The 144,179-nt window shown below is 44.2% G+C and overlaps 1 protein-coding gene across 2 annotated transcripts; it reads left to right on the top strand.

Annotated features, from left to right (window-relative positions):
- Nucleotides 1-33,573: 33,573 nt before the first annotated feature.
- Nucleotides 33,574-92,386, top strand: vegfc (vascular endothelial growth factor c). Of its 2 annotated transcripts, none has more exons than XM_021573482.3 (7): nt 33,574-34,382; nt 56,487-56,700; nt 56,997-57,187; nt 68,542-68,681; nt 82,670-82,782; nt 87,307-87,631; nt 91,075-92,386. In XM_021573482.3, exons 1-7 carry the CDS (start codon nt 34,254-34,256, stop codon nt 91,184-91,186), a joined length of 1,224 nt encoding a protein of 407 aa, XP_021429157.2. In that variant the 5' UTR covers nt 33,574-34,253; the 3' UTR covers nt 91,187-92,386. The 2 variants fall into 2 exon arrangements, with proteins under 2 accessions (XP_021429157.2, XP_090065709.1); XM_090209583.1 differs by having other exon boundaries at nt 33,735-34,382; nt 57,118-57,187.
- The last annotated feature ends 51,793 nt before the right edge of the window (nt 92,387-144,179 follow it).

The following is a 144,179-nucleotide window of genomic DNA, read 5'->3' as shown; positions in this document are numbered from 1 at the left end:
ATTTTGTGGTGGCAGTTGCCTAGTGCTCAGAGTGTTGGGCCAGTAATCAAAAGGTTGCTGGATCAAAACTCTGAGCTGACAAAGTAAAACTCTGTCGTTCTGCTCCTGAACAAGGCAGTCAACACATTCTTCTCCTGTAGGCTGTCAGTGTAAATAAGAATGTGTTCTTAACTGTGTTGACCAGTTAAATAAAGGTAGAAATATGTATATACACTGTATAATGATTTACATACTCAGTGTTCTTTCTGCAGCAGGTCTCACTTGCAAAATTACTTTTTATTATAAATACATAATTCATCATTAAAAAATTCTGTAAATAATACATATATCTGTAATGCTCCGGGTGTCGTGGGTGTGGAGTCAGACGCAGGAGACAGAGAGTGCAAGGCTGTGCTCTTTTAATGCACCAACGCACCACAGGGTGCTCACAATAATAACGGCCCCAAACACGGGGAATGAGAAAAGTACAACTGAAATTTCACGACCAGGAACAAACAAGTTCCTCTACATTAGAGCCGAAGGTTACAATCATTAATCCCGCACAACAACCAGGCGGGCCGGCTGTCTAATAAAGACAAACTAATCATCACAAACAGGTACTACCAATAAACAGACAAGGAGGGGGAGGAAAGACAATCAGTGGCAGCTAATAGGCTGGTGACGACGACCGCCGAGCGCCACCCGCCCGGGAAGGGAAACCACCCTCGGTCGGACTCGTGACAATATCAATAAAGGTTGAATAATTCAAGTTGTTTGTGTGGATCATAGATTGATCTATGTGTTCATATCATGCTGCATTCATAGACTGTGAATAGCCCACTGCTGAGAGCATGGGAAAATGAGAGCCACAGGTGTGTTTGAGTGCAGAGTGATTTAACAGAGCAGGTGCTTCCTATTGACGGAGTGCTTGTTGTTTCTCTGTGGTCTGAGAGGGCATAATAAACTATGGAATGCCTTCTTCAGAATCTTCCCACAGGAAGTGATGCAGTCCAGAGGCATGGTGAAGTTCCTGGATGTACAAAAAAAAAATGGTGGTGACGTTTAGTGGTCCTTTGTCATCCAATAATCATAAAGAACCATTTAGGGTTTTTAAAGAAGTCTGCCACCTGGACTGCAACATTTCCTGTGCCCATGTTCCTTCCTTTGTTTCTGTTTTGTGACTTTCTTTATTTCCAGGTTTTTAACAATCATATGTTTTAGATACATTAGAAAAACATTTAAATGAATGTGAAATGATGTAATGAAAGAGGGAAATAAACAGCATGGAATTTGAATCAAGTAGTTACGAGGAGAAACTTAGACAGCTTCCTCACACAGTGGTCCACCGTGATCTGCTCCAGCAGTCCAGAACCATAGCTCTGCCACACCCAGGGGATGCTATGATATGCTATGCTAGGCTACACATCCTCACGACTTGAGGGGAAAAAAAAGGGGCCAACTAGACCGTCTCCCTCTTTCAGCTTGACTGACGGACAGGACACAGATGCTCAAACAGTAGAACGCAAAACGTATGTTCTTGTCAGACAACAGAGATTCACAAAGGTATATTCCCCTACAACGAGAGAGAGAGAGAGAGAGAGAGAGAGAGAGAGAGAGAGAGAGAGAGAGAGAGAGAGAGAGAGAGAGAGAGAGAGAGAGACAGAGAGAGAGAGAGAGAGAGAGAGAGAGAGACAGAGAGAGAGAGAGAGAGAGAGAGAGAGAGAGAGACAGAGAGAGAGAGAGAGAGAGAGAGAGAGAGAGAGAGAGAGACGAGAACTCTGTCGGTTATTTAGATTTTAACTAAATATTCAGTTGATTCCCTTCCAGTGAGAAGTTGTATGATCTTGCTGTAAGCCACTGACTGACAGGCCATGACCCGCTCCACCTCGGTCTAACAACCACAGCGCTCCAACACGGCTCCACAACCAACGGGATCAATCACTTCTGGAAACGAATGAAAAATAATTTAGGAAAAACATGTCATGTGTGTGCGTGGTTTAACATACTCAAATTGCTTCAGAGGCTAAAATAATACTGACCCTCGATTGAACATACCTTGGGTGAACATAACTTTCTCATAAATTGTAGTCTTAGCAATGGACACGTTTGATGATTCTTTGAGATAAACATTCACTGTAGATCTACAGAGACCACTCCCAAGTGTCCTACACCATTTACCAAGAGGTTTGTGTACAACACACATTTCCCCTGTAGCAACCTCTTGGTAGCATACAGCCCCACACAACACAACACATCCCCCTTTCTCTCTCTTTCCTTCAAACCCACGAAGTGAACAAATGCCAAAGTATGGTAAAACAGCCGTGTGAGAGCTGACTGCCGTGTGGGGCTGTACTCTTCATCCCCCTGCAAAGCCCTCTCCCAACACAGAACAGGAGGGAGACAGGAGGAGACAGGAGGGAGGATGGAGGGAGGCAGGGGGAGACAGGAGGGAGACAGGAGGAGACAGGAGGGAGGATGGAGGGAGGCAGGGGGAGACAGGGGGAGACAAGAGGGAGGATGGAGGGTGGCAGGGGGAGACAGGGGGAGACAGGAGGGATGATGGAGGGAGGCAGGGGGAGGCAGGGGGAGACAGGAGGGAGGATGGAGGGAGGCAGGGGGAGACAGGAGGAAGGGGGAGACAGGAGGGAGACACTGAGCACAGCCTGTCAGGTTGGCGTGACGGAACACTCATTGTCACGATTCTCGGGCGGTGACATGCCTCATCTGGCCGGCCCAGGATGATGGCTAATCTGTGGACGGAATTACAGCTGCATCTGATTGACATGGAAGCCATGTGTTTGATGTGTTTGAGCCCGTTGCACTGATTCCGCACCAGTCATTAACATGAACCCGTTCTCCCCAATTAAGGTGCCACCAACCTCCTGTGGAACCCAGTCCCTCCTACAGGTTATGGAACATTGTCTCTTTTAGTATTTCTCTGCTAGGTTTCCTCAAGGAGAAAAGCCACCCACTTCTATGTAAAGGATAATAAAACAAAATACTACATTAATGTCCCCAAAAATACCACAGTAAATACTACAGTATACTACAGTCTGTAAAAACACTACAGTAATTACTGTGGTATATACTAGTCTATACACTAGTATTTTTTCATCTAGGATTCCTATGTTAGTAATAGACTGTAGGCAGGGCACAGAGAGAAAACAGACTGTGGGCTGTATTTATGTGGCCTTGATGACAGTTGTATAACGGCAGCCTCTGACTGTAATTTAGAAATTAAGAATGGAAACAATTTGGTCTTCCAATGATTGCCCTAATGACAGTAGGGAGATCACATTAGCCTGACGAGCAAACGCATCAATAAGCTTACGACCGGGGCATTTATTAGTCTTTCCACCTGCCAAACGGCTGTTAAGTCAATTCAAAAGGTATTCACTTCACTTTAATTAAAATCAATTGCAGTCTCTTTCAGTAGGAGACAACAATAGGGAGAGGTGCTCGTCAAGCCATTAGAGGGGAGACATTTAGTTAGAGATGAATAAGAATAAGCACTCTCTGTTCTTTTCAGAGTGTTTGAAATTAAGGAAGGAAGTGAGTGAGCGAGAGAGAGAGAGAGAGAGGGAGGGAGGGAGGGAGGGAGGGAGGGAGGGAGGGAGGGAGGGAGGGAGGGAGGGTGGGAGATAGGGAAAGGGGGAGAGAGAAAGGAGGTGGACAGAGAGTGAGAGAACAAAAGAGAGAGCGAGAGAGAGCGAGAGAGAGAGAGAGCGGGAGAGAGAGAAAGAGGGAGAGAGAGAAAGGAGGTGGACAGAGAGAGAGCGAGAGAGAGCGAGAGAGAGAGCGTGAGAGAGATAGAGACAGACAGAGAAAGACAGAGAGATGGAGGACAGTCTCTCCTCTCCTCTAAAGTACTGTATGTACCCAGTACTAATAATTACAGCAGGGGGCTGATACAGTAGTCATAGAACCATGATGATGGAGGGAAATAAAATGGGAAAGTGCATGTAAAATCATTTAGCTGTCTACGTTTGTAGCCCATTAACAATGTCTGGTGTGTGTGTGTGTGTGTGTGTGTGTGTGTGTGTTTGTGTTCACCGGCACTATATACTGAGTAATTCACACATCACATCTCACCACTTCTGAATTACCATTCAGATAGATCGGCACCATTTTGTTTGATTTATTGTAGGCCAAGACATAAAAACCTACACTTTGTGCCTTCCTCCTTGGGTAAACAGGTAGGCTACAAGAGGAGGAAAATGTCCTTCCCCCACCTCTGTTATAGAACCTTTAATATACACTATTCTAAATGTATTAACATAAGAGGCTTGAATCTTGAACACGTGCCTGTGTGGAACGTCTCTCCATCACAGATGGGTGGATTCTGACAGTTGAGGGTAACAACCAGAAGGTGGCAGCGTTGGGTCGTTTTCTAAAGATACAGAGAGGAAAAACACAGGCATGGAAATGTTTCTGGTGTTTACTACAAATGCTGAGCTTTAATGTGCTGCTTTATCATTAAAGAGGATATCTACTTCCATGTTGTGACATCCCTGACCTGCTGCTTTCCTCTTATCTGTTGATATTTCCTCTTGGCAGAGAGCAAAGCACAAAAATGTCAAGAATCAACACCAAATGATTGAGTAAAATGTGTTTGATGTGTTCCCTTTAAACTGCAGGTCAAACAGGCAATTTATTACATAAGATGCTGCCAAATTGTGTTTGTGTAACACCAAGACACTGTTCAATTGTGTGTTTAGACCTTTTCTGCAGAGTCATTGACTCATTGACTCCAGTCCACTTAAAACAGCACTTTTTCTTGATTCTGAAGTAGGCCTAGATTTAGGATGGTGTCCATGGTAACCTAATGAACCCCTTGTCATTTTTTTCAGACCTCCAAGCGCCATCGTAAATCAAGGAGCAAATTAGGAGTGAGAGGTGAATCTGTTAGAGGTCTCTCTCTCCACTCTGAAGAAGGGCCGGGACTGTAAAAAAACCGTTGGGGTTGGTCACCATGGCAACACAGGTTCATAAGAGGTCACGAACTCCCGCCTCAAGCTCAGCTCAGACCTTTTCGGTCTCCGATGACAGGTTCACCTTGTGAGTGTCGTCTGTGAGTGTTCCTAATAATCGCCAGTTACGATGTTTTGACTAGCATCACTCCTATGACACTCCACATCACGTCAACCTTCTGTCACAATTAAAAGAGTTATACCCATGACAAATGGCATTCCAAGTCCTCTTGAAGAGGCCTACCCACACACTCGAGATTAGACAGAGGGGGCTCGGAGTTAAACGCTGGCCCTCATCAAAACCATGAAGTACTTTTAAGTTGTCCACTCTTGACATTGGCCAGGAAATCATTTGGGGTGACTTGAGAAATTGCTGCTGGAGATTTCCCAGAGAAAATAAGAGTGGAGTGGATGGGTCTGTGGGTCTGTCAGGGCAGTGACTGATGTAGCGGACATCACTGGTGCTAAACGTCTCTGTCTAACCCGCAGCGTACTGTCCAACCATTGAGTCCTCTCTCCCACAGGCTGGGCGACACACTGCACCGCCTGCAGACGAGGTCTGGACCAAGACTGAAACCTTGAAGTGATCAGTGCGATGATGATGAAGATGAAGAAGATGATGATGAAGCAGAGACGTTCCGAGAGTCAAACCAGGACCGTCCATGGGAAACTGTCAAAGGAGTTGTCTGAATTGTGGCATTACCCCAGAGAGAAAGCAGACAACGTTCACGTAGTCAGGTTCCTTCATAAGAGATATATTACTTAGCATAGCAAACTGAATAATGTACTGTAGGCTACTAACGGAGCCAAAATACACACTGTCTATTACAGTAAAGCTCACATCCTGCAAACCATTTAGACAGTATTGGCCCCAAACGAGTCGCAGATAACGAGTGGTACATGTCCAAGGCTGGTTCTCAGAGGGTTGTTGTGGGGTAATATGTCCCATGGTCCCATGAGAAGCTGCCAGCATGGCGACCTCATCATCGTCGTCCCTGACCTCTGACCTCTCTCTGCCATCCAATGGTGACCCTGTCTTTGAGACTTTGAGACTTGTCAAGTGGCTGGGCTCTTTATTTAGCTCTGGTAGGAAGTGGGAGCAAAGGACGTCTTTATCGGAAGTCAGTTGAGAGCCAATTGTTATTTGTTCTAGTATGTAGTTAGGGCCTGAGAGAGAAGGAGAGAGAGAGAGGATGATAGGAATGGAGAGGGACATGTACAGACATGTACTAGGCCTATTTAGTAATGGTATCATCCGCATAGATGATGTGCTGCTGGTGCAAAGAACGCGATGTAATGGTTTCATCCGGATAGATGATGTGTTGCTGGTGCATAGAATGTGATGTCGTTTGACTCTCCGACAACGAGCATTTCTCATGGATAATTGCTCCCTAAAAGGTAGTTAAGAATGATTGTCTGTCACACTCTGGAGCATTAGGCCAGCCATTATGTCTGACCCTTGGTGCTAGGTGTTTAGTAAACTGATGGGTGCTAGTGACACATGACGCCCCCTATGTGTTGGCAGTGCGGGTAGTGCCTGGATGAATGTGTCATTGGGTCAGTGGGGTTATGGTCGTGATAAGTCATAGGGTTATAGATTTTGACTGGTTTCTTCAGAGAGGCTAGGGACTGAATTGGCTAGATTGGGCTCTGAAGTCTCAATTCTTGACATTCCAACAATGATTCTGCAATTAGTTTTGTCGTATCTGTGCCTGTCGTTTAAGGGTTTTGATCTTTCAAGTTAATGAAGGTAATGACAGTGTACATAACATTGTAATCTATAGGCCTATTTCTAGGCCAAGTGATTTCAAGCCCTGGGTACGAAGTCAAGTGCAGAGAGGTCTGTAACGTGCTTCAAAGAAATCACCAGAAAACCATCTATCATATAGAAACAGATCACAATTGGTGTGTTTTCACACAGGAAAATAGAAGAAAAAAAGCCCATAAACTACCTTAGGAACCAGGCGATATTTCCGGACGTTATTCCGCTTGGCACAGCTTCCCAATGGATCCAGGAGGATACCTCTTTAGAATGACTGGAGCAGAATGGCATTCCCACCAATCTTGGCAATACCGGAGGAATTCATCCTGAAACAAAAACAACCAGATTCCGGAATCCAGTGGCATTCCACAGTGACATAGGCATAACGCTCCGTAGGCATAGTCATAAATACGAGTGACTCTTACCCCATTATCAATGCAGCAATTCACATAATCACATGTGTACAGTACTCGCATGAAATACTTACACTACCGGGTCAAAAGTTTAGGGTCACTTAGACATTTCCTTGTTTTTGAAAGAAAAGCACATTTTTTGTCCGTTAACTTAACACCAAATTGATCAGAAATACAGTGTAGACATTGTGAATGTTGTAAATGACTATTGTAGCTGGAAACAGCTGATTTTTTAATGGAATATCTACATAGGCGTACAGAGGCCCATTATCAGCAACCATCATTCCTGTGTTTCAATGGCACGGTGTGTTAGCTAATCCAAGTGTATCATTTTAAAAGTCTAATTGATCATTAGAAAACCCTTTTGCAATTATGTTAGCACAGCTGAAAAATGTTGTCCTGATTATAGAAGCAACAAAACTGGCTGTTAGACTAGTTGAGCATCTGGAACGTCAGCATTTGTGGGTTCGATTACAGGCTCAAAATGGCAAGAAACAATTAACTTTCTTCTGAAACTCGTCAGTCTATTCTTGTTCTGAGAAATGAAGGCAATCCCATGCAAGAAATTGCAAAGAAACTGAAGTTCTCGTACAACGCTGTGTACTACTTCCTTCACAGAACAGCGTAAACTGTCTCTAACCAGAATAGAAAGAGGAGTGGGAGGCCCCGGTGCACAACTGAACAAGAAGACAAGTACATTAGAGTGTCTAGGTTGAGAAAGTCCTCAACTGGCAGCTTCATTAAATCGTACCTTCAAAACACCAGTCTGGTCAACATTGAAGATGCTGGCCTTCTAGGCAAAGTTCAAAAAGAAAAAGCCATATCTCAGACAGGTCAATAAAAAGAAAAGATTAACATGGGCAAAAGAACACAGACACTGGACAGAGGAACTCTGCCTAGAAGACCAGCATCCCGGAGTCGCCTCTTCACTGTTGGCGTTGAGACTGGTGTTTTGCGGGTACAATCCTGGGAGGTAGAATTGAGTGTGCCCTTATACTGGCCATTGAAAGAGCATGGTCTCTCTCTCAAAAAATGTTCTCCTACCATATCTATTGTGTTATACTCTCCTACGTTATTTTAACATTTTAAAAAACTTCAAAGTGTTTTCTTTCCAATGGTACCAATTATATGCATATCCTGGCTTGAGGGCCTGAGTAACAGGCAGTTTACTTTGGGCATGTCATTCAGACAGGAAGTGGAGAAAAAAGGGGCCTAGCCCTATGGATCATTTTAGTACTGTGACTTGTGGCTCAGTGGATCTTACGGTCGTTTTAATACTGTGACTTGTGGCTCAGTGGATCTTAATGTCGTTTTTGTACTGCGACTTGTGGCTAAGTGGATCTTAAGGTCGTTTTAGCACTGTGACTTGTGGCTCAGTGGATCTTAAGGTCGTTTTAGCACTGTGACTTGTGGCTCAGTGGATCTTAAGGTCGTTTTAGCACTGTGATTTGTGGCTCAGTGGATCTTGACTTCTTGACGCTACCCATCCCTTTAACGAGATAATTGTCATCAACAACCGCTGAATTGCATAGCGCCACATTCAAATAATATTACTAAAAATATTTATATTCATGAAATCACAAGTGCAATATAGCAAAACACAGCTTAGCCTTTTGTTAATCCACCTGTCATGTCAGATTTTGAAAATATGCTTTACAGCGAAAGCAATCCAAGCGTTTGTGTAAGTTTATTGATCACTCGACAAAACATTATGAACACCTAGCATCAAGTGCTTGGTCACGAAAATCAGAAAAGCAATCAAATTAATCGTTTACCTTTGATGATCTTCAGATATTTTCACTCACGAGACTCCCAGTAACACAAAAAAAAAAAAATTTTGTTCCATAAAGATGATTTTTATATCCAAAATACCTGCGTTTGTTTGGCGCGTTATGTTCAGAAATCCACAGGAAAGAGCGGTCACGACAATGCAGACAAATTCCAAATAGTATCCGTAATGTCCACAGAAAAATGTCAAACGTTTTTTATAATCAATCCTCAGCTTGTTTTTAAAATATATAATCGATAATATATCAACCGCAACTGTCTTTTTCAGTCGGAGAGGGAAAGGCAATGGCTGCCCAAACTTTGTTGCGCCAAGCAAAACACTGCTGGCACCCGGCCATACAATGACGCAATGTTATCTTTCTCACCCATTTTTCAAAATAAAAGCCTGAAACTATGTCTAAAGACTGTTGACACCTTGAGGAAGCGATAGGAAAAGGAATCTGGTTGATATCCCTTTAAATGGAGCAAAGGCAGGCTATGGAACATGGAGTTTTCAAAATAGAAGCCACTTCCTGGTTTGATTTTCCTCAGGGTTTTCTCCTGCAAAATCAGTTCTGTTATACTCACAGACAACATTTTGACAGTTTTGGAAACTTTAGAGTGTTTTCTATCCTAACCTTATATGCATATTCTAGCATCTGGTCCTGAGAAATAGTCAGTTTACTTTGGGAACGTGCCCCCTAGCTTCAAGAGGTTAATTAAGGTCATTTTAGTACTGTGACTTGTGGTTCAGTGGATCTTCAGGTCATTTTAATACTGTGACTTGTGGCTCAGTGGATCTTAAGGTCGTCTTAGCACTGTGACAGGTGGCTCAGTGGATCATAAGGCTAGTGAGAGAACAAAGCATTGTTATGACCATTTTGGCAGTGATGCATAGTTTTATATATAAACATGACCTACACTTACAATGATCCTACACCGTATGATGACTGCTAGATCAACTGTACTGTACCCCCACTTTTCATCAACATATTTTTATGTTAATATTTTAAATGGTCAAAGTTGGCCATGGTATTTTCACTACAAAGCATTCCAGACATATGGTTTTCCACAATCTGTCCACAAAGGGTCATGTTAAAAAGTTAGGTTATAAGTGGCTGCCCGGCAGACCTGCTCCCTCCATGAGTTTCCATCAATCACAGCGTCATTTCCTGTTTAGCATATTTCAGTCCGTAGGCAACCCGATCATGACTCATAGTAGTTTCATGGAAGTCTTTCCTCATGTTTCAGGGAGACAGGAAGTGTACAATCTGGAAGCTGTGACAGGTTGTGAGATGACCTCATCCCTCAATTCTGTGCGTGTGTATGTGTGTGTGTGTGTGTGTGTGTGTGTGTGTGTGTGTGTGTGTGTGTGTGCGCGTGTGTGTGCGTGTGTGTGTGTGTGAGTGTGTGTGAGTGTGTGTGTGTGTGTGTGTGCGTGCGTATGTGCGTGTGCATGTAAGCCCTGCAGACTGGTAGTCATAATTCCACCGGAATTCCACACGTATGATTCCATCTCCAATGAATTCAATTCCTAAAATAAAATGACTTGTTTGGCGTAGCTGAGGCTCGGATCTGCACTATAACCTGTGTGAAACGGTGCTCAATTGGTCTTTTTGTTTCCTTTTGATCGGGGTCACTTGGTATTCATACGCCGTGATGCTGGTAATAATTGTGAATGAAGGCTGTGCAAAATTGAAAACACCTGGACATGCAGTCTCCTGACCATGGATCAATTTCATTGGTCAGTTGTGTATTCCAAGATTATTGTTCTTCCGTATATGCAGATGAACACCTTGTCCAATGTTTTCTTTATTTTTGAATGTTGCTGACTTTTTAAAATAATTCTGTCCTGGATATCATTCATATCAACACTCATAATCACTCTATTACTGTGAAATGTAGCAACTGAAATTGTCAAAGTTGCGCGATTCCAATCAAATCATACTGTAGATAATGAATTTAGAACAGAGACCCTGTTGCTGTTCTATACTGAACCTGGTTGGAATTTAGAGTTCTGAGTTCTAACAAAATAAAGGGTTCAACCTATTGGGATCCCTTCGCTCTCTCTCTCTCTCTCTCTCTCTCTCTCTCTCTCTCTCTCTCTCTCTCTCTCTCTCTCCCCTCTCTCCTTATCTCCACTGGGGGTCATGCTGTAATGTTGTATGGAAATCTGTCTAAGGTTTCGGAACATTAAGTTGCATTGCCATTGCAGCCATTCCAATCATTAATGGAACCACTTATCTCCTCAGATTCATGTATTTTTCTATGTCAAACTGAATAAAATCAATTTTACATAAAACCTCAGCACAACAGCTACTTCTGAATGATTGTGTTTCAGCCTAGGTGTGCCTCTCAAATGCCAACCTATTCCCTGTACAGTGCACTACTTTTGACCAAACCCAATGGACCCTAGTGCACTATATAGGGAATAGGATGTAATTTAGGGCACAGAATAGTAGTGTTCCCATGCCAGGACCCTTCTGGTGTAAGAAAACAAAGGGACAGCCAAGACATGTTCAGTTGAAGTTAAAAGATTACATAGAGTTCTTAAAACTAGTACTTCAACCACTCCACAAATTTCTTGTTAACAAACTAGTTTTGGCAAGTCGGTTAGGACATCTACTTTGTGCATGACACAATTCATTTTTCCAACAATTGTTTACAGACAGATTATTTCACTGTATCACAATTCCAGTGGGTCAGAAGTTTACATACACTAAGTTGACTGTGCCTTTAAAAAGCTTGGAAAATTCCAGAAAATTATGTCATGGTTTTAGAAGCTTCTGATAGGCTGATGGACATAATTTGAGTCAATTGGAGGTGTACCTGTGGATGTTTTTCAAGGCCTACCTTCAAACTCAGTGCCTCTTTGCTTGACATCAGGTGAAAATCAAAAGAAATCAGGCAAGACCTCAGAAAAATAATTGTAGACCTCCACAAGTCTGGTTCATCCTTGGGAGCAATTTCCAAATGCCTGAAAGTACCACGTTCATCTGTACAGATAATAGTACGCAAGTATAAACCACATGGGACCACGCAGCCGTCATACTGCTCAGGAACGAGACGCGTTCTGTCTCCTAGAGATGAATGTTCTTTGATGTGAAAAGTGCAAATCAATCCCAGAACAACAGCAAAGGACCTTGTGAAGATGCTGGAGGAAACAGGTACAAAGTATCTATATCCATAGTAAAACGAGTCCTCTATCGACATAGCCTGAAAGGCCGCTTAGCTAAGAAGAAGCGACTGCTCCAAAACCGCCACAAAAAAAGCCAGACTACGGTTTGCAACTGCGCATAAGGACAAAGATCATGTCCTCTGGTCTGATGAAACAAAAATAGAACTGTTTGGCCATAATGACCATTGTTATGTTTGGAGTAAAAAGGGGGATGCTTGCAGGTCGAAGAACACCATCCCAGCCGTGAAGCAGTCCAGGTGTTTTCCGTGCTTTATCTTGGCCAGGTCGCAATTGTAAATGAGAACTTGTTCTCAACTTGCCTACCTGGTTAAATAAAGGTAAAATAAAAATAAAAATAAAAAGCACGGGGGTGGCAGCATCAGGTTGTGGGGGTGCTTTGCTGCAGGGGGGATTGGTGCGCTTCACAAAATATATGGCATCATGAGGTAGGAAAATTGTGTGGATATATTGAGGCAACATCTCAAGACATCAGTCAGGAAGTTAAAGCTTGGGTCTTCCAAATGGACAATGACGCCAAGCATACTTCCAAAGTTGTGGCAAAATGGCTTTAAGGACAACAAAGTCAAGGTATTGGAGTGGCCATCACAAAGCCCTGACCTCAATCCCATAGAACATTTGTGGGCAGAACTGAAAAATAGTGTGCGAGCAAGGAGGCCTACAAACCTGACTTAGTTACACCAGCTCTGACAGGAGGAATGGGCCAAAACTCACCCAACTTATTGTGGGAAGGTTGTGGAAGGCTACCCGAAATGTCTGACCCAAGTTAAACAACTTAAAGGCAATGCTACCAAATTCTAATTGAGTGTATGTAATCGTCTGACCCACTGGGAATATGCTGAAAGACATTAAAGCTGAAATAAATCATTCTCTCTACAATTATTCTGACATTTCACATTCTTAAAATAAAGTGGTGATCCTAACTGACTTAAAACAGGGCATTTTTACTAGGATTAATTGTCAGGAATTGTGAAAAACAGAGTTTAAATGTATTTGGCTAAGGTCTGTGTAAACTTCCAACTTCAACTGTATGTCTTTGCAGATATTAAACATCTTAAAAGGAAAGGAAAAAGAAACATCATTAGGGGCAGAACAGTATCTCACTTTACTATTTCAATATATGTATAAAATGTTCACAGTATTTTCAGCGACAAAGTCCTTCAAAATGTCTTGAAAACAAAATACGCTGTTTCCTACACACTTAGGCCATCTAATTGTTTATTGCTGTTGCACCATCACAATCAATGAACGTAAGGTCTGAAATCATTAAGTTTGATTGATATGTCTGGACATTTCAGTGATGGATAGTTCCTGTGTGGTTGTGTGAAGGCAACTTGGGTAACTGGAGATTCCAGGAGGTTCCGCACAATAAAACCCAAATGTGTTGCGAGGTTGACAAATGTACAGCAGAGAGTCCCCTGCCCCAAACATCCGTTAAAACATGGAGCTGCGGTGACAGCAGCAACATTATTCATAAGTGGGGTGTACTGTTAAATGTTGGGAAATCAACGCGGAATAATATGGACACACACACACAACGTTGATTTGTGGCCCGAAACTCACCTTGGGCCCATGGCTAACACCATTGTCAACAGCGGGACATTTGTTTTAAGTGTTTGGCTACCTCACTAGCTTAGCAGGCCCACTGCTCCTCTCGAGGAGGCAGAGCAAGTTAAAAAGGTCTTGAACCAAAACATTGACAACAATAAATGGGCAGACTGGTAAAACCTTGTGTGTGTAACATGTACGCTGGGAGTCGGGAAACAAGTACAGGGAGTGACTTTAATAATAAATAACACAAGGAACAAAACAAGAAACAGGAAAAGCGTAGAGACAGGAAACAGAAACAGAGTCAATAACTCCTGAGGAAAGAACCAAGGGGAGTGACAGATATAAGGGAGGTAATCAGGAAGGTGATGGGAGTCCAGGTGAGTGTCATGAGGCGCAGGTGCACGTAGCGATTTTGGCGGGTGTGGGTAATGGTGAGACAACTGGCGACGTCGAGTGCCCGGAGAGGGAGAGCGGGAGTAAATGTGACAGTGTGGGAGTTTTTTTCTTTCTTTTTGTCCTGAAAAGCCCAGAACAGAACAGGGAATGATAGTTTAAGAGCAGTACGTCCATGAATCTATTCAAAAACGCCATTACCCAGTAGGCAACCAGAGCAAACGGGCAAAAGGACAGTGAGTAGTAATGTAAAGTTGTGGCAAGGTACTGATATACTGGTACATGACCCCTGCACTATAATACTGCTTCATCAAAGGTATAAAAAAAACAAATGTTTTTTCCCATCAGACAACAGCATACATGCGCAGTTCGTCAGTGAAATAAAACATTCAGTCCTTGCTGGAATAGTTGGTTCTATCAATATTCACTTAAAAGCACTGTCCAAGACAGCTGTTGGTCTTGAATACTGTCCATGTGCAATGTATACACAGTATGTGAGTACAGACAGCCTGTGTCCCTCCAAACTATTTTTGTTTGCACATAGTTGATAGAAGATATTGTCAGAAACGCTGGATTTTGATGACACAACTGATTGTTGTTTTTATTGCTTTGGTTCCCTAAAAGCTGATCTTGCTTAATCAGTTTGGTCAAAATGACAGCTCATCGAAAAGAACACTACAACTCTTCAACACCATTTTAAGAAAGAAACTACATTTCCCATATTATATTATTCTCACTCCATGAGATCATCTAGGTGCCCATATTACCAAACGCAACAACAACATTTCAAGATTCTCTATGTCCATCATCAATGAGAAATATCCTAACAGCTAGTGATGATGCCAGAGCTTTCTATTGACCTGATGGAAAGAGATTGTGCCCTCAGAGATGTAGGGTACATAATGCCTCAGCGTGCATATACAGTATACGTCAGTATAACCTAGAGAGGCAGCATTCCTTGGGCTAGGATCACAGGCGGCATTCCAAATACCACCCTATTCCCTACATAGTGCTTTACTTTTGACCGGAACCTTGTGAGCCCTGGTCAAAAGGAGTGCAATATATAGGGAATAGGGTGCGGGATGCGGGAATTAGGGATGCGGCCACAGACGGCCTGTATTTCAACATACCCCAATGGGACAGTGAACTGAAGTACCCTGTCTGGCTTCTTGGCAGGCTATGAGGTAGCTTGAAATCACGTATTTATCAACCATTTCAAGGCACGAAAGTCCATGAATTCTTGAAGTCGACGTCGGGGGTTGCCAGGAAAAGCGGTGATAGATAAAGCCGTACCGTGGCAACACACTGAAGGTCAAGTCGCCAGATGTGAATGTGAGGGGGAGAGGAGAGGGACATAAAAAGGATGAGGGGAAAGTGAATGGAGGAGAAGAGGGCTAGTGAGGAGAGAGAGCAGAGAAGATAGATAGAGGGAAAGATAAGAGAGAGAGAGAGAGAGAAGAGAGAGAGAGAGAGAGAGAGAACTGAACAAAATGCTTGTTTTCTCAGAGGACAAAAGAGAGGGGGGGTGAGATCTCTATGGGGCTAACAAGCGGTGGGTGTATAAAGGGTGGGGGGGGTATATTTGGTCGTCCTGTTCTGAGGTGGTCCGAATCCTCTGGCTCGGGTTTCAAGGGCCTCCGACGCCTCTGCTGTGAGAGGGGGGTTTAGACCTGTGTGTGCGTCCAGGAAAACCAACAAACACACTGCAAGGTCTATTTAAGTCCCCCAGTCGAAAAAACACAAACACCTCGAAAACCCAGCGGCCGCGAAAACCCATAATGGCTCAACAAACAAGACAGGGACACTTGTCTGGTTCGAGGGTGAGCAGGGGACATACACTCAGGCATCCCAAAATGCGTGACAAATTAATGAAAGAACTCTAGACTCAGTCTGCTTCCTTCTGAGTCTATTGAATTCAGCCATTCCCACTAGGTGCCATATAAGGAGGATGCAAATGAGCTAACTTTCACTAAGCTAGCTAGCATGTGGCTAATTGCTCACTGCGGTGCTGAGCTCACCCTTTGATATGAGGAGGAGGCAAGCACAGACTGCCAGGAGAGAGAGTAATGATCTTATCTAGTGGCACAGCACACAAGCTATCCTACCCAGCCTCCTTAGGCTTAGTAAGGAGACGCAAACGTTCCCCCTACTGATATGTAATCAATAGGGGGATTTTGCGAAGTGCAATATAAGCATGAACAAATCCGCTAAAGTTAAACAGACTCATACAGCCAGGGCCATGTTTTGGCCAGAAAAAAACAGGGAAATCGCTCTATTTTGTTTAGAACAAAACAACAGTAGTATTCTATAGTACTTCTGTAAAGCCAACACTCAGAGTCTCTTCTAATGAAACGAGAGCGTTTACACACATCCAAACTTGGAAATGGATTACATTAACATTTCAGTCATCTAGCAGACGCTCTTCTCCAGAGCGACTTACAGGAGCAATTCGGGTTACGTGCCTTGCTCAAGGGCACATCGACACATTTTTCACCTAGTAGGCTCAGGCATTCAAACCAGCGACCTATCAGTTACTGGCCCATTGCTCTTAACCTCTAGGTTACCTGCAGGATCTAGACAATAAAGGACAAGCCAGAGAAATAAAGCAACGTCCACTCACTATTTGAGTGTATCTGAAAGCGAACCTGCTCCAGGGACAACCTTCAGACGGTTTATAGCAATGACGAGACAAACAAAGTGAACATAAACCATCATGCAAAAGCACGCAATGATTTGAAGTTAGAAACAGGGAAGCCGACAGTAAGTAAAAACACATAGGAGGACGCTGGCTTTATGGTTCGTATCGGTCTCACAAACGATGTGCGACTGCAAGACATCTCCCACCAGACAACAATGTACACTCAACTATTTCCTGCACTCCTTCTGTGATAGTAGTTACAGCGCAGCTCTTCAATAGGGGGCCGTAAAGAGACACAATATGACTGTAGGGCGCTGAGGTGCAGCGCACAAATCAAAGGCTTTTTATGTCTCGTCGGAACCAAGGCAAAGTAGCGCTGCAACCGGCGTCATGAACGTACCTTTTCCATATGTACTCACACTGCTGTACTCACGGGCTATGCAGTATTCAGGCTGTTGTGCAAAACCCAAAGCAAATGTACCATTGCTTAGTCCATTACAGGCCCCGTTAATGGCCTGCAACAACACAATTGTGTTTACCCAATGCAAATGCTCCGCCATAAGGATTCCATTTACACACTGTTATCTCCTCAAATAACACACCACAGTAGGCTTATCAAACCGTTTTTAATGGGATATTAATATAACAGGCTTCATAATACATTTTATTGTCACGTACACCAGAGAGGTGCAGTGAAATGTGATGTTTTACAGGGTCAGCCACGGTTGTACGGAGCCCCCGGAGCAAATTAGGGTTAAGTGCCTAGCTCAAGGGCACATCAACAGATTTTTTTTTACCTTGTCGTCTCGGTTCACCGAACCAGCGACCTTTCGGTTACTGGCCCAACGCTCTAACTGCTAGGCTACCTGGCACCCTATTAGATCTGTTCCTAACTCCTGAGCTTCCTACAAGCTCTAAACAGGCGCAAGATTCGGAGTGTTGCAATGTCATCACAAAATAATACGCCCCTGCAATCGACATGCTTTTTGACGACCTGAAAATTGAAACCCACACTATCTGGTGTTTGGGTTTGTCGCTTGGTTCCTTGATCTGATCTGTAGGCTATACAGGCTGTTCATCAAAGTGGCTATTTTGCATTGATAACCAAACTAAATCTCAGCGACTGTTCAACAGTAATCCACCCCAAAGGGTATTTTTGTTTAGAACTTAGAACTAGTGATTCCAGGCTGTTGTGAAACGGTAGAACCTGCTGTAGCCAACAAGCTAGTCATGTGCTTTTTTTCTCCAAAACATGATAACGTTCTATTTTGTAGCTGATATGGGAATGAATACACAAGCATCATATCAAACAGGGATCATGTTTTAGGTTACACCGGTAAGTATAAGAATATTTGACAGGTCATATTGTTTTATTGTAAATTTGATTATTTCACATGGAGATGTGGGAAGCTGAAAAGGCTGTTTTTAGCTAGGTTTAAGCCAGCTAGCTACTACTAGAAAGGAAAGGCGACTCTTTCTTGTTTTCACAAAATGAAAAGACAAAAATAAAATAATTTGCTATCGCCCCTTGTGAATGGGAGTGGGGACCTGCAAGGATATCATGTTACCAAACAGTGTCCACTACTCCAAAAATCCCACTCCACCCATCGGCACACACGTAGATCAACAAAGTGAAGTATGTAGTAACTTTTACACAAATGTCTTTCACAGAGGTACAAGCTTTCACTTTTAGTACATTAAAGAACAGAATCTTAATTCCATCTATAAATGTACATTTTGATTACAATCAAAATTCTTCTACTGCAGTTGGCAGAAGACATGCCGTTTCTTGACTGTTTATTACTAGCGTTCTGAGTGACACTCTGTATTTTGAGATATTAAAGTAAAGTACAGCTGGTCAGAGTGGAAGCCTGTATGTTGAGAGACACTGAAGTAATATACAGTAGGCCCAAGACAGTAAATCACCAATGTACAGCAGATATTCATCATATTGGCATCTTTGTTTTGATGTCATTTAGATTTAGCTGTTGTTTTATAAATGTTGACAGGTCTATTTAATTTTTAAAAAATCATATTGTATTCTACTCCTTGACCTGTGCTAGATCTAACTCCTCTACACCCGCAGAATGCCCCAACCAGGGTCCACGCTCTCCAGCCATCCAGCTAGCCTTGCAAAACAAGTACTTGTTGGCCTAACCACAGTTTAACATTTCACTATCATCCTCAAAAGACAGTACAGTCAATTCACAGTCACGAGCTCCAATGTGTTCTACAGCTGCGACCTGATAAAAATCCACAAAACCACGTTGACAGGTGAGTGGACCGGGGACCAGGGGTTGGCCAGAGTGAAGGCCATATTGACCCAGATCTAGACTGGGTCCATCTCTGCTGGTCTCTAGGTGGTCGGGAGTTTCCTTCCTCTCTCCATCACTCTATAAAGTCCCACTGACGGCATCTCCATATACAGTAATACAGTCTCTAGGTGGTCGGGAGTTTCCTTCCTCTCTCCATCTCTCTATAAAGTCCCACTGACAGCATCTCCATATACAGTAATACAGTCTCTAGGTGGTTGGGAGTTTCCTTCCTCTCTCCATCTCTCTATAAAGTCCCACTGACAGCATCTCCATATACAGTAATACAGTCTCTAGGTGGTCGGGAGTTTCTCTCTCCATCACTCTATAAAGTCCCACTGACGGCATCTCCATATACAGTAATACAGTCTCTAGGTGGTCGGGAGTTTCCTTCCTCTCTCCATCACTCTATAAAGTCCCACTGACAGCATCTCCATATACAGTAATACAGTCTCTAGGTGGTCGGGAGTTTCCTTCCTCTCTCCATCACTCTATAAAGTCCCACTGACAGCATCTCCATATACAGTAATACAGTACAAACACTGATTTATGGCAATAAATTGATTTATGAGCATTAAAATGCTAATGTATTTTTGACTGTTTTTCTACACAGGCGGTCGGGAAGGGACGCTTGCACAACACAGTCATGTTACTGTTACAGTAGGTGATAAATCACTCGGCTCCACTGTGAGGATACGGCATACAGCGGTGGGGTTAGAAATTAAAACACGTAACGTTGTTTGCTCGGGGAGGGGTCGGGGGGGGGGGGGGGGTATATAAACTGCAGGCAATCCCTGTTAGGTGTGCACACATTCCGGAAATACGTCCCAGGCAGTATGTCCTCCTTGGCAAAGAACGGAGTGTCGTCAAGGGTGAGACTGAAAATATATAGCCTGATAAAACATGATAAATGAGTTGAGGGTGTCAGAGATGTTTTGGATGTAAACTCGGAGTTAAGTTATTTCACACAGAATGAAGCCAGGCCGCCACTATCGTTGTTATCAGTTGTTAAACACCCCTAGCCTTCTAGTCAAAATAATATTCATGATTTGTGTCACTAAGGTATTTTACGTACATTTTGTCTAACACATGACTGACCTTGTATAGTCCCCGGGGGGCAATGTGGATGTAGAATCTACATCGTGTCAGTTATTCGTCCACAGCTTCAGTCTCTAATTCCCAAATGACTCAATTTAACATGATCAGATAGATCCGTCAGGAAAATATCAGCAACATCAATTGTCACGACTGTTTTGTCTCACTGCGTAATCTTGTTAGGCTTCCATACGTCATGCATGCATTTCCCAGAGCTTAGCATCGTGACGATTCAATAGGTTCATTAAAGGATCAACAGGGGTTCAAGTGTTCACTTAGGCTACTACATTAACTCAACCAGTTGGCCCTTATGAGACGCTATGGATCTCAGCTCAAGCCTAGTTGACCTGCTGTGGCCTCCCCTCTCTTTTGTTCTATAACTAGGTTGGTTCGGAAAACAAACCGTCTTTGAATTGATTTCCCACCCCGTTGCCTTTCAAACGTACCCTCCATGTTTTCGCAGACAAAAACATCTAGAGTGCCTTCAGAAATAATTCATATCCCTAGACTTATTCAACATTTTGTTGTGATACAGCCTGAATTCAAAATGGATTAAATGGAGAGAAAAAATGCCTCACCCATCTACAGTACACACAATACGCCATAATGACAAAGTGAAAACGTGTTTTTAGAATTTTTCAGGAAAGAATTTCGGGAAGAATTTACATTCCAAGGACAAGGACGCTTATTTGGTCATTCGGAAAAATCTGTCAGTAAATTTAAGATGACAGGTACATCAATACGTTGAGCTAAGGACTAAGATAAGACATGTCTGCTGTCTCCAGTCTGTCGTTAGTTAAGTTTCCCAGTATTGTCTAAGATAGCCTTCTGCATTCCCAAATGGCACCCTATTCCCTATTTAGTGTACTACTTTTAACCAGAGCCCTATGGGCCCTGGTCAAAAGCAGTGCCCAATGTAGGGAATATGGTGCCATTTGGAACGTAGCCCCTAACTCCATGGCTCTGTGATGTACACACACAGATAACAGAGCAAATCCCCTTAAATTCTCCCCTGAAACCAACCTTAAACAACATTCTGTCAAAGGAATTTTAGCTAAGTCAAAATATATATCGACCAAAGCAAGGGTTGAATAACAAGAAAAAACATCCTCGTCGCTCTCCCAACGTGCACCCCAAATGGTATCGAATTCAAAAGTAGTGCCCTAGGGAAAAGTCTCAAGACAGTACCATCAGAAAACACACTCATTAGCTAACAAAAGTGTCAGAGCGAATGCACCTACAAGAAATGACCTAACGACATTGACGCAGGCCAGAAAGACAACAAGACTATGGGCTAAGTCCTTGCTTGGTTTGCATCCAACAACATACTTTGCCTCATTGGTTTGAATTCCTTTTGTATGCACTCATCTGACACTCGTGTTAACTGCTTGCTCTGAAACAATCATACAATGATTGGCCCACCTTGCTGACTTTAAAAGAGGTCAAGTAGATGAGCTAAGGAGGAAAACGAGACGCAGGACAGCAGTATCTGTCTCCTCTCCTCTCAAAAGAAAAAACAAAAGCCTCATTTGGTCCCATTAAAGACTGGAGAAAGGCAACCGGGAGGAATGTTCTCGTTACCTAAGCAGAAGGGCCCTGAAACAGACGGCTTGTTTCTCCTACGGGATTATCCTTGACAGAACCTGGCAAACGTTTCTGGGAAATGGCCTGAATAGCTCCCTCCTCCCCTCCCCGGTCAAGTCGCTCCAATCCGCTTCTCAGCACGTTCTCATTTTATTTCCCAGCTTCCCTCCAGTTTCCCATTCGAGGAGGGGTGGCGGTGCCGCAGGACCAGGTTTTGATGCTATAGAGGGAAAACCAAGTGTTCTGTTGCCCTCGTTGGGAAGACATGCCTGTGGGATGTAACGCGCCTTTCAGGGTTGGCCTGTTATGATAATGTTGCCTATTAAAACGGCGTTACAGCTAATGAGGCATTGCCTCACTCTCAGTGCACACTATATGACGTTCCCGGAGGAGGTGTGAAAAATGTGCACGTTTCAATGTTCAAAACAATATCCTGGTCATATATGTTGAGTACTTCTCCACGAGGTTGCAATATAAAATAATAAACCGAGACATTTCCTCAGATCCAAGTGTTTGAACATTACTTTAGACCACAGCCCAGGGTGCCATTTGGGTCTCAGTACAGGTATTTTCCCTCCACTTCTCAGAAGGGTGATGTTCCTTACTATTATAGGGGCCTCTCTGATGGCTTCGGGCAGGGGAAGGCGATGAAGGGTGATGAAGGTGTCCATCACGGCTGACGCCACAGGGAGCCGTCACTCAGCCACCCAGCGAACAGAGGGGCTGACACAGCTGTGGTTTTAGCTCCCATCTTTCAAGTCTGTTGTATTGTAAAAGGGGGGGGGGGTATAACCACATACTATAGTGTAGTAGAATAATATCAAGAGTATCAACAGACGAGAACCAAGAGGCCAAAAGTGTCAAGTCTGGGGTTTCATCGGTATCCAGCAGTGCCTTTTCTCTTTTCTAACATTAGAACATTTTCTTTGGCAGCGGACCTTTGGTAATTTTGCATTGCGATGCTCATTTCGTATATTTCTACATTCCAGTTGCTCAACGTTTGCGTGGGGTGTGGAGGACATCTTTCTTTAAGCATGGCTCTCCTAGTCCAACGTTTGTCCACCGGCCAACCCCTGTGCAGTCACAGAGGCACGGAAACACACACACTTGTACACTCGCGGTGAACGCGCACACACACACACATGTACTGTTCTATGTCTTCACACACACCTCTCTCCCAATCCGTTCACGGGCCTTCATCCCACCGTGTTGATTTACACAGTTTTCTAGACTATAAAATGCTTGTTTCTTTTACACATAAAAGCTTAAGGGGATGTTGTAGTATGTCGCCAGGTTTCAGTCAGTCATGGGAACATTCAGAAAGCCTCACTCTGTCTGTCTTCCAACTCTGAAAAATTCCCCAAATTCACATTCCAAGTGACTGTTCCGGAGGGAACCGCTGATGAGGGAAGCCAGTGACACTTCAAGATTGGTCGTGTGCGAGAGGCTATCAGCTAAGTCAACTAAGCCATCGCTACAACGCGCTCTCTGTCTTTCGTAATCGGCATCTACCCTTCACATATGAACTGTGTCCCAAACACAAACACCCTATTCCCTATAGGTCCCTGGTCAAAAGTAGTGCATTAAATAGGGAATAGGGTGCCATTAGGGAAGAAGCCAAGGCCTTGTGCTGCTTGATTTCCTGTGTTATGGAGACACATACTTTCAACCGCTTTTGACCAAAAGAGCCATAAATTCCGGGTCCTGCCTAGCCGGTTCGTGCCTAATGAAAGGAATGCGCCACGGTCTAATTTGTTTTTCCACAACCTTAAGTGCTTCGCCCTCCATTGCGAGGTTACGATAGGACGTTTGGGGAGCCACACACAACTACATACTGTAGGTCAAAGGTCGAGAAATGCCAAAGAGCGATTGATTGAGCTTCATTTGAAGAGTGGAACAGGGCTAATAGCATTTATCAAGCTGTGTCACACTGACAGATAAAAATCACACTATTACAGAGACAAAGCAAAATGGAGAACAGAGTGAATAAGTCGGTGTCCCAATGGCATCCTATTCCCTATGTAGTGCCCATGTGTGAGCCTATAGGGCTCTGGTCAAAAGCAGTGCACTTCATAGGAAATAGGGCGCCATTTGGGAAACACATTCATTCTAATCTAATTGAATTTAAGGTAATTTGCTCCTTCCGTCGAATAGTCTGACAGTCATCTAAAGAGTGGACAGTCTGCGTCCCAAATGGCTCTCTGTTCCCTATAGACTGCACTACTTTTGACCTGGGCCCATAGCGCTCTAGTAGTCACAATATATGGATTAGTGCATCATTTGAACTTTTCACCAGCTCACAGCTCATTGCAGAAAGCAGTACTCAACACAGGGAGGGAACTAATACATGAGCAATAAGCCATTAGACCTGCCAAACCAGACTCGGTCCAGGACTTTGTAGTCTGTTTTGCACTATTTCAGAATCAGAACCTTTTTTATTTGGAGACTCATATCTCCCTCACTAGCTTTAAGCACCAGCTCACAGATCACTGCACCTATACATAGCCCACCTGTAATTAGCCCATCCAACTACCTCATCCCCATACTGTTACAGTATCTATTTTATTTATTTTGCTCCTTTTCACCCCAGTATCTCTACTTGTACACTCATCTTCTGCACATCTATCACTCCAGTGTTTAATTGCTATAATGTAATTATTTTTGCCACTGTGGCCTATTTATTGCCTTACCTCCCTTATCTTACCTCAGTTGCACACACTGTATATAGACTTTTTCTATTGTATTATTGACTGTATGTTTGTTTATTCCATGTGTAACTCTGGGTTGTTGTTTGTGATGCACTGCTTTGCTTCATCTTGGCCAGGTCTCAGTTGTAAACGAGAACGTGTTCTCAACTAGCCGACCTGGATAAATAAAGGTGGAAAAAGAAAAGAAAAATCACATGAATCACATCCAAAAAGCTGAGTCACACATGACGGTTATTATCGTCACAGCAACGTTTGTAAGAGTAATATTACTACCCACACGACCCCTGCGATTTTGATTACTGGATGTAGGTAGACCTACTTTTTTGTCAAACAACTCGCATTAACTCTCCTGTTGGGGGAGGGGGGAGGTGAGAGAGAGAGAGAGAGAGAGAGAGAGAGAGAGAGAGAGAGAAGTTGACCAGACTCTGTTTTAACACTGGTTTGACCCCCAGTCTACAGAAAGCTAAATAAAACAGTTATGAACAAAACAGTTTGCCAGTTTAAGGGAGGACAGTAGCAGGTGACCCAACTGTGGACTACTATGATTTCCCATTGTAGCCAATTCAGTTGCAGTAATTCCATTTCTGAGTGTGAGTGTATCCTGGTCAGTGTGTGCGTGCACGTCTCTCTCTGAGCCTGCCTGGTCGTGATGGGGTGACCCATGCTACACAAACAACAGTAACAAATCCTCTGGCCTGTTCTACTGGGTAATGGCCTCTTTAAGGTCTGGTAGTTACCCACAACCCTCTGGGGGAAGCAGGCTGCCTGGTCAAGGTCCATAAGCCTGAGACATTCAGACGTTTTCAAAACTGACCTGAAAATCCTAAGACTTTAGTGCATAAACTCCCAGGCAGGCCGTTTAAGGAAATACTTTAATCGTTCTATGTATGGAGAGCTGTGCTATTTGTGGCATCTGTATTAGGGGATAATATCAATTATTCATTCTGCCTTTACTTGGTCATTGAATGTTTCCCTCAGCATTTGGACATCAAACATGTTGCTATAACAACCACTTGCGGAAAGCAGAACCCCACACGTGTTTAGACTTTGTCATACGAGGAAACAGCTACATGTAATAATAACACACGGAATAATCCTACAAATCTGTGTGAAGTAAATGTATATTTGGAGCGTGGTGGTTTTATCGCTAACACACGTGCGGGCAATATTTAATCAGGGCCAGTCGGCCAGCGTGAGGGAGAAGTATGCTCATTAAATGCAGTGTTTAGTGAACTGGGAGCCAGGCTAATCCCCATTCAGAGGTCTTAAACATAAACTTCACAGGATGACTGATTTCCATATGAATGCCAGCAGGGCCAGAGGTTGGGATAGAAGGGGATCTGTGGGGGCCCTCTGTTGTGGTGTTGCAGCCCGGCCCTCCGCGGGTCACGTCAAAGCTGCCCAGTCTGCAGTTGGAGGTGGGTTGCTTACTGGCCTGCGAATAATTTGCTGGGGAAATACGTTAATGGCCGTGCAAGGTCAAATGGCGACCTGGTAAATTACTATTTTGCTGTTTTTGATGAAGTGGGGCACTAGAACGTCAAATGATAAAAGGCTTCTTCACAGATGCATGTATGCTTCCCAAAGCCCTTTGGGAAAGTGGGGAGGAGGGCAGTGGAAAGAGGAAGGGGAGAGGAGGGGAAAGAGGAAAGGGGAGAGGAGGGTATGGAGTATGGGAAGGGGAGAGGAGGGGTGGGGGAAGAGGAAGGGGAGAGGAAGGTAGGGGGAAGAGTAAGGGGAGAGGAAGGTAGGGGGAAGAGGAAGGGGAGAGGAGGGTAGGGGCAAGAGGAAGGGGAGAGGAAGGTAGGGGAAGACGAAGGGGAGAAGAGGGTATGGGGTATGGGAAGGGGAGAGGAAGGTAGGGGAAGACGAAGGGGAGAAGAGGGTATGGGGTATGGGAAGGGGAGAGGAGGGTAGGGGAGAGGAGGGTGGGGGAAGAGGAAGGGGAGAGGAGGGTATGGGGTATGGGAAGGGGAGAGGAGAGGAGGGTAGGGGAGAGGAAGGTAGGGGGAAGAGGAAGGGGAGAGGAAGGTAGGGGGAAGAGGAAGGGGAGAGGAAGGTAGGTGGAAGAGGAAGGGGAGAAGAGGGGAGGGGAAAGAGGAAGCGGAGAGGAAGGTAGTGGGAAGAGGAGGGGAAGGGGAAGAGGAGAGGAGGGGTGGGGAAAGAGGAAGGGGAGAGGAGGGTAGGGGAAGAGGAAGGGGAGAAGAGGGGAGGGGGAAGAGGAAGGGGAGAGGAGGGTAAGGGGAAGAGGAAGGGGAGAGGAGGGGTGGGGAAAGAGGAAGGGGAGAGGAGGGTAGGGTAGGGGGAAGAAGAAGGTGAGAGGAGGGTAGGGTAGGGGGAAGAGGAAGGGGAGAGGAGGGTAGGGTAGGGGGAAGAGGAAGGGGAGAGGAGGGTAGGGGGAAGAGGAAGGGGAGAGGAGGGATAGGGTAGGGGGAAGAGGAAGGGGAGAGGAGGGTAGGGGGAAGAGGAACGGGAGAGGAGGGTAAGGGGAAGAGGAAGGGGAGAGGAGGGTAGGGTAGGGGGAAGAGGAAGGGGAGAGGAGAGGAGGGTAGGGGGAAGAGCAAGGTAGGGGAAGAGGAAGGGGAGAGGAGGGGAGGGGAAAGAGGCAGGGGATAGAAAGGTAGTGGGAAGTGAAATGGGAGAGGAGGTTAGGGTATGGGGAAGAGGAAGGGGAAAGTAGGGTAGGGTGGGGGAAGAGGAAGGGGAGAGGAGGGTAGGGTAGAAGGAAGGGGAAGGGGAGAGAAGGGTAAGGGGAAGATGAAGGGGAGAGGAGGTTAGGGGGAAGAGGAAGGGGAGAGGAAGGGAAGGAGAAGAGGAAGGGGAGAGGAAGGGAAGGAGAAGAGGAAGGGGAGAGGAGGGGAAGGGGAGAGGAGGGGAAGGGGAAGAGGAAGGGGAGAGGCGGGTAAGGGGAAGAGGAAGGGGAGAGGAGGGTAAGGGGAAGAGGAAGGGGAGAAGAGGGTAGGAGGACGAGGAAGGTGAGAGGGAGCCCTGGCTGTGAATGGATGGTGCTGACCTGTGAGATTTGGAGTATATCATCCCAAATGGCAGCCTATTCCCTATATAGCATACTATAAGCCCTGGTCAAAAGTAGTGCACTGTTTAGGGAATACAGTGCCATTTGGGATACAACATTGGAAACACCAGAGCTCTTTAACAAGTGTCATGGCTGAGTCTCACACAATACATGTTTATGAGATCATAGCACAATCAGTCAGAGCTCTAGGTAGATTAAGCTGAAACACCAAGATAACACAATTTCAACATTTAATATTTTGCAAGGTTTCAGTCTAAAATGGATTAGGCACTGAAAGAAACTTGCTGTAATGAGTTAAAAAGTAGAGAAGAATCGCTCAACACATATCCAACTTCTTCTCATGAAATATTACCCACGTTCCTTGCAAAGGGAGGTATTTCAGTCTTAGAAACTCATCGGAAAGAACATGAAACATTTCCCTCCAACACAGAAACCCAGCCAGCCCGCACACACCGGGTATTTCCACGTTTCCCTTCTTCTTTCAGGGTAATTAATTGTGTTCGGCGTCAACATTCCCAACAAAGAACTCTTATCTTGCACCCTACATGTTTTCCCTCCATAGATTACCATGCGCTGTGGCCCCTACTGGCCCCTAGTAGTCTCAAGCTGATTAAGCTGGTAGTTCTGAGCTCGCCAACGAAGGCAAAATGACAATGTAATCCCGGCTCAATTTCCTCCCCCTGTCACGGGCGTCGTAAGAAGCGGACCAAGGTGCAGCATGGTGAGCGTACATATTCCTCTTTATTAGAATGTCGCCAGCAATAAACAATACAAACCGACCGTGACGGTTTAACAGGGCTATGAATGCCTCTAACAAAGTTCACTACCCACACTGAAAGGAGGGAAAAGGGACAACCTAAGTATGATTCCCTATCAGAGACAACAATAGACAGCTGTCCCTGATTGAGAACCATACCCGGCCAAAACATAGAAATAAAGAAACATAGAAAACCTTACATAGAATGCCTCCCCCACATCACACCCTGACCTAACCAAATAGAGAACTAAAACGTCTCTCTAAGGTCAGGCCGTGACACCCTCATATAGAGTATGCTGCCTTACCCACATGTATGGGTGCATTGTACAGTATGGCGTAGACAATTAGTCTTGAAACTGAATATGATTACTTCTAGAGAGTTTTAAACTCTCTTCGAGCATTTCATTTCTCCATATTGAAATAATTAAGTCACAGCCTTGAGAGGGCCTCTCTCCCGTGAAAAAGTTAAGAAAATGAAGGACGGAAAGGAAGCAGAGGATTGTGGGACTGAACAAGATTAGCCCTTTTTTTCTACCACCCCACCACCCATCTCCTCCCATCTCGTCATCCAAATCGACCACCCAGACACGGCTGAACCTGGGGAGGTTTTCTTAGCCAAGGGGGGGCGGATAGGAGGGCTGTGTGGACACACACACACACACACACACACACACACACACACACACACACTGAAAATTCCACTTTTAACAGGGGCCACCAGTTCCCAAAGCAGAGTCTACAGTCATATGGTCCCCTTCCATTGTTCCCCAGTTCCGCCCAGCAGTCATTCCCACTGTGGGAACTAGCTGTGCACACATGGGCAGACCAGCAGGCTGAACAGACGGGCGGTCAGGCTTCGCTTGGCCATGGGATGCTGCTAGTAGAGAAGTAGCTTCCTCATCGCCACTACTTCCTATTAGGGGGGGGGGGGGATCTTATGAAGTGCTTACGTTTAACGACACGTGAAAAGCCAAAGTGCCATCCCTCACGGTGGTTTTGTGTGTCGGCAGTTTGCAGAGGTGCGACTGCGACGCTCCCTGTCAGTAGAGACCAATCAGAGGAGAGGGTGAAGAAAATGAAGACTTCACGGATGAGAGATGTGCCCATTGTATTGGTTAGCTAAGAGCGGAGTTTTGTACCACGTGTGAGAAAATCAAGATGGACAATTAACAATGTCAACAAAGGGTTTTAAATGGGTCATGGCGGACAAATCTACACACTGAGAGTTCCACATCTACATGCATTGACTTGTCGAAGTGGTAAATATGACGCTCAACCAACACACACTAAAAGAGTGGTTCACAGCAGGTTGTCTAAGTAATGAGTGGAAAGAGTAGCGGCCTACATTGTCAGAAGCAGGCAATTATTGCAAAAGTAGACGACAAAGCCAGACAGAGCGAAAACATTGTTGGAGAGGACGGATTTGACTTTAAATACTTTAAACCCCTTTCGGCTTTAAATTGAGGTTGCTGCTCAGTTTAATCCATGTTGACATCTTTTTGTGTTGCTGTTCAGATATTCTGACAGGAAGTTGATCCGGTGCCACCTCTTTAAATGACGCTGAGCTTAGAGGTCCGCCATTATAGGTCGGTGAAAATTTCCCAGCTCTCCATGCCTTCTAGACATTTAACCTCATTACTCTGCGACAGCGATGGGCGCTACGATGGCCACTGCCGTGGTTGACGTGGTGGATGTGATAGGCTATTTCAAAGAAAATAAACACACAGGCCCAAAACAGAAAGGAGATACCAAAAAAATGTAATAAAATGCCTCCAGTTTATCAAAATCCAAGAATGTTATCATGTTGCAATTTTCCACAAGGGATACGTCGAACAATAAGGCAGTCACAAAAACACGACAAGTGCTAATGACTTCCTTTGGGTGACAGCTCAAAACAGACTTCTGGTACCAAGCGACTTCTGGTCCTTTAGTATGCAGGAAGGTCACAGAGGGACAAATAGCGCAAATACTTTGACTTTGTGAGTCATACAAACAACCGTGAATTGGTAGGAACATTCGCTTGTATCTGACACCAACTTCTTCTAACTCTGAGGCTGTCCTAGTATGGACACCGTATTTATGGCACTTATTGATCATTTATGGCACTTACTGATATAAGAACAGTATAGCTGCATGGTTGCCTGGTAACGTGTGTTAACATACACAGCAGCAGTGCTACATTCAACCAAACAGTGATTGTGAAATAGTCTGGCATTGGATATGTCTGCGAATAGACTCCATATTGACAGCTATCCCAAAGGGGAAATCAACATGTGAAATTCCATTTGCAAATAGACGCGGGTTTACTTTACATTACGTGCTACAAGTTATTGATACACACGAAAACGAGGCAAGATCCTATATCAGATTAACAATTAGTGGCCGACTCAAAGTTTTGATTCCACTCCAGCTCATGGCAAAAACTTTTATTTATAATCTTGCCGCTTGTGGTAGCAATACAATTGAGGTTACCCGCGACCTGATATATACAGTGGGGCAAAAAAGTATTTAAAAAGATGAGTGAGGCCTGTCATTTTCATCATAGGTACACTTCAACTATGACATACAAAATTAGAAAAAAAAATCAGAAAATCACATTGTAGGATTTTTTATGAATTTATTTGCAAATTATGGTGGAAAATAAGTATTTGGTCACCTACAAACAAGCAAGATTTCTGGCTCTCACAGACCTGTAACTTCTTCTTTAAGAGGCTCCTCTGTCCTCCACTCGTTACCTGTATTAATGGCACCTGTTTGAACTTGTTATCAGTACAAAAGACACCTGTCCACAACCTCAAACAGTCACACTCCAAACTCCACTATGGCCAAGACCAAAGAGCTGTCAAAGGACACCAGAAACAAAATTGTAGACCTGCACCAGGCTGGGAAGACTGAATCTGCAATAGGTAAGCAGCTTGGTTTGAAGAAATCAACTGTGGGAGCAACTTTTAGGAAATGGAAGACATACAAGACCACTGACAATCTCCCTCGATCTGGGGCTCCACGCAAGATCTCACCCCGTGGGGTCAAAATGATCACAAGAACGGTGAGCAAAAATCCCAGAACGACACGGGGGGACCTAGTGAATGACCTGCAGAGAGCTGGGACCAAAGCAACAAAGCCTACCATCAGTAACACACTACGCCGCCAGGGACTCAAATCCTGCAGTGCAAGACGTGTCCCCCTGCTTAAGCCAGTACATGTCCAGGCCCGTCTCAAGTTTGCTAGAGGGCATTTGGATGATCCAGAAGAAGATTGCGAGAATGTCATATGGTCAGATGAAACCAAAATATAACTTTTTGGTAAAAACTCAACTCGTCGTGTATGGAGGACAAAGAATGCTGAGTTGCATCCAAAGAACACCATACCTACTGTGAAGCATGGGGGTGGAAACATCATGCTTTGGGGCTGTTTTTCTGCAAAGGGACCAGGATGACTGATCAGTGTAAAGGAAAGAATGAATGGGGCCATGTATCGTGAGATTTTGAGTGAAAACCTCCTTCCATCAGCAAGGGCATTGAAGATGAAACGTGGCTGGGTCTTTCAGCATGACAATGAGCATGACAATGATCCCAAACACACCGCCCGGGCAAAGCATTTCAAGGTCCTGGAGTGGCCTAGCCAGTCTCCAGATCTCAACCCCATAGAAAATCTTTGGAGGGAGTTGAAAGTCCATGTTGCCCAGCTACAGCCACGAAACATCACTGCTCTAGAGGAGATCTGAATGGAGGAATGGGCCAAAATACCAGCAACAGTGTGTGAAAACCTTGTGAAGACTTACAGAAAACGTTTGACCTCTGTCAGTGCCAACAAAGGGTATATAACAAAGTTTTGAGATAAACTTTTGTTATTGACCAAATACTTATTTTCCACCATCATTTGCAAAAAAATTCATAAAAAATCCTACAATGTGATTTTCTGGATTTTTTTTCTCATTTTGTCTGTCATAGTTGAAGTGTACCTGTGATGAAAATTACAGGCCTCTCTCATCTTTTTAAGTGGGAGAACTTGCACAATTGGTGGCTGACTAAATACTTTTTTGCCCCACTGTATATATATATATATATATATATATATATATATATATATATACTCCTCATCCTAGTGTGGGGCATGTGGCATATCTACCAGCAGCTAAAGCACGCTGAGGTGTCCGTATTTCATTGCCAACTGATTCAATGTCTGATGTCTATTATACAATAATGACTCAATTTCTACTTTGGAATGAACTTCACCCAACTCACCCAACGTCTAGCAACCAAAGGGTTGCGTGTTCGAATATCATCACGGACAACTTTAGCATTTTAGCTTATTAGCTACTTTGCAACTACATAGCATGTTAGCTAACCCTTCTCCCGACTCTAACCTTAACCTTTTATCTTAACCCTAAACTAACCCTAAACTTAAGCATTTTAGCTAAGTAGCTACTTTGCAACTACTTAACATGTTAGCTAGCTCTTCCCCTAACCCTAACCTTAACCCCTAACCCTAACCCCTAGCATAGCTAACGTTAGCATTAGCCTCCTAACGTTAGCCAAAACAAATCAGACATTTAGCAAATCCTTATCCTTGGTGATCAAGCACCAAAACAGCAACATAAATCACAGTGAACATGAAAACACAGCGCACATAAAAAGATGCAACCGCAACAAGTGTGATTAACTTGTATTATATAGGTTGACATCCCATAAACCTTATAACATATCATCCTAAATGTATGTAGCTGGAACAAATTCTAACTAAGTGGCTAGCATAATACAATACAGTATAACAGTGTGTGTTTAACGAATCCATTAAAACTATTTGTGGTTCTCTAGCTAAGTGAAGAGGGGCCACTTACAAGACTGTAAAGGGGTTTGGAAATCATTCAGTGTGGCTTGCAATTCCAAACTATTATAGGAGCCCTCAATGAATTTGAGGTTTAGCATGTAGAGAGACCCCCTACAGAGCAGAGCACTCCAAACTGCCCTGATCTCTCTCTCTCTCTCTCGCTCTCTCTCTCTCTCTCTCTCTCTCTCTCTCTCTCTCTCAATTACATTTCAATTCAAGTGGCTTTACTGGCATGGTAAACATATGTTTAAATTTCCAAAGCAAGTGAAATTGATAAACAAAAGTGAAATAAACAATAAAAAGTGAACAGTAAATATTACACACCCAGGTTCTCACTCTGATGACGCCATACTCATGTTGGGCAGCGTTTCTGTAAAGTATTTCATTCTAAATTCCCACACCGAACCCACACAAATCTGGTTAAATGAAGTATAAAGCTTAACACATGGCAGTGTCCCGTGGCGTGGATTACATAAATAACTCGTAAATATATTATATACTTAATATGTCAGGCTTGAGATTATAAATCCCCACTTGCATTAGGATATGGATTGTTATGGGTTAAATAACATCTGTAAGTCATTAGTAGCGGCCACAGAAGGCACCTTGCAAACGTTCGTAATGATGGCAATACAGGGTTTGATAATTGGTAAAAGTGTTGACTCATGGCGATATTAAGCATAGTTCTGCAATATAAATATGGAGTAGTCCGTGTACAACCATTGAAATACAGCAAGGACATTTCACTCCACATGTTGAGTCCACAAGGGATTCGTCTCCAACGTCTCCAAGAGAAGGTGCGCGTGTCCCAACTCATATTTTTAGCAGTAAATTGCAGCTATTCCGTGGAGAAACAGACTGAGCTGCTGGAAAGAAAAAACGCATGCAGGGGGAGGAGGAATATCTAGTGACACCGTGAAATTGCATTGAACATGCCATTCTCTGCTCCGAGGACGTTCATGCTCCCCAAACTCTCATCTGCTCGCTGGGTGGATGCCGCCGCTGACACAGAAGTTTGACGCAGAAAGCTCACAAGTGAAAAGAGTTGTCTCCAGCAGCTTTCGTTTCACGGAGAAAATAACGGCCTTATTTTGACCTGTCGTCATCGCACCATCATTTTTATGACAGCGGTCTCACGAAAATTCGGATATCTGATGCGCTGTTAATTTTCTTTTGAGGAAAAATAACTTGAGAAACAGAGTTTGACCAAAAGAGGTCAACAAATAAGGAGTACGTTTTTTGGCTCCGGATAAAGACTTTTAAAATGCACTTATTTGGAATATCTGTTATCCTTGCCAATTCAGCGATTCTCTACGCAAATCTAGCCAGTGAATCGAGTCATGAATTCAATCACGATTATTATGATTATGATCAGGATCAAGGGGATGCACGGGTATGTATTTGGATACATGTTTTCTATTTAACGCATGCAATTTATAATTACTTTATGCATTGTAAATTATTAAATTGATATTCAAACACATTCTAACATGATATTGGGGAATGTGGGATGGAGCAGAGGGTACAAGTCATAATATTTGACTTTCCACAAATTTGATGATGATGTAAATTACTGAACATTCGCTACCGTACAGTATGTAGTGAATATAGACATCACTGAAACAAGGGGCACATCAACAGGAGGTCACTTAATCTGAACTTTTAATGGGAAAAAGGCTCGGAATAAATGGCATTTTATTACAGGGGATAATACAGGGGGGGGGGGGGGGGGCTATCATGGGTGAGATGACGAGAGAGCAGTGAGAATTCCTCACATTGAAAGGATGCAGAGGAGATTAGAGGAGAGCACTTTCAAATTAGCAGAAGAAAGGGGGGTGGAGGCAGGTGTCACTGTGTCAAGACCTGTGGGGGCTTCAGTGTGTGTGTGTGTGTGTGTGTGTGTGTGTGTGTGTGTGTGTGTGTGTGTGTGTGTTCCTCAGTGTGTGTGTGTGTGCCTCAGTGCGTGTTCCTCAGTGTGTGTGTGTGTGTGTGTGTGTGTTCCTCAGTGCGTGTGTGTGCCACAGTGTGTGTGTGTGTGTGTGTGTGTGTGTGTGTGCCTCAGTGTGTGTTCCTCAGCACGCGCGTGTGTGTGTGTGTGTGTGTGTGTGTGTGTGTGTGTGTGTGTGTGTGTGATTGTGTGTGTGTGTGTGTGAATGTGTGTGTGTGTGTGTTCCTCAGTAGCAGTAAGAGATAAGGAGACAGGGATAATCTTAAACACGTGGCTATTTGATCCTATAATATGACACTTAGTTGGTGGGATTAACACTGCTACTAGTTGACTTTTAGTGTCTCAAATAAGCCTGCAGCTGTAATGATGCACTGAAAACACAGGTTCTCATTCTTACACTCTCTTCTCCTTTCTCTGTGTGTGTGTGTGTGTGTGTTCAGTAATGATCTTGTTATGTACTCCCATTGGCTCATAAAGGATATTTACAGTCATACGTCTTTATGACCTGCCAAAACAAAATGTCCTGTCTGGATAGTTTCACTTCCAGAACCTACCTCTGATATCAAAGTAGTATCATTCTGGTTTATGAAATTCACTGTGTAAGTAAACTACCTCATATGCCATACATTTATAAAATCTAATGGAAACATTAAACACCTCCCATAGGGACTGTGGTGATTGGTCTAAGTGTGTGTGTGTGTGTGTGTGTGTGTGTGTGTGTGTGTGTGTGGGTGGGTGTATGTAATCACAGTTATGTTAACCCCCTGGAGTCGTTATCAAATTAAAAGTAATTAAGACACATTTCATCAGAATTCAAAGACTACATGTTCAACCATATATATATTGTTTTATCCAAGCGGGAGGTATTTATCCTACGGTGACTATGGTTACGATACAGCAATGAATATTTGACCCATAGCTGAACTGGAACCCAGACCACGTGTGATTTTATAGTAAGAAACACATCCTGTGCAGGTTCAGTGTGTCTACTTCTTCAGTACTGTGACTACACTATAACATGCACGCGACGCGAGCGGTGCAAAATAAATGTTGAAATCTATATTATTCAGTTATTGCACCCACACTGCTCATGCACGTCAACGAGTGTCGGTGTTGCCAAGGGCTAAAATAGAAGTCAGTTCCCACCCACGTGCCATCTCCTCATTGGTTATACCCACGTGGGTGACTGAAAGACGAACGATGTCAGTGGCGGTAATGCACCTAATTTATGAAAGTTGCCAATCGCAGCATAAAGTCAAGAGAAGAAAAAGCTGGAAGGAGCAGTGATGACTAGAAACGGACACACTGAGGACTATAACTACACTATAACACACACGCGTCTTTCAGTCACCCACGTGGGTATAACCAATGAGGAGATGGCACGTGGGTGGGTACCTGCTTCTATAAACCAATGAGGAGATGGGAGAGGCAGGATTTGCAGCGCGATCTGCGTCAGAAATAGGAATTACTTCTATTTTAGCCCTTGACAAGGCAGACGCTCGTTGGCGCGCGCGAGCAGTGTGGGTGCAATAATTGAATAACATGTAAGTCTAAATTTATTTTGCAATGCGAGTGGTGTAGTCAGCCTGTAACTCACCTAGAACTAGAAGTCATCTGGCTGCATCACTCAGTGTCACACACACACACACACACACACACACACACACACACACACACACACACACACACGTCAAAGTGAGACATCCACTTTGAAAGAGTAATAAGGATGAATGGCTGTTCTTGTGGGGCTAGAGAGTAGAACGAGGCTGGGTTGAGAAGGGGTACGTCCATGAGGGCTGAATGGGAGTAGGGGGTGCTGTTAGGGATAAGAGGGGCGGCTGTAATTTGTGGTCACCTTGAGGTTTGGATCAGACCTCAACCCAACCGTAGCGTAGACCTTTGTGCATGCCGGTGGGTCTGTCCCAATAGTCTGGTCTGGATAATTGTTATGTAGCTATTTCATGTTGAAACATTGCTTGCTTTGTGACTGTTTGCTTTATTACACACACACACCTCTGTAAGGGGGGCTCTTGGTAGTGTAAGTACAGGAGGCCTGGGTGTTTGTGTTACAGTTGGTGAAAAATGCAGACAATTTTATCCAAAGCAACTTACAGTCATGTGGGCATACATGTCATGTTTGGGTGGTCCGGGTGTCGAACCCACTACCCTCGCGTTACAACACCATGCTCTACCAACTGAGCTACAAAGGGACCCCTAACCAGTCCTCCCAGATATACTCAAGAGACAAGGTAGGGAGGGGGAGTTAAGGAGTGTTTCCTGTCTTCTCCATGACAGTCAGTGTAGTATGTGAAGAGACTAGGTAGGGAGTAGGGGTTAAAGGCTGTTTCCTGTCTTCTCCATGACAGTCAGTATACTATGTGAAGAGACTAGGTAGGGAGTAGGGGTTAAAGGCTGTTTCCTGTCTTCTCCATGACAGTCAGTGTAGTATGTGAAGAGACTAGGTAGGGAGTAGGGGTTAAAGGCTGTTTCCTGTCTTCTCCATGACAGTCAGTATACTATGTGAAGAGACTAGGTAGGGAGTAGGGGTTAAAGGCTGTTTCCTGTCTTCTCCATGACAGTCAGTATACTATGTGAAGAGACTAGGTAGGGAGTAGGGGTTAAAGGCTGTTTCCTGTCTTCTCCATGACAGTCAGTATACTATGTGAAGAGACTAGGTAGGGAGTAGGGGTTAAAGGCTGTTTCCTGTCTTCTCCATGACAGTCAGTATACTATGTGAAGAGACTAGGTAGGGAGTAGGGGTTAAAGGCTGTTTCCTGTCTTCTCCATGACAGTCAGTATACTATGTGAAGAGACTAGGTAGGGAGTAGGGGTTAAAGGCTGTTTCCTGTCTTCTCCATGACAGTCAGTATACTATGTGAAGAGACTAGGTAGGGAGTAGGGGTTAAAGGCTGTTTCCTGTCTTCTCCATGACAGTCAGTGTACTATGTGAAGAGACTAGGTAGGGAGTAGGGGTTAAAGGCTGTTTCCTGTCTTCTCCATGACAGTCAGTGTACTATGTGAAGAGACTAGGTAGGAAGTAGGGGTTAAAGGCTGTTTCCTGTCTTCTCCATGACAGTCAGTATACTATGTGAAGAGACTAGGTAGGGAGTAGGGGTTAAAGGCTGTTTCCTGTCTTCTCCATGACAGTCAGTATACTATGTGAAGAGACTAGGTAGGGAGTAGGGGTTAAAGGCTGTTTCCTGTCTTCTCCATGACAGTCAGTATACTATGTGAAGAGACTAGGTAGGGAGTAGGGGTTAAAGGCTGTTTCCTGTCTTCTCCATGACAGTCAGTATACTATGTGAAGAGACTAGGTAGGGAGTAGGGGTTAAAGGCTGTTTCCTGTCTTCTCCATGACAGTCAGTATACTATGTGAAGAGACTAGGTAGGGAGTAGGGGTTAAAGGCTGTTTCCTGTCTTCTCCATGACAGTCAGTGTACTATGTGAAGAGACTAGGTAGGAAGTAGGGGTTAAAGGCTGTTTCCTGTCTTCTCCATGACAGTCAGTATACTATGTGAAGAGACTAGGTAGGGAGTAGGGGTTAAAGGCTGTTTCCTGTCTTCTCCATGACAGTCAGTATACTATGTGAAGAGACTAGGTAGGGAGTAGGGGTTAAAGGCTGTTTCCTGTCTTCTCCATGACAGTCAGTATACTATGTGAAGAGACTAGGTAGGGAGTAGGGGTTAAAGGCTGTTTCCTGTCTTCTCCATGACAGTCAGTATACTATGTGAAGAGACTAGGTAGGGAGTAGGGGTTAAAGGCTGTTTCCTGTCTTCTCCATGACAGTCAGTGTACTATGTGAAGAGACTAGGTAGGGAGTAGGGGTTAAAGGCTGTTTCCTGTCTTCTCCATGACAGTCAGTATACTATGTGAAGAGACTAGGTAGGGAGTAGGGGTTAAAGGCTGTTTCCTGTCTTCTCCATGACAGTCAGTATACTATGTGAAGAGACTAGGTAGGGAGTAGGGGTTAAAGGCTGTTTCCTGTCTTCTCCATGACAGTCAGTATACTATGTGAAGAGACTAGGTAGGGAGTAGGGGTTAAAGGCTGTTTCCTGTCTTCTCCATGACAGTCAGTGTAGTACGTGAAGTACTCCGTTGTTCTCGTAAGCCCAACTGTTAGATCCCAGGTGGAAGCGATTACCTCACAGCTGCTTTCCTCAGCTCGACTTTATCTCTAGGTTATCTATGTTACACAACCCACCTGTCCCAACTCCTCGTCTTATGAGGAGTGTATATCACACCTCTTTTCAACACTTCATCCCTTTTCACCAAGAAAGAACACAGAGACAGAGTATCAAACATGAGCTAGATGAGTTGGTGACATAAGGTTGTAGGGTTTGGATGTGGCATAGGCCGAAGGGAGAGAGGGTCAAAGTTCAGCTGTCCTTTGAGTTAGGACACTGTTGCAATTACAGTCAGTATTACAAGAGAGCTGTCACTTTCATGGCCAAACTAGCCATCTCAATGTGCTTATGAAATGTCTACAATGGCAAGTATTTGAGTGCCTGCCAAAATGGAGAGAAAAAAACTTGTCAGAGATTCAGTGGAGTATATGGGAGTCCCAAGCACTGGATTACAATAAGAGGACAAAAATATTAACAAATATATACAAGACTCTTTTCATTACATGATGTTGATGCTGCTTCAGACAATTGAGTTAATGCTTAGACGCCTTAATGTATACATGCCTGTACCCACCCAGGAGTACAATGCTCTCACTCTCTCCCACACAAACACGCTATTCTCTCTCTCTCTCTCTCTCTCTCTCTCTCTCTCTCTCTCTCTCTCTCTCTCTGTTGCTCCTCATTCCATCTGTCTGCCTCTCTCTCTTCTCTCTCTATTTCTGCCTCATTCAGTCTGTGCTACTAAAGTGCTACTAACGACCCCCTCATAAACCCAGGCCGTATGGTGAACCTTATGAACAACAAGCAGTCAATGATCCTCAGTTGAATCCTCAGTGTGTCCATATGTCTGTGACAGTAGCACAGTGGGAAGCCTTTGACTACCAGTACTGTTTGTCTGTGTGCTACTGAACCCTCCAGCTCCCTCACACAGCAGCCAGCAGGTGGTAGCTCACTACAAAACTAGAGCTGACATACCGTAAGCTAGGATCAACATCACTGTCAGAAGTATGGCTGTGTGCTAACGCTGTCTGGTTAATGTAAAGCTGAGAACAGAGAGAAGAATGTATTCCCATGGTCCTTCAGGACAACTAATGGTGCCTCTCTGACACTCTCTTGCCCTCGCCTCACCAACTTCCTGGAAACAGTGCAGTCAAGAAGAGGCCAAATGAGTTCACGGTCCTCAGAAGAAGTTTTGGATGTTTTCAAAAAACCTTTATCTGCTGTGGAGACCCTTTAGTTCAGCTCACGTGGGCTGGAAATGAACGGTAGCCGCAGTGCCAGGTGCTTAGGGTGTAGTGTGACCAAACAATGCTTAATTCCCATTGTTAAGATGATGCAACAAGTATTTCATGATTTAATAAAGGCTGAACGCATTTTCTCTTGAAGTGCCAAAGCCCCCTAAAAATATTGTGCCTAATTGGTGCAACAAAAAAACAGCAAATTGCTTTGTGTTTGATTTTTGATGTTAGCACCAGCTAGCAGTGATGTTATACAAGTCTAATTTCTTCCTAACATCGAACATCTGCCATGCTTTCATGGGGTTACTGACAAGGTCTATCACTGCGTACAGGTTTAGTCATTTGCAGTGCAAACAGTAATTCACTATTCTGTCTCTTCCGCCATGTTTCCTGTACCATGTTTGACAAAGACCAGAACATCCCATAATAACCGAGGTACCGAACCGTCAAGGATCGTTCCATTCTTTTCACAATCTATTTGGATGAATGCTTTAACTAATAAACGCAAAATCTCTCCGAACACAAAAACAACAAACCCGGGCTAGAGAGTACCAGTATAAATATTGACCTTTTAGCATGTTATCACCTGCTATGATACTGCACCGCCTGTCATTTCAAAGTTCCAGCATTTATTTGTCACGTGCACAGGAGACAGCAGGTGGTAAACGGTACAGTGAAATGCTTACTTGCAAGCTACTTCACAACAATTCAACATCAAGGTGAGAGAAAATAATGTTAAGGAAACGATACAAGTCAGAATGAAAAAGTAAGAAAACACATGAGAAATACAGAGAAAGTAACACAGCAATAGAAGCTATACTTGCCTAGTTAAATTAAGGTCAAATAAAATAAAACATCAAATAGTTTCACACTGAGTGTACAAAACATTAAGAACACCTTCCTAATATTGAGTTGCACCCCCCTTTGCCCTCAGAACAGCCTCACTCCATCGGGGCATGGACTCTACAAGGTGTCGAAAGCATTCCACATGGATGCTGGCCCATGTTGACTCCAATGCTTGCCACAGTTGTGTCGAGTTGGTTGGATGTCCTTTGGGTGGTGGACCATTCTTGGTACACACAGGAAACTGTTAAGCATGAAAAACCCAGCAGCGTTGCAGTTCTTGACACAAATCGGTGCGCCTGGCACCTACTACCGTATCCCGTTCAAAGGCACTTCAATCTTTCGTCTTGCCCATTCACCCTCTGAATGGCGCACATACACAATCCATGTCTCAATTGTCTTTAACCTGTGTCCTCCCCCACATCTACACTGATTGAAGTGGATTTAACAAGTGACATCAATAAGGGATTCACCTGGTCATGTCATGGAAACAGCAGGTGTTCTTAATTTGTATACACTCAGTGAATTGAGCCTGTAGCTTAAACTGACTGATTTTGATGGGGATTTCTGTATTATGTTACTTAGATTGAGGGGTGTGTCAATATACTCTTTATTATTACTTAGACATGGCAAAATAGGAAATGAATCATAGTAAATTAAGCAAACAGAGATTTTTACAATAATCACATATATTTATCACTAGCTTAACCATTTGAAGATTTAAAAAAATGCTCCTAAGCACAATTTAACCAAGCGCTTTAGACTGGGTCAGTGCAGCAGGCTGAACTCTTGACGGTCCTAGCATACCTACCGATCCTCGACTTCGGCGATGTCATTTACAAAATAGCCTCCAACACTCTACTCAACAAATTGGATGCAGTCTATCACAGTGCCATCCGTTTTGTCACCAAAGCCCCATATACTACCCAGCACTGCGACCTGTACGCTCTCGTTGGCTGGCCCTCGCTTCATACTTGGCGCCAAACCCACTGGCTCCAGGTCATCTAGAAGTCTTTGCTAGGTAAAGCCCCACCTTATCTCAGTTCACTGGTCACCATAGAAGCACCCACCCGCAGCACGCGCTCCAGCAGGTATATTTCACTGGTCACCCCCAAAGCCAATTCCTCCTTCGGCCACCTTTCCTTACTGTTCTCTGCTGCCAATGACTGGAACGAACTGCAAAAATTGCTGAAGCTGGAGACTCTTATCTTCCTTACTAACTTCAAGCACCAGCTGTCAGAGCAGCTCACAGATCATTGCACCTGTACATAGCCCATCTGTAAATAGCCCATCCAACTACCTCATCCCCATACTGTATTTATTTATTTTTTTTGCTCCTTAGCACCCCAGTATCTCTACTTGCACATTCATCTTCTGCACATCTTCCATTCCAGTGTTTAATTGCTATATCGTAATTACCTCGCCACTATGGCCTATTTTATTGTCTTAACTCCATTATCTTACCTCGTTCGCACTCACTGTATATATACGTTTTTCTAATGTATTATTGACTGTATGTTTGTTTATTCTATGTGTAACTCTGTGTTTGCTTTATCTTGGCCAGGTTGCAGTTGTAAATGAGAACTTGTTCTCAACTAGCCTACCTGGTTAAATAAACGTGAAATACAGTGCCTTGCGAAAGTATTCGGCCCCCTTGAACTTTGCGACCTTTTGCCACATTTCAGGCTTCAAACATAAAGATATAAAACTGTATTTTTTTGTGAAGAATCAACAACAAGTGGGACACAATCATGAAGTGGAACGACATTTATTGGATATTTCAAACTTTTTTAACAAATCAAAAACTGAAAAATTGGGCGTGCAAAATTATTCAGCCCCTTTACTTTCAGTGCAGCAAACTCTCTCCAGAAGTTCAGTGAGGATCTCTGAATGATCCAATGTTGACCTAAATGACTAATGATGATAAATACAATCCACCTGTGTGTAATCAAGTCTCCGTATAAATGCACCTGCACTGTGATAGTCTCAGAGGTCTGTTAAAAGCGCAGAGAGCATCATGAAGAACAAGGAACACACCAGGCAGGTCTGAGATACTGTTGTGAAGAAGATACAAAAACATTTCCCAAGCTTTAAACATCCCAAGGAGCACTGTGCAAGCGATAATATTGAAATGGAAGGAGTATCAGACCACTGCAAATCTACCAAGACCTGGCCGTCCCTCTAAACTTTCAACTCATACAAGGAGAAGACTGATCAGAGATGCAGCCAAGAGGCCCATGATCACTCTGGATGAACTGCAGAGATCTACAGCTGAGGTGGGAGACTCTGTCCATAGGACAACAATCAGTCGTATATTGCACAAATCTGGCCTTTATGGAAGAGTGGCAAGAAGAAAGCCATTTCTTAAAGATATCCATAAAAAGTGTTGTTTAAAGTTTGCCACAAGCCACCTGGGAGACACACCAAACATGTGGAAGAAGGTGCTCTGGTCAGATGAAACCAAAATTGAACTTTTTGGCAACAATGCAAAACATTATGTTTGGCGTAAAAGCAACACAGCTCATCACCCTGAACACACCATCCCCACTGTCAAACATGGTGGTGGCAGCATCATGGTTTGGGCCTGCTTTTCTTCAGCAGGGACAGCGAAGATGGTTAAAATTGATGGGAAGATGGATGGAGCCAAATACAGGACCATTCTGGAAGAAAACCTGATGGAGTCTGCAAAAGACCTGAGACTGGGACGGAGATTTGTCTTCCAACAAGACAATGATCCAAAACATAAAGCAAAATCTACAATGGAATGGTTCAAAAATAAACATATCCAGGTGTTAGAATGGCCAAGTCAAAGTCCAGACCTGAATCCAATCGAGAATCTGTGGAAAGAACTGAAAACTGCTGTTCACAAATGCTCTCCATCCAACCTCACTGAGCTCGAGCTGTTTTGCAAGGAGGAATGGGAAAAAATTTCAGTCTCTCGATGTGCAAAACTGATAGAGACATACCCCAAGCGACTTACAGCTGTAATCGCAGCAAAAGGTGGCGCTACAAAGTATTAACTTAAGGGGGCTGAATAATTTTGCACGCCCAATTTTTCAGTTTTTGATTTGTTAAAAAAGTTTGAAATATCCAATAAATGTCGTTCCACTTCATGATTGTGTCCCACTTGTTGTTGATTCTTCACAAAAAATAGAGTTTTATATCTTTATGTTTGAAGCCTGAAATGTGGCAAAAGGTCGCAAAGTTCAAGGGGGCCGAATACTTTCGCAAGGCACTGTATATATCTATTTTTTTTTAAATACCTAACATCTTCAGACTGAAGAGTAAAGAGTTGGATTAAACTCACAAAGGATATACAAAACTCTCAACTCCCATTTTGGGCAGTGGGGAGATTGAATGGGTGTCAATGAGGTTAGAATGCATCGTGAACAGGCTCAGCTCAAGCTACTTGTTGGTAGCAGACATTGTATAAAGCGGTGCTCCTGAGCTCTTCAGATGTTAACATTTAACCTGTTTCTCATTGTTATGCTGATCCTGCCTCTCAACAACCGGTCAATTCTGACTAGGAAAATGAAAGCAGATTAAATGGAAAGTGAAAGATGCCCAGTTAGTTTTTCTGTGGTGATTAGATAATCAGATCCAACTCTCTGTAGTCAGAAATGTGTACTAGACATTGTCATGGTCCTTGAATTTAAGACATTTTGCTATGATAACAAGTTCGTGTTTGAGAATATCTTCAGGGACTCGATATTACATATAATTCAGCACTTCAAAGCTGGACAAATGGGACCAATTTCATATGGGAGACGAATTCTAACAGAATCACAAAAGCTAAGATGAGAGACCACGCTAGTGTACAGAGACCACGCTAGTCTACAGAGACCCACCTAGTCTACAGAAACCACGCTAGTCTACAGAGACCACGCTAGTGTACAGAGACCACGCTAGTGTACAGAGACCATGCTAGTCTACAGAGACCCACCTAATCTACAGAGACCACACTAGCCTAAAGAGACCATGCTAGTCTACAGAGACCACACTAGCCTAAAGAGACCATGCTAGTCTACAGAGACCACGCTAGTGTACAGAGACCACGCTAGTCTACAGAGATCCACCTAGTCTACAGAGACCACACTAGCCTAAAGAGACCATATCTAGTCTACAGAGACCCACCTAGTCTACAGAGACCCACCTAGTCTACAGAGACCACACTAGCCTACAGAGACCATGCTAGTCTACAGAGACCCACCTAGTCTACAGAGACCACACTAGCCTAAAGAGACCATGCTAGTCTACAGAGACCCACCTAGTCTACAGAGACCCACCTAGTCTACAGAGACCACACTAGCCTAAAGAGACCATGCTAGTCTACAGAGACCCACCTAGTCTACAGAGACCACACTAGCCTAAAGAGACCATGCTAGTCTACAGAGACCCACCTAGTCTACAGAGACCACACTAGCCTAAAGAGACCATGCTAGTCTATAGAGACCATGCTAGTCTACAGTGACCCACCTAGTCTACAGAGACCACACTAGCCTAAAGAGACCATGTTAGTCTACAGAGACCATGCTAGTCTACAGAGACCCACCTAGTCTACAGAGACCACACTAACCTACAGAGACCATGCTAGTCTACAGAGACCGCGATAGTCTACAGAGACCCACCTAGTCTACAGAGACCACACTAGCCTACAGAGACCATGCTAGTCTACAGAGACCGCGATAGTCTACAGAGACCCACCTAGTCTACAGAGACCACACTAGCCTAAATGGACCATGCTAGTCTACAGAGACCCACCTAGTCTACAGAGACCACACTAGCCTAAAGAGACCATGCTAGTCTACAGAGACCCACCTAGTCTACAGAGACAACACTAACCTACAGAGACCATGCTAGTCTACAGAGACCGCGATAGTCTACAGAGACCTCACTAGTCTACAGAGACCACACTAGCCTACAGAGACCATGCTAGTCTACAGAGACCGCGATAGTCTACAGAGACCACACTAGCCTAAAGAGACCATGCTAGTCTACAGAGACCACGCTAGTGTACAGAGACCACGCTAGTCTACAGAGATCCACCTAGTCTACAGAGACCACACTAGCCTAAAGAGACCATATCTAGTCTACAGAGACCCACCTAGTCTACAGAGACCCACCTAGTCTACAGAGACCACACTAGCCTACAGAGACCATGCTAGTCTACAGAGACCCACCTAGTCTACAGAGACCACACTAGCCTAAAGAGACCATGCTACTCTACAGAGACCACACTAGCCTAAAGAGACCATGCTAGTCTACAGAGACCACGCTAGTGTACAGAGACCACGCTAGTCTACAGAGATCCACCTAGTCTACAGAGACCACACTAGCCTAAAGAGACCATATCTAGTCTACAGAGACCCACCTAGTCTACAGAGACCCACCTAGTCTACAGAGACCACACTAGCCTACAGATACCATGCTAGTCTACAGAGACCCACCTAGTCTACAGAGACCACACTAGCCTAAAGAGACCATGCTAGTCTACAGAGACCCACCTAGTCTACAGAGACCCACCTAGTCTACAGAGACCACACTAGCCTAAAGAGACCATGCTAGTCTACAGAGACCCACCTAGTCTACAGAGACCACACTAGCCTAAAGAGACCATGCTAGTCTACAGAGACCCACCTAGTCTACAGAGACCACACTAGCCTAAAGAGACCATGCTAGTCTACAGAGACCCACCTAGTCTACAGAGACCACACTAGACTAAAGAGACCATGCTAGTCTATAGAGACCATGCTAGTCTACAGTGACCCACCTAGTCTACAGAGACCACACTAGCCTAAAGAGACCATGTTAGTCTACAGAGACCATGCTAGTCTACAGAGACCCACCTAGTCTACAGAGACCACACTAACCTACAGAGACCATGCTAGTCTACAGAGACCCACCTAGTCTACAGAGACCACACTAGCCTACAGAGACCATGCTAGTCTACAGAGACCGCGATAGTCTACAGAGACCCACCTAGTCTACAGAGACCACACTAGCCTAAATGGACCATGCTAGTCTACAGAGACCCACCTAGTCTACAGAGACCACACTAGCCTAAAGAGACCATGCTAGTCTACAGAGACCCACCTAGTCTACAGAGACAACACTAACCTACAGAGACCATGCTAGTCTACAGAGACCGCGATAGTCTACAGAGACCTCACTAGTCTACAGAGACCACACTAGCCTACAGAGACCATGCTAGTCTACAGAGACCGCGATAGTCTACAGAGACCCACCTAGTCTACAGAGACCACACTAGCCTACAGAGACCATGCTAGTCTACAGAGACCGCGATAGTCTACAGAGACCACGCTGGTCTACAGAGACCACACTAGCCTACAGATACCATGCTAGTCTACAGAGATCGCGATAGTCTACAGAGACCCCATAGTCTACAGGGACTACACTAGTCTACAGAAACCATGCTAGTCTACAGAGACCGCGATAGTCTACAGAGACCCACCTAGTCTACAGAGACCACACTAGCCTACAGAGACCATGCTAGTCTACAGAGACCGCAATAGTCTACAGAGACCACGCTAGTCTACAGAGACCACACTAGTCTACAGAGACCACGCTAGTCTACAGAGACCACACTAGCCTACAGAGACCCAGCTAGTCTACAGAGACCGTCTCTTTTCTTCTCTTCCCTGTTCAGCCTGTTCTGTTCACATATGGAAGTACATCTAATCCCCTACATGTGTTTAACCACTTCTAAAACAGTAGCGTAGAAGAGCATCAATCAGCTGAAGTTTAATTAGAAAAGCGAGAGCCTAGAGAGGGAAGAAGAATGAGATGTGGAGGAGATGTGGACTTTAACCTCCCAGCCGCTCCTCCTAAACTCTTGGCCTCTCTGCGTTGACTTTGTGCACGCGCCTTTAAATGCAGCCCTACGGAAACGAGGTGATTGGCGGTTTTATTCATACCGCCAACATAAGGACTTGCCATTTGGAAGTCCACAAAGGTGGTAGAGGTGCAGAGAGAGGAAAAATCCCCCATTCATTCTTAGCCTGGTTTCCTTTAAGCTCTGACAGGTTTAAAGAAAGGGGTAATTTAAAATGTTCTGGACCTCAGACAGAGGCACGGAGCAGACAGAGGGAAAAGCTTTACTGGTCGACTGGAGAAGACCCAGGGTCATATTAGATAGCATTTCTTGATTGTGGCAATATTACTTTCAGAATGGAATTCAACCAATAATTTCTCTGTCTACTGCCTTATAACCTAAGCCTGTCATGGTACATGCGACATACAAAGTCCTCCATAGTGATAGTTTTAGTGGGTACGCCGATTTGATTGACTTTCGTTACAAGTTTCACAATTGACTGTTCTGTTTGACTAATCTCTATTGTTCTTTTTGTCATACCCCTCAGAAAGCAAAGGGTCCTCACAAGCTTCCCTGTTTGTCATGGGTACATGTTTAGGGGCTCCAGTAACTCTGAATGTACTGACACCATGACTAAACAAGAGGGCTAGCTAGGTGGTCTCCTCATCGGGAGTAGCAGAGTGTGCATGTAGACTGTGTGGAAACTGGTTTGGAGACAACGGGTTAGCTTAGCGGTCTTTGATTAACTGAGAACTCACTGAGGCAAGACGTTTGTTTAGAAGAGGAGTGTGAGCTGCATGACTGGTCTGAAGACACGCCACAGTGACACACACACACACATACTCACAGATGCCCGCACACACCCACACACACACACGGCTCTGCGCTCCTAAGTCAGCTTACATCACGACTGCCAGCGTGCAACCGCAGCACTCCAGCGCTAAAACAACAAGTCGTGACGTAATGCCCTCGATGCCAAAAACCGCAAAAAGCAATGAGCTCTGGCTCCCTCTGCACTGTATCAGTTTAGCACTTCCAACTGCTCTGTGAAAACAATTGCAATTAGAGATCTGTGAGTGCAGTTCAAATTTTCACACACTTCTCTCCTGACAATACATGAAATTCAAGTTATTCAAGGGTATCTCAAGGATTTGCACATACAGAGCCTGCCCTGTCAAGAGAAACCAACATGTTAACTATCAGGCTCCTACAAGGACAATTAGCATAGGACAGCATGTAAGATAGACGTTTTCTCCTGTCCTATGCTTTGAGGTTTTCCCTCATCCATTATGTTGGAAAGAATCAGCATGCATTGGTAGACCAGTGGGAGGGGTCATGGCTTGAAGGGATCCAGCTTTTGTCAAATGTACATCAAAAGTTGTTTTATGTGCATTTTAGCTAACCCAGTGGAGGCTAGCTAACCCAGTGGAGGCTAGCTAACCCAGTGGAGGCTAGCTAACCCAGTGGAGGCTAGCTAACCCAGTGGAGGCTGGAGGCTGATGTGTGGGGATGTAAAGTCGACCAGGCATAACACCCTGGAAGGGGAGCTCAGACGGTGGGCTATGCTACATCAGGCTCTAGTTCCCGGTGGTCCTATAGAGCCAGATAAATAGGCTGAGCTGATTGCTTCACTGCACCACAGAAACCCTAAAGCAAGCAGCCATTCACAGATAAACATGTCTAATCCCACTAAAACACATCCCACATGTCCTTCAAGCTGTCAGATATCTGTGAAACGAATCTGCAAAGTCAAAGTGGAAGGAGTGACAAAATGGAAGGCAGTTGAGGATTACAAGATCAGTGTTCGAAATCCCTTCCCTTCTTCTGCAAAGCTGATTGTATCTTGGCAATTATTCAATAAAAGTTTATTGGGGTTTTCAAAGATAATCCTATACTATGTACATTAACACTGACTATGATATTTTATTTGCTCAGACTTTGCACAGTGCCAGTTTTACATCTAATGGCTATAGCAGCTCTAGCGCTAAGAAGGAATAAGCCATTCCCCCAAGGAAGAAGGCAAGTGGGGGAGAGAGTGTGGAAGAAGGAGGGTGGAATGATGCTGGCCTTTGGATGAGCTGTAGCGTGATGTACATGAGGAATTGTTGGAGTCTTCCTACCTACTGGGAAACATCCCAATCACACCAGGCTGCGTCCCAAATGGCACCCTGTCACCTATATAGTGAGGATATCTGGTCAAAAGTAGTGCACTAAAAAGGGAGTAGGGTGCCATTTGAGAAGCAGACCAGGAAATGATTAGTGATGAATAGCATTATTCAAATGAAACCTGCGGTCTGTCTGGGTTCTGGTCTGCTGAGTGGTCCCTACATGATGATTTGTATCTCAGTTCATTTCGGGTCCGTATCAGTAGAATAGGACAGATATCCCTGATATTGGCTTACCCTGCACACCAGATGGATGGCGGCATGGCGGTGCATGAGCCCTCTCTTCCCTTACAACTCCTTCTATCTATATTGTGGTGGGAGTCTGCTCAGACATCCAGAGCTGGTTTTTGTGCTGTGTAGCTAGGTCAGTGGAGTCTGGTGTTTGTCCTGTGTTACTGTAGCTAAGTCCGTGGAGTCTGGTGTTTGTCCTGTCTTACTGTAGCTAGGTCAGTGTAGTCTGGTGTTTGTCCTGTCTTACTTTAGCTAGGTCAGTGGAGTCTGATGTTTGTCCTGTCTTACTGTAGCTAGGTCAGTGGAGTCTGGTGTTTGTCCTGTCTTACTGTAGCTAGGTCAGTGTAGTCTGGTGTTTGTCCTGTCTTACTGTAGCTAGGTCAGTGGAGTCTGGTGTTTGTCCTGTCTTACTGTAGCTAGGTCAGTGGAGTCTGGTGTTTGTCCTGTCTTACTGTAGCTAGGTCAGTGTAGTCTGGTGGTTGTCCTGTCTTACTGTAGCTAAGTCAGTGTAGTCTGGTGTTTGTCCTGTCTTACTGTAGCTAGGTTAGTGGAGTCTGGTGTTTGTCCTGTCTTACTGTAGCTAGGTCAGTGGAGTCTGGTGTTTGTCCTGTGTTACTGTAGCTAGGTCAGTGTAGTCTGGTGTTTGTCATGTCTTACTGTAGCTAGGTCAGTGGAGTCTGGTGTTTGTCCTGTCTTACTGTAGCTAGGTTAGCTCCCCCAGTGCAGTGCTCTCTTAACCTGTCCTGTCTTACTTTAGCTAGGTCAGTGGAGTCTGGTGTTTGTCCTGTCTTTCTGTAGCTAGATTAGCTCCCCCAGTGCAGTGCTCTCTAAACCTGTTCTGTTTTACTGTAGCTAGATTAGCTCCCCCAGTGCAGTACTCTCTGAACCTGTCCTGTCGTACTGTAGCTAAGTCAGCTCCCCAGTGCAGTGCTCTCCAAACCTGTCCTGTCTTACTCTAGCTGCATCCGGAGTCGTCTAAATTTAGATATATGAATATGCTTCTGGCAAGGTCTGTTTCCCCAGTACAGTGTTCTCTAAGCCTGTCCTAGCTAGGCCTGTTCTAGTTCCATTACTTCCTGTTCGCTGTCTCTAAGCCTGGTCCTGAGGGTCTAATAAATATGGATGAAAGTAATGGCTGCAACAGATGCTACACGTGTAATTCCTGTGTTTGTGCATGTAGCTAGTAGTGGGATCAGACTATGGAGAAAATCCTACTTTAGCAGCCTTCTGTTCCACCTTGCCTTTGGCTACATGCCATTCCATAAACTCTTATCCCTATTTCAAAGTTATGGTTCCTTCTCATGTACAGACCGTGGATGATATGCAGACATCAGAGATATTATGGTTTGTCATGGATCTGTTTTGGTTTGAATATTTAGTGGTTTCACATCTGTGGCTATAACATAATGTCGTCAGATCAAACTTCAGATGACTGAATGTTGGATCTGACTTGACCAAAAGAGGATATGCCTTGGTTTTAAAGGATCTGTTAAGTGAGTTCTGTCCTGATGTACAACAGCGAATACAATTCTGTGTTTGATTTCAAATCAATTGAAGCAGATTTGGGAAGTGGAAAACTATTCAGTTTTAAATTGTTGGATGACATAAACAGAATATGTTACTATCACAAGTTAAGGACAGGAATAGTTTGAGGTTTTCCTGTCATTCCGTTGACATCAAATACATAATTTGTTGAGTAACTCTCAGACCTATTACCTATTGGCCACTGTTACAGCGTTTTTCCAAACCATGATGCTTGTTTGTTCTTAAGGGAACCAGTTTCAATCGGTTATTTTGTTTTCAATATGACTCATATGATTAGATTATGCGGTTTGTACATATTAGGACATCTTTAATTCACTATTTATGCAATATCGATGAGTCAATGTCTGACTTTGGCAGGATTTTGACTGTTTTTATTGATTATGACATCACTTTTGGGAATGGAAAATTCTTGTCAGGCACTAAATGTCACTCTAACGCAGAACATGACATCAGGCTCCGTCTTTAGGCAGTGTCAAACAGATACAAATGGACGATACAGTATCATATACTCCCCATGGCAATACATGCATGGTAATATATTTGAAGAGGTAGATTCTAGTTGAATCCTGGCAACACGGATTAAATCCCTGGCCCTGCAGGAGAACGGAAGAGAGGAATTCCAGGCTCAGATTGGGAAGATTGTTTTGGGCTGGTGGATCCTAGAGCATCCGGGATTCCGGTGAACCAGAGGATGAGGGGGGGGGGGGGGGGGGAGGAAGCACGGACACTGGTGCTTCTCAGTCCAGTCCAGCCCAGGCTCAGGCTGTGGTTTATACCTGTCATCATAGGAAATACCTAGAGCCGTACTGTACAGGATAGGATGTAGCAGCCTTCCAGTAACTCAGTACTGAGCCCATCACTTCGGCCACAAGTTTTTAATGTTCGTTACAGAAAGTAACTCCCACGCATATGATTCCATCTTGACATCGTTTATTGTCCGTTTTCCTTGACTAGGGGAATCTCACAGCCCTGGTTGTAATCTATACAACCAGGGACTGGATTTGTTCCTGGTCAGATCACATGGTCAGGGAAACCTCCTGGCCCTAGCCACTCCCTCCTAATGGTGTCAAGTGAACAATTGAAAGTCAGCTCAATTTACAATATTGTTTTTAGGCAAGGGTGAGCATGTTTGCTTGGTAATGGGAACCACACACGCTGATGATTAAACCACACTGGCATGTTATTATTGTCATAGTGGTCAGGAGGATTTCCTGTGCCTGCTTGTAGTGTGGCAATAATGTTCCATGACCATATCACTCAGTCATACATTCGCCTTCCTTTGCCTGTGGCAGTGCATTCCACTAACAGCAGAGATTCGTCCAAAATGGCACCCTATTCCCGATATAGTGCACTACTTTACTGCACTGTGACGGGAATACTGTGCCATTTTGGATGAAGACCAGGACTGACAAAAAGTGAACTTTGGCTGAGGTTTTATGTGTTACATTTTGAACATTCTTTTATCCGGACTGTATGTCTGTCCGCGCGGTCATTCATATCCTGTGACTTCAAACTTTCACCGCATGAACCCTAGTCAAAAGTGGTCAATGTACGTGTCATCAGTGAGATTGCTTGGCAGAGTTCTAAACTGCATGGAGCAAATGAAAGTGTTGTGTTTTGTGGTGGATGTGATTCATTTGAACCTTTTTACTGCAGTTGGCTAAATCGGGGTCACACAGAGTGTTTCTTGAAACAACTCGATTTTGAAACAAAGGGATACACCTCACACACATGGTTATGGGCTTTAAAAAAATAAGACACCTGTACCATGTCAGAAATAGAGTTGAAATGTACAACATTTTTAGTTTGCATCCCGATATTACATTACATTACATCCCAATATCATTTGACTGCAGGAAAGGACTACCTATCAAATGTTCTGCTTGCCTACTGTACTATACTGTCAAGTGTCTACTGCCTGGTGGATGCATTCCACTGTGGATCCTTATTGTGTGTTTCCATATTGGTCTTCTGTACTCTGTGCTCCCATGTCAATAGTAAAACAACAATGGGTTCTATTTCTAGTTAAACGGAATGTTTAGTTGGAGATACGTTTGTTCGTTGTTTGCCTTTGTCTCTTAAATTTGATTTAAGACGTCAGACATTTCTGTTCCCTAGTGAAAGAACGTGAGGGTGGACCAAGGTGTGAATAAGCTTACACACACACACACACGCACATGCACATGCACAGACACACACAGACACACACACATGTACACACACACACACACGCACACGCACATGCACAGACACACACACACACAGTGTCTATTGTTTCTGGTAGGAAACAGACCACTGCGTGTTATCTCTAGAATCATTGACAACTAACACATGAAAGGAGTCTAATACAATTGTCTTGTTCAGGGTTTCTCTGGTGTTTGAGTTTCCTGAATAAATAAAGGGGAAAATGCCCTCTTACTACAAGGAATTTAATTCTACCTCTTCACCTGATACTTTGACAAGAAAGCAGTGCTCGGGAGAGAGAGGTTGCATGTCCAGAGGACCAGAGTTGAATACCACCGCTGCACAGACAGTACACTGTAGATTCCAATATATAAACGACTCCAAGGTTCCTCTGTAACCTGACAGAAAGGTCAAGCTCTTTCTCTCTCTGTTTCTGGATTATGTCAACCAGAGTGGAGCTGAGGTCGTATTGTCAATGAACTATTGGCGACACAGGAGTAAAAGATAGAACTGCTGTTCCATCCAGTTATTTTCTTTGCCTTGTTTATTAAGTCATGACATCTGATGTTCAAGCAAAAGGCTTGAACCTGTGTCCTCGGAGAGTTTCGGAGTCCAACAAGCATTCCCTGAACTGAATAATACAATCAGTATGTTTCCAATCTGTCAATTTTCATGCAAACTGCAAAGCACTTCCCCTTTCAGTTCAATCATCTTCCTTATCGTTTGGGCGAAATGTTTGCAAACAGCTCGTGGCTCATCTTTGAAGACAAGATGAACTAGACATATCAACATATTATTAAATAACCTTCTCTGGAAACAACTCAACTAGGGAAAACATAATGGTTCATGTCTTTGATGAATTTGCCAATCCTGCCAAACGTGTTTTAAAACACTAAACATACCACAAACTTTAAGGCAAACATATGAGTCATGTATTTATTATCATGTTCTCCAAGACAAGCAGTTAAGAGATGTGTTCTCTGTAAATTAGAGTCAAGAACCTTACATATCCATCTGTAAACATGGTGGTCAGCACAGAATAAGATGTCATGTCTATTTAATAATCCCAGCCCGGTCTTGGATAATAAACTATTATGAATTACCCAGATAGAGTCTGTCCGATTAAAAAACAAACAAAAAAAAAAACATTTATCTGACCTTTTTTTCTTACTTTCGCTTTTTGACACCTTGAAGGGAGATGAATGTGAGGGAGGGAGGTTCTCTCTTTATTTCTCTCTCTTTTTTGGTTATCATCAGGGGTGATCAGTCATGACTCATGGGGTTAACTGGGCATGTTTCCTGGAACGTTCCAGACAGCAGTATCCCTTTTCATCGGCGACTCCTGTACACTCTGTTAGACGGTGATCGTGTTTTCACACTTTGCAAACCCGTATCCCCCAAGGAGTGGCGGTGTGTAGGGAGGGAAGCAGCCCGTCAATTGTTTGGTCGGTGAGGGGCGACCGGGTGCTGAAGGTGTCCTAGACGATTCGGATACAGATGTCTTCCAGGGGTTGGTTGTACTGTTGAAGGAGAACAGGTCATTAGCTATAGTAGCGCCTCCCTACCCGTTCAGACAATATTGGCCTGCCTCTCCACTGTGTAGACACCCTGAAGGCGTAGCCAATATGTGTTGGTGTATTTTAATAAAGTCTTAGCAGGTACGTTAAAGGCTTTTTATCGTTCACTCCGCACTTATTTGTAGTTATAATTATTTTTCAAAAATTCTCATTTCAATACTGGTCTGTGGTTGATACAACTGCTACAGGTAGGCACAATACAAAGGGATTCTCAACATTGAATGAGAATTATGTTTTGGAATGAATCGTAAAACTAACACAGTCAGTAGGTTGAGCTGATTCATGGCAGGTCATTGGAGACCAACAAGTACAGGAGCCTACTAAGGGCTGGTTTGCAGTCCGTGAATGAATGAGTGACTGATAGCTCAAAGACCTGATTCCACTGAATCTTTTAATATTGTTGGCTGTCAAGACAGGAAATGCTTTACCAATGCAATTGAAATGGCTTCGAACCAATGAAAAAGACTCAATGTGGCTAAACAAGCATTTATTACACTTACTAGGGAGTTAGTGGCATGTCTATGTCCGTGAGCCAAAACCATCACATTGAGATTCCTTTCTAAACACTCTTCCTCCTCCTAACAAATAACAATAAGATCTAAGTCAATTCATCAGATCATGGTATTGTCTCCGACTGAGTTGACTCTGGTAAACACAGTTCCTCGTGAACCCTGTCTGTATCGTTCACCACACTATTGTGGGAGGTCTCCTCAAACCAAACAACCTTCATGTCTTCTCCCCAGTCCTTAATGTGTGATAACGGTACCAGTACATCAGTCCTTATAGGGTCTCTCTGTTCTTTCCATGCAGGAGCCGTCGGAGCCAGACCTTGAGCAGCAGCTGCGCTCCGTGGCCAGTGTTGAGGAACTGATGAGGATAGTGTACCCTAACTACTACAGCGTGCTCAGTTGCCGGTCGAAGCGGGGCGCACGCTTCCCCCTGAGAGGGGAACACACAGCCACGGAAACGCGGTCGAGCGGCGAACTGCCGGCGTTCGCTTCCTTGAACCCTGACACACTGAAAAGTAAGTGTCTGTTTTCAGGAGATGCTTTTTCTGTCACTGTTGGCCTGTCTAGGTTTGTTTGTTGTTGACCAACTGACCTTGTAGCCTAGTAACATTTGACTATAACAAACAATTAGATCAGTGCTTAGATTAGCAAACAAATTCATATCACCTAAAAAAGAAAAGACATTTGATTGGCCACTTACCTTGACTGACGTCAATACAGGAAGTGCAATACAATACATGGTTTGTCGAATGATGATGTCATTTTAATGCTCTGGTCTTCCTGTCTGATTCTCTCAACGTGCATCCAACAGGTATTGTGTCAGAGTGGAAAAAGACCCAGTGCATGCCACGAGAAGTTTGTTTAGATGTGGGGAAAGAGTTTGGGGCGGCTACAAACACCTTCTATAAACCACCCTGCGTGTCTGTCTACAGATGTGGGGGCTGCTGCAACAGCGAGGCGCTGCAGTGTATGAACATCAGCACCTCCTACATCAGCAAGACGGTGAGTTACACACTGGGGACCGCAAGGGAGAGGGGGGGGATGTGGTGTGTGTGTGTGTGCGAGTGTGTGTGCGCGAGTGTGCGTGTGTGTGTTGGCTATGTTGGAGTGGGGTTCTTAAACAGAACCGGTACTCAACTTCAGTCCTCACAGGCCGCAGTATCTTGATTGACCACAGATCACTCACAGATCATAATTTTACTAGTTGAATGGCAAGACTTGAAAACCGTTAGACACACAGGCCCCTGAGGACTGGAGTTAGATTAAAGCCTTGCTTCATATGATTTAGAAACATTTTAGTTGATTTGCATGAAAATGCCAAAACAATGCATTGTTTTTACAGAGTGTGATCTGTAGAAATCCAAATGACTTATTGAAGGTACTCTGATGTGCTTATAGCTTCTTTAAAGCCTACGCATAGTTTCTACTAGACTGAGGGGAGTGAGGGGTTCATTCTCAGTGTCCCACCTTGAATCAGAGGGTAAACGGCAGGCAGTCTTTTGCGAGGTTGTGTGTGTGTGTTGGAGTTATTAGCGGCTAGGCCTCTTTTAATTGTCCACTTATTTTGGGTGGGCTGATCCCAGCCTGGCTGTTCTGAGTCTGTGTGATTTAAAGCATGACGCGCTCACAGTCAGGGGTTTGAGTCCTTCTGGTCAAGGCCTTAGCATTGCAACTGTTGTTAGAATGCTAATGTTTCTATGGAGACTTACCACAGCCTCTGTAGGTGTAGCTCAATGACCTAATTGACTTAATCCTGGTCACCCCTGGTCACCTAAGGGCTTTTCCTATAATCTTTACTGCCCTAACACATTTTTGTTGGACCATGAAGAAATTAGATTCTCAATTTTAAGGGATCAGAAAAAAATACCTAATAGTTGTACAATTGTTTTCGTGCAATTCAACAGTGCAATGTTTTTCATGACGAGTGAACTAGCCTCATAGGGCTTAGGATGTGATGTGTTGTGGGGGGGGGGGGGGGGTCTGTGTGGTACAGTAAATGTGTTTGCATCAGAGAATAAGCATGCGTCAACATTCAAAGAGACACTGGGGGAGCATAGATGTTAGATTAGGACTCGTCTGTACAATTCAGTTGGGCGCTGGCGTGCCCTGATCTCTGCAGATACAACATACACGTATGTTTTCCATCCAAAGTGGTCAGATTTAAGCGAAGGGTTCTATATTTCTATATAGCTCTCATTAGCAAGACACAGGGCACCAAGAATGAAATTGAAACCTGCAGTTCAATAACACAGCTAAGTGTATATGCCTACATGTTTTTGGTAACGTAACTACTTGTTCAACATTGCCGGTTGGATACATACCAAGCGTGATTGGATTCAGATTGAAAATTGAAGCATGCATTTTCCATGCTATTTTGCGAATACAGATTTAATTGATTTCAAGCCCAACTACAGCTCCCATGACTCTTTGATAGGCTTACTTGGAGACTCATAGCTAAACCACTGACTCATGGTACTACTGGGTCTCCCCAGAGAAAGACTAGATTGTTGTGTCTACTCCCCCTGACATTTTTTCACCTTTATTTAACCAGGTAGGCTAGTTGAGAACAAGTTCTCATTTTTAACTGCGACTTGGCCAAGATAAAGCGTAGCAATTCGACACATACAACAACAGAGTTACACATGGAATAAACAAACATGGTCAATAATACAGTAGAACAAAAGAAAACAAAAAGTCTATATACAGTGAGTGCAAACGAGGTAAGTTAAGGAAATAAATAGGCCATGGTGGCAAAGTAATTACAATATAGCAATTAAACACTGGAATGGTAGATCGGCAGAAGATGAATGTGCAGGTAGAGATACTGGGGTGCAAAGGAGCAAAATAAATAAATAAATACCAGTATGGGAATGAGATAGGTAGATAGATGGGCTGTTTACAGACAGGCTATGTGCAGTGATCTGTAAACTGCTCTGACAGCTGGTGCTTAAAGCTGGTGAGGGAGATGTGAGTCTCCAGCTTCAGAGATTTTTACAATTCGTTCCAGTCATGGGCAGCAGAGAACTGGAAGGAGAGACGACCAAAGGAGGAATTGGCTTTGGGGGTGACCAGTGAGATATACCTGCTGGAGCGCGTGCTACGAGTGGGTGTTGCTATGGTGACCAGTGAGCTGAGATAAGGCGGGGCTTTACCTAGCAGAGACTTGTAGATGACCTGTAGCCAGTGGGTTTGGCAACGCGTATGAAGTGAGGGCCAACCAACGAGAGCGTACAGGTCGCAATGGTGGGTAGAGTATGGAGCTTTGGTGACAAAACGGATGGCACTGTGATAGACTGCATCCAGTTTGTTGAGTAGAGTGTTGGAGGCTATTTTATAGATGACATCACCGAAGTCGAGGATCATTAGGATGGTCAGTTTTACGAGGGTATGTTTGGCAGCATGAGTGAAGGATGCTTTGTTGCGATATAGGAAGCCGATTCTGGATTTAATTTTGGATTGGAGATGCTTAATGTGAGTCTGGAAGGAGAGTTTACAGTCTAACCAGACACCCAGGTATTTGTAGTTGTCCAAGTCAGAGCCGTCCAGCGTAGTGATGCTGGACGGGCGAGCAGATGCGGGCAGCGATCAATTGAAAAGCATGCATTTATTTAGTTTTACTTGCGTTTAAGAGCAGTTGGAGGCCACGGAAGGAGAGTTGTATGGCATTGAAGCTCGTCTGGAGGTTAGTTAACACAGTGTCCAAGGAGGGGCCAGAAGTATACAGAATGGTGTCGTCTGCGTAGAGGTGGATCAGAGAATCACCAGCAGCAAGAGCAACATCATTGATGTATACAGAAAAGAGAGTCGGTCCGAGAATTGAACCCTGTGGCACACCCATAGAGACTGTCAGAGGTCCAGATAACTGGCCCTCCGATTTGACACACTGAACTCTATCAGAGAAGTATTTGGTAAACCAGGCGAGGCAATCATTTGAGAAACCAAGGCTGTCGAGTCTGCCAATAAGAATGTTGTGATTGACAAAGTCGAAAGCCTTTGCCAGGTCGATGAATACGGCTGCACAGTAATGTCTCTTATCGATGGCGGTTATGATGTCGTTTAGAACCTTGAGCGTGGCTGAGGTGCACCCATGACCAGCTCTGAAACCAGATTGCATAGCGGAGAATGTATGGTGGGATTCGAAATGGTCAGTAATCTGTTTGATAACTTGGCTTTCGAAAACCTTAGAAAGACAGAGTAGGATAGATATAGATCTGTAGCAGTTTGGGTCTAGAGTGTCACCCCCTTTGAAGAGGGGGATGACCGCGGCAGCTTTCCAATCTTTGGGAATCTCAGACGATACGAAAGAGAGGTTGAACAGGCTAGTAATAGGGGTTGCAACAATTTTGGCAGATCATTTTAGAAAGAGAGGGTACAGATTATCTAGCCCGGCTGATTTGTAGGGGTCCAGATTTTGCAGCTCTTTCAGAACATCAGCTATCTGGATTTGGGTATAGGAGAAATGGTGGGGGCTTTGGCGGGTTGCTGTGGAGGGTGCCGGGCAGTTGACCGGGGTAGGGGTAGACATGTGGAAAGCATGGCCAGCCGTAGAGAAATGCTTATTGAAATTCTCAATTATAGTGGATTTATCAGTGGTGACAGTGTTTCCTATCTTCAGTGCAGTGGGCAGCTGGGAGGAGGTGCTCTTATTCTCCATGGACTTTACAGTGTCCCAGAACGTTTTTGAGTTAGTACTACAGGATGCAAATTTCTGTTTGAAAAAGCTTGCCTTAGCTTTTCTAACTGCCTGTGTATATTTGTTCCTAACTTCCCTGAAAAGTTGCATATCACAGGGGCTATTCGATGCTAATGCAGAACGCCACAGGATGTTTTTGTGCTGGTCAAGGGCAGACAGGTCTGGCGTGAACCAAGGACTATATTTATTCCTAGTTCTACATTTTTTGAGAGGGGCGTGCTTATTTAAGATGGTGAGGAAGGCACTTTTAAAGAATAGCCAGGCATCATCTACTGACGGGATGAGGTCAATGTCATTCCAGGATACCCCGGCCAGGTCGATTAGAAAGGCCTGCTCACAGAAGTGTTTCAGGGAGCGTTTGACAGTGATGAGTTGTAGTCGTTTGGTCGCAGACCCATTACGAATGCAGGCAATGAGGCAATGATCGCTGAGATCTTGATTGAAAACAGCAGAGGTATATTTGGAGGGTGAATTAGTTAGGATGACATCTATGAGAGTGCCCGTGTTTACTGATTTGGGGTTGTACCTGGTAGGTTCATAATATAATTTGTGTGAGATTGAGGGCATCACGCTTAGTTTGTAGGATGGCCGGGGTGTTAAGCATGTCCCAGTTCAGGTCACCTAGTAGCACGAGCTCAGAAGATAGATGGGGGGCAATCAGTTCACATATAGTATCGAGGGCACAGCTGGGGGCAGAGGGAGATCTATAGCAAGCGGCAACAGTGAGAGACTTGTTTCTGCAAAGGTGAATTTTTAGAAGTAGAAGCTCAAATTGTTTGGGTACAGACTTAGAAAGTAATACAGAACTCTGCAGGCTATCTTTGCAGTAGATTGCAACACCGCCCCCTTTGGCAGTTCTATCTTGGCGGAAAACGTTATAGTTAGCAATGGAGATTGGTGGTTTTCCTAAGCCAGGATTCAGACACGGCTAAGACATCTGGGTTGGCAGAGTGTGCTAAAGCAGTGAGTAAAACAAAGTTAGGGAGTAGGCTTCTAATGTTAACATGCATGAAACCAAGGCTTTTACGTTTACAGAAGTCAAAAAATGAGAGCACCTGGGGGGTGGTAGTGGAGCTAGGCACTGCAGGACCTGGATTAACCTCCACATCACCAGAGGAACAGAGGAGAAGTAGGATAAGGGTACGGCTAAAGACTATACGAACTGGCCGTCTAGCACGTTCAGAACAGAGAGTTAAAGGAGCAAGTTTCTGGGCACGATAGCATAGTTTCAAGGCATAGTGTACATACAAAGGTAAGGTAGGATGTGAGTACATTGGAGGTAAACCTAGGCATTGAATAATGAAGAGAGAGATATAGTCTCTAGAGATGTTTAAACCAGGTGATGTCATATGTAGGAGGTGGAACAACATGGTTGGTTAAGGCATATTGAGCAGGGCTAGAGGCTGTACAGTGAAATAAGATAGTAATCACTAACCAGGACAATAATGGACAAGGCATATTGATATTAGAGAGAGGCATGTGTAGCCAAGTGAACATATGGGTCCAGTGAGTAGTTGGGCTGGCTGGGGACACGGCGATTCAGACAGTTAGCAGGCTAACAAGCTAACAGTTAGTAGGCCGGAGCTAAACAAGCTAGCAGCTAGTAGACCAGGGCATGCTAGCAGTTAGCAGACCGGGTTAGCAAGCAAGCAGTTAGCATGGGCTAGCAGTTAGTAGACCAGGGCAAGCTAGCAGTTAGCAGACCGGGTTAGCAAGCAAGCAGTTAGCAAGGGCTAGCAGTTAGCAGACCGGGCAGGCAAGCTAGCAGTTAGCACACCAGTTGTTCGAACTGGCGAGAGCTTTCCGAGCTGAAGGTTAGCTGATGACCGCTGGCAATGGTTTGCTGACTGATAGCTGGTAGTTAGCTGGCTAGCTTCAGTTGAGGGATTCCTGATCCGTAAAGTAAATATAAATACTTTAGGAGAAAAAAGCAGATCCACGCCACATTGGGTGAGGCGGGTTGCAGGAGAGTATTTAGATGATGAGGTTTAGCAAAATATTTTAAAGGATATGCGACGGAAATTATGTAAAACGATATATACAAGGGACAAGACAGGACAAAGACGTCTGACTGCTACGCCATCTTGGATATGTCTTCACCCACAACCTTTGGATTACTTGTCAGTCTGTAGCCAGGCAGGCTGGTCTGTGGCCAGGCAGGTTGGTCTGTGGCCAGGCAGATTGGTCTGTAGCCAGGCAGGTTGGCCTGTGGTCAGGCAGGTTGGTCTGTAGGCCTACTGTTTGGTTTACACTACCAGAACTAATGGCCAATCAAAAGTCTCTCCAGTTACCTCTTATCTGGCTTTATGCCCACCTGATCCCAGACAATGTGCAAGCTCAGTGGATTGTAAATGACTCAACGAACTCATGTGTTTGACAGGGCTGGCAGTCAGACAGATTGACTCGCTGAATAGTTAGGATGAACTTAATTAGTAAACAGTTTACCTGACTTTTGCTTTACGTGACCTGCAGTATCATGGCGCCAACAGAGATGGTCGCCTCGCTTCAGGTCCTTGGGAAACTATGCAGTACTTCCTTTTTTCTGTATTATTTCTTACATTGTTAGCCCAGAAAATCTCAAGCATTATTACATACAGCTGGGAAGAACTATTTGATATAAAAGCGACGTCAACTTACCAACATTACGACCAGGAATACGACTTTCCCGAAGTGGATCCTTTGTTCAGACCTCCACCCTGGACTTGGGATCTTATCCCAGAGGCCGACCCAAAACAACACGGTCGCTGCAGGAGAGGCAGACAGAGTGGCCTACTGGTCAGACTTAGAAGTCGAGCACACCATACACCGCTTCCAAGCATATTACTCGCCAATGTCCAATCTCTGGACAACAAGGTGGACGAAATTAGGGCACGAGTTGCCTTCCAGAAAGACATCAGAGATTGTAACAGAAACAAACAACTCTCTAGTAAGAAGGAGGGTGGGGGTGTATGCCTTATGACTCACGGTGCGATCATAACAACATACAGGTCCTTAAGTCATTTTGTTCACTTGACCTAGAATTCCTTACAATCAAATGCCAACCTCATTATCTACCAAAATAATTATCTTCGATTATAGTCACAGCCGTGTATATCCCCCCCAAGCAGATACCCCGACGGCCCAGAAAGAACTTCCCTGGACTCTATGTAAACTGGAAAATATACATCCTGAGGCTGCATTTATTGTAGCTGGGGATTTTAACAAAGCTAATATGAGAACAAGGCTTCCTAAATTTTATCAGCATATTAAATGTGCGACACGGGCTGGTAGCATTCTCGACCATTGCTACTCTATCTTCCGCGATGCATACAGAGCCCTCCCCCACTCTCCCCCGCCCTCCCTTCGGCAATTCGGACCATGACTCCATTTTGTTGATCCCAGCCTATAGACAGAAACTAAAACAGGAAACACCCATGCTCAGGTCTATCCAATGCTCGTCTGACATATCGTATTCCATGCTTCAAGATTGCTTCGATCACGTGTCCTGGGATATGCTCCGGGTAGCCTCAGACAATAAAAATTGACTACAGCTCAGCATTTAACACCATAGTACCCTCCAAACTCATCATTAAGCTCGAGACCCTGGGTCTCGACCCCACCCTGTGCAACTGGGTCCTGGACTTTCTGACGGGGTAGGAAACAACATCTCTAGCCCGCTGATCCTCAACACTGGGGCCCCACAACAGTGCGTTCTCAGCCCTCTCCTGTACTCGCTGTTCACCCATGACTGCGTGGCCATGCACGCCTCCAACTCAATCATCAAGTTTGCAGATGACACTACAGTGGTAGGCTTGATTACCAACAATGGCGAGACGGCCTACAGGGAGGAGGTGAGGGCCCTGTCAGTGTGGTGTCAGGAAAATAACATCTAACTCAACTTCAAAAAAACACCCCCCCATCCACATCGACAGGACAGTAGTGGAGAAGGTGGAAAGTTTCAAGTTCCTCGGCGTACACATCACAGACAAATTGAAATGGTCCACCCACACAGACAGCATGGTGAAGAAGGCGCAAGCAGCGCCTTTTGAACCTCAGGAGGCTGAAGAAATTTGGTTTGTCACCGAAAACACAACACAAACTTTTACAAATGCTCAATCGAGAGCATCCTGTCGGGCGGTTTGGGCGGTTTGCACAACGCATCACCGGGGGCAAACTACCTGCCCTCCAGGACACCTACACCAACCGATGTCACAGGAAGGCCAAAAAGATCATCAAGGATAACAACCACCTGAGCCACTGCCTGTTCACCCCGCTATCATGCAGAAGGCGAGGTCAGTACAGGTGCATCAAAGCTGGGACCAAGAGACTGAAAAACAGCTTCTATCTCAAGGCCATCAGACTGTTAAACAGCCATCACTAACATAGAGTGGCTGCTACCAACATACATACTCAAATATCTTGCCACTTAAATCAATTTAATAAATAGATTTAATAAAGGTATCACTAGTCACTACATATCCCACATTACTCATCTCATATGTATATACTGTATTCAATACCATCTACTGCATCTTGCCTATCCCGTACGGCCATCGCTCATCCATTTATTTATATGTAAGGTTGAAGTTGGAAGTTTACATACACTTAGGTTGGAGTCATTAAAACTCGTTTTTCAGCTACTCCATACATTTCTTGTAAACAAACTATAGTTTTGGCAAGTCGGTTAGGACATCTACTTTGTGCATGACACAAGTCATTTTTCCAACAATTGTTCACAGACAGATTATTTCACTTATAATTCACTGTATCACAATTCCAGTGGATCAGAAGTTTACATACACTAAGTTGACTGTGCCTTTAAACAGATTGGAAAATTCCAGAATATGATGTCATGGCTTTAGCAGCTTCTGATAGGCTAATTGACATAATTTGAGTCAATTGGAGGTGTACCTGTGGATGTTATTCAAGGCCTACCTTCAAACTCAGTGCCTCTTTGCTTTACATCATGGGTAAATTAAAAGAAATCAGCCAAGACCTCAGATTTTTTTATTTTTACCTTTTCCAAACGCCTGAAGGTACCACATTCATCTGTACAAACATCAGTACACAAATATAAACCACATGGGACCACGCAGCCGTCATACCGCTCAGGAAGGAGACGCGTTCTGTCTCCTAGAGATGAACATACTCTGGTGCGAAAAGTGCAAATCAATTCCAGAACAACAGCAATGGAACTTGTGAAGATGCTGGAGGAAACAGGTACAGAAGTATCTATATCCACAGTAAAATGAGTTATATATTGACATAACATGAAAGGCTTCTCAGCAAAGAAGAAGCTACTGCTCCAAAACTGCCAGAAAAAAATCCAGACTATGGTTTGCAACTGCACAAGGGGACAAAGATCATACTTTTTGGAGAAATGCCCTCTGGTCTAATGAAACAAAAATATGACTGTTTGGCCATCGTTATGTTTGGAGGAAAAAGGGGGAGGCTTGCAAGCCGAAGAACACAATCTCAACTGTGAAGCAAGGGGGTGGCAGCATCATGCTCTGGGGGTGCTTTGCTGCATGAGGGACTTATGCACTTCACAAAATAGATGGCATCACGAGGGAGGAAAATTATGTGGATATGTTGAAGCAACATCTCAAGACATCATTCAGGAAGTTAAAGCTTGGTCGCAAATGGGTCTTCCAAATGGACAATGACCCCAAGCATACTTCCAAAGTTGTGGCAAAATGGCTTAAGGACAACAAAGTCAAGGTATTGGAGTGGCCATCACAAAACCTTACCTCAAGCCTATAGAAAATGTGTGGGCAAAACTTAAAAAGCGTGTGTGGACAAGGAGGCCTACAAACCTGAGTCAGTTACACCATCTCTGTCGGAATGGGCCAAAATTCACCCAACTTATTGTGGGAAGCATGTGGAAAGCTACCCGAAAAGTTTGACCGAAGTTAAACCACTTAAAGGCAATGCTACCAAATACTAATTGAGTGTATGTAAACTTCTGACCCACAGAGAATGTGATGAAAGAAATAAAAGCTGAAATAAATCATTCCCTCTACTATTATATATAAGACTGTGAATTTTTACGAAGATTGAATGTCTGGAAATATGAGAAACTGAGTTTACCTGTATTTGGCTAAGGTGTGTGTAAACTTCCGACTTCAACTGTGCATATTCTTATTCATCCCTTTCCATTTGTGTGTGTAAGTTAGTCGCTGTAAAATGTGTTAGATTACTTGTTAGATATTCTTGAACGGTCGGTACTAGAGGCACAAGCATTTTGCTACACTCGCATTAACATCTGCTAACCATGTGTATGTGACCAATAACATTTAATTTGAGCATCGCTAGTTGATTTTACGGATCTTTTAAGCATTTCTTTCCTCTGCCCTCAATTAACTATTCTGTGGGTACAGTGGGAGTGTTCTTTAAGACAGCTCTTTGGTAGTGCTCACTTCCTTTCCCCAGATGCGAGTAGTGTCCATTGTCAGGTACAGTACATCAAGACGCCTTAAGGAATCTCTCTCATGTACGTTGCCAGCCTAACGAGGGGTTAGTGTGTTGAGGGGGGATGTGTGATGCAGTATAAGTGCGCAAGCACGGCTGTAAGGAGCCGGGAGTGGATGGGAAGGAGGGGCGGGTAGGGGAAGGTAGGGAAGCACCCCTCCCTGTCACCGGGGAGGACTTTCTGGGGCGACGTTAGGGCATGGGGGTCAGATCATCCCGTTATTACAGTATTTTTGGTATTCCCGGTTATTCCCCTCACTTATAAACCATTCCCAACCTCATCAATGTATTGGGATAAGGGTTGCAGTATTTATTGCCGGGGCATTTGTCAGGTTTTACTGCTTTCTTAAAAGGAAGCTGGAATGGCCTCTGCCAAAGCCCATGCCAAGGTGCTGAGACTAATCAGACTGGGCTGCCTTGGTAACATGTCTGCCAGGTGGAGGATCGGGGTGATTGCTTAGGTCAGTTTTAATCATCCTAAAGGACTATAGTCCTCATTGAGTGGTCTGTTATTTTTTTTGAGTGAATGTGGACTGACCTGTTTCATTGAAGGGAAGAAAAGTCTGGATTCAAGTCACAGAGACTTTTGTTTGCTATTCATGCTTTGGGGGCCAATGGCCATTCACAGACTCACTCTCAATCACTGCTTGAGTCTACTCCATTCCTCCCTATGCGGCCCTAGGACTGAGTAACCTCAATGAATAGTTTTTAATTGATCAAGGCGTGATACAGAAAGCTCCTGCCAACACTAATAACAACAAGCTCCCTTGCCTCATTCCCTCTTTCATGGCTGCTATCCCATCCACTTCAATGTTGTCTGTAGTTGTGGTTAGAGAGTTTATACACAGTGTGGTTGTGTGTCAGTGGTCTGTGAATTTAGAGTTGCACAACATGCCCCATTCTTAGCCTCACTTATCTGGTTGTTTTTAGATTTAATCTTCAACCCTCAAATGGTCCTGACTAGAAAGCTGCAAAGAAACTGTGGCAAAAAGGTTGATCACCAAGTTTGGTTGTGCTGTGACATCAACTAGACAAATACAGATCCTACAAGTACTATTATCTCTGACAGTTGCTTGATAAAAGTTGTTTTTCTCTCATAACTGTCTGAAAACCACTATTCATTGTAGTTTTCACCATTATGGTGACTAAAGAAAACTGTCTGAAAGTCCTACTGTCTGTTACTTGACTCATTTTCTTTCTCTGTTTCTCCTAGCTGTTTGAAATCACAGTTTCCAGCAGTACAAATAACAACCTAGTGACGATCAGCTTTGCCAACCACACCGTGTGCAATTGTCTGTCCAAACTGGATGCCTACAGACAAGTACACTCCATCATACGACGATCTCTACCAGAGTAAGTGTTCCTTTTCTTAATCCAGTCCTCTAATTTAGCTATGTTGATCTGCTCCTACCCCTGTAGGAATTAGGGGTAGTAGTAATAGTTAAGTTAGCTATGTTGATCTGCTCCTACCCCTGTAGGAGTTAGGGGTAATAGTAATAGTAGGAGTAGTTCTGTAAAGTATCTTCTCTGCATTATATAGGTCTATTCTAGTGCCTTTTTCTGGATTCTTAATCCAGTCTACCCATTGTGTTTTCAGATCCAGTACATTGGATCCGTTGAATTAACTGCTAAAAGCATTCTAACAGATATCTGTCACAGGTACTTTTCCAAATGCCCAGAAAGTGAGAAGGAAGCATTGTCCACCACAGGACAGGAAATACACTTCAAGAACAGTTTGCAAGATGTTGCGGATGTATTTAAGCCTGCAAAGAGCTCGTTCTCGCACCAAGAAACTTAGGATAGCGTCTCCGCTGTCAGCATGCTAACCAAAAGTCCCCCGTTCCAACAAACTCGCTCAGTTTTTCCAGTCAGTTCCTGGATTGTGGTTCTCTTTATTGGGAGTATATGTGGTGAAAGGGTTGTGTGTGTTTTGGATACAGTGGGAGGTTGCCTTATGTTGTACAGCAACAGTATTTTCCCTTGAACGGATATAGAGGTTCATATTGGCCAATTTAATGTGGACACCTATTGTTCCTGTGCTGTGAAGGCTTCCTGTCAGTGTGTTGATATAAGAGGTGCTACTACAGGAAATCCCAGCAGTGAACCTTGATTAACTTTCCATCTAGGCAGGGCAGTGCACTGTGGAGCATTATGGACTGAGTCCATAGTCACTACGTGTAGTGAGGACAGTTAAACGGATGGCGTTTCTGTCACCAGACCTGAAATCAATTTGACATAATTAGAGTTAGTGTCATTTCCTCCATCATACACACACCTGTGCAGCACCCACTAGGGTGATGTAAAGATGAGTTGTTGCTACTCCTGCAGTAAACGTCCAGAAGCATAACTTAACCTGCCTCAACTTATGAAAACTGCAGTATATTGTGAGCAAGAGGTTACACGGGAGATGTATCTACAGACAGACTCTCGTCTTGTCTGTCTGCTGTGTTTACGTCAGAGGAGCAGAGGAGTGTAGACTTGGCCCCGGACCCGAACACCTAGCCCGGCCCCCAGTCTCACGCCCCCACATGTACTGTACATTAAGCTGTGTTTACATACAGTAGTTTTCTGGGAGAGGTAGGAGAGTTAGCTGGGGTGTTAACTGTTTAGCCTAACCAGAACATGTCGGGGGACAATATTGTTTCAGAGCCTCCACCAGACTTAGAGCAGTCGTTCTTCTACAGTAAGGTATCTAGAGGTTTACCACCAAGCAGTAGCAATTGTAGTAGTAGTATTAGTAGCAGTAGCAGCAGTAGTAGCAGTAGCAATAGTAGTAGCACTAGCAGTAGCAGTAGTAGAAGCAGTGGACAGTAGCAGTAGTACTAGTAGTATCAGTAGTAATAGCAGTAGCAGTAGTAGTAGCAGTAGCAGTAGAAGTAGCAGCAGTTGTAGTAGTAGCATTAGTAGTAGCAATAGTACTAGCAGTAACACTAGTAGTATCAGTAGTAATAGCAGTAGCAGTAGTTGTAGTAGTAGCAGTAGTAGCAGTAGTAGTAGCAGTAGTAGTAGCAGTAACACTAGCAGTAGCACTAGTAGTAGAAGTAGCAGTAGTAGTAGCAGTAGTGCTAGTAGTAGCAGTAACACTAACAGTAGCAGTAGCAGTGGTGATATAAGGAGCAGCAGGGTGGGGACGGCCTGTCAACACCCCATGGAGAGGAGAGCAAGACCAGGGAACAAGGCAAGCAAACAGGCTTAAGAGCAACACTCCATAAACACTTAGAATTTACTATAGACAATGAGCTCATAGCTAAAACCTCAGGCCCTATTTATAACTCTGGAGCCTAAGGATTAATCAACAAGGGCCCAGAGTTTGACCTGCTTCAGTTCACGTGTTCAGGAAAAAGTCCTCGCCCCAAAATTGAATGGCTAATTTCAAACCGAAATAAGAAACGCTACGCCAACTGACGTGTTCAATGGCCTTGTCATGTCATGTACTGTCAATTCATAGTCTCTAAGATGGCGCCGGAGGAGATGGCTGCCGTTTTACGGTCTCCTAACTATTTGTGCTATTATGTGTTTTTTTTCGCAATATTTGTTAATTATTTTGTACATAATGTTTCTGCCACAGTATCTTACGGTAGAAAAGAGCTTCTGGATATCCGGACAGCGATCACTCACCTCAGATTAGACAAAGATTTTTTCAACAACAAGAAGGATTTACACGATATTCTCCAAACACCCCACAGGGCAGACATCCCAATTATTCGCAAAAGGAAGCGACGCAGAGGACGAAGAGCCGGATGCCTCGTCCGGACCCGATGAAGGCGAGTAGGAAAGCTGCTGTTACCGTCAATATGTTGCTGCTGTTGCACGCCAACGTGCAATCATTGGACAATAAACTAGACGAGGTTCGATCACGAATATCCTACCAACGGGACATCAAAAACTGTAATATCCTATGCTTCACGGAATCGGGCTGAATGACGACATGGATATTCAGCTAGCGGGATATACGCTGCACCGGCAGGACAGAACAGCACGAGGGGGGGCAGTCTGTGCATATTTGTAAACAACAGCTGGTGCACGAAATCTAAGGAAGTCTCTAGATTTTGCTCGCATGAAGTAGAGTATTTTGTGATAAATTGCAGGCCACACTACTTGCCTAGAGAGTTCTCAGCTATACTTTTCGTGGCTGTTTATTTACCACCACAAAGAGATACGGGCACTAACACCGCACTCAGTCAGCTGTATAAGGAAATAAGCAAACATGAAACCGCTCACCCAGAGGCGGCGCTCCTAGTGGCCGGAGACTTTAATGCAGGGAAACTTAAATCAGTTCTACCAAATCTCTACCAACATGTTAAATGTGCAACCAGAGGGGGGAAAAAATCTAGATCACCTGTACTCCACACACAGAGATGTGTACAAAGCTGTCCCTCGCCCTCCATTTGGTAAATCTGACCACAACTCTATCCTCCTGATTCCTGCTTACAAGCGAAAATTAAAGCAGGAAGCACCAGTGACTCAGTCTATAAAAAAGTGGTCAGATGAAGCAGATGCTAAACTTCAGGACTGTTTTGCTATCACATGTTCTGGGATTCTTCCGATGACATTGAGGAATACACCACATCAGTCACTGGCTTTATCAATAAGTGCATTGAGGATGTCATCCCCACTGTGACTGTATGTACATACCCCAACCAGAAGCCATGGATTACAGGCAACATTGCAACTGGATCCTGGACTTCCTGACGGGCCGCCCCCAGGTGGTGAAGGTAGGTAGCAACACATCTGCCACGCTGATCCTCAACACTGGAGCTCCCCAGGGGTGCGTGCTCAGTCCCCTCCTGTACTCCCTGTTCACCCACAACTGCATGGCCAGGCACGACTCCAACACCTTCATTAAATTTGCAGATGATACAACGGTGGTAGGCCTGATCACCGACAACAACGAGACAGCCTATAAGGAGGAGGTCAGAGACCTGGCCGTGTGGTGCCAGAATAACAACCTATCCCTCAACGTAAACAAAACTAAGGAGATGATTGTGGACTACAGGAAAAGGAGCACCGAGCACGCCCACATTCTCATCGACAGGGCTGTAGTGGAGCAGGTTGAGAGCTTCAAGTTGCTTGGTGTCCACATCAACAAACTAGAACGGTCCAAACACACCAAGACATGAAGCCTATAGCCCCTCAGGAAAGTAAAAAGATTTGGCATGGGTCCTGAGATCCTCAAAAGGTTCTACAGCTGCAACATCGAGAGCATCCTGACCGGTTGCATCACTGCCTGGTATGGCAATTGCTCGGCCTCCGACCGCAAGGCACTTCAGAGTGTAGTGCGTATGGCCCAGTACATCACTCGAGCAAAGCTGCCTGCCATCCAGGACCTCTACACTAGGCGGTGCCAGAGGAAGGCCCTAAAAATTGTCAAAGATCCCACCCACCCCGGTCATAGACTGTTCTCTCTACTACCGCAAGGCAAGCGGTACCGGAGTGCCAAGTCTAGGACAAAAAGGCTTCTCAACTGTTTTTACCCCCAAGCCATAAGACTCCTGAACAGGTAACAAAATGGTTACCTGGACTATTTGTATTGTCCCCCAACCCCTCTTTAATGCTGCTGCTACTCTCTGTTTATCATATATCCATAGTCACTTTAACTATACGTTCATATACATAATACCTCAATTGGCCCGACCAACCAGTGCTCCCGCACATTGGCGAACCAGGCTATCTGCATTGTGTCCCACCACCCGCCAACCCCTCTTTTACGCTACTGCTACTCTCTGCTCATCATATATGCACAGTCACTTTAACCATACCTACATGTACATACTACCTCAATAAGCCTGACTAACCGGTGTCTGTATATAGCCTCGCTACTCTTATTTCTTAATTTCTTTACTTACCTAGACACACACACACACACACACACACACACACACACACACACACACAATGTGACACAATGTTTAGATCAATAGTAAGTCTCTGCATGTATGAGTCTCTGTAAGTCTCATACATGCTCTTAGTATACTAACAAGGGATCTTGCTCTCTATTTCTGCCTAGCATTGCTCTCTTTCAGTGCGACTAGTGTAAATGTTTATTGCCCTTGTGTCAACCCCACAGACTGAAGGATTAGCCTTTCACCCGTTCTTGACATGTGCCGGCAAGCCGAGAAATGACTCATTCCCCAAGGTGAAAAACTCTCCCCTAGCAATGCAATGGCAATTGGAACCCCATTGATCTGTAAGCCCTAATGTTCTCCATGTCCTAAAGCAGTGGTGTTGTTGTGACCGACCAGGGAGGACAATATTGCCAAGAGAGAGCTGCAGATCGATCCCAGATGAGAGGCCTGCTACAGTCAGATCCAGGGTTGCGTTCCAAATGATACCCTGTTCCTTTTATAGTGCTCTATTTTTGACCAGGGCCCATAGGGAATAGGGCACAATTTGGGATGGAGACCAGAGGTCCAGGTCATGGCTACCTGGCTCAAAGATCTATGGCAGGATATGAGCCATGCTACAAGGCTGTTTTGCACAAGCCGTGTCATAGGGGCCAATCAATAGGATAGGTTGAAGCACGATGAATTACAATGTAGGTGACTGAGTGTTTTTGGTACGGAAAAGTTTATTCATGGGATAATGCTTGAGTTCAGTAGTAACGTTTAACGATGTGTGGTTAATGGATAGAATCTTACCTGACGTGATTGAAATGCCTGGTCCTCTTTATGGCGTTGCCGTAAATGAGAATGTGTTGTCAGTCAATTTACCTGGTAAAATAAAGATTAAGTCAAATTGAATAAATATGTTAGAGGCTGGGAGTCCATGTTCAGGATGTCTATGAAGTTATGACTTATCTGGCTGTGACATCACCACATATCAAATGATGGAATAAAGGTCTTATTTCAGAGGGAGTGAAGTTGACAAATGATCAGCGTTCGTCCCCTAAGACCCGAGTTGGTCCTGGAGTTGTCAGAACCTTCCAGAGAGAGTCAGCAGACCTGTTTATTATTATGTGATATTTTACAACAGCATTTTTTCTGCCTGCTCTTCTGTCAGAGTGATTTTCAATAGCAGGAAAACGCATCATCCCTCTAAGAGTGAGCTGCTCTCTCTCTCATACATTGCCAGGCTTCGCTCAGCTCCTCGCGTAAGAAAAAGCAGATGTGTTCCTACGTGAGCATCCCAAATTGCACCCTTTTTCCCTTTATAGTGCACTACTTTCGACCAGGGCCCATTTGGCTCCAAACAAAAGTAGTGCACTATATAGGGAATAGGGTGCCATTTGGGACGCCTCCCTTGTGTTTTTCTTCTTTGCCTTGACACTAAGGGGTGTCTCTTTCCACCATTCCTTTCTGCCTGTAGCTCCAGTGGGGGTATGGTTACATAGCAGCAACAGTTTATGTTCTGATTGCGGACACAGAGGCATTAAAACTGTATACAACATCTAAAAGTGACCTAATGGAGTCTAGTCTAGACCAATCCATCCCCAGAATGATTCCGGATTACAGAAATAGGACCGAATTAAGCTGTGAGGGCTAATAATAATTTATCAGTTTGGGCTGCGGATTCAGCTAGCTGCTAAAGACTGAAACAGACCCGTGGGTCCAGTAGTAGAGCTCTGATCTTTCTCTGGTCTGTTTCTCTGCGGTTCTTTTCCATGGACCTTTACTCTTAACTGTTGTGAATGCTCAGGACACACATACCATTACGTGCACAGGTCTCTCAACATGTGTAAGGATCTCACCTATTGATATCAGTAGAAAAATCACGAGGAGATGCCATGGAATGGTCGTCTAATACATGTTGGCCAGTTCTGTCGTCATATAAATAGACACGTACGGAGAATGCTGTTGTCTAAATGGCAACATCTCCTGATCATATAGTCTGTAGGCTGCCAGCGTTAACACAATGTGGTCTAATGTTACTTATCAAGACCCAGGGCTAAGAAGTGCCAAAGAAGGAGCTCTCTGCCCTCACACATACTGGACACAATAAACCATTAGAGAGATGAGCTACTCTTCAGAGTGAAGAGAAAGGCTTTCAACTTGAGAGTGTAATTCCTCAAATGTCAAATATTAGAGTGTGTTGTCCTGATCTGTTCTCGGGCAGCTACCGCGGTGAGGTGGAAGGACGGGTAATAACTATGACAAGTTGGCTAAGAGTTTCACGCTCGCTTGCTTGTTCTTTGGGGTGGAGGTTTTGTGAGTTACTCACAGGCGTAATGAAAATCAAATCTCTCTCTGGGATACCGCAGGGCAAACAGTTAGCCGTTAGCCGAGCGAGAGGAGCGAGGAGGAGCTCAAAGGGCACCCCAGCCGTTACCTAAGATGACGTTGATCCTGGCGTGCGGCTGTCAGTCAGTCAGTCAGTCAGTCAGTCAGGGGGGAAAAAACCTCAGTGCCAGTAAAACGCTTGATGTCAAGAGACGCAACACAGATGTGCTGCTGAAGCTTTGTTTCTCCCATTTTAAAATATACATATCTTTGCTTGTGCTTGTAGAGTATGTGCGGGTAAAATGTTGAGTGAGGCTAGTCTTCCTACTCCGAAAGATGACCTTTTTTGTTGTTGCAACAGATACGTAGCTAGTTTTACAGATGGACATTTAATGGGGGACCTATTCAAGAAGAGGACGTTTGGCATATGGAATGCTGACGTGCGTACTCCGTAGACCTGTGCCATAACTTGGAGCAGGAAATGACATTAGAGCAGGTACCGCCAAGACTGCAGAGCTATAAAATATAACATTATGTACAGTGATGCTCTATATCACCAGATCAATTTAACATAAGAAAAGCTACTAAATCAGGTGGATGGCCCCCTAACGCATAGTCTACCTTCTATTGTATGCACACAGTTATTATTCATTTCAATCCATCACATTCCAGAGGAGGCCCTGTACATACCAATCCATTCCTCAGAGGAAATATAGACAGTAGTTGATTTGCTATATGAATCAAAACAACACATACCAAGAGAGGCCTTCACATACCACATACAAATCCCATCTTGATATGAATTATAGACAGTAGTTGTACTATATTAATCAAATCACATGCAGCAAAGTCTCCTGGCTGAAGGAGAACTAACATGTTCCTGGGATTACCCCAGCCTATGTATTATCAAGGGGGGTGACACCTTGGCTGTCTAAACGGACACGTCTGTTGTGTGTTACGAAAGGTGCACAGTGCACGTGTTGTTAATCAGATTACGTGGCTTCCTACGAAGCCACAAACATGCCAGGAGGGTGATTTTCGTGACTTTCTTCAGCCCTTTGGAATGTGTTGTCTGCTTAAGCCACTGTGTGTATGGTAATTGAAAGCACATTGACAGTCCCTCAAACGTGTAGAGCTGCCACTGAGCCGTTTCATGGCAACTTTTATTTCAAATAAATAGTCGAAAGGGTGTGTTTTTGTTTTCCATAGATAATCAACCCAAAATGTTAATTCAGCCAACATCTGTTTGCATTGTAGCCTTTGAAACGAATGCTTTGTGAATTCAAAACAGTCCATTTTTTTCTGAAGTGCTCTAACCACTAACTGTAATTTGTTATCAGGTCGACTAAGCTCACTCTTCACTTTCAATCAGGGGCACAACTTTCACTGGGGACGGGGGACGGGGGGGGGGACATGTTCTGAAATGGCATTTTTGTCCCCCACAGTTTTATCATTGGAATGTGATACAAAATGAGGCAACACTGTGCTTTAGGACCATGTGGACGCCTCCGAGCGGTCGGGAAGGCTGTTTTGAGTGTTTATCCGACTGGATACATTTTTTAAATGAATTATGTCCCCTCCACTTCTTAAACAAAAGTAGCACCCCTGCTTTCAAGCATATGGATGCTTACTGTGATTAGCACACCAATTGTGGAATGTCTCAGATATGTTTTCGGAGGCTCAGAGGTTCTGACCTCAAAGAGGCCTGACTAATTTTGTTGTTGCCGGGATTTCCATAATAAAAGTGCCTGCCCATCCCCCTTACTCACCCCAACGCCCTCCAATGACAGAATGTTGTACCCGGGTCATATATCAGACAGGACCTCCATTTGAAGACAGGATGATCTTAGACCTGGGGAGAAGAAGGCAGAGAGAAGGGACGAGGTGAGAGGGCACGGATGTGAGATGGGGGAGGTGAAGGAGGCTTCATGCCTCCCTACCTGAGTCCCAGGCCTCCCTGAACGTCTGTGTCTGGTAAACCCCTGACCATGCCACTCGTCTCACTCCCTCACCCCTCTCACCCCATCACCCCCCGACAAAGGGAGCTCAATCAATCGCAGAGAGGGGGTAACCTTAACTGTTACATCCGTCCACTTTCTCAGTGGGGCTCGGTGCAAAGGTGAGGGGGTGCTCCTCGGGGCATGGATTGGAGGCGTGGAGAGGGGCATGGGTCTGGGTCCTCCTGTCCTTTATAGTGGACAGTCAGCCTGAGGCTGAACCCATGCACCCCTGCCTGCTGGGGCTGATATTGGGGTGATATTTTAAAGATCAGGTCTGATATTGGGGTGATACAGTATATTAGAGATCAGGTCTGCTATTGGGGTGATACAGTATATTCGAGATCAGGTCTGATATTGGGGTGATATATTAGAGATCAGGTCTGATATTGGGGTGATATTTTAAAGATCAGGTCTGATATTGGGGTGATACAGTATATTAGAGATCAGGTCTGATATTGGGGTGATACAGTATATTCGAGATCAGGTCTGATATTGGGGTGATATATTAGAGATCAGGTCTGATATTGGGGTGATATATTAGAGATCAGGTCTGATATTGGGGTGATATATTAGAGATCAGGTCTGATATTGGGGTGATATATTAGAGATCAGGTCTGATATTGGGGTGATATATTAGAGATCAGGTCTGATATTGGGGTGATATATTAGAGATCAGGTCTGATATTGGGGTGATATATTAGAGATCAGGTCTGATATTTGGGTGATATATTAGAGAACAGGTCTGATATTGGGGTGATATATTAGAGATCAGGTCTGATATTGGGGTGATTATATTAGAGATCAGGTCTGATATTGGGGTGATATATTAGGGATCGGGTCTGATTGGGGTGATATTGGGAGTGGTCGTTCATGGAGCTGCCTGCCATGACTTGACCATTTAAATCAAACTGCCAGAGCAGACGAGGAGACAGAGGGGGAAACGGATGTAGAGACTGAGGGGGAGACGGAGGTTGAGATGGAGGGGGAGAGTCATAAATCACTACCAGAGCAGACGGGGAGACAGAGGGGGAAACGGATGTAGAGACTGATGTGGAGACGGAGGTTGAGATGGAGGGGGAGAGTCATAAATCACTACCAGAGCAGACGGGGAGACAGAGGGGGAAACGGATGTAGAGACTGGGGGGGAGACGGAGGTTGAGATGGAGGGGGAGAGTCATAAATCACTACCAGAGCAGACGGGGAGACAGAGGGGGAAACGGATGTAGAGACTGGGGGGGAGACGGAGGTTGAGATGGAGGGGGAGAGTCATAAATCACTACCAGAGCAGACGGGGAGACAGAGGGGGAAACGGATGTAGAGACTGGGGGGGAGACGGAGGTTGAGATGGAGGGGGAGAGTCATAAATCACTACCAGAGCAGACGGGGAGACAGAGGGGGAAACGGATGTAGAGACTGGGGGGGAGACGGAGGTTGAGATGGAGGGGGAGAGTCATAAATCACTACCAGAGCAGACGGGGAGACAGAGGGGGAAACGGATGTAGAGACTGGGGGGGAGACGGAGGTTGAGATGGAGGGGGAGAGTCATAAATCACTACCAGAGCAGACGGGGAGACAGAGGGGGAGACGGATGTAGAGACTGGGGGGGAGACGGAGGTTGAGTTGGAGGGGGAGAGTCATAAATCACTACCAGAGCAGACGGGGAGACAGAGGGGGAAACGGATGTAGAGACTGGGGGGGAGACGGAGGTTGAGTTGGAGGGGGAGAGTCATAAATCACTACCAGAGCAGACGGGGAGACAGAGGGGGAAACGGATGTAGAGACTGGGGGGGAGACGGAGGTTGAGATGGAGGGGGAGAGTCATAAATCACTACCAGAGCAGACGGGGAGACGGATGTAGAGACTGGGGGGGAGACGGAGGTTGAGATGGAGGGGGAGAGTCATAAATCACTACCAGAGCAGACGGGGAGACAGACGGGGAAACGGATGTAGAGACTGGGGGGGAGACGGAGGTTGAGATGGAGGGGGAGAGTCATAAATCACTACCAGAGCAGACGGGGAGACAGACGGGGAAACGGATGTAGAGACTGGGGGGGAGACGGAGGTTGAGATGGAGGGGGAGAGTCATAAATCACTACCAGAGCAGACGGGGAGACGGATGTAGAGATTGGGGGGGAGACGGAGGTTGAGATGGAGGGGGAGAGTCATAAATCACTACCAGAGCAGACGGGGAGACGGATGTAGAGACTGGGGGGGAGACGGAGGTTGAGATGGAGGGGGAGAGTCATAAATCACTACCAGAGCAGACGGGGAGACGGATGTAGAGACTGGGGGGGAGACGGAGGTTGAGATGGAGGTGGAGAGTCATAAATCACTACCAGAGAAGGGTAAGACCTGCTTTTTCACTACCATGAGGAAACAAACGGTCTACGTTTTCAAGAAAAAAAAATGTTTAGGCTCCCCTGTCAATCCGTTAGTTTGCCTATCGCAGGGCTCGTGTATGATTGGCATTTCCTCAATACTAAACCAGAGGCCCGTTTTTTTAACACTGGGTTTGCCCTTACGGATGCCTTTTCAACTGCACTGACCAGCTGAATGCACTGTGACACTTTAGTGACACAGTTGTACTGCACGTCGAATGAAGCCTTAGACCTGCATGCGCTCACAGTACAGTGGCTAGTTACACAAGTGTGCGTTGAACACAGCCTTATCAAACTGTTTAGGAATGTTCCGTGCTGGGGGTAGTAGAGTTTGTTAGCATTTTTGCACCTAAACACATGAAGCTTCGAGTGTGAGTTCCAGGAGCTACAGCGGAAGCCTCAGCTCTAGCACAGCACCTACTCTGGTGTGTAGCACAACGGAATGTCAACGCAGTAATTCATTTCATACACTTGTTTTCTTTACCATAAACTTCCCACCTGCTCCATTCATATTCTCCCTCCTCTTGAAAGGAATACAACAGCGAACCTCCATAGAGGCGCTAAGTGCTATTTGTTGGCTCTCTCTTCAGAGGCAGAATGGAGCTAGTGAGGTTCTCTTTTCAGTGCATTTTCCTTAGTGGTGATAAACTCAGCCTGGCAGGAACTACTGACTAGAGTATACAGGTTATGTAATATCTCTGGTTCTGCTGAAATGCAGTTTATTGTCTTAGGAGGTAGGGTTGCTTTTTTCAGGGGGTTCATTGAAAGAAGAAACTGCCGTGTGTTTACAAAGAACCTTGGAAGTTAGACTATACTGAAATATTTTACTGAGTTACAATTTCTAAAAGGAAATCAATCAATTGAAATGAATGCATTAGGCCGTAATCTATGGATTTCACATGACTGGGCAGGGGTGCAGCCATGGATGGGCCTGGCAGGGCATAGGCCAACCCACTGGGGAGCCAGGCCCAGCCAATCAGAATGAGTTTTTCCCCACAAAAGGGCTGTAAAAACAGACAGAAATACTCCTCAGTATGTTCAGTGTAAATACCAATTCACTTCAATACATTTTAATTGGATTTATTGCCATTTTACTTTTGTGTCAAATCTCTTGCAATTCTACCGCTGTTACATTCACGTGGATCAGAGGTTGCTTAACAACAGTCCTTTTCGATGTGAAGTTTATGTAGAGTTGACGTGTTTTAAATGCACTCCACTACATCTTTGATATTACACACATTTCAACTCCACCCTGCTGAGAGCTATCCCTTTTCTTTCACAGCAGTTAAAGCAGCCAGAATCAAGTTCAGCTCGGGATGCGGCCGTGCTTTCACTGGCCAGCGGTTGCACTGTAGCACGAGCCGCGCGTTTGTCTCGGAGCAAAAAGACAGATGGATGGAGCATGACACTGGCTCTAATAAAGTCTGTGTGGGTCGGTTGGCAGCATGTGATTTCAACTGGATTCTCAGCAGTGGTCTAGCCTAATGTGTAACAGTATGAGAAAAAGCAGAGCACTGGGCTCCGAAATGGATGATATCAGAAATGTCAAAAACTAAATAGACCCATATTGGTCTGGCAAGTGTCACGACAGTCAGTCATTTGTCCAATGCGTTTTGTCAATGGAAAGCCAATGGAAAGTGTGTGAGTATGATATTATTGTGGAGGTTGTGAAGACAGAGCCGATGATGATCGCTGAACTCTGAGAGAGAGAGAGAGAGAGAGAGAGAGAGCTGAAGAGAGAGAGAGAGAGCTGGAGAGAGAGAGAGAGCTGGAGAGAGAGAGAGAGCTGGAGAGAGAGAGAGAGCTGGAGAGAGAGAGAGCTGGAGAGAGAGAGAGCTGGAGAGAGAGAGAGAGCTAGAGAGAGAGAGAGAGAGAGCTGGAGAGAGAGAGAGAGAGCTGGAGAGAGAGAGAGCTGGAGAGAGAGAGAGAGAGAGAGAGAGAGAGAGAGAGAGAGAGAGAGAGAGAGAGAGAGAGAGAGAGAGAGAGAGAGAGAGAGAGAGAGAGAGAGAGAGCTGAAGAGGGTCAGAATCATGTGACGTGTGTGCTAGCCTCACCATGTGCCTCGAGTTAGAGCGACAAACAGTGTCTCCGGTTTTTATCCTTTTCACTTTCCTCCCCCTAAATGATCATCCCCGTTGACAGATCCAGTGGCGAAAGAAGTGCCACGTTCTGAAGTATGACTTCTGTCTGGGAACTATGCAGTGATTCACAATCAAAGTGTTCTATTCTAGGACGTGTGATGTGGAACGGAAAGGAAGCGCAAGAGATGAATACAGCTCTAAGCTAAAGTGAAGGGTCTTACCAATGTTAACCAATATTTACTAGGCTACCAAATATATTCTTCTGACTTTTTTTCCATTGCTCTCCATTGATGTCTTCCCAAGAGTCCTCTCTCTTTGATGGTTGTTTGTCTAAACTCAATCAGCATCCCTCTTATCTTTAAGGGGACAGAAATGTTTCATGTCATCAGAGCCAGTTGGCTTATTCATTCTCACTCTGCGATTAGATGGGATGCTAACCCAACTTTGATGTGCTGGGTGGGAGTTGTCAAAATATCCCTTAAAATAGCCAGTCCAGCCCTGTCACATTTCATCCAACAACCAAAACAACATCAAATGCTACATAGCTTTGTGGTTAATGAATGTCGATGAAGTGAGGAATTTCCTCTCCAGCTACTGCCACCCAAATGGCACCCTATTCCCTATACAGTGCGCTACTTTTGACCAGGGCCCATATGGCTCTGGTCAGCAGCCTCTGTCTGTCGGTTTTCTCCTCTTCTAATGCTAATAATTGTTTTCCCCTTACAGATGTCTGGTAGCCAATAAAACCTGCCCAAAGAACCACAGCTGGAGCAACCGTTTGTGCAGATGTATGGCGGTGCAACGCGACACCCCTCCCCCGCCCCAGATACAACACTCGGGTGAGTAGGCCCTCGTACTGATGCTGATACTGCACCTGTTGCACAACTTATTAGACTGAATTACCGCTTATTAGACTGAATTACCGCTTATTAGACTGAATTAGCTATCACTTATTAGACTGAATTAAGACTTATTAGACTGAATTAGCTTTCGCTTATTAGACTGAATTACATCTTATTAGACTGAATTACCACTTATTAGACTGAATTACAGCTTATTAGACTGAATTACCACTTATTAGACTGAATTACCGCTTATTAGAGTGAATTAGCTTTCGCTTATTAGACTGAATTACATCTTATTAGACTGAATTACCACTTATTAGACTGAATTACCGTTTATTAGACTGAATGAGCTACCGCTTATTATACTGAATTACCACTTATTAGACTGAATTACCGCTTATTAGACTGAATTAGCTGTCGCTTATTAGACTGAATTACCGCTTATTAGACTGAATTGCCGCTTATTAGACTGAATTACAGCTTATTATACTGAAATACCGCTTATTAGACTGAATTACAGCTTATTAGACTGAATTACAGTTTATTAGACTGAATTACATCTTATTAGACTGAATTACCACTTATTAGACTGAATTACCCCTTATTAGACTGAATTGCAGTCTATTAGACTGAATTACCACTTATTAGACTGAATTACAGTTTATTAGACTGAATTACCGCTTATTAGTCTGAATTACCACTTAATGTGGTGAATTATGTTTCTCTTTGAGTTCAATATTAGTAAGATAGGCTTATGCTGTTCTGAGGCTGTCCTAGTTGTGGTGTGGATTGAAATGTGGAGTCAAGAGAATGTGTTGAGCACGATTAATGGCATTTTGATGGCAAGACTGTGACAGAGTGAAGCAACATGCTAGAGTATAATACATTTTTAAAAACAGACACAGAGAAGGACAATGTGCTCTTGGTTTTTTACAACAGCCCTCAAAATCCTCACAGAAACACAGACCAGCACTTGAGTCTCTTCAACAGCTCACCAACAAGAGAACAACTCATTCCACTCCACGCGAGAACGTACCCGTGATCCCCATACACTATTTACAACCCGAGTCCACTTTTTTTCTAAGACAGATGTTGAAATCTTCCAGGGCATGTCTCGGTGAGTTGTCACTATGAAAACACAACATGGCAGTTGTTTTTCAGCAGATGTGGCTACGCAGTAGAGAGAACTCTGAGTGAACAAACGAGAGACAGACAAATTCAGAAAGAATCCCAGAGCTCTGGATTCCATGCCTTCGTCCCAAATGCAACCCTATTCCCTTTATAGTGCACTACTTTTGACCAGGACCCATAGTGGACTATGTAGGGAATAGGGTGCCCTTTGGAACGAAGCCCATGCCTCACTCCACTCTACCCCAGCCACGCAATGTTTATGAAGCACTGAAAGCAGGAAGCCAATCACTCTGTTGTCTCATGAAAGTTAATCTCTCTTAACAGACTTGGCTTCAAAGTTGACTCACTCATGTTGAAAAGCATCTGGGTGAATTGGGGACATCGAGCCATCAACATTTGGTTTAATGGGGATCACCCTTTTTCATCAGCTGATATTGACTTCATGATCGAAGCATGGCTTTCTCATGCAGTTACCAGATTGAAGAAGGTGTTGGTCATCTGTAGGTTTATTGTCCAGTCATCCGACGACATTTACTGGCTGACAATTCATTGAATTTCTCATTGATTATCATTCAACCCCATTGCCATGTTCTACAATTTGATGGAACCCAAAGAAACATTTAGCTAGGCTTATATCTTCCACATTACAGACTAATAATTCAACGAGAGGACTTGATAGCAATAGTCATATGAGAGCAGCAGAGCTGATTTGGGTTTCCTCTTCACACTAATCAACTTTGACAGGCCCAATCAGAGGTAGATCAAGAAGCTTAGAGATGCGTGCTCTGCTTACAGGGACAGTGTATCCCAAATGGCCACCCTATTCCCTAGATTGTGCACTACTTTTGACCAGAGCCCTATGGGCCCTATTGAAAATAAGCACACTAAAGGGAATATAGGGTGCCATTTGGGATGCAACCATGGAATAGAATGTCTCCACTATGCAGTCAGAGGCTCCCCAGGTCAGTATGAAACACCAATTGAAGTCTTCAGAGGAACAGACACCAAAACCCTAGAGCTGGACAGTTGTAGCGCCTGTGTAATATACAGTTGGGGTCATTACTCCTCTAGGAGTTAGGACTTTGATTTAGGGAGACAGATACGTCATTGTGCCGTGGTTATGGTCCGTCCGGGCTTAACCATCATCTAGAGCTGGGTTTTGTTTTTCATTGGTTCGACTGCATCAGGGTTGCCACTAATGACTAATAGAGGGCTCTCGCTCCTATTTCTCTGCGATCACATCCTCTTGCATAAAGTGAGAGAGAGACAGCGTGAGAGAGGGAGAGAAAGAGCGAGAGGGGGAGAGAGAGACATTAGCGCGAGAGTGAGCGAGAGAAAGAAAGAAAGAGACGAGAAGAGAAGAGAAGAGAGAGCGAGCGTGTGTGTTCGAGGTAATTAACGTAGCATTTTTTTCTACCACGTCTCAAGGTTTGTGGGGATCTCATAAGTCACATAAGTAATGTTAGTTATGGGTGACTCCCTCTGCAGCTAGATCCTTACTCCCTCCTGTCTCTCTCTCTCTTCAGATAAGCAGAACATTGGCTTATAATGATCTCTACCCAAGACAGAGGAGCTGGAGATCCGTGAGAGACCTTTCTAGCTCCATTAACTACAGTACACTACCTCCCTGACGATGACCAAAATCACAGAGACACCGTCGACACATCGTTAATTATGGTCGATGTCAGCGGGCACAGTGTCAATCTTCTGTGTAAAACTGTAAAAAAATAAAAAATAAAAAAAGTTGATTTGGATGCCACTGAAAATGCGGTGATTGTTTTCAGATTGCAAAGTTGTTGGACCGTTCCAAATCAAGCCAAACTTGATTTATGATTTACTGTAAATTCAACTCAATAACTGACAACTGACATTGATTCATGATAAACCAACATTATGCATATTCAAGCATACCATGAATTATGAATTGATAGTTTGTTCAAAGTGGAAATGTATTTTCTCTTTGTCTGAAGCACCACAACAGCCCCATATACAAGCAAACAGTCCATTAATGTGTTAGGGTTAGAAAACCTCACTGTGGTAAACATCTCCATGCGTTGCCATCGCAATCTGGGTCTGTTCATCAGCAAACACATAAACACAGTAACGACAGGAATTTAGATCCTGACTGCAGCCAAATCTCTCTCTCGCTCACTCTCTCTCTCTCTCTCTCACTCTCTCACTCTCTCGCTCACTCTCTCTCTCTCTCTCTCTCTCTCTCTCACTCTCTCGCTCGCTCACTCTCTCTCTCTCTCTCTCTCTCTCTCTCTCGCTCTCTCTCTAAGATATCTCATTCGTTTATTCGCCCATGTTGTAAAGAAAACATCTGTTTGCTCCACTGGGGGGAAAAATATATTATGAGGAATTTAGGGCAGGAATCTATTCAATCTATCTCAAATAGTTTGCTGCTGTGATGTCAAACAACAAGTCTAGCTAACTTTTGAGTCTGCAGGATATTGGTATATTCTTCTTATGTACAGATGTAGGATCTTAATTTGATCAGTTTCTCACAGCAGGAAAAGAATCCTGCAGCAATCGCAAATATAGAGGTTGTTACATTTTTCAGCTCTGTCCACCAGAGCTGTTGCCAGAGAATTTAATGTTAATCTCTCTACCATTATCCACCTCCAATGTCGTTTTAGAGAATTTGGCAGTACGTTCAACCGGGCCTCACAACCGCAGACCACGTGTATGGTGTCGTGTGGGCTAGCGGTTTGCTCAACAGAGTGTCCCATGGTGGCGGTGGGGTTATGGTATGTGCAGGCATAAGCTACGGACGATGAACACAATTGCATTTTATCAATGGCAATTTGAATGCACAGAGATGCTGTGATGAGATCCTGTCATGCCATTCATCCGCCGCCATCACCTCGTGTTTCAGCATGATCTGTACACAATTCCTGGAAGCTGAAAGTGTCCCAGTTCTTCCATGGCTTGCCTACTCACCAGACATGTCACCCATTGAGCATGTTTGGGATGCTGTGGATTGACGTGTACAAGAGCGTGTTCCAGTTCCCGCCAATATCCAGCAACTTCTCACAGCCATTGAAGAGGAGTGGGACAACATTCCACAGGCCACAATCAACAGCCTGATCAACTCTATGTGAAGGATATGTGTCACACTGCATGAGGCAAATGGTGGTCACACCAGTTACTGACTGGTTTTCTGATCCACGCCCCTACCCTTTTTTTTTTACGTCTGTGACCAACAGATGCATATCTGTATCCCCAGTCATGTGGAATCCATAGATTAGGACCTAATGAATTTATTTCAATTGACTAATTTGATATGGACAGTAACTCAGTAAAATCTTTGAAATAGTTGCATGTTGCGTTTATATTTTTGTTCAGTATAATTCCAATCTAATCTCCTCCTCTGTATCTCTCTAGACTCGTTTGAAGCGGATGTCTGCGGGTCAGATAAGGAGTTGGACGAGGAGACGTGCCAGTGTGTTTGCAGGCGACAGCTCCGGGCCTCGGGCGCATGCGGACCCCACCGCTACTTGGATAAGAACACGTGCCAGTGTGTGTGTAAGACGCTCCCCTCGTCCTGTGGGCCGCACCAGCTTTTCAATGAAGACACGTGCCAGTGCTCCTGCGCCAGGACGTGCCCCAGGCACCAGCCGCTCAACCGCACCAAGTGTGCCTGCGAGTGCAACGAGTCACCCAACAGGTGCTTCCTGAAAGGCAAAAGGTTCCACCAGGCCACCTGCAGGTAAATACAGCTTGATGATGATGATGATGAAGGATTGTTGAAAAGGAGGAGGACAACATGGAGAAAGGGAAAGAGTGGAGGATAGGGATAAGTCTGATGATGACATTCCAAATTGCTAGCGTGACAACCTTTTCAGATCTTTTCAAACGCATATTTCCATCGCAGACCGTATACATTAGCGTAGTCATTGGTAATTCAGGCAGCCAGTCAAGACGAAGGACTGAAGGGGGGGATGAGAACCTCTCTCCATTGATCAATGTGGAAAGAAGAGACTAAGTGACTTAGAGGAGAGTGTGGTTTGGAGCGTTCCTGACTTATTAATGGCATTCCAGTTCCAGTTGATCCCAGTACTCTGCTGGAGACGAGACCAGGGCATAGGGCTCTTGGTCAAAGTAGTGCACTAAATAGGGAATAGGGTGCCATTTGGGACACAGCCTAGGTATAAGTCCTGTTAGATGCACGCCGCTAAGCCCCAAGGCTGTACCACAGCTGTGTTTGCCAAACCCTAAAATGACATGGCCTGTGTAAGACTAACCCACTCCAGCTGGTGTCTATCAGAGCCATGCTAAATGTACTTGATTCAGGACATCCAGCGTCCAGATTCTGGGTAACGGAGAGAATGTATACGGCCGCACATCCAGAGCTGTGGCGTGTTCTATCATTGAGAACGCCAACAAAGCTAGAATGACGGGCTCAAATAGAACGTGAAGAGTTATTATGTCAGCGAACCAATGGAATATATGAATTATATTAACTGAAGAGTACAATTGAGGACTCAAAAACATGTGTATTGGCACACAGAGAAACTCATATGACCTGCTGTACCATATACCCTACATGGCCAAATGTATGTGGACACCCCTTCAAATTTCTGGATTCGGCTATTTCAGCCACACCTGTTGCTAACAGGTGTATAAAAATGAGCACACAGCCATGCAATCTCCAAAGACAAACATTGGCAGTGGAATGGGCCATACTTAAGAGCTCAGTGACTTTCAACGTGGCACCGTCAAAGGATGCCACCTTTCCTACAAGTCAGTTCCTCAAATTTCTGCCCTGGTCAACAGTAAGTGCTGTTATTGTGAAGTGGAAACATCTAGAAGAAAAGTGGTAGGCCACATAAGCTCACATAACAGGACCGCCAATTGGTGAAGCGCGTACTGAGTAAAAATCGTCTGTCCCTGGTTGCAACCCTCACTACCGAGTTCCAAACTGCCTCTAGAAGCAATGTCAGAACAACTGTTCATCGGGAGCTTCATGAAATGTGCTTCCATGGCCGAGCAGCCACACACAAGCCTAAGATCACCATGTGCAATGCCAAGCGTCGGCTGGAGTTGTGTTAAACTCGCCGCCATTGGACTCTGGAGGAGTGGAAAAGCGTTCTCTGGAGTGATGAATCACATTTAACCATCTGGCAGTCCGACGGATAAATCTGGGTTTGGCGGATGCCAGGAAATGCAACCTGCACGAATTGATAGTGCCAGCTGTAAAGTTTGGTGGAGGTCTGGGGCTGTTTTTCATGGTTTGCCCTTAAGATTTCCCTTCACTGGAACTAAACGCTTCAACATACAATTACTTTCTAGATGATTATGTGCTTCCAACTTCGTGGCAACAGTTTGGGGAAGGCACTTTCCTGTTTCAGCATGACAATGCCCCCGTGCAGATAGCGAGGTCCGTACAGAAATGGTTTGTCGAGATCGGTGTGGAATAACTTGACTGGCCTGCACATAGCCCTAACCTCAACCCCATCGAAGACCTTTTGGATTAATTGGAAAGCCGACTGCAAACCAGGCCCAACATCAGTACCCGACCTCACTAATGCTCTTGTGGCTGAATGGAAGCAAGTCCACGCAGCAATGTTCCAACATCAAGTTGAGAGCCTTACCAGAAGAGTAAGCTGTTATAGCAGCAAAGGGGGGACCAACTCCATATTAATGCCCATGACTTTGGAATGACATGTTCGGGCAAGTGTCCACATACTTTTGGCCATTTAGTGTATAAATGTCTGTGACATGACATTGCATGACTGGTAGGCCATACATGTTCACTTTCCAGATGCCCTCACACACAAATTAGACATAAATCATTTTCATTTCAAAGCAGACAGCTCCTTTATTTTTTAGAAGTCTGCAAGGAGAGAAGTCCTGTGAATACAAATCTGCGCAGAGTTGTAAATGAACTTGCAAGTCTTGCACATTACACTGCGATAAAAACACTGACATAAGGGCTGCCCATTTACCAGTGATCTCACTCTTCGGGTGATGTTGCCAGTTCTGCTCCTGTGGTCTTAAACCAGTGCCAGGGTGATAAACTATACCCAGTTAGTCAATATGAGCCCTATTTAAGGGCTTGGTGTTCATTGGTCATAGTACAACATATTTCACCAAGTAAAAGGTTTCACTGCCTTACTGCTGTCAGTTAACTGCTAGTTCCCCCTGGCTGAAGGAACAACCCACAACCCACTATGGTGACCCCTTGTAGCCCCACGTTAATATGATTTATGACTATCCATCTGCAGTAAGGATCCAATGTCAGGAACACGGCGAATAGAATCAGCTTTCGTTTCTTCCTGTTTTTATTTGATACCAAACTTACTAGAAAAGGTTAATTTCCTGAAGAAGCCTGAGGGACTTCCTTATATTGATGCCATAAAATTGACATATACTGAGTAAGAGGTTGTACCTCGTAGGACAAATATTAAAAGAAAGAGTATACCAGAATGGACTACTAAACCTGTGGTTATGTATATGGTTAAAACTCCTGCACGTTACATGATTTAAAGGGAAATTTACAAAAAATGCAACTTCATATTCATCACCTTCTGCCCAACCCAACATCAATATATGTGAAAATGGCACGTTTCTGTGTTTTGTAGTAAAAAATACAGAGGATTTTAACCAACTATGAGCATTGCCTACTATTTGCCTACTATTTGTCTACTAACGTCACAACTTCCACCGAAGTCGGTTCCTCTCCTTGTTCGGGTGGCGTTCGGCGGTACCGGTCTTCTAGCCATCGTCGATCCACTTTTCATTTTCCATTTGTTTTGTCTTGTTTTCCTACACACCTGGTTCTCATTTCCCTCATTAAGTGTTGTGTATTTAACCCTCTGTTCCCCCCCATGTCTTTGTGTGGAATTGTTTGTTGTAAGTGCTTGTGCACATGGTTACTGGTGCGCGTCGGGTTTTGTACCCATGTTGGTTATTTCTTTATGCCGTTGGTTTTGAAACTAAACCCCTCCGGCTATTGCCTAGTTCTGCTCTCCTGCGTCTGACTTTACTGCCACCAGTTACGCACCCCTTACAACTAATTAGTTGATGATGTCATAGAAACGCGCCATTTTCCCATATGTTGATGTTGGGGTGGTGCTGGAGATGATGAATATCAAGTTAAACATTTTTGAAATGTACCTTTAACATGAATGGTCTTTTGTCTTCCCCTAGCTGCCACAGACCACCTTGTGACGTGCGGAGGAATCGGCGCTGTGCATCAGGTTTTTACTTCAGTGAAGAGGTCTGCCGGTGTGTACCAACATACTGGAGAGGACAGGATTAACTTTGAGTTCACATTATGCAGCTGACCTTCTACCCGGTTATAAAGATTAGAATCTATTATGCTAGCCGCAATCGTGTGGAGAAGTACCTAGCCTGGACCTAGGTCGGGAAATGGTTGAAAGGACACATAGTTTGTGGGCTACTTTGGAATTATAAAGTGACACTTGGGAAATATTATGGACATATTGATATGAACCCCAAATATCATGAGAGGATCTAATGAAAAGACTGAAGGATGGGGAGAAATTGAAGGCGAAGCCTTATTTTTGTTATTTTGTATTTGTTTGTTATTCGTATGTCAGATATTGATGATATAATTTATTGCCACTAAATGTTTGCATCCTCTTTGTTTATTGCAATTTCAATCTTTCCAAGAAAATACACTGTGATCGATATGTTTGCATCATGTGATGCCTCTTTAAAATTAAAGTTGAATATTGTTAACGTATTTCTAATCTAGTTTATCATATTGAATTGTAGTTACTGATTGTAAATAACTAATGTACACACTTATCTTACAATTATGATCTTAAGGCAGGCTATATTTACACAACAAAAATGTCATTTAAATTTCCATATGAATTAACACAAAATAGTATGTCATTTCTGAACTGCCATCCACAGCATACACATTTATGTTAGATACTTGAAAATATACTCTATATCACTTTTATCTTTGGTCAAACCACCTCACCAGCCATACTAACATTGGACTCTCAGTTCTAGGATCAGGGCCATAAGTTTTTCCAGGTTTGAACCATTTTATGACATGATGAGGATATCCTATGAATCTAAGTCACCAGTAGTAAACCTCCAAGGAAGGGATACGGTGAACTAATACATGAATCCTGCCTTGTCAATGAATGAATACTACTACTATAGAATACCCTAATCAGCAAAATGGACAAGGATATCCAATCTACAGTACAGCAGTATGAAGACCAGTATGAGAATGCTCCTAATTCTCTGACCAAAACTCATTGGACAAGTGAATGGATGTTTCAAAGTCTACCATGAATGGCACATCGGGACAAATGGTTACTAAGATGTTTCTAAGGTGCTCACTCCGTATGGGTTTAAACAAGAGCAGGTCGAGTTCTTGTTCTTGTGTTGAAGTATGTCATGGTCATTTTCTACGTCAACTGTATTTGTATTGTTCCTATGTTTTTCTACTCGAAAATAAATCACCAATTTCGCAAGACGCACAGCTATTCTGAGTTCAGTGTTTGGACTGATGTAACTGACTGTTGAAAGATTATGTGGAAGCAAATAGTTCCTTTTAACTTGCCCTGTCTTTTGTCTTGTGTGCAGAGAAACTAGAAATGAACGCAGAAAAGCGTCTGGGTGGAAGGGCAATGAAAGAATGCAAGATAGATGGACTGTGGGTTTTGGCTTATTTCAACTGGAGAGTTGGAACGCTTTAATCTTGACATGGATATGCAAGCTAGCCACCGGGTTGGTATGTGAAAGACCACAAGATGGCACTTAATAAATGTGCATTTATGAGCTTTGGAACTGGCCTGGGTCCACCTGATATTCACACACACTTTTCGTCTGAGCACTGTAAATATAGTAAATCATTTGATGCTCTTGTCCCACGCCAATGCATCACTGTGTGTGTGTGTGTGTGTGTGTGTGTGTGTGTGTCTGCCATATTCCTGGACAGGACATTCCCGTTTTGGGCCTGCCTCTAATACTAGAGAGACCGCTCATTACGGTATAAAGTATTTCAAAGTGCATAGCCCCCCAATAATGTCAGAAATTCATAGTTCCATTGAGAGGGGAGGGGTGAGAGGTATAAAGAGGGTTATTGCTGGTCTCCCCATTTAAACAGAGCTCCACCTCTTTCTTATTTACACACCAGGTGGGCCTGGTCCTCCTGAACCCCCAACCCTCACCCCTTAACCATTGCTCACTTCACCAGTGCAATGCATCTGAGGCACATTACCTCCAGTACCTCCACCTATTCACTCTCTGTTACACTTCATCCAGACTCTTTATCTTCCACCCATACTCTTTATTTTCCAGCCAGACTCTTTATCTTCCATCCAGACTCTTTATCTTCCACCCAGACTCTTTATCTTTATCCAGACTCTTTATCTTCCACCCATACTCTTTATCTTCCATCCAGACTCTTTATTTTCCAGCCAGACTCTTTATCTTCCATCCAGACTCTTTATCTTCCACCCAGACTCTTTATCTTTATCCAGACTCTTTATCTTCCACCCATACTCTTTATTTTCCAGCAAGACTCTTTATCTTCCATCCAGACTCTTTATCTTCCACCCAGACTCTTTATCTTCCATCCAGACTCTTTATCTTTATCCAGACTCTTTATCTTCCACCCAGACTCTTTATCTTCCACCCATACTCTTTATTTTCCAGCCAGACTCTTTATCTTCCATCCAGACTCTTTATCTTCAATCCAGACTCTTTATCTTCCACCCAGACTCTTTATCTTCCACCCAGACTCTTTATCTTCCACCCAGACTCTTTATCTTCCACCCAGACTCTTTATCTTCCACCCAGACTCTTTATCTTCCACCCAGACTCTTTATCTTTATCCAGACTCTTTATCTTCCACCCAGACTCTTTATCTTTATCCAGACTCTTTATCTTCCACCCATACTCTTTATTTTCCAGCCAGACTCTTTATCTTCCACCCAGACTCTTTATCTTCCACCCAGACTCTTTATCTTCCAGCCAGACTCTTTATCTTCCACCCAGACTCTTTATCTTCCAGCCAGACTCTTAATCTTCCACCCAGACTCTTTATCTTCCATCCAGACTCTTTATCTTCATCCAGACCATTTATTTTCCACCCAGACTCTTTATCTTCCACCCAGACCCTTTATCCAGACCCATTATCTTCCACCCAGACCCTTTATCTTTATCCAGACTCTTTATCTTCCACCCATACTCTTTATTTTCCAGCCAGACTCTTTATCTTCCACCCAGACTCTTTATCTTCCAGACTCTTTATCTTCCACCCAGACTCTTTATCTTCCAGCCAGACTCTTTATCTTCCACCCAGACTCTTTATCTTCCAGCCAGACTCTTAATCTTCCAGCCAGACTCTTTATCTTCCATCCAGACTCTTTATCTTCATCCAGACCATTTATTTTCCACCCAGACTCTTTATCTTCCACCCAGACCCTTTATCTTCCACCCAGACCCTTTATATTCCACCAGACTCTTTATCTTCCACCCAGACTCTTTATCTTCATCCAGACCATTTATTTTCCACCCAGACTCTTTATCTTCCACCCAGACCCTTTATCTTTATCCAGACCCTTTATCTTCCACCCAGACCCTTTATCTTTATCCAGACTCTTTATCTTCCACCCATACTCTTTATCTTACACCCAGACCCTTTATCTGCAATGCATCTGAGGCACATTACCTCCAGTACCTCCACCTATTCACTCTCTGTTACACTTCATCCAGACTCTTTATCTTCCACCCATACTCTTTATTTTCCAGCCAGACTCTTTACCTTCCACCCAGACTCTTTATCTTCCACCCAGACTCTTTATCTTTATCCAGACTCTTTATCTTCCACCCATACTCTTTATCTTCCATCCAGACTCTTTAATTTCCAGCCAGACTCTTTATCTTCCATCCAGACTCTTTATCTTCCACCCAGACTCTTTATCTTTATCCAGACTCTTTATCTTCCACCCAGACTCTTTATCTTTATCCAGACTCTTTATCTTCCACCCATACTCTTTATTTTCCAGCCAGACTCTTTATCTTCCATCCAGACTCTTTATCTTCCACCCAGACTCTTTATCTTTCATCCAGACTCTTTATCTTTATCCAGACTCTTTATCTTCCACCCAGACTCTTTATCTTCCACCCATACTCTTTATTTTCCAGCCAGACTCTTTATCTTCCATCCAGACTCTTTATCTTCCATCCAGACTCTTTATCTTCCACCCAGACTCTTTATCTTCCACCCAGACTCTTTATCTTCCACCCAGACTCTTTATCTTCCACCCAGACTCTTTATCTTCAACCCAGACTCTTTATCTTTATCCAGACTCTTTATCTTCCACCCAGACTCTTTATCTTTATCCAGACTCTTTATCTTCCACCCATACTCTCTATTTTCCAGCCAGACTCTTTATCTTCCACCCAGACTCTTTATCTTCCACCCAGACTCTTTATCTTCCAGCCAGACTCTTTATCTTCCACCCAGACTCTTTATCTTCCAGCCAGACTCTTAATCTTCCACCCAGACTCTTTATCTTCCATCCAGACTCTTTATCTTCATCCAGACCATTTATTTTCCACCCAGACTCTTTATCTTCCACCCAAACCCTTTATCCAGACCCATTATCTTCCACCCAGACCCTTTATCTTTATCCAGACTCTTTATCTTCCACCCATACTCTTTATTTTCCAGCCAGACTCTTTATCTTCCACCCAGACTCTTTATCTTCCAGACTCTTTATCTTCCACCCAGACTCTTTATCTTCCAGCCAGACTCTTTATCTTCCACCCAGACTCTTTATCTTCCAGCCAGACTCTTAATCTTCCAGCCAGACTCTTTATCTTCCATCCAGACTCTTTATCTTCATCCAGACCATTTATTTTCCACCCAGACTCTTTATCTTCCACCCAGACCCTTTATCTTCCACCCAGACCTTTATATTCCACCAGACTCTTTATCTTCCACCCAGACTCTTTATCTTCATCCAGACCATTTATTTTCCACCCAGACTCTTTATCTTCCACCCAGACCCTTTATCTTTATCCAGACCCTTTATCTTCCACCCAGACCCTTTATCTTTATCCAGACTCTTTATCTTCCACCCATACTCTTTATCTTACACCCAGACCCTTTATCTTCCACCCAGACCCTTTATCTTCCACCCAGACTCTTTATCTTCCACCCAGACTCTTTATCTTCCACACAGACTCTTTATCTTCCACCCAGACCCTTTATCTTCCACCCAGACCCTTTATCTTCCACCCAGACTCTTTATCTTTATCCAGACTATTTATCTTAATCCAGACTCTTTATCTTCCACACAGACTCTTTATCTTCCACCCATACTCTTTATCTTCCACCCAGACTCTTTACCTTCCACCCAGACTCTTTATCTTCCACCCAGACTCTATCTTCCATCCAGACTATTTATTTTTATCCAGACTCTTTATCTTCCATCCAGACTCTTTATCTTCCATCCAGACTCTTTATCTTCCACCCAGACTCTTTATCTTCCACCCAGACTCTTTATCTTTGTCCAGACTATTTATCTTAATCCAGACTCTTTATCTTCCACACAGACTCTTTATCTTCCACCCATACTCTTTATCTTCCACCCAGACTCTTTACCTTCCACCCAGACTCTTTATCTTCCACCCAGACTCTTTATCTTCCATCCAGACTATTTATCTTTATCCAGACTCTTTATCTTCCATCCAGACTCTTTATCTTCCACCCAGACTCTTTACCTTCCACCCAGACTCTTTACCTTCCACCCAGACTCTTTATCTTCCACCCAGACTCTTTATCTTTATCCAGACTCTTTATCTTCCATCCAGACTCTTTATCTTCCATCCAGACTCTTTACCTTCCACCCAGACTCTTTATCTTCCACCCAGACTCTTTATCTTCCACCCAGACTCTTTACCTTCCACCCAGAGTCTTTATCTTCCACCCATACTCTTTATCTTCCACCCAGACTCTTTATCTTCCAGCCATACCCTTTATCTTCCACCCAGACTCTTTATCTTTATCCACACTCTTTATCTTAATCCAGACTCTTTATCTTCCACCCATACTCTTTATGCAGACTCTTTATCTTTATCCAGACTCTTTAACTTCCACCCAAACTCTTTCTCTTTATCCAGACTCTTTATCTTAATCCAGACTCTTTATCTTCCACCCAGACTCTTTATCTTCCACCCAGACTCTTTATCTTTATCCAGACTCTTTATCTTCCACCCAGACTCTTTATCTTTATCCAGACTCTTTATCTTCCACCCATACTCTTTATTTTCCAGCCAGACTCTTTATCTTCCACCCAGACTCTTTATCTTCCACCCAGACTCTTTATCTTCCACCCAGACTCTTTATCTTCCAGCCAGACTCTTTATCTTCCACCCAGACTCTTTATCTTCCAGCCAGACTCTTAATCTTCCACCCAGACTCTTTATCTTCCATCCAGACTCTTTATCTTCATCCAGACCATTTATTTTCCACCCAGACTCTTTATCTTCCACCCAGACCCTTTATCCAGACCCATTATCTTCCACCCAGACCCTTTATCTTTATCCAGACTCTTTATCTTCCACCATACTCTTTATTTTCCAGCCAGACTCTTTATCTTCCACCCAGACTCTTTATCTTCCACCCAGACTCTTTATCTTCCACCCAGACTCTTTATCTTCCAGCCAGACTCTTTATCTTCCACCCAGACTCTTTATCTTCCAGCCAGACTCTTAATCTTCCACCCAGACTCTTTATCTTCCATCCAGACTCTTTATCTTCCACCCAGACTCTTTATCTTCCACCCAGACTCTTTATCTTCCAGCCAGACTCTTTATCTTCCACCCAGACTCTTTATCTTCCAGCCAGACTCTTAATCTTCCTCCCAGACTCTTTATCTTCCATCCAGACTCTTTATCTTCATCCAGACCATTTATTTTCCACCCAGACTCTTTATCTTCCACCCAGACCCTTTATCTTCCACCCAGACCCTTTATATTCCACCAGACTCTTTATCTTCCACCCAGACCTTTTATCTTTATCCAGACTCTTTATCTTCCACCCATACTCTTTATCTTCCACCCAGACCCTTTATCTTCCACCCAGACCCTTTATCTTCCACCCAGACTCTTTATCTTCCACCCAGACTCTTTATCTTCCAGCCAGACTCTTAATCTTCCACCCAGACTCTTTATCTTCCATCCAGACTCTTTATCTTCATCCAGACCATTTATTTTCCACCCAGACTCTTTATCTTCCACCCAGACCCTTTATTTTCCACCCAGACCCTTTATATTCCACCAGACTCTTTATCTTCCACCCAGACTCTTTATCTTCATCCAGACCATTTATTTTCCACCCAGACTCTTTATCTTCCACCCAGACCCTTTATCTTTATCCAGACCCTTTATCTTCCACCCAGACCCTTTATCTTTATCCAGACTCTTTATCTTCCACCCATACTCTTTATCTTCCACCCAGACCCTTTATCTTCCACCCAGACCCTTTATCTTCCACCCAGACTCTTTATCTTCCACCCAGACTCTTTATCTTCCACACAGACTCTTTATCTTCCACCCAGACCCTTTATCTTCCACCCAGACCCTTTATCTTCCACCCAGACTCTTTATCTTTATCCAGACTATTTATCTTAATCCAGACTCTTTATCTTCCACACAGACTCTTTATCTTCCACCCATACTCTTTATCTTCCACCCAGACTCTTTACCTTCCACCCAGACTCTTTATCTTCCACCCAGACTCTATCTTCCATCCAGACTATTTATTTTTATCCAGACTCTTTATCTTCCATCCAGACTCTTTATCTTCCATCCAGACTCTTTATCTTCCACCCAGACTCTTTATCTTCCACCCAGACTCTTTATCTTTGTCCAGACTATTTATCTTAATCCAGACTCTTTATCTTCCACACAGACCCTTTATCTTCCACCCATACTCTTTATCTTCCACCCAGACTATTTACCTTCCACCCAGACTCTTTATCTTCCACCCAGACTCTTTATCTTCCATCCAGACTATTTATCTTTATCCAGACTCTTTATCTTCCATCCAGACTCTTTATCTTCCACCCAGACTCTTTACCTTCCACCCAGACTCTTTACCTTCCACCCAGACTCTTTATCTTCCACCCAGACTCTTTATCTTTATCCAGACTCTTTATCTTCCATCCAGACTCTTTATCTTCCATCCAGACTCTTTACCTTCCACCCAGACTCTTTATCTTCCACCCAGACTCTTTATCTTCCACCCAGACTCTTTACCTTCCACCCAGAGTCTTTATCTTCCACCCATACTCTTTATCTTCCACCCAGACTCTTTATCTTCCAGCCATACCCTTTATCTTCCACCCAGACTCTTTATCTTTATCCAGACTCTTTATCTTAATCCAGACTCTTTATCTTCCACCCATACTCTTTATGCAGACTCTTTATCTTTATCCAGACTCTTTAACTTCCACCCAAACTCTTTATCTTTATCCAGACTCTTTATCTTAATCCAGACTCTTTATCTTATTAATCCAGACTCTTTATCTTTATCCAGACCCTTTATCTTCCACCCAGACCCTTTATCTTTATCCAGACACGTTATCTTCCACCCAGACTCTTTATCTTCCACCCAGACTCTTTATCTTCCACCCAGACTCTTTATCTTCCACCCAGACCCTTTATCTTTATCCAGACCCGTTATCTTCCACCCAGACCCTTTATCTTTATCCAGACTATTTATCTTCCACCCAGACCCTTTATCTTCCACCCAGACCCTTTATCTTCCACCCAGACTCTTTATATTCCACCCAGACTCTTTATCTTCCACTCAGACTCTTTATCTTCCACCCAGACCCTTTATCTTCCACACAGACTCTTTATCTTCCACCCAGACCCTTTATCTTCCACCCAGACCCTTTATCTTCCACCCAGACTCTTTATCTTTATCCAGACTCTTTATCTTAATCCAGACTCTTTATCTTCCACCCATACTCTTTATCTTCCACCCGGACTCTTTACCTTCCACCCAGACTCTTTATCTTCCACCCAGACTCTTTATCTTCCACCCAGACTCTTTACCATCCACCCAGACTCTTTATCTTCCACCCAGACTCTTTATCTTCCAGCCACTCTTTATCTTCCACCCAGACCCTTTATCTTCCACCCAGACTATTTATCTTCCACCCAGACTCTTTATCTTCCACCCAGACACTTTATCTTCCACCCAGACTCTTTATCTTTATCCAGACTCTTTATCTTAATCCAGACTCTTTATCTTACACCCATACTCTTATCTTCCACCCATACTCTTTATGCAGACTCTTTATCTTTATCCAGACTCTTTATCTTAATCCAGACTCTTTATCTTAATCCAGACTCTTTATCTTAATCCAGACTCTTTATCTTTATCCAGACCCTTTATCTTCCACCCAGACCCTTTATCTTTATCCAGACTCTTTATCTTCCACCCAGACCCTTTATCTTCCACCCAGACTCTTTATCTTCAACCCAGACTCTTTATCTTTATCCAGACTCTTTATCTTCCACCCAGACTCTTTATCTTTATCCAGACTCTTTATCTTCCACCCATACTCTTTATTTTCCAGCCAGACTCTTTATCATCCACCCAGACTCTTTATCTTCCACCCAGACTCTTTATCTTCCAGCCAGACTCTTTATCTTCCACCCAGACTCTTTATCTTCCAGCCAGACTCTTAATCTTCCACCCAGACTCTTTATCTTCCATCCAGACTCTTTATCTTCATCCAGACCATTTATTTTCCACCCAGACTCTTTATCTTCCACCCAGACCCTTTATCCAGACCCATTATCTTCCACCCAGACCCTTTATCTTTATCCAGACTCTTTATCTTCCACCCATACTCTTTATTTTCCAGCCAGACTCTTTATCTTCCACCCAGACTCTTTATCTTCCAGACTCTTTATCTTCCACCCAGACTCTTTATCTTCCAGCCAGACTCTTTATCTTCCACCCAGACTCTTTATCTTCCAGCCAGACTCTTAATCTTCCAGCCAGACTCTTTATCTTCCATCCAGACTCTTTATCTTCATCCAGACCATTTATTTTCCACCCAGACTCTTTATCTTCCACCCAGACCCTTTATCTTCCACCCAGACCCTTTATATTCCACCAGACTCTTTATCTTCCACCCAGACTCTTTATCTTCATCCAGACCATTTATTTTCCACCCAGACTCTTTATCTTCCACCCAGACCCTTTATCTTTATCCAGACCCTTTATCTTCCACCCAGACCCTTTATCTTTATCCAGACTCTTTATCTTCCACCCATACTCTTTATCTTACACCCAGACCCTTTATCTTCCACCCAGACCCTTTATCTTCCACCCAGACTCTTTATCTTCCACCCAGACTCTTTATCTTCCACACAGACTCTTTATCTTCCACCCAGACCCTTTATCTTCCACCCAGACCCTTTATCTTCCACCCAGACTCTTTATCTTTATCCAGACTATTTATCTTAATCCAGACTCTTTATCTTCCACACAGACTCTTTATCTTCCACCCATACTCTTTATCTTCCACCCAGACTCTTTACCTTCCACCCAGACTCTTTATCTTCCACCCAGACTCTATCTTCCATCCAGACTATTTATTTTTATCCAGACTCTTTATCTTCCATCCAGACTCTTTATCTTCCATCCAGACTCTTTATCTTCCACCCAGACTCTTTATCTTCCACCCAGACTCTTTATCTTTGTCCAGACTATTTATCTTAATCCAGACTCTTTATCTTCCACACAGACTCTTTATCTTCCACCCATACTCTTTATCTTCCACCCAGACTCTTTACCTTCCACCCAGACTCTTTATCTTCCACCCAGACTCTTTATCTTCCATCCAGACTATTTATCTTTATCCAGACTCTTTATCTTCCATCCAGACTCTTTATCTTCCACCCAGACTCTTTACCTTCCACCCAGACTCTTTACCTTCCACCCAGACTCTTTATCTTCCACCCAGACTCTTTATCTTTATCCAGACTCTTTATCTTCCATCCAGACTCTTTATCTTCCATCCAGACTCTTTACCTTCCACCCAGACTCTTTATCTTCCACCCAGACTCTTTATCTTCCACCCAGACTCTTTACCTTCCACCCAGAGTCTTTATCTTCCACCCATACTCTTTATCTTCCACCCAGACTCTTTATCTTCCAGCCATACCCTTTATCTTCCACCCAGACTCTTTATCTTTATCCACACTCTTTATCTTAATCCAGACTCTTTATCTTCCACCCATACTCTTTATGCAGACTCTTTATCTTTATCCAGACTCTTTAACTTCCACCCAAACTCTTTCTCTTTATCCAGACTCTTTATCTTAATCCAGACTCTTTATCTTCCACCCAGACTCTTTATCTTCCACCCAGACTCTTTATCTTTATCCAGACTCTTTATCTTCCACCCATACTCTTTATTTTCCAGCCAGACTCTTTATCTTCCACCCAGACTCTTTATCTTCCATCCAGACTCTTTATCTTCATCCAGACCATTTATTTTCCACCCAGACTCTTTATCTTCCACCCAGACCCTTTATCCAGACCCATTATCTTCCACCCAGACCCTTTATCTTTATCCAGACTCTTTATCTTCCACCATACTCTTTATTTTCCAGCCAGACTCTTTATCTTCCACCCAGACTCTTTATCTTCCACCCAGACTCTTTATCTTCCACCCAGACTCTTTATCTTCCAGCCAGACTCTTTATCTTCCACCCAGACTCTTTATCTTCCAGCCAGACTCTTAATCTTCCACCCAGACTCTTTATCTTCCATCCAGACTCTTTATCTTCATCCAGACCATTTATTTTCCACCCAGACTCTTTATCTTCCACCCAGACCCTTTATCTTCCACCCAGACCCTTTATATTCCACCAGACTCTTTATCTTCCACCCAGACTCTTTATCTTCATCCAGACCATTTATTTTCCACCCAGACTCTTTATCTTCCACCCAGACCCTTTATCTTTATCCAGACACTTTATCTTCCACCCAGACCCTTTATCTTTATCCAGACTCTTTATCTTCCACCCATACTCTTTATCTTCCACCCAGACCCTTTATCTTCCACCCAGACCCTTTATCTTCCACCCAGACTCTTTATCTTCCACCCAGACTCTTTATCTTCCACACAGACTCTTTATCTTCCACCCAGACCCTTTATCTTCCACCCAGACCCTTTATCTTCCACCCAGACTCTTTATCTTTATCCAGACTATTTATCTTAATCCAGACTCTTTATCTTCCACACAGACTCTTTATCTTCCACCCATACTCTTTATCTTCCACCCAGACTCTTTACCTTCCACCCAGACTCTTTATCTTCCACCCAGACTCTATCTTCCATCCAGACTATTTATTTTTATCCAGACTCTTTATCTTCCATCCAGACTCTTTATCTTCCATCCAGACTCTTTATCTTCCACCCAGACTCTTTATCTTCCACCCAGACTCTTTATCTTTGTCCAGACTATTTATCTTAATCCAGACTCTTTATCTTCCACACAGACCCTTTATCTTCCACCCATACTCTTTATCTTCCACCCAGACTCTTTACCTTCCACCCAGACTCTTTATCTTCCACCCAGACTCTTTATCTTCCATCCAGACTATTTATCTTTATCCAGACTCTTTATCTTCCATCCAGACTCTTTATCTTCCACCCAGACTCTTTACCTTCCACCCAGACTCTTTACCTTCCACCCAGACTCTTTATCTTCCACCCAGACTCTTTATCTTTATCCAGACTCTTTATCTTCCATCCAGACTCTTTATCTTCCATCCAGACTCTTTACCTTCCACCCAGACTCTTTATCTTCCACCCAGACTCTTTATCTTCCACCCAGACTCTTTACCTTCCACCCAGAGTCTTTATCTTCCACCCATACTCTTTATCTTCCACCCAGACTCTTTATCTTCCAGCCATACCCTTTATCTTCCACCCAGACTCTTTATCTTTATCCAGACTCTTTATCTTAATCCAGACTCTTTATCTTCCACCCATACTCTTTATGCAGACTCTTTATCTTAATCCAGACTCTTTATCTTATTAATCCAGACTCTTTATCTTTTTCCAGACCCTTTATCTTCCACCCAGACCCTTTATCTTTATCCAGACACGTTATCTTCCACCCAGACTCTTTATCTTCCACCCAGACTCTTTATCTTCCAGCCATACCCTTTATCTTCCACCCAGACTCTTTATCTTTATCCACACTCTTTATCTTAATCCAGACTCTTTATCTTCCACCCATACTCTTTATGCAGACTCTTTATCTTTATCCAGACTCTTTAACTTCCACCCAAACTCTTTCTCTTTATCCAGACTCTTTATCTTAATCCAGACTCTTTATCTTCCACCCAGACTCTTTATCTTCCACCCAGACTCTTTATCTTTATCCAGACTCTTTATCTTCCACCCATACTCTTTATTTTCCAGCCAGACTCTTTATCTTCCACCCAGACTCTTTATCTTCCATCCAGACTCTTTATCTTCATCCAGACCATTTATTTTCCACCCAGACTCTTTATCTTCCACCCAGACCCTTTATCCAGACCCATTATCTTCCACCCAGACCCTTTATCTTTATCCAGACTCTTTATCTTCCACCATACTCTTTATTTTCCAGCCAGACTCTTTATCTTCCACCCAGACTCTTTATCTTCCACCCAGACTCTTTATCTTCCAGCCAGACTCTTAATCTTCCACCCAGACTCTTTATCTTCCATCCAGACTCTTTATCTTCATCCAGACCATTTATTTTCCACCCAGACTCTTTATCTTCCACCCAGACCCTTTATCTTCCACCCAGACCCTTTATATTCCACCAGACTCTTTATCTTCCACCCAGACTCTTTATCTTCATCCAGACCATTTATTTTCCACCCAGACTCTTTATCTTCCACCCAGACCCTTTATCTTTATCCAGACACTTTATCTTCCACCCAGACCCTTTATCTTTATCCAGACTCTTTATCTTCCACCCATACTCTTTATCTTCCACCCAGACCCTTTATCTTCCACCCAGACCCTTTATCTTCCACCCAGACTCTTTATCTTCCACCCAGACTCTTTATCTTCCACACAGACTCTTTATCTTCCACCCAGACCCTTTATCTTCCACCCAGACCCTTTATCTTCCACCCAGACTCTTTATCTTTATCCAGACTATTTATCTTAATCCAGACTCTTTATCTTCCACACAGACTCTTTATCTTCCACCCATACTCTTTATCTTCCACCCAGACTCTTTACCTTCCACCCAGACTCTTTATCTTCCACCCAGACTCTATCTTCCATCCAGACTATTTATTTTTATCCAGACTCTTTATCTTCCATCCAGACTCTTTATCTTCCATCCAGACTCTTTATCTTCCACCCAGACTCTTTATCTTCCACCCAGACTCTTTATCTTTGTCCAGACTATTTATCTTAATCCAGACTCTTTATCTTCCACACAGACCCTTTATCTTCCACCCATACTCTTTATCTTCCACCCAGACTCTTTACCTTCCACCCAGACTCTTTATCTTCCACCCAGACTCTTTATCTTCCATCCAGACTATTTATCTTTATCCAGACTCTTTATCTTCCATCCAGACTCTTTATCTTCCACCCAGACTCTTTACCTTCCACCCAGACTCTTTACCTTCCACCCAGACTCTTTATCTTCCACCCAGACTCTTTATCTTTATCCAGACTCTTTATCTTCCATCCAGACTCTTTATCTTCCATCCAGACTCTTTACCTTCCACCCAGACTCTTTATCTTCCACCCAGACTCTTTATCTTCCACCCAGACTCTTTACCTTCCACCCAGAGTCTTTATCTTCCACCCATACTCTTTATCTTCCACCCAGACTCTTTATCTTCCAGCCATACCCTTTATCTTCCACCCAGACTCTTTATCTTTATCCAGACTCTTTATCTTAATCCAGACTCTTTATCTTCCACCCATACTCTTTATGCAGACTCTTTATCTTAATCCAGACTCTTTATCTTATTAATCCAGACTCTTTATCTTTTTCCAGACCCTTTATCTTCCACCCAGACCCTTTATCTTTATCCAGACACGTTATCTTCCACCCAGACTCTTTATCTTCCACCCAGACTCTTTATCTTCCACCCAGACTCTTTATCTTCCACCCAGACCCTTTATCTTTATCCAGACCCGTTATCTTCCACCCAGACCCTTTATCTTTATCCAGACTATTTATCTTCCACCCAGACCCTTTATCTTCCACCCAGACCCTTTATCTTCCACCCAGACTCTTTATATTCCACCCAGACTCTTTATCTTCCACTCAGACTCTTTATCTTCCACCCAGACCCTTTATCTTCCACACAGACTCTTTATCTTCCACCCAGACCCTTTATCTTCCACCCAGACCCTTTATCTTCCACCCAGACTCTTTATCTTTATCCAGACTCTTTATCTTAATCCAGACTCTTTATCTTCCACCCATACTCTTTATCTTCCACCCGGACTCTTTACCTTCCACCCAGACTCTTTATCTTCCACCCAGACTCTTTATCTTCCACCCAGACTCTTTATCTTCCACCCAGACTCTTTATCTTCCACCCAGACTCTTTATCTTCCAGCCACTCTTTATCTTCCACCCAGACCCTTTATCTTCCACCCAGACTATTTATCTTCCCCCCAGACTCTTTATCTTCCACCCAGACACTTTATCTTCCACCCAGACTCTTTATCTTTATCCAGACTCTTTATCTTAATCCAGACTCTTTATCTTACACCCATACTCTTATCTTCCACCCATACTCTTTATGCAGACTCTTTATCTTTATCCAGACTCTTTATCTTAATCCAGACTCTTTATCTTAATCCAGACTCTTTATCTTAATCCAGACTCTTTATCTTTATCCAGACCCTTTATCTTCCACCCAGACCCTTTATCTTTATCCAGACTCTTTATCTTCCACCCAGACCCTTTATCTTCCACCCAGACTCTTTATCTTTATCCAGACTATTTATCTTAATCCAGACTCTTTATCTTCCACACAGACTCTTTATCTTCCACCCATACTCTTTATCTTCCACCCAGACTCTTTACCTTCCACCCAGACTCTTTATCTTCCACCCAGACTCTATCTTCCATCCAGACTATTTATTTTTATCCAGACTCTTTATCTTCCATCCAGACTCTTTATCTTCCATCCAGACTCTTTATCTTCCACCCAGACTCTTTATCTTCCACCCAGACTCTTTATCTTTGTCCAGACTATTTATCTTAATCCAGACTCTTTATCTTCCACACAGACTCTTTATCTTCCACCCATACTCTTTATCTTCCACCCAGACTCTTTACCTTCCACCCAGACTCTTTATCTTCCACCCAGACTCTTTATCTTCCATCCAGACTATTTATCTTTATCCAGACTCTTTATCTTCCATCCAGACTCTTTATCTTCCACCCAGACTCTTTACCTTCCACCCAGACTCTTTACCTTCCACCCAGACTCTTTATCTTCCACCCAGACTCTTTATCTTTATCCAGACTCTTTATCTTCCATCCAGACTCTTTATCTTCCATCCAGACTCTTTACCTTCCACCCAGACTCTTTATCTTCCACCCAGACTCTTTATCTTCCACCCAGACTCTTTACCTTCCACCCAGAGTCTTTATCTTCCACCCATACTCTTTATCTTCCACCCAGACTCTTTATCTTCCAGCCATACCCTTTATCTTCCACCCAGACTCTTTATCTTTATCCACACTCTTTATCTTAATCCAGACTCTTTATCTTCCACCCATACTCTTTATGCAGACTCTTTATCTTTATCCAGACTCTTTAACTTCCACCCAAACTCTTTCTCTTTATCCAGACTCTTTATCTTAATCCAGACTCTTTATCTTCCACCCAGACTCTTTATCTTCCACCCAGACTCTTTATCTTTATCCAGACTCTTTATCTTCCACCCATACTCTTTATTTTCCAGCCAGACTCTTTATCTTCCACCCAGACTCTTTATCTTCCATCCAGACTCTTTATCTTCATCCAGACCATTTATTTTCCACCCAGACTCTTTATCTTCCACCCAGACCCTTTATCCAGACCCATTATCTTCCACCCAGACCCTTTATCTTTATCCAGACTCTTTATCTTCCACCATACTCTTTATTTTCCAGCCAGACTCTTTATCTTCCACCCAGACTCTTTATCTTCCACCCAGACTCTTTATCTTCCACCCAGACTCTTTATCTTCCAGCCAGACTCTTTATCTTCCACCCAGACTCTTTATCTTCCAGCCAGACTCTTAATCTTCCACCCAGACTCTTTATCTTCCATCCAGACTCTTTATCTTCATCCAGACCATTTATTTTCCACCCAGACTCTTTATCTTCCACCCAGACCCTTTATCTTCCACCCAGACCCTTTATATTCCACCAGACTCTTTATCTTCCACCCAGACTCTTTATCTTCATCCAGACCATTTATTTTCCACCCAGACTCTTTATCTTCCACCCAGACCCTTTATCTTTATCCAGACACTTTATCTTCCACCCAGACCCTTTATCTTTATCCAGACTCTTTATCTTCCACCCATACTCTTTATCTTCCACCCAGACCCTTTATCTTCCACCCAGACCCTTTATCTTCCACCCAGACTCTTTATCTTCCACCCAGACTCTTTATCTTCCACACAGACTCTTTATCTTCCACCCAGACCCTTTATCTTCCACCCAGACCCTTTATCTTCCACCCAGACTCTTTATCTTTATCCAGACTATTTATCTTAATCCAGACTATTTATCTTCCACACAGACTCTTTATCTTCCACCCATACTCTTTATCTTCCACCCAGACTCTTTACCTTCCACCCAGACTCTTTATCTTCCACCCAGACTCTATCTTCCATCCAGACTATTTATTTTTATCCAGACTCTTTATCTTCCATCCAGACTCTTTATCTTCCATCCAGACTCTTTATCTTCCACCCAGACTCTTTATCTTCCACCCAGACTCTTTATCTTTGTCCAGACTATTTATCTTAATCCAGACTCTTTATCTTCCACACAGACCCTTTATCTTCCACCCATACTCTTTATCTTCCACCCAGACTCTTTACCTTCCACCCAGACTCTTTATCTTCCACCCAGACTCTTTATCTTCCATCCAGACTATTTATCTTTATCCAGACTCTTTATCTTCCATCCAGACTCTTTATCTTCCACCCAGACTCTTTACCTTCCACCCAGACTCTTTACCTTCCACCCAGACTCTTTATCTTCCACCCAGACTCTTTATCTTTATCCAGACTCTTTATCTTCCATCCAGACTCTTTATCTTCCATCCAGACTCTTTACCTTCCACCCAGACTCTTTATCTTCCACCCAGACTCTTTATCTTCCACCCAGACTCTTTACCTTCCACCCAGAGTCTTTATCTTCCACCCATACTCTTTATCTTCCACCCAGACTCTTTATCTTCCAGCCATACCCTTTATCTTCCACCCAGACTCTTTATCTTTATCCAGACTCTTTATCTTAATCCAGACTCTTTATCTTCCACCCATACTCTTTATGCAGACTCTTTATCTTTATCCAGACTCTTTAACTTCCACCCAAACTCTTTATCTTTATCCAGACTCTTTATCTTAATCCAGACTCTTTATCTTATTAATCCAGACTCTTTATCTTTTTCCAGACCCTTTATCTTCCACCCAGACCCTTTATCTTTATCCAGACACGTTATCTTCCACCCAGACTCTTTATCTTCCACCCAGACTCTTTATCTTCCACCCAGACTCTTTATCTTCCACCCAGACCCTTTATCTTTATCCAGACCCGTTATCTTCCACCCAGACCCTTTATCTTTATCCAGACTATTTATCTTCCACCCAGACCCTTTATCTTCCACCCAGACCCTTTATCTTCCACCCAGACTCTTTATATTCCACCCAGACTCTTTATCTTCCACTCAGACTCTTTATCTTCCACCCAGACCCTTTATCTTCCACACAGACTCTTTATCTTCCACCCAGACCCTTTATCTTCCACCCAGACCCTTTATCTTCCACCCAGACTCTTTATCTTTATCCAGACTCTTTATTTTAATCCAGACTCTTTATCTTCCACCCATACTCTTTATCTTCCACCCAGACTCTTTATCTTCCACCCAGACTCTTTATCTTCCACCCAGACTCTTTATCTTCCACCCAGACTCTTTATCTTCCAGCCACTCTTTATCTTCCACCCAGACCCTTTATCTTCCACCCAGACTATTTATCTTCCCCCCAGACTCTTTATCTTCCACCCAGACACTTTATCTTCCACCCAGACTCTTTATCTTTATCCAGACTCTTTATCTTAATCCAGACTCTTTATCTTACACCCAGACTCTTTATCTTCCACCCAGACTCTTTATCTTCCACCCAGACTCTTTACCTTCCACCCAGAGTCTTTATCTTCCACCCATACTCTTTATCTTCCACCCAGACTCTTTATCTTCCAGCCATACCCTTTATCTTCCACCCAGACTCTTTATCTTTATCCAGACTCTTTATCTTAATCCAGACTCTTTATCTTCCACCCATACTCTTTATGCAGACTCTTTATCTTTATCCAGACTCTTTAACTTCCACCCAAACTCTTTATCTTTATCCAGACTCTTTATCTTAATCCAGACTCTTTATCTTATTAATCCAGACTCTTTATCTTTTTCCAGACCCTTTATCTTCCACCCAGACCCTTTATCTTTATCCAGACACGTTATCTTCCACCCAGACTCTTTATCTTCCACCCAGACTCTTTATCTTCCACCCAGACTCTTTATCTTCCACCCAGACCCTTTATCTTTATCCAGACCCGTTATCTTCCACCCAGACCCTTTATCTTTATCCAGACTATTTATCTTCCACCCAGACCCTTTATCTTCCACCCAGACCCTTTATCTTCCACCCAGACTCTTTATATTCCACCCAGACTCTTTATCTTCCACTCAGACTCTTTATCTTCCACCCAGACCCTTTATCTTCCACACAGACTCTTTATCTTCCACCCAGACCCTTTATCTTCCACCCAGACCCTTTATCTTCCACCCAGACTCTTTATCTTTATCCAGACTCTTTATTTTAATCCAGACTCTTTATCTTCCACCCATACTCTTTATCTTCCACCCAGACTCTTTATCTTCCACCCAGACTCTTTATCTTCCACCCAGACTCTTTATCTTCCACCCAGACTCTTTATCTTCCAGCCACTCTTTATCTTCCACCCAGACCCTTTATCTTCCACCCAGACTATTTATCTTCCCCCCAGACTCTTTATCTTCCACCCAGACACTTTATCTTCCACCCAGACTCTTTATCTTTATCCAGACTCTTTATCTTAATCCAGACTCTTTATCTTACACCCATACTCTTATCTTCCACCCATACTCTTTATGCAGACTCTTTATCTTTATCCAGACTCTTTATCTTAATCCAGACTCTTTATCTTAATCCAGACTCTTTATCTTAATCCAGACTCTTTATCTTTATCCAGACCCTTTATCTTCCACCCAGACCCTTTATCTTTATCCAGACTCTTTATCTTCCACCCAGACCCTTTATCTTCCACCCAGACTCTTTATCTTTATCCAGACTATTTATCTTAATCCAGACTCTTTATCTTCCACACAGACTCTTTATCTTCCACCCATACTCTTTATCTTCCACCCAGACTCTTTACCTTCCACCCAGACTCTTTATCTTCCACCCAGACTCTATCTTCCATCCAGACTATTTATTTTTATCCAGACTCTTTATCTTCCATCCAGACTCTTTATCTTCCATCCAGACTCTTTATCTTCCACCCAGACTCTTTATCTTCCACCCAGACTCTTTATCTTTGTCCAGACTATTTATCTTAATCCAGACTCTTTATCTTCCACACAGACTCTTTATCTTCCACCCATACTCTTTATCTTCCACCCAGACTCTTTACCTTCCACCCAGACTCTTTATCTTCCACCCAGACTCTTTATCTTCCATCCAGACTATTTATCTTTATCCAGACTCTTTATCTTCCATCCAGACTCTTTATCTTCCACCCAGACTCTTTACCTTCCACCCAGACTCTTTACCTTCCACCCAGACTCTTTATCTTCCACCCAGACTCTTTATCTTTATCCAGACTCTTTATCTTCCATCCAGACTCTTTATCTTCCATCCAGACTCTTTACCTTCCACCCAGACTCTTTATCTTCCACCCAGACTCTTTATCTTCCACCCAGACTCTTTACCTTCCACCCAGAGTCTTTATCTTCCACCCATACTCTTTATCTTCCACCCAGACTCTTTATCTTCCAGCCATACCCTTTATCTTCCACCCAGACTCTTTATCTTTATCCACACTCTTTATCTTAATCCAGACTCTTTATCTTCCACCCATACTCTTTATGCAGACTCTTTATCTTTATCCAGACTCTTTAACTTCCACCCAAACTCTTTCTCTTTATCCAGACTCTTTATCTTAATCCAGACTCTTTATCTTCCACCCAGACTCTTTATCTTCCACCCAGACTCTTTATCTTTATCCAGACTCTTTATCTTCCACCCAGACTCTTTATCTTTATCCAGACTCTTTATCTTCCACCCATACTCTTTATTTTCCAGCCAGACTCTTTATCTTCCACCCAGACTCTTTATCTTCCACCCAGACTCTTTATCTTCCACCCAGACTCTTTATCTTCCAGCCAGACTCTTTATCTTCCACCCAGACTCTTTATCTTCCATCCAGACTCTTTATCTTCATCCAGACCATTTATTTTCCACCCAGACTCTTTATCTTCCACCCAGACCCTTTATCCAGACCCATTATCTTCCACCCAGACCCTTTATCTTTATCCAGACTCTTTATCTTCCACCATACTCTTTATTTTCCAGCCAGACTCTTTATCTTCCACCCAGACTCTTTATCTTCCACCCAGACTCTTTATCTTCCACCCAGACTCTTTATCTTCCAGCCAGACTCTTTATCTTCCACCCAGACTCTTAATCTTCCACCCAGACTCTTTATCTTCCATCCAGACTCTTTATCTTCATCCAGACCATTTATTTTCCACCCAGACTCTTTATCTTCCACCCAGACCCTTTATCTTCCACCCAGACTCTTTATATTCCACCAGACTCTTTATCTTCCACCCAGACTCTTTATCTTCATCCAGACCATTTATTTTCCACCCAGACTCTTTATCTTCCACCCAGACCCTTTATCTTTATCCAGACCCTTTATCTTCCACCCAGACCCTTTATCTTTATCCAGACTCTTTATCTTCCACCCATACTCTTTATCTTCCACCCAGACCCTTTATCTTCCACCCAGACCCTTTATCTTCCACCCAGACTCTTTATCTTCCACCCAGACTCTTTATCTTCCACACAGACTCTTTATCTTCCACCCAGACCCTTTATCTTCCACCCAGACCCTTTATCTTCCACCCAGACTCTTTATCTTTATCCAGACTATTTATCTTAATCCAGACTCTTTATCTTCCACACAGACTCTTTATCTTCCACCCATACTCTTTATCTTCCACCCAGACTCTTTACCTTCCACCCAGACTCTTTATCTTCCACCCAGACTCTATCTTCCATCCAGACTATTTATTTTTATCCAGACTCTTTATCTTCCATCCAGACTCTTTATCTTCCATCCAGACTCTTTATCTTCCACCCAGACTCTTTATCTTCCACCCAGACTCTTTATCTTTGTCCAGACTATTTATCTTAATCCAGACTCTTTATCTTCCACACAGACCCTTTATCTTCCACCCATACTCTTTATCTTCCACCCAGACTCTTTACCTTCCACCCAGACTCTTTATCTTCCACCCAGACTCTTTATCTTCCATCCAGACTATTTATCTTTATCCAGACTCTTTATCTTCCATCCAGACTCTTTATCTTCCACCCAGACTCTTTACCTTCCACCCAGACTCTTTACCTTCCACCCAGACTCTTTATCTTCCACCCAGACTCTTTATCTTTATCCAGACTCTTTATCTTCCATCCAGACTCTTTATCTTCCATCCAGACTCTTTACCTTCCACCCAGACTCTTTATCTTCCACCCAGACTCTTTATCTTCCACCCAGACTCTTTACCTTCCACCCAGAGTCTTTATCTTCCACCCATACTCTTTATCTTCCACCCAGACTCTTTATCTTCCAGCCATACCCTTTATCTTCCACCCAGACTCTTTATCTTTATCCAGACTCTTTATCTTAATCCAGACTCTTTATCTTCCACCCATACTCTTTATGCAGACTCTTTATCTTTATCCAGACTCTTTAACTTCCACCCAAACTCTTTATCTTTATCCAGACTCTTTATCTTAATCCAGACTCTTTATCTTATTAATCCAGACTCTTTATCTTTATCCAGACCCTTTATCTTCCACCCAGACCCTTTATCTTTATCCAGACGCTTTATCTTCCACCCAGACTCTTTATCTTCCACCCAGACTCTTTATCTTCCACCCAGACTCTTTATCTTCCACCCAGACCCTTTATCTTTATCCAGACCCGTTATCTTCCACCCAGACCCTTTATCTTTATCCAGACTATTTATCTTCCACCCAGACCCTTTATCTTCCACCCAGACCCTTTATCTTCCACCCAGACTCTTTATCTTCCACCCAGACTCTTTATCTTCCACACAGACTCTTTATCTTCCACCCAGACCCTTTATCTTCCACCCAGACTCTTTATCTTCCACCCAGACTCTTTATCTTCCACCCAGACTCTTTATCTTCCACACAGACTCTTTATCTTCCACACAGAACCCTATATCTTCCACCCAGACCCTTTATCTTCCACCCAGACTCTTTATCTTTATCCAGACTCTTTATCTTAATCCAGACTCTTTATCTTCCACCCATACTCTTTATCTTCCACCCGGACTCTTTACCTTCCACCCAGACTCTTTATCTTCCACCCAGACTCTTTATCTTCCACCCAGACTCTTTACCTTCCACCCAGACTCTTTATCTTCCACCCAGACTCTTTATCTTCCAGCCACTCTTTATCTTCCACCCAGACCCTTTATCTTCCACCCAGACCCTTTATCTTCCACCCAGACCCTTTATCTTCCACCCAGACTCTTTATCTTTATCCAGACTCTTTATCTTAATCCAGACTCTTTATCTTACACCCATACTCTTTATCTTCAACCCATACTCTTTATGCAGACTCTTTATCTTTATCCAGACTCTTTATCTTAATCCAGACTCTTTATCTTAATCCAGACTCTTTATCTTAATCCAGACTCTTTATCTTTATCCAGACCCTTTATCTTCCACCCAGACCCTTTATCTTTATCCAGACTCTTTATCTTCCACCCAGACTCTTTATCTTCCACCCAGACTCTTTATCTTCCACCCAGACTATTTATCTTCCACCCAGACTATTTATCTTCCACCCAGACTCTTTATCTTCCACCCAGACTCTTTATCTTCCACCCAGACTCTTTATCTTCCAGCCACTCTTTATCTTCCACCCAGACCCTTTTTCTTCCACCCAGACCCTTTATCTTCCACCCAGACTCTTTATTTTCCACCCAGACTCTTTATCTTCCACCCAGACCCTTTATCTTCCACCCAGACCCTTTATCTTCCACCCAGACTCTTTATCTTTATCCAGACTCTTTATCTTAATCCAGACTCATTATCTTCCACCCAGACTCTTTATCCAGACTCTTTATCTTTATCCAGACTCATTATCTTCCACCCAGACTCTTTAACTTCCACCCAAACTCTTTATCTTTATCCAGACTCTTTATCTTAATCCAGACTCTTTATCTTAATCCAGACTCTTTATCTTAATCCAGACTCTTTATCTTAATCCAGACTCGTTATCTTAACCCAGACTCTTCATCTCAATCCAGACTCTTTATATTGATCAAGACTCGTTATCTTAATCCAGACGCTGGTTGAGAGAATGCCAAGAGTGTGCAAAGCTGTGATCAAGGCAAAGGGTGGCTACTTTGAAGAATCTAAAATGTAAAATATATTTTGATTTGTTTAACACTTTTTTTTGTTTAATACATGATTCCATTTGTGTTATTTCATAGGTTTGATGTCTTCACTATTATTCTACAATGTAGAAAATGGTCAAAATAAAGTAAAACCCTGGAATGAGGTGTGTCCTAACTTTTGACTGCTACTGTAAGTTCCTTCCTTTCCAGAAACAGGGCTTTCCAATGATATGGTAGAACACACTCTGTCTCTGAATTCCGTCCAAATGGTTTTCCCATTGGTTCACCTCAGAAGGAGTCGGACAGAACATGGGAGACTGTGGACCGTGAAACAGACCGAAAACCAGAAACAGCCATCGCATCAACAGAGGAAAGAAAGAAAGCTGAAAGAGAAAAAACATTGTCTCACTGATTTAACCCTTCTTTGACTTTTGCGGTCAACGATTAAAGTTTACGTTCCACTGTAATAATGTGGGTCGCCACGGGAACGGGATCAGGCCTTTGTTTGGTATTGGTGTGATCCGCCGAGCGGGAAACAAAAACACTTTGCAGGATGGAACAGACAGCCGTCTAAACAAACCAGGGTCTTGTTTCGTCGGTTTGTTCTACAGTTCCAGACATTGAACACGATTTGTTTAGGTAGAAAAATGACTAAAACTGTGGTAAAAAATTATAAAATTGTATTATATAAAAAAAAAAACATGTATATTCAAAAATGTGATTACATTCAGAATAAAAAAATCTTGGGGTAGTCTTAAAAAACTAACAGCATTTATACAAGCATGTGATATGTGACACCGTCTACATCGAGGTCTCTCTCTTGGGTGGTCTGTGTGAAAGTGCAGTGCTCATGGCCTAAAATCATTATGAAACCGTTCCAGTCTCATTGTCTGGCTGTGCAGTAGTTATAACACACCTGAGTGACCTGGCTACATCTGGGCTGAGTTATGTGTTCTGTGTCTGTCTGCTGTTAGTCCCAGGGCCAGGACTCCTGTGGTGAACAAGGCCTGTGTTAGTCATGTTATTTATTGTTGCTCTATTTAGCCACTCTCACTAATCCAGTGTAATGTATGGTGCATGGCTGTCAGGTGTGGTGCACTGTGGTGTATACCACTATATATAAACGGTGTGGTTCCAGTCCTGAATGCTGATTGGTTGACAGCCGTAGTATATCACACCGTACACCACGGGTATGACAAAACATGCATTTTTTTTTACTGCTGTAATTATGTTGGTAACCAGTTTAAAATAGCAATAAGACACCTCGGGGTTTGTGATATATGGCCAATATACCGTGGCTAAGGGCTGTTCTTTTGCACGACGCAACACAGAGGGCCTGGACACAGCCCTTAGCTGTGGTATATTGACCATATACCACAAACCCTTGAGGTGCATTATTGCTATTATAAACTGGTTACCAACGTAATTAGAGCAGTAACAATAAGTGTTTTGTCATACCCGTGGTATATGGGTCTGATATACCACGGCTGTCAGCTAATCAGCATTCAGGGCTCGAACCACCCAGTTTTTAATACTATATACTGTTTAACATGTCTTTCAGGTGTGGTGTAATATTACATACATCATGTCTGTCAAGTTGCCAGTATGTTATATAGCAATAGAACCTTGTAAAAGGTTGTAACTAGAGGGGCTACTGGAATAATGGTTCCAAAGGAACTGCTGAGCTTTAGCCAAGGTCTGTTAAGGTCTGGTCTACCTTATGGGTCTTCCACCTTGTACTTCTTCTGTTCCCCTAAACTTCTATCAATCACCGGCAGATCTTCCACCTGGCTAATGTTTCAGGCTGTAATGTCAGCCCGCCAATAGTTTCAGGCTGTAATGTTAGCCCGCCAATAGTTTCAGGCTGTAATGTTAGCCCGCCAATAGTTTCAGGCTGTAATGTCAGCCCGCCAATAGTTTCAGGCTGTAATGTTAGCCCGCCAATAGTTTCAGGCTGTAATGTTAGCCCGCCAATAGTTTCAGGCTGTAATGTTAGCCCGCCAATAGTTTCAGGCTGTAATGTTAGCCCGCCAATAGTTTCAGGCTGTAATGTTAGCCCGCCAATAGTTTCAGGCTGTAATGTTAGCCCGCCAATAGTTTCAGGCTGTAATGTTAGCCCGCCAATAGTTTCAGGCTGTAATGTTGGCCCGCCAATAGTTTCAGGCTGTAATGTTAGCCCGCCAATAGTTTCAGGCTGTAATGTTAGCCCGCCAATAGTTTCAGGCTGTAATGTTAGCCCGCCAATAGTTTCAGGCTGTAATGTTAGCCCGCCAATAGTTTCAGGCTGTAATGTTAGCCCGCCAATAGTTTCAGGCTGTAATGTTAGCCCGCCAATAGTTTCAGGCTGTAATGTTAGCCCGCCAATAGTTTCAGGCTGTAATGTTAGCCCGCCAATAGTTTCAGGCTGTAATGTTAGCCCGCCAATAGTTTCAGGCTGTAATGTTAGCCCGCCAATAGTTTCAGGCTGTAATGTTAGCCCGCCAATAGTTTCAGGCTGTAATGTTGGCCCGCCAATAGTTTCAGGCTACATTGTTAAGCCAGCAAATAGTTCAACCAAAAAGTATTTCGGTCGTAAGGGGATGTGTTCCTCAAAATTCATTTTAATTCAACAATCAACTAGAAATGATCCTAAAAATGATTATTCATCTTTGTAACGCACTGATAACTAACCTCTGGTGCATTACTGAGGCCAAATGGAACACTGTCAAAGCTGTACGGCCCGTAGCCAGTAACATACTGTACGAGAGTTGATGTCCACACATATATCCATTTACTTCTTAAGTAACATTCTCAGATTACCGTAAAACAAACTGGATTATGGTTATGGAGTTATTATGGCGTCTAAGGGGTCTGTTGTCTGTACTGTTTGCCTTTAAAACAGCTGTTGAGTTGATTAGGGAACACACCTCCGGCTCAGCTCACCAGAGAGGTCTGGTTATCACCTCAGTCCAAACTCTGTGGTCTATCCTTATATTTTATTTTTCTAGAGGATTATCCTGTCTACAACACATGCACACGCACACACACGCCAATGCACACTTACACACACACATACACACGCACACACATGCACACACACACGCCAATGCATACTTACACACACACACACACACACACACACACACACACACACACACACACACACACGCACACGCACACGCACACACGCGCACACATGCGCACACACACGCACATATACACGCACAGATACACACACAGATACACACACACACACACACAGATACACACACACACACACACACACACACACACACACACACACACACGCCAATGCATACTTACACACACACACACACACACACACACACACACACGCGCGCACACACGCGCACACGTGCGCACACACACGCACAGATACACGCACAGATACACACACAGATACACACACACACACACAGATACACACACACACACACAGATACATGTCTCAGCCTCCAGTATTTATGCTGCAGTAGTTTATGTGTCGGGGGGCTAGGGTCAGTTTGTTATATATGGAGTACTTCTCCTGTCCTATTCGGTGTCCTGTGTGAATTTAAGTGTCCTCTCTCTAATTCTCTCTTTCTCTCTTTCTTTCTCTCTCTCGGAGGACCTGAGCCCTAGGACCATGCCTCAGGACTACCTGACATGATGACTCCTTGCTGTCCCCAGTCCACCTGGCCGTGCTGCTGCTCCAGTTTCAACTGTTCTGCCTTATTATTATTTGACCATGCTGGTCATTTATGAACATTTGAACATCTTGGCCATGTTCTGTTATAATCTCCACCCGGCACAGCCAGAAGAGGACTGGCCACCCCACATAGCCTGGTTCCTCTCTAGGTTTCTTCCTAGGTTTTGGCCTTTCTATGGAGTTTTTCCTAGCCACCGTGCTTCTACACCTGCATTGCTTGTCATTTGGGGTTTTAGGCTGGGTTTCAGTACAGCACTTTGAGATATCAGCTGATGTACGAAGGGCTTTATAAATACATTTGATTTGATTTGATACATACACACACACACACACACACACACAAAGCAAAGCAAAGGCATACACAAACACACACACACACATTAGCCACATTGACTGCATTCCAGTTACAACAACAATCCTGCCATTTGGTATCGTCCACTACAATGCGCTGATGTGAACGTGTATCCCAGTAACATATACTTGGAATCAGATAAAGACTGAGTGACAGGTATGGGAAACAGACTCTGTGTCTTTCTGTCTTCTCAGAACCTATAAATCATGTCAGTGTTTGGATGTTATGTGACGTGTTGGAAAATACCATTGTTCTCTATGTGTACATACCAAACGGCACCCTATTTCCCATATAGGTCACTACTTTTGACCAGGGCGCGTAGAGCTTTAGTGCATTACCTAGGGAATAGAATTCCCTTTGGGACGCATCCTCTGTCTCTCCGTAGGTTTATGGATCTGGCCGGGCTGTGTAGTTCTGCTATAGTTGTATGGTTCACGTTCTTCCTTTAGAAAATTAGTGACATAAACGAGTCATAAGGTTGCTGTAATATTGATCTCTCTCAAGCTGATAGCTGTCGGAATTTGGATCAAAATGGGACTTTTGTGTTATTATTGTATGAAACGGTACATTTCATGTGGAACTAGGCCTACCACAATTAGTCAGCAATATCCACAGGGGTCTTATAGAAAGAGTTTGGAATTCAAATGAATCGTACGTTATGAGGAACAATGCCCGGCCCTCACTTCTCCTCTTTCTGTCTCTGTTGAATAGTCCTGGGCCTGTATTGTAATAGCGTAGGAGTGCTGATTTAGGATCAGGTCTCCCCCCTTCCATATAATCTTATTTATTATGCTCTAAAAGGCTAAACTGATCCTAGATCAGGCCAAAGTTTCCTCCACTCTCCAGCGGTCTGACTACTCCTGCCTCTGGACCTCACCCTCTTCCTGCCTTAGTACTCTGACCACAGTCCTTTTCTTCTACACCCACGCAACAATCAACAAGAGAAATGTACCAGTCTGTAATAGCCACAATCGCCTACCAAGAGGTTCCCAGGCGAAAGAAAGCTATGACCGCATGACATTCTACTGTAGAACTAAAACCACCATCATTCTTTCTCACACACACCTCATAACAAAAACAATATATTTCCCCATCCCCTGCCTTTTTACAATCCCACATATCTGACAGAGTCATAAAATAACTTGGATTGAAATCAATTGAAAGAAAGATGTATGTTGAACGCTAACGGGTAAAAGTCAAATCAAATGAAGAGAGAACCTTGTGGGAGAGTTCCAACGCCCTGAGAGTCAGAGTACCTTGAGCCCTATCAGAGGGTGTGTGTGTGTGTGTGTGTGTGTGTGTGTGTGTATGTGTGTGTGTGTGTGTGTGTGTGTGTGTGTGTGTGTGTGTGTGTGTGTGTGTGTGTGTGTGTGTGTGTGTGTGTGTGTATGTGTGTGTGTGTGTGTGTGTGTGTGTGTGTGTGTGTGTGTGTGTGTGTGTGTGTATGTGTGTGTGTGTGTGTGTGTGTGTGTGTGTGTGTGTGTGTGCGCGTGCGTGTTGAGGCCAGCCAGGGTGAACATAAGGTTTTTCTAATGGTTAGTGTTTGTTTAGGCTGTGGGAAAGGGAAACCATTAAGTAGTAATGAAAAATTGATCTAAAGGCAAGAAAGGGAGGATGTGGAAATTGCCAAGTGGGAGACTGGGTGTGTTTTTCTCTCTGCAATGAAAACATTCATGCCTCCACCTGTAAAGAAAAGTCAATAATTGCAATACACTCCCTCCCACCAGCACACATTCTCTGATTACTGGACCTCAGAAAGCCTACTGCTCGGGGTCCATTCCTACACCATGTGCCTGGTGAATTTGTATGTGGTATGTGTCGTATGCAGAATTCTCAGTGAGCTTGACGTATTCCTTATCTTCACGTCGACGCGGCTTGGTTGTTAAAACCTCAAAGAGGCACAGTTTCCTTTGGTAACTCGGTCATGTTGTGATTATGACATTTAAAACCTGCAGTAAATTATGACTCACAGTTTCACTGTGAAAAGACAGCATCCAACAGAAACTGAAACTGCACAAATCGCCCTGACAATTTAGACCCTTGACCAACTGTTGGCGCTCTGTTTCTTGCTCCATATATCTCGAAAATACGCTGTGTAAAATTGATAATTATTGTTAATTTAGTGGTAATATAGACCAATGACAGTGACTGATGTCAGATGTGGGTCTCTCAGAAACAGTTGAATAGGTAGAGAGTCTCGACAGAGAAACCAAATCAGAGATGGCTAATAAAACCGACAGAGGGGTATTCAAAGACCTTGATTTGGGACACTGTTACGGTGACTGGTTGACTGAGTAACGGACTAGGCATGCTAGTCTCTCTAAAACCCACAGGGATGTGTTGATATGCTGAGGAGGAAAGGTCCAGCGTGTGAGGAACGGAGAGAGAGAGATGGTTGGTGGTCCACACCAAGCATGAGCCAATAGTCGGGTTACAGAGTAAACAAAAAACACTCGTCACTTCAAGGCGAAGAGAGGCAGCACCAAATTCAACCCCACCACAAGGTACAACAGAACACTGTTGAAACAAGTAGAAGAAAAGTAAACAGAGTATTAATCTAATTTTGTGTAACAGTAGTTCTTCTGCCCTGTCTTGACATATTTTTTCCCAACTGTTGGATTGTTTGATTTGGCTGTAATTGGTTGTTTTAATCTTGTACATTTTTCCTTTATAGACTTGGAGCTTTCAATGATAACGATATAATACAATTGGACATTTTTCAAATTAGTCTTTCTTTATCTTCTTAGAATGCCCTATCACTTAAATACATTGGGGCGGCAGGGTAGCCTAGTGGTTAGAGCGTTGGACTAGTAACCGGGAGGTTGCAAGTTCAAACCCCCGAGCTGACAAGGTACAAATCTGTAGTTCTGCCCCTGAACAGGCAGTTAACCCACTGTTCCTAGGCCATCATTGAAAATAAGAATTTGTTCTTAACTGACTTGCCTGGTTAAATACATTTAAAAAAAAACATTACATCTTGCTAAGCTGAAAAACAGACCTTTTTCATTGGAAATCATAAGTGGAATCAAAAAGTTGTCTAGCAATTAGTAGTGGGGAAAAGGATGAGTATTGAAATGCATCGTTACTGATCCAATATTCACTGTGTGTACCGTTATGTTTCCACTATAGAAACAATACAATACATCTGTTTAGTATTTTACACCATGGATAGCTTTTTAAACGAGACGTCCGCTGAGAGGCGGGCAAAACCCCGTTTAACCGTTTTCTCAGAGTTTCTGTCCATTTAAACGATGCGGTGATGTTGCTCATCAATGTAAATGGCTCCATGAGACAGCTGAGGAAACCCACTGATCGTTTAGACTAACTGGAAGAAGACTAGAGACAGAGACGTTATTCTGTTCCAACCTTATTACTCATACTGTTTCTCACAGGCACTAAAGTCGCTGGAGCCCATTTTCGGTATACTGTAAGTAACACAAGTTAAGCAAACAAAGTTGGAACTGAACATGTTTTTATTTTCACTTACAATTCTCATTTGTGTCCGTGTAAAACAAATGTAGGGATGAATTTAATCAACCAACGTTTTCATAGGGGAGAAAAACAGCACCGAGCACTTAAAACAGATTACTAAAAAGTGTATTTGTGGCATGGCTCGACAATAACCGCAAATATTCTGTTTTCTTCCCAAACACACATCTTTCATCAAATCCCAAAATCTTCTGTCCACTCAGCTATGATTCAGTCTTACTTCCTCTCAAGGTGTAAAGCCATCTGACCATATCCTCAAGTGGTCCATAGATCATGCAGACGGAGTTATACCTAACAGACTCCGCTGTGTTTATGGGTGGTTTGTAGCTCTACGTTCTCATAGGCCACACACTGGTGACGCTAACTGAGGTGACCTTCTCGGCAATGGATCCCTGACCCCTAACCTCTAGGTCAACTCCAGCAGTGTGCCTGCCAGACAACAGTGAGGAACTAGTGAGGATCCAGCTTTAACCAATACTACAAGACTGCGAAAAAAAAACTCTGATATAAGCAACAATTCATCCAAAGAATAGGCACCAATTAGAATACATGAATCCTAATCCTATCCATAAAGTAAGCCTACACAGTAGTAGGTTCTATTGTGTCTTCCATTATATCAGTAACGTCACTCACTAAAGCAAGAGGGTATGAACATGAGTTTAGAGATTGAGACTTAGCTCCGAGTATCAGTTGCACGTGATCTTATCAGTAAGTGACACCCAAAGTCCAAAATAAACATGTCCTCCAATCATTTTATTTCAACTACATGCATACAAAATTCACTGGCACCCTTTTAGGATGAAAAGGAAAAGTGCTCCAAAAAGTGAATATTTTCCCTCTGTTTTCTCCTCGTTCCATAACTCAAGCGCTTGTCGACGTTGGGGTGCACCGTAGTCCTCTCTAGCTGAGTTATGACCCAGCGTTTTCCACATCAATCTGATAGCTTCCATCTGTCCACAACACCGACGCTCCTTTTTTGGCCCTCTCTGCACCCCATCCAGGAAGATCTTTTTTACACTTGAGAAAGAAATTCAAACGGAATCAATGGCATGCGCCTGATTTCCTAGTAAGTCCTATTTAAGCCACCAACACGGAACACTACTTAGAAAGGAAAGGCTCTTGTTTCTCTGCCTAAAGATGGCTTTTCTCACGTTTTAGAAGTGCTTAATTGTCACAGACACTTGTTGATATGCGGTTTTTGAAAAGGGAAAAATGCTTTAACTTGCTTTTTTAAACAAAACACGAGTTTTACTATGTCTCCCCTTCTACAGTTCATGGTAAGCTTAAGCAATAGTGATTTTAGGTTCTTATAAGAGGTTTATGAGCACCCTATTAAGTTACGGGCAGGACGCATAAATGTATTTTTGTTGGGAACTGTGGAGAGGTCCACTATGTTGAAGACTGATTCGCTACAGAGTGTAAAATCTCATTCTCACACTCCTTCTGCAAACCATGAAAGCCTGAGTAGGCCTCGGCGTGCCAATATCGCCACGGGGAGACACAAACGCATTTCTATTCATCACGACCACAAACTGCAACACCCAAAACAATACTGCTGGGCTGTGTGAGAATTTGAACTTCCAGCTCAAGAGAGGAAGACAAGAAGCTTGGCACAAGCTTGGCACAGCTAACTGCCTCCAACTATCTAACTGAGTTACCTTTGACTACTTTGTGTATGCCACAGGCATAGGTCGGATTTCCATTCCTAATCTAAATCCTAACACACACCTTGGTCTAAGCTTCCATACAGATGTAGGACCGTAATTTGCTACAGCAGGAAAATTATCCTGCAGCAACAGGAAATGTGAATTATTTATGTGGAGTAATATTCATAGACATTTTTTGGTAGGGGTTGATATTTTTTTTTGTAAAAGCCTATTTAAACCTCAAATACACTACACGTTTTACATTTCCTGCATTGCAGGAAAGTTCTCCTGTAAAAGGGTGATCTAATTAAGATCTTACATCTGTACTTCCTAACCTCTTCAAAGTGGTAGGCATGTTGTGTAATTCAAATGATACAACCCCCCCCCCCCCCCCCCAAATCCACCTTAATTCCAGGTTGTAAGGCAACAAAATAGGAAACATGTCAAGGGGGTGAATACTTTCGCAAGCCACTGTATGTCTCTAAGTCCTCTTAGTTACTAATTAAGCCTGCAGTTTGTTTTTCAGTGCTATTCGATCTTTTGGCGCATCATTGAATTTCAAACGAGAATGGGCAGTACAGCATTGAACCTTACAGTCCATAATTGAAAAACCAACATTCTTAGTTCCGTTGTTTGACAGTAGACCTTTGCCACAGAAGAGCTGCAAAATTAGGCTGCATCGACAAAAATAATACATTTGATGACTTGTATAATTGGCTGAATATTAAGTTTGGCCAATCCAGATGTTTTGCTTTAAATTTCAATTCTCAACTTCAATATTTTGCAAGAACCTTGTAGGTTACACAGAGGTCCTGAAGAAAAATACACCAGTCTCAAATTAAAATTATAACATATAAAACAAAGCAAAACTTTTCAAATGTGAGATAACCACCATTACAACTAACCAACCCACATCCTAACACCAATGAACACATCTAACTTCACAGGATGTCTTTGGAACATAGTTTGTTGTCTGGGTTGTCCCCTTGGATACGGTTTCACAATAACAAACGCCTTAACCACCGAAAAAGGTTCTTAAAAGGATGATCAATATCCTCCGCCAAGGGAAGGAAACCATGTCAATTGCCTTGGTCTTACTGATTGTCAGATAAGCGTTTGTGGCACAATCGAAGCGTTCACACCGTATATTACATAATTGTGCCCATTATTTACTATGATGCGCTCTTCCTGCTATTGAAATTGTGGAAGACTTATGACCTCTGTGAAGGGGTGGAGGTGTAGGGGTGTGGATTCCTATTATAGGAATGGGGTGTGTCCTTGACTCAGCGAACAACAATGGAGAGGGTGGGTGTAAGGGTGGAGGGGTATAAATTCACAGCCCTCACAAAGCCTTTGCATTCAGAAGCCAGTAGTTGCCATGTATGTGCTTGAAAATGTTGACTTGTTTCTATGTTGTTTCAGTTACTTGTAGCTCCATAAAGTACTGAGTGACATTTGGTAGACTCAAATCTGTCAGTTCAAAACTAGAACTATTGGCCGCCTATCCAAAACAAACGATGGTTTGTTACCCGTGTCCACAGCAGAAACGCCAAGAAAATAATCAAAAGCTGAATGAGATATAATACAAAGTAAATATGATTGTGTTTGAGAAATATTGTTTTATGTCAAAAACACTTAAAGATAGAGGTTTCAGTTGTGTTCACGTCATAATCTGATCATTTGTGTAAATATCACAGTCATAATGGTGCAAATTCATTTGATACTGGATATTTATAGTGCTTTTAGAAGCCCTTAATAAGAGGAAGAGATTCAAACTGGACAGGAGAACCCTCCCAAATGGAACCCTTTTCCCTACATAGTTCCCTACATTTGACCAGAAGCCCTTTGAGACCTGTTCAAACGTAGTGCATTATATAGGGAATAGGGTGCAATTTGGAAAGTAGCCCAGGTTTGTGAATGTAGCTGAAGTCTGGCACGAAAGACTGTTCTTTTGGCACCGTCTGTCCAATGGACTGGCGGTGAAGAAAACACAATCCATGAAAAAGCTATGAAATGGAAAACCATGTATTAAAATTTTTCTAAATTAAATTCTGATTTAATAATGATTTTAAAACGTTCCTCTGTGCTAATAAACATCACACAGGTTCCAGACAGAGGCCTCGTGCAGGTAGTCTACTAACTAAGGAAAAGGGTCAGCAATATAAGCCTTGCTAATACAAAGATGGCATGTGGGTCTACTGCTCTCTACTTAACCTGATATCTCCATCAGGACTTTACAATGTGAGCACCAGCCCATCATACCACTTTATACATCCGGCCTAATTTCCTGTAGACCCTTGTGGCGGTTTAATAACACGGAAGGGGTCTACTTCACTTTACTGAGTAAAGTTGGCTGTAAAACTCAAGGCAAGGAGACCCTCCTCACACCATTAGTGTCTTCAGGTGGGTGGAAGGGAAAACACTCTCAGTGCTGCCTGCCTTTGATGCTGGCTGGCTAGTTGACTGACTGAAAGACTGGCTGGATGGTTGATTGACTGACTGGCTAAAGAACTGACTGACTGACTGACTGGAAATGAACTCGGCCCATTGTTGTGCTTGATTATTAACATCTCCATGTAACAGAACAGAAACACTGCCAGGATGAAAATGAATCCCAACGGCTACAACTGGGTGGCCGAGTTCCTGGTCTACTTCACTTTACTGAGTCAAGTTGGCTGTAAAACTCAAGGCAAGGAGTCCCTCCTCACACCATTACCCCGACTATGGTGGGTGTCTTCAGGTGAGTGGAAGGGGAAACACTCTCAGTGCTGCCTGCCTTTGATGCTGGCTGGCTGGTTGACTGACTGACAGGCTGACTGGCTGAATGGCTGGCTGGCTGGCTGGCTGGTTGAATGACTGACTGACTGACTGACTGACTGACTGACTGACTGGCTGGCTGGCTGGCTGGTTGACTGGCTGGCTGGCTGGCTGACTGGTTGACTGACTGACTGGCTGGCTGGCTGGCAGGTTGACTGACTGGCTGGCTGGCTGGCTGGCTGGCTGGCTGGTTGACTGGCTGGCTGGCTGGTTGACTGGCTGGCTGGCTGGCTGGTTGACTGACTGACTGACTTGCTGGAAATGAACTCAGCCCATTGTTGTGCTTGATTATTAACATCTCCATGTAACAGAACAGAAACGCGGGGCGGCTGCCAGGACGGAAATGAATCCCAACGCCTACAACTGGATGTCTGGGTTCCTGGTACCACACAACAGAGATCGACTGATATGGAAAAACACTGGTAACAAAACAAGGAGTGGAGGAGAGAGAAGTAGACATACATGACAGACAGTATGTGGACTGGGGACAACGTGTGCACTTACATGTGTTTGATTTGAGGGGAACAAATGGAAAGCACATTCAATCACTCATATTGAAGAGATAATACAACTCACATTGTGTGGACAGGCCTACATGTATGGCTTTAATGTGAACGTGTGGTGCAGTATGACGTGTTGCTACGCAAGGAATGCAGAAAACAAATTCTAAATGCCATGTGACAAATGGTTTTACTCCGTTATTCCTACTCAAAGTGCTTTGTTGTCCACAAACATTTAGATCCATGTCAGTGGAGGCTGCTGAGGGGAGGACGGCTCATAACAATGGGTGGAACAGAGGAAATGGAATGGCGTTAAAACTCATGGAAACCATGTGTTTGATGTATTTTCTACCGTTCCACCCATTCTGCATCAGCCATGAGCACGTCCTCCTCAGTTAAGGAGACACCAATCTCCTGTGGTCTACGTCAACCACCTATGCCTCCATTCAGTCCACGGAACAGACCTACGTGCTACATTTTGGCGACAGAATGAGAAAATACCGGAAAGAGTGAAAAAAAGAGATGAATTCTAGAAATGACTCTGGAATTACGTCATCCAACGAAGAGTCACACATGACACAATGACACAATGAGTGACATTGGGGTTATTTTCAGGAGAATACACAGGGACTGGTGGTAATAGCAAAACAACCACAACAGCTCCTGTGGCTTTGTTTTCCAGCAGTTCTTACTTCAATGCTAGGGGATTTACAGTAGGTACAATAGCAGGGGCCTCACAGCCTATTTGGAATTACACATTTTATCACCAGGGTTATTCTTTGTGTTTGGACTTTGGGGATCGGATCATACAATGCTGTAGCATTCTGGAGGTACTGGTCACTGCCAACCATTGACAAAATATGTCTTGGCTTTGTGCTTGGAATGCCAACTGTGCCACCCTGGGCTCTGGGTGGCATTGGATCAGGACAATAACAATGGAGCATTATGACTAACACACACAGACCTAACAACAACATGATAGTCTGTGATATCTGGGCTCCTGAGCGGCGCAGCAGTCTGAGGCACTACATCTCAGTGCAAGAGGGGGGTCACTGTAGTCCCCGGTTCAAATCCAGACTGCATCACATCTGGCCATGATTGGGAGCCCCATAGAGTGGTGCACAATTGGCTCTGTGTTGAAAATGCCTAAACACTTGTATAATCTTTTTGCATACCCATCAAACAGACATACATACGCCACGATGGGTTTCTCGTATCACTGCTCCTCTCCTCTTTCCAAATATCTAATTTTACTGTGTTGTATATAGGAATAGGAATGTGTACATATGAATAGTGTATAAATAGTATTTTTGTTGTCTCTTGGAGTAAAAATGTGTTTATTTGGAATTGAATGTAATATCTTATGTTGTTCTAGTCTATTATTGTTCTGTACATTATCATATGTTTGTACGTTTTAGGAGGACCTCAGGGAGAGTAGCTGCTGCATGTGCAATAGCTAATGGACTAATGGACCCAATGAACTAAACGAAACAAAAATCTATTGGTTTCTATATTAATACATACATTAGCACACAGTGTTCCTCTCTCACTGTCACTCATTCTGTTAGATACACATGTCGAGGTGACAGCATTCTTACCAGGATCCAGGGCGAGCTCTGTCTTGACTCGGTCGTCAGCCAACCCAAGCAGATCATTAATGTTGAGGCTAATGACACAAACTAACAATGGAAAGACATGAAAAATGCATACTATTGGAAAGAAATTGCAAACAACCTCGGGAAGGCTACTTAATCCACTTCTCCACTATGATTACCTGTGAGCAATCACTTGCTTATCACTCTCAGTACCTGGCCCAGTTGCTGCTACCTTCTAGGGTTGGGATGCGTGTAGTGGAAGTGTAGAGTGGACGTCTACCTATGCCCTAAACAACTTCCATAACAATACTATGTTTCTACGGGGTTGGGGCAGATAAGTCAGGGTTGGGGGTCAATTCCATTTCAGTTCCAGTCAATTCAGAAAGTAAACCAAATTCCAAATGTTCATCTTTGAATTGCATAAAAGAGAATTGAATGTATGCTTCAGTACGCTTCCTGAATTGACAAGAATTTAAATGGTATTGACAGGAGTAATACTCCACCGAGGAGGGTGAGTCTATGAGGGCTGTGCCTCCCAGACACTGGGAGAAGAGCCAGAATGGCATCATAACTAGGGCCAAAGATACAGAGGCTGCCAGAGAGGAGCAGCGCTTGCCACGGGTGAATGAGAGGGTAGCTAGGAGAATCTGTCTGCCTCAGAATTACCCACAAGGCATCTGTCACGCTCGTCGTAATGAGTAGACCAAGGCGCAGCGTGCGTAGAGTTCCACATATTTTTAATAAATCGAAACTCAAACAAAAAAACAAACAAGCACAAACGAAACGTGACGCTACTGTTGCGCACAAAAGCATCGAACTGTAGACAAGATCCCACGAATAACAATGGAGAAATGGCTACCTAAATATGATCCCCAATCAGAGACAACGATAAACAGCTGCCTCTGATTGGGAACCATATTAGTCCACCAAAGAAATACAATTCACCTAGATGACCCACCCAAGTCACTGTCACGCCCCAACCAACAGAGAGAATAAACAGCTTACTATGGTCAGGGCGTGACAGCATCACATGATATCAGGTATGACAAAGGGGAATAACAGTAAGGTTTTTTTTCCCAGTATGATCAGCATATTCCATGTTAAGTTTTTTTTTAAGGGGATTGAATTTCCAATGAACAACATCTGAATGCTTTCACAAGCATATTTTATATAACAGGAGAGCAAATTCCATTTGCTTTTGGTCATGTGGCGGTTACAATGGGTATAAATTCACTTTGCTTGTTGGCACATTAGCTCACTGCACACTAAGGGAATTATAGTCTCCTGTTAGTCACTGGCACACCAAACCATCGTCCCACCTGAGTCATTTTGAACTCCCCCACATGGCTCCGAAGGCCTATTTCCTTTCCAAATCTTGAATATTCCGATGTAGCAGCTCTTTTAACCTTCCCCTACCCAGACTCTGCATAATCACATTGGGCTATCGTGCAGCGACTGGGAGTTGCACCTCACACAAAGCATTAGCAACACTACACTTGAAAGGTACAATAATGGCAGCAGGCAGGCTGAACTTTGACCTCCCATGTCTCCTGTGCATTGTGATATGGATACCATGAAGGTGCCATGTAATTGTGAACATCTGGCTGATGACCTAGTGGGGTTCTCTCTCTCTCTTTCTCTCCCTTCTCTCTTTCCTTCTCTCGCCCCCTTTCTCTCTCTCTCCCCCTTTTTCTCTCTCTGCTCTCTCTCTCTTTGAGACTAGAGGGGCTTGAGGCTTGGGAATAAGACAAATGTTGTTTTTCTTCCTGGAAGTTTGCAAGGGGGAGGGTGAATTTAAATTATTGTGAGGCTCTGCTGTCAAAACTTTCCAGAAACTTAGACTAAAACACAAACCTGCCCGTGATCAATCTTTGTCATTTGAAATGTCTTAAAAAGTCTGTTCAAATAAGGTCCATCTAACCCTCATTTGACCTGCCACATTAAGATTTGACAGTGTTGTTAACGTGTGGATCCAGGGCAAGAGTCTAGAAGATCATACTGTACATGCGTTCACTATTCTCCTTCCATACAACTGTGCATGACTGAGCTCTCCTATTCGGCTATGCCCTGTCAGCAACATCACAGTTCTATGATCCAAGCGCTCGTTGTAATTTTGGAAAAGGACAACCCCTGAACTGTCTGCCTATTTTCTTTGTTTACTGATGTGTAACCAGAAGGGTGTCCCACTACTGCTGAAACATGCAGAGTTTGGATGAGATAGCCCCCTGGCCGCAACACAACTGGCCTTCTCTACTTGGTGGGGTGTGACTGTGACTTCAAGGGTATCCCTCCAGCTCCAGGGTATCTCTCAGCCCTTAGCTTTCACACACACGACACACTATCCCACACACCCTTGACACAGTCACACACTCCTGACACACACATTTAGATTGTAGTCATTTAGCAGATGCTCTTATCCAGAGTGACTTACAGTTAGTGGATTCATATTAAAATATATAGGTGAGACAACCACATATCACAGTCAAAGTACATTTGACCTCAATAAAGAAGTTATCAGCAAAGTCAGTGCTGGTACAAAATGTTTTTTTTTGGGGGGGGGGGGGGGGGGATAAACGCGTCCACATAATTGATTCAGTTTGCTTCTAGCAGAACTCAGCTAGGGACGTCTGTGCTTGCATCTGTGCTCGCCCTTAAAATACCTTTGCTTGGAAAACGAGAAAATTGTGGCAAAATTACGGTTTGTCCCTTCTTGAGATGTCGTAGAAAAAGTACACTTCCGCAAAATAATAAAGGAATCTGTAATTCATTTGGATGTTTTTGCAGTACAATTTTACATCTAAATAACATGTTTGGTGCAGTATTTCTCAAGTGAAAAAATGTGCATGAAAACTATACTTCTGTCTTTGAATGACAACAAACACTTCATTGAAGAATCCCTACTGTTGACCAAACACCGACTTAGAAAAAATGCAAGTGCATGAACAGCTGAAAACTGTGAAGCATACGGTACGCTATAGACACACACACATTCCTGACACAGTCACACACACTCCCGACACACACACTCCCGGCACACACACTCCTGACTCACACTCCTGACACAATAATATAATAATTACATAATAATAATAATAAATGCAGTTTAGCAGACGCTTTTATCCTAACCGACTTACAGTGATGCGTGCACACACACACACGCACACACACGCACACACGCACGCACGCACAAACACACACACACACACACTCACGAATGCACACACGCACACACACACACGCACGCACACACACGCACGCACACACACACACACACGCACACACACACATGCACACACACACACACACGCACACACTCCTGATACACACATTCCGGATACACGGACACACTCTCCTGATACACACAGACACACATCTTTCTCCCTCTAAAACAGTTTCCCTCCCTGTTCACCAGACAGGTGGATAACGTCGCCCTCCCGCGCTCTGTGTCTCTGACAGGAGGAGTTCCGAGGGCTGCTTAATACATGCTGATCGTGCCTTAGGTTTGCCCTTGAGTGATTACAGAAGCCCCTGTGCGGTGCTTCTGAAGAAGAGGTTGTGTGAAGTGGATCCACTCTGATACTTCTGCTCTTTGTCACAACATGACAGAGAGACCTTTTATGTACCCTTCTCACATCACTGAGCTGTACTGGTAAAGAATCCACTATAGCTGCTAGATAGGATAATGTTCAGTCCTGCTAGATAGGAGTCAGCACAGTCCGGTTCGGGAAAATAGTGTGAAAAGGGTATCAGTGACTTCCCAGAGGAATGAAAAGCCGTGGAACGGTGGTCTCATCACACACAGTAAAGACGCATTATGCTAATGCAGAGTTATCGCCTAAATGATTTTACCTATTCGTGCTTCTACTTCTGTGCGAAAAAACACACGGGGTTCTATTCAATCAGATCCGCTTTAGCTGACATCTGCATAGAGGTTGTTTTGGTGATGTTGGAGGTGAAACTTCATTAGGGAGAGTTAGACATTTACTGGGGGGGTAACAGCATCCCTGTTTACAGTATGCAGGGATATGAGCCAGATGGTTGAGCTCGTTCTCCCTGCTTGTTACTATGATGGCGCCAGAGGGGTTGGCTGCCGTCTTATTGGCTCTTAACCAACTATGCCATTTTGTTAGTTTTTTCGAGTTGTTCGTAACTTGTTTTGTACATAATGTTTCTGCTACCATCTCTTATGACTTAAAAGAGCTTCTGGACATCAGAACTGCGATTATTCACCTCAGATTAGATTAAGATATCACGCCCTGACCTTAGAGAGCCTTTTTATGTCTCTATTTGGTTTGGTCAGGTTGTGATTTGGGGTGGGCATTCTATGTTTTGTTTTCTATGTTTATTTATTTCTATGTTTTGGCCGGGTATGGCTCTCAATAAGGGACAGCTGTCTATCATTGTCTCTGATTGGGAACCATACTTAGGTAGCCCTTTTTCACTCCTTTCAGTGTGGGTAGTTAACTTTGTTTGTGGCACTAATGCCCTGTAAGCTTCCCGGTTGTTTCTTTCGTTTGTTGTTTTGTTGGCCACATTTTAAAATAAAAAGGAAAATGTACGCTCACCACGCTGCACCTTGGTCTTCTTCCAGCATCGGCCGTGACAGAACTACCCAACACCAAAGGACCAAGCAGCGTGGCCAGGAGGAGCAGGGATCCTGGACCCGGGAGAAGAGAGAATGGAGGACATCTTGGACATGGGAGGAGGAAACAGGCTGAAGTAGCGAGGGAGGAGCGACTTCGCTACCAGGAGTCACGGCAACGGAGCAGGCACGAGAGGCAGCCCCCCAAAAAGTTTTGGGGGGTACATGGGGAGATTGGCTGAGTCAGGTTGGAGACTTGACTCCCTGTGCTTACCGGAGGGAGCGTCGTACTGGTCAGGCACCGTGTTATGCAGTGGAGCGCACGGTGTCTCTAGTGTGCGTTCATAGCCCGATGCGCTACATTCCAGCTCCCCGCATTGGACGGGCTAGAGTGAGCATCCAGCCAGGACGGAAGGTGCCGGTTCAGCGCATCTGGCCTCCAGTGCATCTCCACTGCCCAGGATGTCCTGCGCCGGCTCTGCGCACTGGGTCCCCGGAGCGTCTGCAAAGCCCAGTGCGTCCCAGAACCAGGCCTCCTGTATGTCTCCCCAGCCTGGTGAGCCCTGTGGCAGCTCCACGTACCAGACTGCCCATGCGTCTCCTCACTCCAGTGATGATCCATGGCAAGAAGCTTCCAGTGATGATCCATGGCACGAACCCTCCAGAGATGATCCATGGCACGAAGCCTCCAGTGATGATCCACGGCACGAAGCATCCAGTGATGATCCACGGCAAGAAGCCTCCAGTGATGATCCATGGCACAAAGCCTCCAGTGAGGATTCAAGGCACGAAGCCCGCAACGAGGGTCCCCAGTCCGGAGTCTCCAGCAACGGTCTCCAGTCCGGAGCCCCAAGCGACGGTCCCCAGTCCAGGGCCCGCAACGAGGGTGCCCAGTCCAGGGCCCGCAATGAGGGTGCCCAGTCCGGAGCCCGCAACGAGGGTCCCCGCACCGGTGGTGCCACCAAAGTGGGGTGAGCCAGAGGTGGAGCGGGGTCTGCGTCCCGCACCTGAGCCGCCACCGCAGATACATATCCACTCAGACCCTCCCCTTTGAGGTGGGGGGTGGGGTGCTGTTACGCCCTGACCTTAAAGAGCCTTTTTATGTCTCTATTTGGTTTGGTCAGGGTGTGATTTGGGGTGGGCCTTCTATGTTTTGTTTTTCTATGTTTCTTTATTTCTATGTTTTGGCCTGGTATGGTTCTCAATCACGGACAGCTGTCTATCGTTGTCTCTGATTGGGAACCATACTTAGGTAGCCCTTTTTCACTCCTTTCAGTGTGGGTAGTTAACTTTGTTTGTGGCACTAATGCCCTGTAAGCTTCCCGGTTGTTTCTTTCGTTTGTTGTTTTGTTGGCGACATTTTAAATAAAAAGGAAAATGTACGCTCACCACGCTGCACCTTGGTCTTCTTCCAGCATCGGCAGTAACAGAAGAGTTTTTCTTAAATGAGTCGGATGGGAGGGATATACTACAGACACCCGACCAGGCCCAGATCCCCGTCATTCGCTGGAGAAGGACACTGAGATTTCGCTGAAAGAGATCAGGGTGCCTTGTGAGGATCAGGTGACGAGTGGCTAATCTGCCTTTGCCTTCCGTCCTGCTAGTTAACGTTCAATTGTTGGAAAATAAATGGGACTAACTGAAAGCACGTATATCCTACCAATGTTAAAAACGGTAAGGACAACAACAAACACAGCCACATTCTCGTACGTACTGAACGACGATGTTAAGAACATACAGCTGGCGGGTTATACACTCTATCGGCAGGATAGAACAGCAGCCTTCGGTAAGACAGCTGGTGCACGATATCTAAGGAAGTCTCGAGGTTTTGATCGCCTGAGGTAGAGTATCTCATGATAAGCTGTAGACCACACTATCTGCCAAGAGAGTTTTCATCTGTCTACATACCACCACAGACCGATGCTGGCACTAAAACCGCACTCAATGAGCTGTATGCCGCCATAAGCAAAAAGGAAAACGTTCATCCAGAGGCGGCGGTCCTAGTGGCCAGGGACTTCAATGCAGGGAAACTTAAATCAGTTTTAACAAGTTTCTATCATCATGTTTAATGTGCGACCACAGGGGGAAAAAATTGTAGACCATCTTTACTCCACACACAGAGACGCACGCATACAAAGCTCTCCCTCGCCCTCCATTTGGAAAATGTGAGCATAATTCTATCTTCCTGATTCATGTTTACAAGCTAAAATTAAAGCAGGAAGCACCAGTGACTCAGTCTAAAAAAAGTGGTCAGATGAAGCAGATGCTAAACTACTACGACTGTTTTGCTAGCACAGACTAGTATATGTTCCGGGATTCTTCCAATGGCATTGAGAAGTTAACCACATCAGTCACTGGCTTTATCAATAGGTGCATCAAGGACGTCATCCCCACAGTGAACGTACGTACATACCCCAACCAGAAGCCATGGAGTACAGGCAACATTCGCACTGAGTTAAAGGGTAAAGCTGCCGCTTTCAAGGAGCGGGACTGTAACCCGGAAGCTTATAAGAAATCCTGCTATGCCCTCCGATGAACCATCACACAGGCAAAGCATCAATACAGGACTAAGATCGAATTGTACTACACAGGCTCCAACGCTCGTCGGATGTGGCAGGGCTTGCAAACTATTACCGACTACAAAGGGAAGCACAGCCGAGAGTTGCCCAATGACACGAGCCTACCAAACAAGCTAAATAACTTCTATGCTCGCTTCGACGCAAGTAACACTGAAACATGCATGAGAGCATCAGCTGTTCCGGACGACGTGTCATCCGAGCATACGCTGACTGTAACGGTTTTCTGTGTGAGAAGGAGAGTCGGACCAAAATGCAGCGTGTAGATTGCGATCCATGTTTTAATGAACAAACGTAAAACACAAATCAATACAAACACTACAAAATAAAGAACGTGATGAACGTAACGAAAACCTAAAACAGCCTATCTGGTGAAAAACACATAGACAGGAACAATCACCCACCAACACACAGTGAAACCCAGGCTACCTAAATATGGTTCCCAATCAGAGACAATGACTAACACCTGCCTCTGATTGAGAACCATATCAGGCCAGACATAGAAATAGACAAACAAGACATCCAACATAGAATGCCCACCCAGTTCACGTCCTGACCAACACTAAAACAAGGAAAACACACACAAACGATGGTCAGAACGTGACAGTACCCCCCCTCCAAGGTGCGGACTCCGGACGCACAACTTAAACCTATGGGGGAGGGTGTGGGTGGGCATCTGTCCGCGGTGGCGGCTCTGGCGCTGGACGTGGACCCCACTCCATAACAGTTTTAGTCCACCTCCTTAGCGTCCCTAGATAGGTTACCCTCCTTAAAGACCGCTCGGGACAGAGGGGCAGCTCGGGACAGAGGTAGCTCGGGACTGATGGGTAGCTCAGCACTGAGAGGAAGCTCAGCACTGAGAGGAAGCTCAGCACTGAGAGGAAGCTCAGGCAGGTGGTTGGATCCGGCAGATCCTGGCTGGCTGGCGGTTCTGGAAGAGTCTGGTCGACTGGCGGATCCGGAAGAGTCTGGTCGACTGGCGGATCTGGAAGAGTCTGGTCGACTGGCGGATCTGGAAGAGTCTGGTCGACTGGCGGATCTGGAAGAGTCTGGTCGACTGGCGGATCTGGAAGATTCTGGTCGACTGGCGGATCTGGAAGATTCTGGTCGACTGGCAGATCTGGAAGAGTCTGGTCGACTGGCAGATCTGGAAGAGTCTGGTCGACTGGCAGATCTGGAAGAGTCTGGTCGACTGGCAGATCTGGAAGAGTCTGGTCGACTGGCAGATCTGGAAAAGTCTGGTCGACTGGCAGATCTGGAAGAGTCTGGTCGACTGGCAGATCTGGAAGAGTCTGGTCGACTGGCAGATCTGGAAGAGTCTGGTCGACTGGCAGATCTGGAAGAGTCTGGTCGACTGGCTGCTCTGGCTGCTCCATGCTGACTGGCTGCTCCATGATGACTGGCAGCTCTGGCTGCTCCATGCTGACTGGCTGCTCCATGCTGACTGGCAGCTCTGGCTGCTCCATGCTGACTGGCTGCTCTGGCTGCTCCATGCTGACTGGCTGCTCCATGCTGACTGGCGGCCCTGGCTGCTCCATGCTGACTGGCGGCCCTGGCTGCTCCATGCTGACTGGCGGCCCTGGCTGCTCCATGCTGACTGGCGGCCCTGGCTGCTCCATGCTAACTGGCAGCTCTGGCGGCTCCTTGCAGACTGGCAGCTCTGGCGGCTCCTTGCAGACTGGCAGCTTTGGCGGCATCCTGCAGAAAGGCAGCTCTGGCGGCTCCTTGCAGACTGGCAGCTCCTTGCAGACTGGCAGCTCTATGCAGACTGGCAGCTCCTTGCAGACTGGCAGCTCCTTGCAGACTGGCAGCTCCTTGCAGACTGGCAGCTCTATGCAGACTGGCAGCTCCTTGCAGACTGGCAGCTCTATGCAGACTGGCAGTTCTGAACAGGCGGGAGACTCCGGCAGCGCTGTAGAGAAGGAAGGCTCTAACAGCGCTAAACAGGCGGGAGACTCCGACAGCGCTGGAGAGGAGGAAGGCTCTGGCAGCGCTGGACAGGCGAGGCGCACTGTAGGCCTGATGCGTGGTGCTGGCACTGGTGGTACTGGGCACAGGAAGCCTGGTGCGGGGAGCTGCTACCGGAGGGCTGGGGTGTGGAGGTGGTACTGGAAAAACCGGACCGTGCAGGTGCACTGGAGCTCTTGAGCACCGAGCCTGCCCAACCTTACCTGGTTGAATGCTCACGGTCGCCCTGCCAGTGCGGCGAGGTGGAATAGCCCGCACTGGGCTATGCAGGCGAACCGGAGACACCGAGCGCAAGGCTGGTGCCATGTAAGCCGGCCCAAGGAGACGCACTGGGGACCAGCTGCGTAGAGCCGGCTTCATGGCATTAGGCTCGACGCTCAATCTAGCCCGGCCGACACGCGGAGCTGGAATATACCGCACCGGGCTATGCACCCGCACTGGAGACACCGTGCGCACCACTGCATAACACGGTGCCTGTCCGGTCTCTCTAGCCCCCCGGTAAGCACAGGGAGTCTGCCCAGGTCTCCTACCTGGCGTAGCCATACTCCCTGTTAGCCCCCCCCCCAAGAAATTTTTGGGGCTGCCTCTCAGGCTTCCATCCGCTACGTCGTGCTGCCTCCTCATATCTGCGCCTCTCCGCTTTCGCCGCCTCCAGTTCTTCTTTGGGGCGGCGATATTCTCCTGGCTGAGCCCAGGGTCCTCTTCCTTCTAATTCGTCCTCCCATGTCCATACCTCCTCTTTGGGCTGCTCCTGTTGCCTCTTCTCCTGCTGCACCTTTGGGCGGCTACACTCCCCTGGTTTAGCCCAGGGTCCTCTCCCGTCGAGGATTTCCTCCCATGTCCAGAAATCCTTATTGCGCGTCTCCTCGCGCTGCTCCTGCCTGTTGACACGCTGCTTGGTCCTTTTGTGGTGGGTGATTCTGTAATGAGTTTCGTCTTCATACGAAGGAGAGTCGGACCAAAATGCAGCGTGTAGATTGCGATCCATGTTTTAATGAACAAACGTAAAACACGAATCAATACAAACACTACAAAATAAAGAACGTGATGAACGTAACGAAAACCTAAAACAGCCGATCTGGTGAAAAACACATAGACAGGAACAATCACCCACCAACACACAGTGAAACCCAGGCTACCTAAATATGGTTCCCAATCAGAGACAATGACTAACACCTGCCTCTGATTGAGAACCATATCAGGCCAGACATAGAAATAGACAAACAAGACATCCAACATAGAATGCCCACCCAGTTCACGTCCTGACCAACACTAAAACAAGGAAAACACACACAAACGATGGTCAGAACGTGACACTGACCAACTGGAAAGTGTCTTCACTGACATTTTCAACCTCTCCATGTCTGAGTCTGTAATACCAACATGTTTCAAGCAGACCACCATAGTCCCTGTGCCCAAGAACACTAACGTAACCTGCCAAAATGACTACCGACCCATAACGTCTGTAGCCATGATATGCTTTGAAAGGCTGGTCATGGCTCACATCAACACCATTATCCCAGAAACCCTATACCCACTCCAATTTGCATACCACACCAACAGATCCACAGATGATGCAATCTCTATTGCACTCCACACTGCCCTTTCCCACCTGGACAAAAGGAACACCTACGTGAGAATGCTATTCAATGACTACAGCTCAGTGTTCAACAACATAGTGCCCTCAAAGCTCATCACTAAGCTAAGGACCCTGGGACTAAACACCTCCCTCTGCAACTGGATCCTGGACTTCCTGATGGGCCGCCCCCCCAGGTGGTAACAACACATCCACCACGCTGATCCTCAACACGGGGGTCCATCAGGGGTGTTTTCTTAGTCCCCCCTTGTACTCCCTGTTCACTCATGACTGCATGGCCAGGCACGACTCCAACACCATCATTAAGTTTGCTGATGACACAACAGTGGAAAGCCTGATCCCAGACAATGATGAGACAGCCTATAGGGAGGAGGTCAGAGACCTGGCCGTGTGGTGCAAGGACAACAAACACAGCCCCATTCTCATTGACGGGGATGTAGTGGAGCAGGTTGAGAGCTTCAAGTTCCTTGGCGTCCACATCACCAACAAATTAACATGGTCCAAGCACACCAAAACAGTCAGGAAGAGGGCAGAACAAAACCTATTCCCCCTCAGGAGAATGAAAAGATTTGGCATGGGTCCTCAGATCCTCAAAAGGTTCTACAGCTGCACCATCGAGAGCATGGTTGCATAACTGCCTGGTATGGCAACTGCTCGGCCCCCGACTGCAAGGCACTATAGAGGGTAGTGCGTACGGCCCACTACATCACTGGTTCCAAGCTTCCTGCCATCCAGGACCTCTATCCCAGTCGGTACCCAAATTGGAGTGGGTATAGGGTTTCTGGGATAATGGTGTTGATTTGAGCCATAACCAGCCTTTAAAAGCACTTAATGGCTACAGACATGAGTGCTACGGGTCGGTAGTCATTTCGGCAGGTTACCTTAGTGTTACTGGGCACAGGCACTATGGTGGTCTCCTTTAAACATGTTGGTATTGCAGACTCGGACAGGGGAGGTTGAAAATGTCAATGAAGGTACTTTTCAGTTGGTCAGCGCATGCTCGCAGTACACATCCTGGTAATCCGTCTGGCTTTGCGGCCTTGTCAAAGTTGACCTGTTTAAAGGTCTTACTCACATCGTCTGTGGAGAGCGTGATCACACACTCTTCTGGAACAGCTGGTGCTCTCATGCGTGTTTCAGTGTTATTTGCCTCGAAGCGAGCATGGAAGTAGTTTAGCCCGTCTGGTAGGCTCGTGTCATTGGGCAACTCTCGGCTGTGCTTCCCTTAGTTGTCTGTAGTGGTTTGCAAGCCCTGCCACCTCTGACGAGCGTCGATACGATTTGATCTTTGTCCTGTATTGATGCTTTGCCTGTTTGATGGTTCGTAGGAGGGCATAGCGGGATTTCTTATAAGCTTCCGGGTTAGAGTCCCGCTCCTTGAAAGCGGCAGCTCTACCCTTTAGCTCAGTGCGAATGTTGCCTGTTGTCCATGGCTTCTGGTTGGGGTATGTACGTATGGTCACTGTGGGGATAATGTCATCGATGCACTTAATGATGAAGTCAATGACTGATGTGGTGCACTCCTCAATGCTATTGGAAGAATCCCGGAACATATTCCAGTCTGTGCTAGCAAAACAGTCCTGTAGCTTAGCATCTGCTTCATCTGACCACTTTTGTATTGATCTAGTCACTGCTGCTTCCTCCTTTAATTTTAGCTTGTAAGCATGAATCAGGAGGATAGAATTATGGTCAGATTTGCCAAATGGGGGGCCAGGGAGACCTTTGTATGCGTCTCTGTGTGTGGAGTAAAGGTGGTCCAGAGTTGTTTTCCTCTGGTTGCACATTTAACATGCTGATAGAAATTTGGGAAAACTGATTTAAATTTCCCTGCATTAAAGTCCCCGGCCACTAGGAATGCCGCATCTGGTTGAGCGTTTTCTTGTTTGCTTATGCTGGAATAGAGCTCATTCAATGCTGTCTGTGTGCCAGCCTCTGACAGTGGTGGTATGTAAACAGCTACGAAAAATACAGATGAAAACTTTCTAGGCAGATAGTGTGGTCTACAGCTTATCATTAGATACTCTACTTCAGGCGAGCAATAGCTCGAGACTTCCTTAGATATCGTGCCCCAGCTGTTATTTACAAAAATACATAGTCCGCCGCCCCTTGTCTTACCAGACGGCGCTGTTCTATCATGCCGGTGAGGCGTATAACCAGTCAGCTGTATGTTGATAGTGTCGTCGTTCAGCCACTACTCCGTGAAGCATAAGATATTACAGTTTTGAATGTCTCGTTGGTAGTTTAATCTTCCGCATAGGTCATCTATTTTATTGTCTATAAATTGCACGTTTGCCAGCAGAATGGAGGAATTAGGGGTACTGTTCGCTCATTAGCTAGCATTTTTTCATTAGAGTCTCTGGTATTATGCTGGTGTACATCTCTAGCAAATGAAGTATCGTTGGATAGGTACCTAGTGGCTGAGTTATGTGGATTCTGTTTGGGACTGATGATGAACCATGATGTGGAGGCATAATAAAAGTGACACTGAACTAGCGCACTAGCCAGAGTCTTTAGGGTATCTATAAATAAGTTTCCATCCAATTGGCGACAGATTTCCATGTGAATATTCTAAAATCTGTATAAAAACAATATGTACATTTTCCTATCGGATTTGTGTTTCCATCAATGACGACAGACAGCGCATCTCATTATCAAAAGTAAAAGTTGAATGTTGTGGTTACTTGAAAACAATGCAATTATTCATTGTGGTGTTGTAGGTTAGTCTATGTAGGATAATTTTGTATTGTCCCTAAACAAGATCCATGGGGGAGCTTTTTGAGCTGCGTGTCTCATGTCTCACTGTTCTCTCATGAGCATTGATGCACCTGGTCTCTCCGCTGCCTATCAGCTATTCCTATTTGTTCTTGTGGATTCATATTGAAAATTGATGCAGCTTTGAATGGTTTTATGTGTGGTATGATTGCTACCTATTGCAGATCTGTACAACCGGACCACCTATCACTATGAATGGTGGATAGAGAGTAAGACCTGGTGAGCTTCCCCCTTGTCTTAAAGTGTAAGTCACTTTGGGTTTAATAACCTGTACAACTCTTCACTAAACACCCGTCGTCTGAAATAGCAGGGCCCTCTGCTATTCGCAGCTGAATTTCCCCAACTCTTGTTTGGTTCCCCTGCATATCACATATGGTCTAAGAACAACTTATATGAATTTGTTATTTTCCAAGATTAAAATCAGTCTCTTGAATAGCAATATCTGGCTAGCTATAATTACATTTCCCCTTCAACTGTGGCTGCTGTGTCAACAACCTTGGGCTTTTCTGTTCCTATTGTCATACAATGGATGTTTTTCCACTCACTACCTCTGCAAACCCATTCAAACGTGAGGCCTTCAATTAAATGTTGAAATCACCAATCTGTCTAGTCTACTACCTATGGACATTCTTTAGAGGTACAGTGACTATGTGCAGTTATTTGGAGC

The sequence above is a fragment of the Oncorhynchus mykiss genome, chromosome 19, assembly GCF_057628025.1.
Source record: "Oncorhynchus mykiss isolate SJ-2025 chromosome 19, ASM5762802v1, whole genome shotgun sequence".
Taxonomy (NCBI): domain Eukaryota; kingdom Metazoa; phylum Chordata; class Actinopteri; order Salmoniformes; family Salmonidae; genus Oncorhynchus; species Oncorhynchus mykiss.
Note: the sequence above shows the minus strand (reverse complement) of the source record. Positions and strands in the feature narration are given on the sequence as shown.

Excerpts from the sequence above, each read along its gene's own strand:
- vegfc (XM_021573482.3), top strand. The coding sequence starts at position 34,254 with ATGCACTTATTTGGAATATCTGTTATCCTTGCCAATTCAGCGATTCTC. Across the intron at positions 57,188-68,541 it reads CCTCCTACATCAGCAAGACG|CTGTTTGAAATCACAGTTTC; the intron begins GTGAGTTACACA and ends TGTTTCTCCTAG. Across the intron at positions 87,632-91,074 it reads TTCCACCAGGCCACCTGCAG|CTGCCACAGACCACCTTGTG; the intron begins GTAAATACAGCT and ends GTCTTCCCCTAG.